General features: G+C 41.0%; 1 protein-coding gene across 4 annotated transcripts; it reads right to left on the bottom strand.

Moving 5' to 3' along the window:
* Positions 1–14579: 14579 nt before the first annotated feature.
* Positions 14580–99822, bottom strand: LIN28B (lin-28 homolog B; the record flags this gene model as incomplete). 4 transcript variants are annotated; one of them, XM_080341938.1, is made up of 4 exons in its annotated part: positions 14580–14949; positions 51050–51234; positions 92517–92704; positions 99789–99822. In XM_080341938.1, 4 exons carry the CDS (start codon positions 99820–99822, stop codon positions 14580–14582), a joined length of 777 nt encoding a protein of 258 aa, XP_080198064.1. The 4 variants fall into 4 exon arrangements, with proteins under 4 accessions (XP_080198064.1, XP_080198066.1, XP_080198065.1 ...); XM_080341940.1 differs by having other exon boundaries at positions 92517–92701; XM_080341939.1 differs by lacking the exon at positions 99789–99822 and adding an exon at positions 93131–93161.
* Between the last annotated feature and the right edge of the window lie 35567 nt (positions 99823–135389).

The raw sequence follows: 135389 nt of genomic DNA, 5'->3' as shown, positions 1-135389 counted from the left end.
ATGGCTTCTCGAGTGGGGAAAAAAATAGTTTTGGTTTTTTTTCCAAAGAGGAAAATGTTTCTGGATAATTTCCACTGTCATCTGGCACTTTCCAGCACTGAACTAAACTTCAGTTTGGCAAATCAAACCCTCTTATGTGCTTTCTTACGCTCCTTTTATTTTCATTACCAGCTCTGCTGACTGAATGCTATGTGTATTAACCTTAGCACACTGATATCCAAGCCCAGCTCTGGCTTGCACTATGGAGAGGAAAAGATAGCATCTACTGAGCTGTTATTAAAGGAATTTTTGGCATCTGCAATATGGCTCTTGCAGAGTGAGTGCTGCCCTAATGGCCAGGTAAATGGAATATTTCTCGTCAAAGCCTGCCTCGTTACAATTTTGGTACATTGTGCAGCGTAGCAGGGAAGTAGCAGGTTAATTTTGGCAGCTAATGTTTGGGCAGCCCTAAGGCACTCAAGATCTCAGGCACCTACCCTGCCTCTTTCTGATGGCCCCTGCCCCTTCAGAACAGGGCAGGGAAGGAAAGACAAACCCGCTTCTCCTGAGCTTGTCTGCCTGACCTGGGAATCCCCCCTTGCAGGGTCAGATAGGGGAGTGTCCACCGCTCGCCCACTGCTGACCTGCTTGAAACTTCCACAAAAGGAAACAGGGTTTGACCCCTTTTTTTTCCCCCCTCCCCTTTGGACTTGAAGAACAACTGTCTGTTAGTCCCTTCGAGCCAGCCTTCCCTGTAAAAGGAGGCAGTTAAAAGGGAGACAACATCTGCTGCTTACAGCCTACCCTCATAGCTGGCTTTTTATTTTTTTGCATTTGTTGTTTGTACCAGAAGCTGTCACCTTATGGTGTGGTACCTTCAACTAGAAAACTGCTCCAGCTGGCTCCTCAGCACTGATGCCAGAACAAAACGAATTCTCTCAGATGTTTGCTTATATGATGGTTTAGTGTGTATCTTTCTCAAACAAGCTTCTTTCAGTAACAATTACAGGTTGTTGATACACATTCAGTAGCTGGCCTATCACAAATTTCCTATTTTTTTTCTTCTAGTGCTGTGTTCTCTAGAAGGGTACTGCCACCTGCTTGGCACTATTGAAATCCACCCCACTAAATGTGTGTGTTCTTCCTCTAACCATGTCTTCTACAGTGCCTGCAACCATCCCTTTTAGCTTCATGCCATCTGAGGGGACTTTCTATCCCCCCGTCAGTGCTGAGAGCATCGAACAGGGCTGGACCTATGATGGGGCTTTAGGTCACTGGTGGAACTACTGTAGGTGAGACCTAGCCCCATCAGGGAATTTTCACTGCTGAATGCAAACCTCATCCTGGACTTCTCACTGAAGTGGAAATGATCTAGGCGTGTTTCAAGAGAGGAACTATCTGGAAGAGTGATACAAAAATATATGGGTCTTGTAATATAGGTAATTACATGAAAACATGAGGGGACTTGTCATTGCTGATTGCCAGCAGTGATCAGACTGACAGCATTGTAGAGGAAAAAAAGAAGGGGGTGGGGGGGAGAAATACTTGCTTATACATCCTCCACCCCCCAAGGCTTTACCTAGAGCTGTACCTTGAGGCAGCTGGGTTGGGCTTATCTCAGCTGGCAAGGAGAATGACAGCAGAAGTGTTGGAGTGTCAGCCACGGTTCCTTCTGCCTGGCAGGAGCCAGCTGAGGGTGTGAAAGAGGAGAATAATCCTGCCAGTGCTGGCAGACAAAAATTAACTCGGGCCCCTGGGAATCGTGAGATCGGCCCACAGACTTGTTTTGCTATGTAGAACCTCTATGGTCACACGTCCTCTACTTAAGCTAAAAGCTATGAGTCCTTACACTTTCCTAGGAACATCCATTAGATACAGGGGGTTACTCTTCTTTTGGGGACAATTCTTCCTGTAAGCAACATGTACTTGTTTGGGCTGCTGATCTGCATTAATAATTCTTGTAACAGCAACCCTGCAGCTGTGTGTCCTCAGATTCCTTTTGCATGAGCTGTGTACAGTATCTGGGCATCCTGCATCCATGGGATCCTGCGAGATGGATCTAGGTGCGCATCTAAAGTCACACCTCTGAAATAAGCATCTTTGCACAGGGCAGCAAACAGCTTTTATGTAGAATAAATTCAACAGAGCCTCACAAAATCCTGAATCAGTTAAGTGTGTGCTAGAGGCTGCAGAGTGTGATATTCTCCTCTTGCTTTGAGCTTAAACTGAGAATAAAAAACCATTTCCCTCAAGCAGATGGCCTTGTGTTGGGGCTCTAAAATAGAAAAGCACATACTGTAAGATGTTAGAAAAGCTGTCAGACCTCTACATGAATGTCCAGCATCAGCTCTAATGTGAAATGGTCAAGTAAAATCTTTCAGACCTTAGAGGAAAAAGGCAATTGCCTATTGACCTTTAATAACAACTGCAAAATTATGCACTGAACTAAAAATAATTAAAGATACGGAGGAGGCACAGGAGCATATCTGAAAGTGCACAAGGCAAATACCTTGCTGTATAATCTAGAGGAATAAAGAAGTGCACTATAGAGATTTGGGCTACATTAACTGTCCAGAGACTTTGAACAAACTGAGTGACCTCCAGAGAATAAAGTGCAAGAGCAGTGATTTTGCGGAAGGGATAGGCATTTTCTGGAAGCTGCCAAAGAGGCACTTAAGACATTTCAATCCTTTTCAGGGAAGCAGAGACTTGTTCCCCATGCTGACCTGTGACCTGGCTGCTGGGGCCTTCCTGAGAGCCAGTGAATAGCAGACGGGGATGAGACCAAGTAATTGTGGCGGGTGAATGGGGAAAATAGAGATGGACCTCTTTCTTCCTTTTATCTCAAATAGAGGAGCTAATTTAGGGAATTCTACTGACAAAAGCTCACAGTGACCCAAGTCCTTTCCCCTTTGACTCAGCGTGGACAAAACCAGGCTCAGAAGCCTATCTGGAATATGTTAGATGGGCGCTTCAGAGGTGCTGGGTGATGAGTGTAGGTGGATCCTTGTGGTGCCGACGTGGGCCTGGGAAGCTCTGGTGAGGGGTCTGGGTGACCCCTGGAGCCCTGTGGCCCTTGGGACCTGCTGGTGTCTCTCTACAGCCAGAGGAAACCAATGAGACTCTTGACCTTTTTCATTCTCCCACCAGCCCTTACTTCTTGTATCCTGTCATTTTACTTTCTGTCTTATGCTTTGTGGTGGCAGTGTTCCAGGAAATTGATGATTTTGTTTTTATTTGAGTGAGTATAGCATGTACCTGTGTGACTCACAGGGGTGACAAAGTTTTTCTGATAACTACTTGTGGCTGTCAGCTGCAAGCTAATAAACACCTTGTGTTACTTAGGTTCAAAATCTATGCTGATCAGTGTGTTGTGTTTCCCTGTTTTGGAGTAGCTTCTCATATTCACATGCCCATGTAAAAAGAGGCAGGTAGGGGTTTTTTCTCTGGAAAATTTCACCTGGAAATCAGTCCTAATCCCTGCTTTGTGGAAAGCACTGTCAGTGATGCTGATTTGAGGAACTACTTGTGCTTGTAGAGAAAAATACCTGGTTAAACCACAGATCAGTCTATTGCTGTTCCCAGCCCCAAAAACTTACCAGTTGCCCAAGTGCTCACAAAACGTTTGTCTTGCAGCAGAATTGGGAAGAACCCTAGGCCCAGCTTTGCCACCTTGTCAAGTTGAACAACAGGAAATTGTGAGTAGACAAAATACGGGAGATTTTATGTCATTACCTGTAGAGATGTTGCTGTCTGGTCTAAAAGCTGGATGTGAGAGCTAGAATTTCTGCCCCTCCTTTGATGCTTTCTGGGATCTGTGGATCAGCAGAAATTTCCAGGAACAGGTTTTTATGTTCCTCTTTGCAATGCACAGCCTTTAACCAGCTGGGATAGTGGTGAGTTGCCATGCAGAGCTCAGCGTCCAGAGGAAGGGTATTCTGCAGAGGCGGCTGTCACTCAGTGGTACTGGCTAGTGGTACTAGCCTCCCTGGACTTTGGGCGAGGATCAGTTATTGATGCTACATCATGTGGTACCAGCTGGAGCCTGATGCCATCCTCGCGCGTTTTTGTTTTTGGAACAAAACCAGATGGCACACAGAACACACCTACTCCTGTGTAACCTCTTCTAGGTGTTTCTGCTCCAGCCGGGGGATTGGACTAGATGATCTTTTGAGGTCCCTTCCAATCCCAGCATTCTGTGGTTCTGTAATACTGCTTTGTTACTAAAACCTTGTACGTTTTAAGCTGCCCTTCATAGCCCTGAAGAGGAATCTGACATAGCTGCTGTTACCAAAGTTGCACCTTACAAACACTCTTGTTTTAGATGCTCTCACCAAAGCCTGGTGTCAGGAAGAGATGCTGGTGGCTCCACTGGGAAGGGAGGGAGACTTTTGTGGGTTTGATGCTCTCACAACCACAGCAGAACTTCACAGAGGAGAAGACGGGGTCTGTTCTTTGAGCCAGGGTGGCTTAGTCTGGTCTGAGCTCAGCCATAGGCACCCTCCTGTAGGTAGCAATTGCACAGCACTGCAGGAGGAAGCCTGAGTGACGATGTTCCCTGGGTTGGGAGCTGCTTTAATTAATGGCCTGCAAATACATCCCAGAGGGGACATGTGCCCTTCATTGCAGCAGTGGATGTGCTTGTGGTATGGGTTCAACACATACATAGACATCACAGGTGCGAAATAAAACCTAGTCACGTGAAGTGCTCCAGGGAGCTGCTACAGTGCATGTTCCAGGGCAGGTGTGATGCCAAAAGCATTCAAGCACTCAAGGAAAGAGTTAAACAGAACACAGGAAAGAGGGGTAGAAAATTGCATGTGGGGATGTTTGTGGTACTTAAATGTCTGCTAAAGTGAGTGGTTGTCCTGGAGCAGAGCTGTTGAGAGAAACAGCGGGACATATTCTGCTTCATATGTGTTGCTGCCTGGCCTGGGGTTGGCCTGAATGTATAGGGCTGTCCCCAGTGGGGAAAAAACATTTTCAGGCCTAAGTGCCTCTGTTGTTTCATCACTCAGAACAGTGAGGTGACTCATTCAATAATAACAGGGTGATTTGTCTGGTAATGATGTATATGATGCTTCTAACATAGTCTGTAGTTTATTGCATGCAATTTTCTTAATGTGTAACAAACTCTTCTGCAAACTTTTGCGCCTGTTCGTTGTTCACTTGGATATTTTTGTTGTTTCATCCAACACTGCAATGCTGAGAAATAATAGCACAAAAAAAAAAAAAAAGGGTGGCACAGCCAAGCTGATCAAAAGAAGAATCTTGGCCTTTCCCTTCCTAAATGCACTGGCCAAAACACTTGTGTAATTCAAAAAGCTGTACACAGCAAAGTTCCTGCAGTCTAACTGTCCTGTTTGGGGGGTTCAGGAGACCAGCATGAGGTGCCTCAGGGAGGTGGCCTAAATGCTCCTCCCGCCACATGTGCTCTCTTTAGCATGTGAGTGTGTGTGTTACATCACTTCCAAATATGCTAACATGGCTAATGGCACTCTCTGCTGCCAGCTGAGAATGACTAAGAGCTCAACTAAAATTACTTCAGGGGAACAAAGCTGCAGCTTTTAGTTCAGGGGCCAATTCAGGGCCATCACTTCCTCATGAGTCTTTGGGAGAAGCAACTCAAGTCCCTGGCCTGGAAATAGAGCATCACTGCAATGGACAGAAGGCGAGCTGAGCCTATTAGTGCTTCTTGAAACTCCCTCACAGGCTGCCCCAAAACTCCAGGAGCTGCCAGTAAGCCTATTTTGCCAGATTTTTTTTTTAAAACCACTCGATGCTGCAATCATATGTCTGTTCCTGTAGTTCTTTTGCATTAATTCCCCTTGGCTTTCACTATCACAGAAGCAGATCCCAGGGCTCAGGGGGCGCTGGGGTGGCTCTTTGCACCTGCCCCTTTTCCCGTCCCGTGCTGCGGCTGCCGAGCAGCGGGTCCCTGTGAGAGGAGCCTCCGCTCCTCACTGCGCAGCTTTGTGCCAGACAACCGCTTTTCAGAAACTCTCAGGCTCGAAACTTCACAGAAGCTACGGTTCAGCAGGCTTGACTGTGACTTTTTGTCACAGCTGTCAGTGTAGGTCAAGGAGAGATGAAAGAAATGGGGGCTGCGTGGAGAGGGGCTTGCAATGCTTTGAGCCCCTGCCCTTGCTGGGCTGCCTGGGGGGAGAGGGAGCATTTCTGCTCTCTTCCATAGGCAGCTTCCAAAATACTTCCAAATTTAACTCATTTTCAGTTACTCCAGTAACTTTCAGCCAGTATTTCCCCAAATGTCTGCTTAGTCTGACTGCCTCAAATATTTTTGATGCTGCAACCAAAGTCCTCTTTGTTTGTTTGTTTGTTTGTTTGCTACTTGCTTTAGAGAACCTAGGGGGTGATTCATATTTCTAGAAGGGAAAGAAGACCAAAGAACTAGTTTTCTAGAATACTGAAGACCAAGAGTGTGGCACTGCAACCAGCTGCCATATAAATTCGTGCAGTAAGTCAGAATAACTGAAAAACCTGACTTTTGTACAGTACTGCAGGTAACAGATTTACTCAGCAATGATCCATCAACTCCGGCCATTTACTCTTGAAGATGTCAAAGGCAAGAAAACACAGTCCAACTAGATCTGCCCCTTTCCTTGTGGAGACAATTGTTCTGCTGGTTAATTATCTCTACTACTGGAAATGTCCACTTCTGTTACAGGCTTTTTGCTGTTTCTCCTGCAGGGAGGAAGGCAGTGTTCAATTTCCAGCAGTGGCCCAGTGAATGCCATATTGCCATGGCTAGTAGGACTATGTTGTTGGGCTAGTCCCTTAGGTGATGCGACCTTTGAACCACAGTCTCCCTGACCAAAGACAAGAGGCTGGTTTTAAAGCCAGAGCTGGATATGCTATTCCAGCCTCAAAGTTGAAAGAATTTGAAGGAGGAGAGTAGCAAGTTTCTCAAAATGATGATAAAGGAGTAGGAAATTCCTCATTAAAATACATACATATTTCTCTCTATATATAGATAGGGTCTTGTATATTATTTTAAAAATAAAAAAAGGGGTTTGCATTTTCTTACTGGTGCACAAAGAGACATTTTACTTTAGTGGACAAAGAGCTGGAAGTTGAGGCCATAGGAACTGGAAATGAGGCACTACTTGTTAGCAGCAGGTGATTAAAACAAGCTGTCATGGAGCAAAGCATCTCTTTTTTTCCCCAAGAGGATTCAGGCCTGATCTGAAGCACAACTGGACAATATGCTTAAAGCAGCCAAGCAAACAAGGCTCCAGTTAAAGCTCAGTGCTAAAATTCAATACAATAGTAACTGTCCTGAATTTAACAGCAGGTTAAACTGTCATGCAGCAGGTCAAACTAGACAAACAGCTGATACTTTTTGGCCTTGAATTTTGGATTATTTGGGGGAAAAAAAAAAGTGTTGTGAGCATCTAAAGCTAGATGGGTAACTAGGATCAGTATTTGTTAGTCTTTCTGCCTACTCCACCTTCTCCTGGCTGGTAAAATGGGAGTAATGGCACCAGTTCTTACGTGTTGGTTTATGAACTGTTCGGCTCCTCCAGCCCGGAATATCTAGGCTAAGTGCTGCACAGCAATTAACACCCAGGGCCAAGTATTGAATGGTCGGGAAACAGAAATTGAACAGCTGCATGTTTGCGGAGCATCAGCAGGCTGAAAATGTGCCCGGGGCTTAATGGCAACTACTATGCAATGATGCAGAGGGCAGTGCTTGCAAAAAAACAATGGGTGCAGAGTAACCTGCTCTCAAGGTTGTTCTGGAGGTCAACAGCATTGCAGGCAGCAGATGCCATTGGGCACAGCAGTGTGCTTTGCTGAAAAGGTCTTTAAATTAATTAATCAGGCCATCACCTAAATGATACTAATGAACAAGAGGAGGACATCCACAGGATGAACTCCCTCCTCTCCACCACGGGGTTCCTTCCTGTGCAAGTATGCAGGATAGTGTTAAGTACATAAGCAAGTTGAAAGTACAAGAAATTATTTGCATCTGGGATATTTTTATCATCAGGGAAAAGACTACTGGTATGGAGGGAAGGAGATAAGTATGGAGCCTTTAAATAATTAAGAGAGATTTTGCAATGACTGGTTTGTGTAAACAGCTCCTGGGCCCAGCAGATTGCAGGAAACATACAATCCTAAAAAAAAACCAAAACCAAAACAAAAAAAAACAGCCAAATTTTTTTTTTCAGCAGTGAGGGTTACAGAAAGGCTGGAAATAGCTTGGAAGCGGGAGTCCTAAGACCTACGGAACAGGAAAGGAAATGAAAATGCTGCTTTTGTAATTATTTCAGAGGGCTGCTGTGATTTTGACGTTATCTGTTGACTAATCAGGAAGCTTCAATCCAAGAATTTCTTCTCGTTAGCATGAATCAGTGTTGTTGTTGATACCATGTGTCAGTTACTGCTTCTCTGCAAGGCTGGGAAGGCAAGAGTTGGCTTGCAGCAGTGGGTTTAGGTAATCCTGATGATCTGTCTCTGCTTAGCACATGATACATGTTTTTAACATGAAGATAAGCTCTTAACTGTCTGGAGAGCGGGTAAAAGGATGAAGACCCCTGACTTGTAGGTGCTGTGGGAGAGAGGAAGGCACACACATATCACAGATTAGATGGGAAGGATTAGGCGTTGCTGCTATTCCAGGCGCTTTGGTTTCAGCCACTATTGGGCACGGCTAAAGGGGAGGTTTCTCAATTTTACTTGTTCCCAGGGCTTCTTGCACTGTCCAGAGCTGCTCACAGCTCCTCAAGGTGGCTTGCTCCTGACTATGTCATCTTGTAGGGTGGTGCAGAAGTTAGATGGTGGCATGTCCAACATGTCCCCTCCCATTCCTGAAAACACGGGGGTCAGGCAGGCCAGGAGCACGTGTAACATCCCAGTGTGAACTGTGTTCTTCAAAGAAGACATTCCGAAGATGTTTTAAAGAAAGCCTTGCTCCTCACAACTGACCTAAGAAGTGGGACATGTGGGAGATCTTAGCCAAGGGAATTCGGACACACCTCTTCCCCATTCCAGGGCAGTGATGAAACCATTTGGCTACGGGTTGGGGACAGGACTGGATGTGGTAGGATACATTTTTGGGACACACGTTTGTAGCTCACTGTCTTCTGAGGCCATGAATTAGAGGTGGGGGAAGTAAATGAGGTTTTATGTGACTAGAAGAGATGATGGAGTGAGTAGATGATAATCTTTCATTGCAGACATTTGTACAAATAGAAAAAAACCTTTTCTGCCTTGTAGAGATTGTTGCAATACAGGGCTCTACATATAGGGGATGAATAGCAATATTTAAAAGAGGCACTGAAACTAGCATATACATGCCCTCAAATATTTTAATACACAATGATGAGCTAACGCTATCTGATTCGCTAATACACTTCATGTAATTTAGAGATGGAATTTCAAGGTAATGGTCGATGACAGCATTTTCATTTCTAAAGAGTAACAACTTTTCAAATAATTTAAAACCAGCATGTAATAGATACATACAAGATTACAGATTATGGAAGAAATAATAAAGATGGGATGAGACTTAAATACTAAAAGGTTTTCATCCCAGAGAATAACCCAAATGTCTGATAACTTTAATGTCCAGTGTATTCTTACAGAGAGTAAGTAAAAAAGCTGTAATCTTGCAGTTTTATTTTGATAGCTGAATAGAGTTTGGGGTGCAATTTCTGCAGCATTGTTAGTATGATCCAGGTGTGCATTAATAATTTATTTCTCCCTCCCCCCCTACAATAGCTTACATAACTAAAATTAAATTTTCCGAAGACAACATCCTAAAACTAAGTGAATGTAGGTGCATATGAAAAGGCTGCCCAGTGACTGTACAGTGCTTTTTTATAATGCAAATAAAGAAAATACTCGAGGCCCGCTGTAAATGCCAACGTTATATGTTTTATTTTCAATCAAGTAATTCTTTTAAACCTCACAATATCCATGACTGACAGGAAAAAAAGACATTAGGCATGAAATGAGAATATAAAATACATGATATGTAGAAAGGCAATCAGTGCTTTAGTCCCTCAAGACAGTAAACAGGTGAATTTACCTTCAAAACTTCAGCTGTCTTTTTTAAAAACATAAAATTCAAGTGATTTTTCTTTTATTTCACCTTGTAAACAACATACAAGTCAAAATGGACAATGAGGTAATCTATACTACAGAAGATAATTTAAAAACACTAGATAAGACACAGTATTAAAGACATATAGAAATCAGTGTTCACTTTGGTCTCTAGTATGGTTATTGTTATTATTACCACAAGCAACACATACTAGTTTAAGCCAGTCTGGTGATGTTTGTCAGCCAGTTGTTTCTTAATTTAGTAATCCAAGAGGTAGTCAAAACCCTTATCTTCCATAAAGATGGTTGCTCTTACATTTGGTTCAACGACAATGGTGGCAAATACCTTGGTACTTTTCAACATTCTCATAAAAAACACTCCCAAAGCTGCTAACATACAGCTCTGGTTTAGTATAAAAAAAGAAGCGTGTGTTCATAGATCAACCTCTTGTTAACAGTCAACAGTTGTAACAGGGGTAACACAACCAACGGATCTTAAAGAAGAGGCTGTTGATATACTAAAGCAAAATAAGATCGATGCATTTAACAAGGCTCTGCTTATTCCTAAACCAATACTCAAATCTCATTAAGACTTCTAGAAAATTAAAATCAGTGCATCTGCACATGTACATATCTTCCCAATTACTTTTATATCTAGCACAGGGGAATACATATATAATTTTATGATAAACATTTCTTACAGATAAATTAATTAAATTAAATTTAAGACTCGATGAGATTTCCCATGTTCTTTTATAATTCTTCTTACAAAGAATGTTACAAGATCTATAAACACTTTGTGGGGCTCTATTCACAAAACTAAGTATGACTAAGCAGGAACTCCAGGATAACACTGGTGCAGAGTAAAACTGGGCTGAAAGAGCTGGCCTACAACGGGAAGAGGCAGGACCAAATGTGGTGTTTGGCACTCCCTGAACGCTGGCTAAAAGCAAAACATTGCCAATGGTATTACAGTGCCAGATTTACCATCAGCTTATGCAAAAGTTATTTGGCTCTGCCTCCAAATACAAGTTTTCTTCAAGGCCTAACTTTTGCAGGCGTGTAAATAAATGCCATGACCTCTCCTTGGGGACAGTAACAAAATACTTCACAACATCCCTTATGATTAAATCAAATTGAGTATTCTGGAGTGGGGGAATGGGAGGGAGAGATATTCTTGTTCCAGGTTTACCCTTATCTCTGGTATTGTTAAGAGAAAAATACATCTCTCTGAGCAGATATTTGAACTATTTCTACTCAAACGAGTTTTATTGTGAAGCATTCTGGCAAGGGCAGGCTGGTGAATAGGGGAAATCTAGGCTGAGCCAATGCTGCAGAATATTAATTTCGTCCTTGGACATGAAGGAAGAATCCTAAACTCAGTCTGTGCCTCTTCCTTTAAAGGGTTCTTTGCTTATTTGGAGCAGCCTATTGAAGGAGTATAACTAGATTTTTTTTTCTGCTGCAGCCCAGTGCTAAGTAGTTACCTGCCCCAGCTTGTGCTGCTATATGTTTAACTTAGGCATGTACATTTTTCTCTCTTCTAGAGATGTATCTATTTTCATGAACAGTGCCCGTAATCCTTTAGACAGGAAAATAAAAACTTCAAATAAATGTTTGGAAACGTCTCATCATTTCAAATGGATGCTTCATCTTAAACAAGTATTTGCCATAATGTATGCAGTGGTGAACTATCAGTTACATATTTAGTACAGATAAAAACTATGTACCATAAATCAACAGCCACCTTTAAGGCTAGAGCAGCACAAAGGTGTGTTTATGCAGTAAATATGAGGTAGCATTTTGCTGTAAACAGAGTAATAATTTTATTGTCACCTATGTAAACAAAGTGGACCTCGTCCCCCATCCCTCACCTCCCAGAAAAGCCAAGCACCAGTAACTCCGACTGGAAGTCAGTGGGAGCTGTTGGTTGCCCAGCATCTCTGAAAACTCAGACCCTGTGAACGTAAAGACACAAATGCTCACATAAGCAGCTAGTACAGAATACCACTTCATCATTTCACAGGAACTTATAATACAAAAGGCTGAGATCTGATTATCAGAAATGTAGGTCTATGTCAACTCAGAGGTAGTTACTAATATCAGCACATAATACTTATATAGAGATAAAAAGGTCTAAGACTATTTGGTTTGTTCTGAGTAAGCAGGTCTGTAGACTATTCTGTAAAAAAACTCCAACATTACGTGGTATATTCCCTGAGCAAAGTTCTTTGTCCTGAGTATGTTATGTAATAGTGATAACATTCTAATATATAAAAATAAAACCTTAAGCTTTCAACAATAAGATAGGGTTTGGTATGTGCTCTTAGCAGTTCAGTCTGACTTCGGTGCACACACTGGTTTCAAACAGCACCAATAAAAAATCTGCACGTTGAAAATATCACCTTATCTCAGCTCTGAACTTCTTACATATAAACAGGGAATGACCAGTTTTCAAATCCACAATTGCCTATTTCTATAAGGAACTTTGGTTTAAATTTTCAAAGTGACCTAAGTTTTGCATCTTTGCTGTTTAACCTGGTTTTTACACCGGCTAGAAGGTTACGCAATGCCACTTTGATTTGTCTACATAATTTAAATAAGTTTACTATCCTTACATAAGGCAAGGAAGTTCTTCTCTATAGATACATCACATTCAATATCGTCAAAGGTAAGCTTTGCATTAGCATATTGAGAACTTCAGTATAAACCATCGAGATTCTCGCAAACACTGGCAAAGAATTCACACAAAATAGTTTTCTTCAAATCATGCCCTTCACTGAGGCGTCTGATTACTACCTGTTTACTGAAGCAGCAGCAGCAGCAACAGTAAAAGTCTCATCTGGCAGGAGAAGTGGGAAGGGGGAGGCCGCGTAATGAGCCAGCTGCATACCTGTTGTAACTATCGGCTGCGACAGAGTCACGAGTAGGACTTTGGCTCGCCGCAGCCTTTTTCTTCAGTTTGATTACCCGATCTTAAACCTACCTGACTCTTTCAAGCTTTAATAGCCTATGTTTATTGCCAATGTTAAGGATTATACAGGTTTCTCTAATTAACTTACATCCGCAATGGGATTTGTCAAAGTATGTTATCTTACGTATGACTTGGTAATTCAGAAGTTACAAATGGAAAGCGACTTGAAGTTTTGATAGGCTCCAACTCTATTAACCCCGAGCAAGGGCTGCAGCCCAGGGAGTCTCACTCTGAGGCCACCAATCTTTCTCCTATTTAATGCAGAAGTGTGTGGTCCCAGCGCACGCTCAACCAGGGCTGGTCAGCAACAGTCTCCAGTTCACTAGAAGCTGATGATGCCCAGGGCTTCTGGCAAATTTGCAGGTCCCCTCACCAAGGCTTGTCTGCAGCAGGCACTTGTCCTTCTTGACTACACACGTGCCGTATCACCAGCAAGGGAGACTGGCTGAGCAACTGCAAGCAGCCATCTGCCTTTACTCTTAAGAATCTATTTAGCCCAGGATCTCATTAGCTTTGCATTTTGCTTTCTTTAAAACCAAAACAGAAGGCAAGAACAAAAATCCCTAGGGAGTTCTCTCTGTGGCATTTCAACAGAAAACATGGGGGAAATCCCTTCAAATTGAGGGGCACTACTCGGGACCAAGAGAAATTGCTGCTGCTGCTGCTACTACTACTGCCACCAAGGTCCCTTAAATGTTCACAGAATACAAAAGGTTAAACAGGATGGTATCCTGATACCACTCAAAAGGGTCTGTTTGGTAACCACTTATACATTCTCCCCTACACAACAGTCATCTAAATTACAGTTACAACCATATTAATTTAACAAAACATTTTGAGAAACCAGCACAGAAACTACACATTCATTGTCTTTTTCTGGAGCCTTAAACTCCTTATTAACAAAGGATGGTGGCAATAAGAGCCGTGTTGAGTCATAACACTGCCCTGAACAGGCACAGGGAGGGGAGGGTTTTTGATACTTTGTGGAGATGAGAAAGAAAATTACTAAAATTGATGGTATGGGGGATGTCTTAGTATCTTTAGTACCATATGGCAGCTTCAAAATATGAAAGCATCCTTTGGTTCACAACAGAAGTAATGGTCTTAATCTCAGTTCTGTGTGTGGTTTTTCAGGTTTGGTTTGTTTTAAAATGAGATTTCTTGGGTTTTCTTGTTTGCTTTTTGTGGAATGCATTTGGAAATAGGTTCTAGGAATGAGTTCAGAAACATTTGTGGATACTGTGCCTATTGCTTCACAGTAACGTCTCGTGGGAGCTGGAGAGTGGTCTGATGGAAAAAATATATATTTTTAGATATGTACATATACACACACGCGCGTGCACACTCATACACACACATATAGAAGGTAAAACGTAATGCACCCTGCTCAAATGTATTTTGCTTGGAGTGATTTGTCTATCAAAGAAAAAAAATTCACAGTTCCTCAACAGTAGTTAAAATTCCAGGTCAGCTACTGATAATGACATTATTTCCCCTGTACTTGCATGAGGTAGACATCCCAAGAGGATAAAGAAAAAGGAAAGTTATGACAAACAGTTTAAGTTTTTTTCCTTTTCTGAACAGAAGGCCCCTTTCTGCTCAGCTCTTCGGGCGATACAGACAACTTACTCGACGAAGCCTCCTGCGGTGACCTGCCCGAGCACTCCGAGATCTCCGACCTGCCCTCCTGAGAGTATGATGGAGACGAGTACCCGTGCGTTCCTCCCCCTTCCTTCGGGAAAGCAGAAGTGGAAGGCTGCGGTTCGGCTTCGTGTCTTCCCTGAGAACTAGTGGGCTGCTGCGAGACAGTTTTGTGGGGGCAGTTCGCCACCATGTGCATGATGCTCTGACAGTAATGGCACTTCTTTGGCTGTGGAGGTAGACTACATTCTTTCGCGTGGTGGTCGAGGCCACCGCAGTTGTAGCATCTAAAAAAAAAAAAAAAGAGAGACAGCTCGTTATAAAATGCAGCATCAAACAGCAAGATTTGCTACATCAGGTAAGCTCAGTGTGCACAGAGTCTGTGGGTGAAACGGCAGAGACTTCTGCACCCATAACCCACTGCCACGGGCTGTGGTAGGTTGTGCGGTTTGTGTGTGTGTGGGGGGGGGATGGTGGGGGTGTTTGTTTTTGTTTTGTGGGGTTTTTTTCCGTCCCACCTTTGTCGCACCGGTGCCAAAACCCACGTTGTGCTTGGTGCCGAGAGCTGGCGTCCCGGCTCTCTCCCGCCTCCCGGGCCCGGCCCGGCCCCGCTAGAGGGCACCAGATATTCGCGCATCCCGCCGCAGCGAGCACCCCCGTTCCCCGAGGTGTTCACAGCGTTCAAACGCTGCGGCCACCCGCGCTCCAAGGCACCAACGCGGGGCGAGGGGACGAGGCGATGCAGCAGCCACCGCGGCTTCCTCACCGCTTCGTTCTGCCCGTGCCCGTCGCCGGGTCTGGGCCATGGCCATGGCGAAACGTGCGGAGAGACGCTGGGGATGCGGTACCCGGTCACCCGGCACTTCGCCTCCTCCAGCTCGGCTGAGGCACAGAGTGAAGGGGTGTGGGCCAAACTTTCACGTTGCAGAGGGTTTGTCACGGCACTTAACGGTTTCGATTCAAAAGAAAATAAATAAAGCCCCGACAAGAGTCATAAAACAGGGTTGGTTTGTTTTCACTCAAAGTTCCCAAACCGCGTGTGAGTGGCTGTGCCCCAGGACGCCACCTACAAGAGGACATGGCTGCCCCTGAGCCATGGGACACAGCTGCCTCCACCATGTCTTCCACAGGCCTCCCTGGCTCCCAAAACCACTAAAATCCACTAAATACTCTTCTGTGGACCCCGTTAGCCAGAGGAGTCCTGAAGAAATCTCCAGCAATTCCTTACTGAATCCTCTTGCTTTGTAACACCAGCCCTTGCATTATGTTATTCTAACACGATACAAAGAAATAATTATACTCCTTTGGCATAAGTGACCCTATGCCAGTCATGTTCACCACTGAGCTTTCTATTTTGGATATTTTTCTATAGTTCCTGTTTCTCTGTTTTATAAAACTCGCACTGAATGCACAGTCTATTTTATTATAATCTAACATTTAGAAAACAACTGCACAAATACTTAGGCCTATTGGAGTCAACTGAAGGATTTAAAAATACTGTAACTATGTGTACAAAACAGTGTAATATGTTCTGGCTCGGGCCCACATAAAAATATTTTATGTCCTTAATTAATGTCCTTAATTAAATGTCCTGGAAAGCAACAAGGCGCTATTTCAGCTAGTATTTTGTGGTAACTACTAGTCTGTACAAACCCAAGAAGTTTAGTCCACGCAAAGCTGCATGCACAGCTGGAGTCTCACCTACACAATTTGCTTTAACTTCCAAAGAAATGCTCTTGATAAAATCTGTGTAATTTTTAAAAAGGTTACAAAATGGCTGTAAACATTTGCAAATCCATTCCAAGAAACAATCCCTCAGCACTTCCCTCTTTGTGTCACTTCTTCAGTATTAGTAAGATACTAACCATATCTTTGTTTCAACAGACAAATCAAAGAACAGTTGTATAAGTTGCCCATGGCATGCTGTCATGTCCTACAAGACTGACCTATAATTTAGAGAAGTTAAATGATGAGCAGAACTTCATTATCCTTTCAGAAAACATTGTGATTAAATTGTCATATCTTCCCTGAAAATTAATAAGAAACAAGGAAACAAACGCATTATACTGAACTCTGCACTTCGATGACAACTGCAATAACATTCTAGGTAAACTGGTTCCATTTCTGTCACCACTCCACTGAAGCTTTATGTGACTTTTCAGTGGAATTTGAAGACTATACTTACACTAGGCTGTCTGCATATACTACAAAACATCACAGGAAGAGACACAGAACATAAAGTTTCCCTTGAACCAAGAAGAAAATAACATGTACAAGCCCCATTGTCGTTTAGTATTGATTTCCCTAGCACGAACATAATAAATACGATGTAAAATACCAACATCCTAAGAAGAAAACATCAAGCTTTTTCCCCCTATAATAAAAAAAGAATAAATTAAGGTACTAAACAATATCCGACTACTTTTTTCCAAATAACGTTTTCAAATTAGCAACCCTCACTTAACAGTAACATTCAGTCTTTTTAACTGAGATTCAGCTATGTTTCCCCAACAAGGTTTCTAAACGCTTTCTGGACAAAATAAAACACTTTCTGGATAAAATAGTAAGGAAGTATAACTCACAATTAGAAAAACAAAAGGACAGCAACAACAAAAATTCTCAAGTGTTTTACTTCCCCCCACCTCCAATAAATACATTTAAGATTTCACAGATCTGGTATTTTTTATAATTTAGGTTATATTAAATAATGATATTTATTATTACTTTCTTCATCAGTTTCTAGCAATATACTTGTTCCTGGGCTAAGTATAGTATAACACAATATAACATGAGTGTGCAGACATTCTGAAAATTGTGCATTTTATCTTAATTCAGAATACAGAATTTTATAGCTGTGAATGCATCTTGCTTCCTTTCCCTCATATCACATGTATTTAGAGTGGTTTAAAAAAGAAAAAAGTTTGAAAATAGATTAAAGGGCCTGAGTAGCAGGGTGGCCATGGACAGATCAATTTAATCAGTCACTATGGTATGCACTGTGTTATCCAATTCAGTGAACCATTTCACCTCACCAATTGACCACGAACCTGCTGTCAGGGCCCCTGCTTCCACTCGAGAGGCCTCCATCACCTTTTGCATACATACTTATCAATACATCCTACTTGCAAAATATTGTAATTCCCTGCATTTATTCAAATCGACGCTAAAACGTCACCATAAAAGCAAACTCTATCACAAGCGGTTGCAATTAAACTATGATTTAGCTTTTCAGGAATGTTTTTTGTTACCAAGCAACTCAAACATCTGGCTAAAGTGTTGCATTAGAATATATATGTGCCAGCCGGGGTGTGCCTGGACTTAAACAGGAGGGTGGTATTTATTCAGTTCTTTTAACGATTTATTCATTCCTTGTCAATCACTCTTACCAGGAGAACAGATCACACCCCGCTCTGAAATGCCTTCCCTCTCAAGGGATTTACACCAAAATGGAAATGGTCAGCCACCTCAGAGCTCACAAATGATACCACATGGCATCATCCATGCATATTAAGGTACGGTATTATTAACCCTTTTGTCCAAGATGCTTCGACTCTTTCCTCCTTTCTGCTGCATATCCTTATGTTACAACATAATGAAACCTGATAGCACATGATATGCACACACAAGCTTACACATCTACATCTCTATAGATCTATAGAACGTACAAGCTGACTCCTGCTAAGAAAATTAGCAGATTCTCTTTTGAGTACATTCTCAGAAACTCTAGATTAGTCCAATTATAACAAGTATTTCTTCACTTCGGAAGCACAGGGCAATAATGTATATTAGCTTAAAAACAACACAGAAGTTTATATGTAAATTACATCATGAGATGAATAAACCACAAAAAGCCTTTAAAAGTGCAATTATAGTAAAAGTAACCCTTACAAAAAAGTGACAGCAAGAAGGATTTGTTAAAATAGAGCTGTCTTTCTCACAGTAGCTTCCCATGATTTACTACGTAGCTTCAGGCTCAAATAACAATGCAACAGAGTAAATAAAGAGACAGCAATTATCCTAACGGGGAATCTTTTCTTCACTACAGCACTGACAGGAAGGCAAATCAGGGCAATTTTTTGATATGAAAAAGATGAACATTTTAATAAAGGAACACTTTGGGGAACTTGCCTAGCACTATATTTCAATATTTTCAAGAAAACAGTAACAATAATACCTACTAAGGAAGACAGAAGAGAGTGTATAGCAAGGTTAAAAAACACTTCTAAATTCTCCTTCACTATGGTTTGTGATTGCACAGAACTATACATATTAAAGGAAACATGAACAAGAAAGAAGCATACTGATTCCAACATAAACTATGTTGTATTAATTGCAATAAACTGATGACTGAAATTCATTAGAAGTACTTGATTTCACAAGCAAATGCAAAATAAAATACTCTCTACTGCTTTTTTCCTTGTCCCAGCAGTCAGCTCCTAGTGAGGATGCACATCCTAGGCCTGGTCCTTTTAAAATGACAATACCCCTGCCTTGCAAATACCCTCGCCACAACAACAGCTCCTGAGCTAAGCAGTAAGGAGGGTAAGGACAACTGCTTGCTTCTTCATGCTGCTTTATAATATGATTTAGATGATAATCCAATAGATATGACAAGTAGAGAATCATTTGTGTGACTCCACACTATTATCTGTTGAGAGAAAAAGCTTTAAAATTACCATGATGACTTTTTCGGGGCGGGGGTGAGGGGGTTAGGGAGGAAGGGAGGGGTTAACATCTAACAGGGATTCTAAAGGGAAGAAAGGCAATATAATCAGAGGAAGACTAAAATAATTCACCAGGATATTCCCCACACCAAGTCCTCTTTTGTTTTTTCCTTTCTGAATGCTATCAGACAACAAAAAAATGCATCTTGGCTGTTAACAATGCTCTATCTAGCAATGGCAAGGTGTTCTAACAGCATGTGCAAGCGTGATGTTTTTACTATATTCTGAATGCCAACTAAGCAGTTAAAGCCTAAAGGAAACGTTTAAAACTGTACCTAAATGTGCTGTCTTTTTTAGCAATTACTTTCAAACGTACCTAAAGAAAGGCCAGTTCTTGCAGACAGAACACACAGCAGATCGCTTTCACCACCTATCTATCCACAATCTAACAGAAATTTAGTTCTTGGACAAACTTAAGATGTTTTACTCTTCAAGGGCTTCAGTGCCTTGTTTTGAGAAGCAGGCTGTGGGGCTCTGGGAGGGGACACTTGTTGGCTGGTGGCTGTGAACACAGAAAAGCTCAGGGAGGTGTGTGCTTGCTCAGGCACCACCTGGGACAAGTGAGAACCATCTCCAACACCTCCGCAGTACTGAAAGAGGCTTCTGGGCTGTCGTGGATCTGCTAATTTCAAATTGTCTTTGAGATAAGTACAAGTATATTTTAATTGATGACTTAAATATTCCATTAGCCAAATTCTGTATATCAGATTTGTCACAGCAGCGCTCCAAAGACTGACAGGATCACAGGTGACTGCTGCTAAACAGGCACTTCTTGTATATTACTGTATTATAAAAGGACTAATCACTTCAACTTAATACAGGTATAATATCAGAACCCTTCTTGCTAAGAACCCTACCCTTAAAAAAAATACAAAAACCCGAGTATTTTTTGAAAGAGGCCATTACCCTTATGCCCTATAGCAGCACATGCAGACCTCATCCTTTTAGAACAATAAATGCTGAAACTAAATATGAAGCTGCAGTCGCTGCAACTTAAAATCAGGCAGCAGCTGTCCCTGGAAAGTAAAAAAGTTTGGTCGGCTGCCAGGGCAACAAGCAGCAGGAGCAGCAAGAGCAGCAGCAGCGTGTAGCAGGGGGGAGCAGGAGGCAGCGGGGACCCCCAGGCACCTCACGCCTGCTGGCAGTCCCATGCTGGACACCAGCTCCCCTGGCATTTCAGCCCCTCCTCTGTGGCTTTTATCAGGGGATTCCCTTGCAGGCATTATTTTAGGAGGTTTCTTCCACTCCACCCCCTCCCAGCGGGAATTAACCTGCAGAAACGTGGCCCAGCTTTTCGAAAACCCACTGGTGAGTCAATGAGACAGACACAAGATGCACAGAACGTCCATGCTCTGCCTGTGCCCTCCGGGAGGGAAACTGCTGGAATGTTTCTGCTCACATGCACATTGCTCGGTTTTATGCCATTTTGCTTATCAATCTTGAGTTCTTAAGCTGTAGCTGAATGCAGGTAACTTTGAAAACACTCTAATAAGGTATTAGCATGCAAAATACTGAAATAATAATGAAAAAATAATTTGAAGTCAAGTGAAATTATCTTGTTAAATAAACTAGAAAATGGAATATCTAGCATCTTCATCAGAGCATTTATGGTGTGCCCAGCAAGCAGGGTCACGCTAAGGCAGAAAACTTCACTAGCACCCTTATTTATCAATCTGTGGAAAAAAAAATCAGTTTAATTTTGAAACTGTAATTATTTTTAGCCAAGTATGTTGGAAAATGGTGTATTATCAATTCAGAAAGCAGCACACCAAGGGCCACACTTAGATTCTGGGCGTATTTGCTATCCTGAACCCCTCATTCACGTGAAACACTGTGCAGAGGTGACATGCTGGGAAAGTTAATTGCAGGCTGTTGTTCTTCAGTAAAATTCGCTTTGAAAATTTCCTATGCTTTGCTAGCTTTTTTGAGATTAACAGCAATATCATAATCTAAAAAAAACCCAACACAAAACCCAAAACAACAACAAAATAAAAGAAAAAAAGAAAGATGTAATGAAAATGCTCATATATATATTTCTCTTTCAAATCCTACAACAAATGATAATGCACCAGAGATTGGAGACTTTCAATTTTGTGAGGAAAAACAAGGTCCCTCCATTTCTTTAAGCTCTCCTTCTTCCATCTTACAGATAGCCCCAGCCCACTGACACAAACCCGCTGTCTGCAAGGCTTCCAATAACACAAGGTCGAATATTGATGATGTTTACTCTTGTTACAAATAAATAAATAAAAATGCTCTGTTGTGAACTCAGCAGATTGACTAGTTTTCTGTGGTTAGTTCTAAATCAATCTATTTTCCCTGGTGTATCGCAGGAGTAATATCAATAGGTTACGGTCTTTTGTTGCTTGGGTTTCCCCTCCCCCTCACCCCCCAACAAAGAAGCTGACAAACAACGTGGGGCATTTGTCTGATAAATCAGGCCTGTTGGGATACTATTTAGCTTAAGTTTGTGAGGAAATGAATTTGTTTAAAATTTGCCAATACAATTTTACTGGATTGTAGATTTTTTTTTTTTGAGAACCAAGAACAACAATGAAACAGAAAGGTGGTTCAAAATGCATAAAATGCAGTCTTTTTTCTCCACAAAAATGGAAAGGACTACACAGACAGCAGCTCTTAAAAAATAACCTCGACGATGTCGCTTCCATTCTTTCTTCCTTTCCGTGAAACCTTATCTCTGCTATCCACTCAGCCCTCTTTACAGCCATGGAGGAAAATTATTTTTCACGTAATCACATAAAAATCCTTATGAAATGCATCCTCATGGAGTAACATTTTGGATGTACTTTCATTGGTTACAATAAAAGGGTTTTCTTTATATTGAGAGTTAAGGACTCCTGAAATAACAATTTACAAAGCAAGGTATTTTTTTTCTAAATAACATAAAAGACGGTTTTGCTCCAATAGTATCAATATGGCTTGAAAAGAATGTGTATATTTTAACGGCTTTAACCCATCCAGATAAAGCAGATACAAGATCAGTGATGGAATAAGTAATTTATGTTTTAATCAGTCCTATAGCATGCACTTTGAACATGAAATGTTAGACCATCACTTCAAATAAGTCTACTACTATTAATCTTTTTGCATTATGAAACCACACATACACAAATATTCACAACCACAAATTTCCCTTGTAAGATTTAATTTGTGTAAATAATCTTAAATAAACAAACACCAACGAACACAAAAAACCCCAAACAAACCCATTAAAACATTTCTGTATGCAGTACTTCTAAAACCAGTAAGTATTTTCCACAGTTCATGTTGGTGAGAAGGCTGCCAATGAAGATTTGCCCTGGGTATTGCTGCAGTGAGCACCCACATCCGCAGCCTGTTGCCCAAGTTATAATAACTGGGGTGCAGCGCTGGGCAGGCATGGGGCTGGACACAACTACGTAGACCTTGTTTGTCTGTGTTTGAAAGCACTCCTGGGTCCCCCTGTTTACAGAAGCATAGTTCAGTAACACCAGACGCCTTCACAGGGGTGGCTTGAGCCTCCTGGCCATGTGGATAAGGATGCACGCTGCATAAAACTGGCTCAACACTTTCTGGGTCAGTGAGGTGCTGCTCATGAGCTAAGAGGCACGCCTGACCTTATCTGCCTTGCAGCAGAGCTGGTTCTAGGGTTTCTACATCCACTCATCAGCTAATCCACAGATGAGATAAAAGGGCGGTAGGTAACTGGAATTTGTTGTTAAAAATTGCCGTTTCCCTTTTGTTCCTTATTTCGTCACCAAGGTTAGCAGCAAATACAAGTAACACCAAACAGGAAGCAGCAAATGGCATCCTGGCAGTTGCTGGAGCACTGAAGCAAGCAGTGGTGGAGGAAGAGGAGGAGGAGAAAGCCTGCTATGGAAATTCATAACCTATTCTTCTTCCCCAAATACCAGTTTAGAGTCATATGATTTCAGGTATCCCTTATAAGTCAGTATCATGCACCAAGTTTCAGAAATACCTAGTGACAGGAGTACAGGCTTGGATCCTGGCCTTGAAATGCATTCTCCAAAATGTAATAGAATGACTTACATTAATATAGGTTTCACAAGTGTTAAGGATTGCAGGATTTGACCAGCAACTCACATCTTCATTTCATTCTTCAGAAATAAAGGACAGTTACTGTCTGACACACTCACTATGAGCTATCTCTATGGGGATTTTTTCCAGAGCTCATAGAGTTGATATAGAGTATGTCATATCACATGAAATACACACAGGGTTTCCTTTCCCAACTGTGTAACAAAAGGACATCAAACTTGGTGGCTGGTTTTCCTTGAAATAGCATTTACAAGTTCACAGGTTCAACACCTGCAAGAAAAATTCAGCCATTCAGATGCTCTATAACCACATTTCACTGGCAAGGGAAATCTGTATCACTCTGATGCACTGAGAAAGAAAGCAGTCAGTTCCTAATTCACTTTTCCAAACTTGCATTTTAACATGTCTAAAATGGACTATCTCCATATATTGACATTATTACTAAATGGCTGTGTTCAGCATTTTCTATAACACATTTTTCAGAGGCTTTCAACATCTTACAGAAAAAGTTAATTTTGAAATTTTTCACATCAAAATGCCGAAGCAAGAGTAAAGCGTGAAAAGAGGATTTCAGCTGCAACAGGACTAAGCCTCATATGTTAAAGCTTTTAATTCCCACCTGAGGCAGGTATTTCTGTTGTCCCACACTGCCCGAACTCTGAGAATTAAAAATGAAGTAGGGCCATTTTCTACTACTCCACCCTATCTCACCACCAGAATTATCTTTATTGTTAATTCTCTCTAGAATTATGTACATAAAAATAGAAACCACATTTGTGCACATAAAAACAACATTGTTTATTCAAAATTTCCTGCTGCTTTTTTCTTAGTTTGACCACAGGAGGGCAAATATCATGCACAGGTTTAATATGCCTTTCTCTGAATTATGTTAGTTCTGTATACAATTAAAAAATAATGAAACATAACTGAAATAATTTCCCTGGATGTGGTATACTAGATCATTTTATCCCTCTTGGTTTTGATTATGTAGATTAAGTTTGATTATGTAGGTTAAGTGGTATCACTCCAGTAAAATTATAACAATGGGGTTAATATAACTTTTTAAAAATATTGCATCTTCCCAGAAACAGAGTATCTTAATGGTCTTAATTCTGCTCTCAGTTACATGGGTGTAAATGCAGAGCAATTCTGATTACTTCCTTAAGCTTATTCTCCATTAACTTTGTTAATGTAGCTGAGAAAAAAATTCCCACTAGGTATGATACTGAAGAGTCACACTGCAGCAGGCAAGGCTGGATGCAGAGGTCTGGCTGAGACAAGCTGCGAGGCAACGCAGCAATGCAGGCCGAAGCCCCTCCGTTCCACCTGTAAATCTGCGTTTGCTGGTTGATGTAAGACTTGAAAGTATAACACAGAATAAATCACAAAGTCAAAAAAAAAAAAGCAAACCAAAGAATTATGGCAAAGGTAGAAGAGTGATGTGTTTGACTCTTCTGCCCATTAATGCTCAGCCATTCAGGTTAAATAAAAAGAATGAACAATTTCAAAAGAACGGAAGTTTATAGGCCAAGGATCAATTTTCCTGGCATGACGGATGAACTCTGCATCAGGAGATCTAGATAAAACAGGAACCCTAGACTTAAAATATTTGAAAGCAAAGAACCATTCAGATAAGGGCACCACAGTCGTGATCAATGCAAAAGGACAGCAGGTTACAAGTCAGACACTCAGTGCACTGGCCAAAGAAAAATGCAATGGATATGCTGACCGAGCACAGCACAACCAGCTATCTGTGGTTTTGATCTGAAATTTATACCCAATCCAAAACTTCAATTATGGGAGCCCTGAATCTACAGTTTTGAAAGCAGTCACAAAACAGAAGAGAGATTAATATCAGCATTGTGTCTGTGCCTTAACAATTCATCTATACTTGAAACCAAACAAGCCTCCAGTTACCCAGTAGCACTCACTGTGCAAGGCAGGAAAACTGGACGTTAAGAATGAAATCACAGAGAAGCACAAAGGGCAACACATTGTTAACGCAAGCCCTGAGGTTGCTGTTGACGGATCAGACCCCTGGCTGGTGGAAGAAGGCATGTGTGTCTCTGCAGCCACTTATGCACAGGGCAGCACAGTCCTGAACTTCTGTAGGGGGAATGGTTAGTTAGTTATTCTATTTTAGAGGGCAAATCCCAACTTCTGGCAAAATAAAGGATTACTCAGTTACGCTGGTAGCCTGTCTCTGATCCCAGGCTCTGGGGGCAGGTTAGAAAACATGGAAAGGTGACTGGAACTGCAATGGTTAGGAATGGAATGTATCACATGTCAAATCCAGAGGATTTCATTAGCCCTGACTGAAACCTAGTTTCTTCCTGTTATTATTTGCCATACCGCTACGAGGTTATGGAGACAACTCTTAGTATTCATCAAACAGTTAATTATTCCAGTGGCAGATCTTCTGCAGGAAAAATTGAGAGCATCCTTCTCCCACAAGACCTTAAAATACCACAGCTGAATCATCTTGGGCAGCGGATTTGAACTCACAGCTAGACAGAGAACTGATCTATGCTTTTTGCCATTCTGGATAAACGCCTGTTGTCGGGTAGCAGGAGCAGGGAGTTGGCTGGCAGGCAGAGTGAGGGAGCCTGACTGCTCAGCACCAGCCTGGAGCAGGACCCCTACCCCTGGCTCAGCATCCGCCATTTGCGTGAACCCTTCCTCACAGCTGCTCTTGAGAGGTGGCATGCAGATGCCACAACCCTCAATCTGTGCAATAACAAATTGTATCTGTGTCAGTTTTAGGTATCTCTATTACTGCACCATTGTAAAAACCACACCACCAACCATAGGAGCTGCCATAGGCTTTGTAGCTGAACTCTTCTCCCTGTACTACCCAGAGCCCCCACTGCTGCCTGTGCTCTTCAGGCACAGTCTCCTCCCCCACATCCTCATGCTGCTTCTAACCCTGGGTGTAATCCTCCTGGAAATGGCCAGTGACTCCTGCTCCCCAGATGAGAAACCCCTGTCTCTTACCTAGTGTCTCCTAATCTTTCTTCAAAAGGCTGAACAACGACCAGCTGGAGATCACAGCAACCTCCTGGCTGAGGGAAGACTTGCATCCAAACCTGTCTTTCACACTGCACAAGTTACGTGGTGGACTCCGAGGGGCCTTTTGTGTAGGCTGAAGTGTGCTCACTGGCTTGGGCCACAGAGGTGAGGGGAGGGCTCAGGAGCCAACCTGATAATTTTGTGGGGCTCAGCCGTAAGCTAGAACACCAAGTTGCTGACTGTGTAGTAGAAACCCCAATTGATGCAAGACACAGAGAGCAAGTAAATTCACATTTTGAGGCTCCTGGCAGTACTCAAACATTAAATCTAGGAACCCGACACCATGTGTGTCATTGGAAATAGTAATACCTGAACAGTTTTAGCCACAGAAGACAATGGACCAGACCTTTAAAATCCTGACACTTCCTACACTATTCCTGGATACTTCCATGAACAAATCAAATGTTTATTAAACCAGCCTCACTCTTGAAAACCTGGAAGGCCAGAAAACATGGCTCTTAAATCAAGATGCCTCCGGTCCTCCTCCTTACAAACCTTCTAATTCTAAATATCCAAAATACTTGAAAATAATAATTTCCAAATAACCACGGAGTAGAGGGAGACTGTGTTCCATACCTGGGACTCAGGACCTCAAGCATAGCCCACAGATTTCCCTCATGAAAAGTCTCATCCTTCCCATGCTCAGAAGCTGGTGACATAGAGTGTGGCATCACCTTCTTTCTCTGTCACAGGCAGCTTGTGTGATACTGTTGTGTATAATCAAATGTTTACAGTATTTAAATGCATATGTCCCACTGACTTCAGAGGCAAGAGAGATCCTCATAGCTTCAAGGATCTGAGTCTGCGTCCATAGGGATTGTATCTGGTAAAGCAAAAAAACCCCCCCAAAATTATGAAAAAGTTACGGTACAGAGTAAAACTGTATGGGGGTCAGGCCACAAATTAATTGTCATTCACTGAACTAGAGCAGGAATCAAGCACATCCTGGACAATCCATAAAATACTTGATTTTGAAATTGTCGTCTTTGTTACGGCTACTTCACTGCTGCCCAGATAGTGCGACTAATAGACAAGTTGCGAAAAGTCATTTAACTTATGTCTACAATCCAAACATCACATGGAAAATGAGGGCTATCATGAGCTTAATTGGACTTCTCAAACACAGCAACCCTCCCCATAGGTCATTTTAATTCCCTGTTGGCAGGAACCACAAAAATGAGAATCAGATGCAGAAAACACAGTTTCTACATGGTGCAAAAGTCTGAACCAGAATGTCTTCAACAAAGTACTGTGCTTAGCTTTCATCCTGGTTTTCTACAAAGCTTTGCACAGCGAGTGCCACCACTGCTTGCTGTCTTGGCAGCATCAGCAGCAGCTCCTGGGGTGCCCTCCTGTTTTCACACTCCGTACAGTGGAACAAGCCAGCACCAGCATGCTGTGCCAGGCGGAACGTGAGGAACTGCCAGGGATCCTGCTCGAATGACGCAACCCAGCCAGAACTGTAAGCAGTGACCAGGACTCCAGCTCTACTACTCTGCATTTCATTCATAGCTTTTCTTTGGTAATGTGAAAATAAATGCAAGATAACCACCCAGTAAACAGCCTCCCTTTCAAGAAGAACACTTCCAAAGACATATCATATGCTTTCAAAAAGTCCTGAGGATGATTAGTGCAATAACTAAAACTGTTAGCCAATTCTCAACAGCAAAAGTTTTAGTTAATTCATCTACTTTTTTTCAGCTTGTAGCGTTTGTTTAGCTTGGTTCACATCACACCTCCAGTTTCAAGGCAAAATAACACACCATTGCATTGGCACAACTGCAGGTGTGATAAACACTGGCAGGAGGTGGGAGGGAGTACGTTAAGCAGTGCGATTCCCATCATCCTCTAACACTCTCACTAGAAGAACTGCAACATGGAGTCGCACTCCGTGTCTGGGACTTGCCCCTGGTCACAGCACATGCACGGCTTTCACATAAATCTATACCGGATTTCCACCTGGGTTCACAAATATGTCAGTCATAATATTTCATTTATCTGATCTGCACCAGTAAGAGTGTGTATGTGAAGAACGGATGACAGAATCATGCACTGGAAGGTCAGGCACAAGATGCAGATGTTGAACTTAGTTTTGTAAACAGGGTAGTTGTGGCTGAATTCCCTTTCAGTTAGAGACAATGAGCTGGAAGAGAACTTAACTGACCAAAAAGTAGCTGAGTTGGCTGCAAAGCGTGCTGACTTAGATACATGCTCAATACAGCACACAAACATGCATATTTCTCCTCCTCCAAGTAAATAGGGTTTTACATCATTCTTTTACATATTCCCCATAAAATCAAACATTTCTATTTCAGGTTGACTAATCCTGTTTTTTGTGAACTCTCCCTTTACTTGCACGTAGCTAGCTGGGGCATCTCCCACCTTATGCACATGCAAGTGCTACATACAGCTGGACAATTTCCCTTCTACATCTTTCACAGGTTCTGCTTTGCTGCATTATTCTTTCTTCATTTTCCTTCCACTGCAATGCTTGGTGTGGAAGCATTGCACCTGTCAGGACTCAGCAAGAATAGCTCTCCAACTATTTTCTGATAAAATTGTAAAGATAGAGCTTGAGTCAAAAGCTGCAGCTCATAGACAGGGGGCAATCTGGTAGCTACAAAAGCAGACTGTCAATGGTTTGTGACCAATTAGTCATGAGATTTCTCAGTTCCTTTTACCTTGCCTGTAGTTACCTCAAACGTGGCGAGCAGAAGCCTTTGAGAGGAGTTTGCACAGGTCACTGAGGAGGAGATGCAGCGTGGTGAGCTGCTGGCTTGAGGCATTCCTACATGAGACAACTGACATCACTAGGGTAACTATTAGTCAACATCTGCTGGTTTTATGGCCTGCAAGTTTAATTGTTTAACTTCAGGAGGAGTATGAAGTTCTACTCTGCTACTGAACTGGGGTCGAAGGCAGATGAGATGGCTACGTTTCTTGTATTATATTTGTTGTTTGGTGGCCTGGATCTGTGGATTGCCTTGAGCACCTCTGCAGCAACAACAGATGTATTCTCTCTCAGGAAATCATCTTGTATCTTTACCACAGAATTAAATGCTCAAATGCTTGTCTTACAGATCATAAACCAGCTCCACAATTAAATTATCAACTTTGATATTCATTCAATAACAACTGAATTCTTATTCAAGAATGCAACAGCCTATAGGACCGTCAGGTTCCCTTGAAGCATCTAAACGCCGAGACACCGAGCACGATATCTGAAAAATGCTCTTATACTTCGAATGCTTTATTACACTCAATGGAATAGAGATTAACAGGCTAACCTACCTGTTGATGTATCACTGGCTCTCAACAGCTAAAAAACTTTAAAGGTCATTATTTGCCATGGCCAAGTATTATAGTGGCTCTGAAAGCAGCATGCTTTATAACAGAATACATTTCCATATATCGATATCCCTTTCAGCTTAAAAGTGGATTTGAGTTTTCAGGTTACCATACCATAAATGCTGGTGGTAACATTCCCAGGCCTCCAATAATTTCTGCTGTTAGCTGAATTCAGCCAGTTTAATGTACTGATAATATTTTGAGTAAACAATAATTGACTGTAATTCTAATTTATTAACAGGAATTTTGTTTTAATGATTTAGCAAAAAAATACCACTTACAAGTAATCTAAGTGCTACTACTCTGTATCTTTCAAAGAGCATCAATACCGAAAGTGTTTAGCATACATGTTAGGAGACCCTTGCCACGTGCGTTTAGAATGATGCTCCCTCCAGTCCAGCTCCAGAGTTAAAGCATCTGAAGTGTAAATTGTATGTGACACAGCCAAGGAAACCCACTTTACTTTAACCTTGTTAATGGCGAGGCAGATGGAACTGCTGAGGCCACCCATTGTTCAGGTTTGCATTTTTGTGTAGTGCCATGGTGTAGGTCCATAGGGCCTCATGAATTCCCCTCCTCTGAATATACACTGTGCTGTTAAAGGCACTGAAAGGATCAAGCTCTGCTCCGAGAGCAGCTGGCTTTGTATTTTTTAATGGTTGTTAGCAGCAGCAGCAGGTCCATTCTACTCCCCCATCCTCCCCCTGCCCTTCTTAAAATCCTGATCTGTCACTTCTTGAGTGAAACCAAGCCCTGTGTCCGATGCAGCACATCATACGTTACCTCAGATTTATTCCCCCAAATATTCCTCAAAAAGTCTCAGATTGTCCCTCCCTTGCAGACTCAGGCCATGCCCCAGCAGTTCTTAATCACATGAATAATCATTATGGACTTCATCAACACTCAGGTCGCAACTTCCTTCCTGCCAAAGCCAGGTCACCTGCATAATTTTTGTTAGTGATCATTGCTTTCTGAAAATTGGGTCAAATTTCCCTATCTTGATCTATTTTGTGCCTTTAAGATGAAAATGGAAGCAAGAGGAGTTTTGAGAAAAGATTGCCTGCGGCAGACTCCTCCATCTGAGAAATCAGGGGACGCTTGCAGATTTTTACGTGCCAAGACCCATCTGTAGAGCACTGGTGATGTAAAAGATAATATCTCACAACGCCTGTGCTATGATGCCACAATGTCAGATATTCGCTGATGAAAAGCTGCAACACATGATGAAGCAGAGGTAGTGAAAACCTGGCTGGGCTACAGCTGGATGCCTCGCAGGTTTCCAGCTGTGGTATGAGATACCAGAAGGGGTGAGTGGCTGGGAGAGGGGAATACTGTTCTCTACGTTTACTCTAGCTGTGGTGTGTGCTGTTTTGAATGGGGTGAGGCAAGTGGCAGGCCATCCCTCCCTCCTTTTGCCATCAGAAAAGCAAACTGCACTTCACAAAAAGGAGACTGTAACCAGACATGACTGAATTGCACCACCAAGCACCAAATTGTGCGTCCACCTCTTTGAGAGAGGACCTTGACATATTGGCTCCCGAAGACAATGAAGTTAGCGTAACCTGCAATGATATTAGTGGGATACTGCAGACAATTAGCTGTTGTTACAGAAACTACACAGAGGCTTTTGCAACACTAGGGCTGATCAGGTTATTAAAAGGGCTGACAAACCATAATCAGTACTTCAGAGCAAATTCCCTGACCTGTTCAAAGGGACTTGCTTTTGCACTTCACCGGCAGAGTAAAGAAGGATCCCTACCAGATCCTCAGGTCAGTGTCTCATCTGGTGTAGGAGACACACTACTCATTGAAATATATTATATTCCTGTCGGTCCCAGCTGGCTTACATGGCTTTGGGAAGAGGAGCCGGAAGGCACCTGAAGCTCAGCAGTGCTGAGCCTGCTGTAGTGTGAACCAGAATATGCAATCAAGGACACGATCGTTTATCTTCTTTTCCTTCCCCAAGCTGCTCTACGCACCATCGGGCAGAGCAGCTTCCCTCTTCCTACATTCTCCCCCAAAGCAGAAAAATGCTAGCCAAACTCCTTCCTGAGGTTCCTTGACATAAAAGCTCTGGGGCAAGCATGGCTGGCTGCCAAACGGGAAGATCAATGAACTGCAGAACCACAGGAAAGACTGATCGGCAGGAGAGGCAGGACACTTTCTCCCCGCAGCAAGAAGATCAGTGTAAATTCTGTCCTTCACCCCGTCATCTTTTACATAGTCAGGTGCAACTTAGGAAAGTTATTTTTAACTTGAATCGTTCTTTAACGTGCTCGTCCTTAAAGGCTGCCTAGATGCTATGAGATGACTCAGTGGGATACACTGCACAAGGTAGAGCAGTTTTGCACTGACCATTTTGTTAAAAATTCCAAATCATAAATCACAGGGGAGCATGGGAGGTTCAAAAACAAGTGAAGCTCTAGGGCTCAGTAAAGTATTTTTGATGAGTTTCAGAGTTCACATGATAAAGCTTATTTCAACTGATAATTTTCCCTTGCACACAGATTCCTTTTGAAGGCCAGATTACTTTTAGTTCATTTCCATAGTCTAAGAAAATAATCTAGTTAGCAAAATACAAATGCTAGGTAAGCTATAATAATAAAGGTAAGGCATGATTTCCAATTGATAAACTAACGTTGCACTTCATCCACTTTTTCTGATTTTTCCAGGTCTTCTCTATTAGTAGGATGCAAGGCTGTCATACATATTTTAAGATCAGACTGGCTTGATTGCTGTTGCCTGCAGTTTTTATGTCCTTCTTTCATGAGTACTCTTTAGCCCTAAATCCATACCCCAAAGCAAAAGCTGTTAATAACCCTGGATGGATGTGATGCTCGTCACTTTAGCACGCTGGGATGGAGATTATATGCTCCCCTTGCTTTCAGTATGTTAAGCTTCCTTGAAGCTTTGTTTCTTTGAGAGGCAGCTGTCTGCATTTCCATACCTTACCCTGGCTCTTTCTACCAGAGTTAAAATCACATGTGTATCAGTTAGAAAAAATATCTGCAAAATTTTTTTTCCTATGAAGTCTTGTAGAAAGAATTAGCTCAGCTGGTAACTCTCCTCTGATGATGATGACAACAAGAAAACCTTAAGCTGTCTTATGGAAGGGGGAGTCATCACTAAATCAGAACTTTAGTTGCCAGTATCACACTCTTTGTACAAAAGGAACTCTGAATAACATTACTATCACTGTAGAGCTTTATAATATTTTTTTTAAATTAAATAAATGGTTGGGGTATTTTAAAAAAAAAATACTTGTTTCACTTTCCTGGTAACTGAGGGCAATTGCAAAATTAGCATTTTATAACATACTTCTATACTGTATCAGAATTTATGAATGCTTTGAAAACTCACTGATTCCTAGCAAAGACTAGGAAAATATGCAAGTCTGGAAATACCAGGGAATATACACTTTCCTGTTTTGGAAGCCTGGAAAACACAACATTGAATGGATTGTATACTGAGTTTCACAAGGTTACTGACACTTATAAATACTTTTCAGCATTAGAGTACTACTAGCTTTAAGTGTTGATTTTATAGAATCCTTTCTTTACATTGAGTGAGAAAATTTCATTTGAAGAACTGTCATTAAGACACTTGAAACATTCACTTCTTGTGTGTTACACACACTGTGCAATTGATGCATGTAGTAAAGTCAGACAGAAAGAATATAGTTTCTGCTACTCTGTGTGAAATCTATGTTATTTTTTTTCCTTTTCACAAAGGCAGGTTATCATTTTAGTACATTTAAGTTTCAAAGTAAAACTCTGGAACCGTAACACACTTAAAATAATATGATCACTGATGAAATAGCAGAACACTACAATAGGAAATGCTAGTTTTAGTACCTATCTCCAGTTGTCTTCACATCATTCACAGCAGTTCAAATTAATGCAACAGAAGCAGAAAGAAAATGAAACATTGCTTAGAGGAAGCTGGCAGGGAAGGAAGAGCTGTGATTACACCACAGGCCGCACTCCTCCAAGCCTACCGCTCATATTTTGCAAGTTTTGAGGAGCAGCTGCTGAAAGGCAGGAACTGAGAAATGACCACCACATACATGCTGCTCTGCCATACTGAAATGCCAGACCAGAAGTTAACAGTGAATTAAGCCTGATTGCTGCAGCTTTTAAGGGCTGCCCTTCAGCCCCAAGAGGATGTCGGGCACAGAGATGAGGAACACTGCTCACCTTCCCCATCAGTCGCTGCCTTCCTGCTACAGTACAGTTCAACAGACAAGTTAATTGTGTGGTGGCACCAAAGTATCTTAAATACAAGCTGCAGCCCTGCTAAAAGCACAGACCATCATTCTTGTGGGGAACTGGTGTGCAGCAGGATCTGGTACTTCAAATCTGCACAGCAGTCTGACAGGACAACCTCAAACAGAAGAGACCTGGGATGCTCCCCAAGTATGAATCCAGAGGGTTCTCTGTGAGGTCTTGCCTTTTGGAGGCCAAACCCAACTCCCCGCTGGGTTTTGTGCTCCTGACGCTTCCCTCCAGCGAACCCTGCCAGCTCTTAGATGACCACCTGCCATGAGTGAGAGCAGACCTCACACTGCCCCTGCTACAGGGACCACAAAGCCACTGCCACACTGTGGGGAATGTCTCTGCCACGCCGAGTAGAAAGTACAACATGTTTCATGCTGAGCTGTCCATAGGGTTTCATACCCCAGATAAAGCCACTGAATGCAGAGCTGCTACCGAGAGGCATTCCCCTCTCTGCCTCCACCCTATTTGCTTGCTACTCGGTACCTTTTTTTTTTTTTCAGGAGAATTTTTTCCTCAGTTACCGTCCCTGAACCGGATCTCTGCAGGATTAGCTCAGCATCAGCGACCCTGCAGGGAGAGGACCACAACTCTGGCTGAGGGTGAGGAGGGGGCACATCAGCCCGCCGGCCCCTGGTGATGTGAAACTGCAACCTGGCAGAGACCTGCCTTACAGAGCCAAGAGCAGCAACCATTTATTTTAAAGTCACAGTTCCCCTACAGGAAAAAATAACAAATGGGGATCCAATCTGTTAATGCTGTCCAATATCTGGGAGATTCCTGTTTCTTCAGCTTGTAGAACACATTGCAGAATAATAACAACAACAACAACAAACTAGTATGCTTTATACTTAAAACTAGTGCAGAATCAATTTCTGAAATTCACAGCATTTTCAACTTAATAGTGTCTCTCTAACAAGCAAAAACACCATGAAAGGCATAATCAGCCACACACACACACAAAATCAGTTGGATTGTGAAGCACAGCTGTCTGAGTGGTGATTGTTGGGGAGAGTTTTGGCAACCCTGGACCAGATGTAGTTGAACACTAGCTGTGTGTCCCAGGGGATGTCAGCATGTGATGAGGAAGTCCCAAGACCTGGCTATGTATTAATAAACATATGCAGGAGATACAGAACCAGCTGCTGGAAGTTTATGCTCTTGATATTCAGCATATATAATTTACAAGCACATACAAAGAAAATAAAAAACACCTCGGGATCTTCAGTGCCTACATCTGCAATAACCTAAATGTACATGTTTATTGCATGTTTAAGAACACTATTATTGATGCAAAAAATTTTAAGTTAACCCCTAAATCTGACGGAATCTGTCTTGAATTCTCCTTGACAAAGGGTATGGCCTGGGGTTGTGCCAAGGCCACCTCTGTACTTTTCTCATCTGGTGAGGGGTACGTAGCAATCCAATTGCACTTGGTAGGGGAACGCTGACCTGACTAGACTGCAGACTTCATCTTTCTTCCAAAGAGGCTCTTCTCCTCTGTAGAAAGAGACTGCAGCATAGGCAGAATTAACTTATTGGCACGCTCTGCCAAACAGGTCTCCAGGGCTACATCCATTACAGCATCCTCAAGAGAACTCTCCTGGCCATGCTGTTTGACCATCTCAGCAGTCCCAGCCCACGGGTGTGTTTGGCAGGATCACGTGTGCTGCCTCCTGAAACACCAGGAGGGGAATTTTACAAGCCCCTGTTTTTACAGTGAGCACCATGCAACCCATCCTCTCCCAGGAGGGGCCACCTGGGACACCTGAGTCTGCTCATCATATCCCACCCAGCAGCAGAAGCCCTACCTTCGTGGTATCCTTCCTCAAATAGTCTGTGTAGACAGGAAATCCACCCTCCTGCTCCCCAGGGGTACACAGCAGCCACGGCACACCTGCAGGGAGCCATTCCCTCACCAGACCACAGTGCAACCACAGCTGCAGCACATTTGCAGTCTTTATTTGTGCTGGCTTTCATAGATAATGACACCCCACACACATGCACACAGCATGCCAGGGGCCCTTGGGGGCTACAATGGGGAGAGCACCCAGCCTGCCCCAGCAGAGAGCCCTGGCCACCCCTTTAATCCTGGACCACAAGTGCAAAGCACACAGCCATGACCTGTGCTGTTCTCTGTCTTGGCCACCTCACGGCTGACTCATGTTTGGCACTCCACTATCTCTGAATCGTGTGAAACAGGCATGTTAAAGAAGCTTCTGTAACTACTCCCCATCTTTTCTAGGAGGGAAAACAGGGGCAAAAGGAAGGTGAACAGTATCACCTGCCTGGCTCAGGGAAGAAAGTGTGCTGAACACCTGTCTACAGGCACTGGAAGTCATCAGACCACAGAAAGCATCGGGTGGAGCAGCCCTGCCTCCCTCTGACTGCCACGGAGACATGACCGCTGCCCACCCACCACTTCTCTGTAAACCAGTCAGCCCCAGTCTCACCAACTACCTAGTTCACATCCAGTAATAGTGTTATCACATTTCCTCCCCATCTCCAGTTCTTCACACCCCCACGTTCACTTCCATCCCAATTCTGCTCATATTTAGCTTTTACACACCGATATGCGTGAACCACTTCAGAAGCCACACCTGGCTACTTCAAAGAAATAAAGATTTTTGAACTGACAAACTTGAACTATCGTTTAATAAAGCATTGCATTTTCATCTTTTAAAAGAAATTTGTTTCAAGTCTTTACACATAAACCTGTCTCTGTGGAATCTTTTGGTTTTTTAATTAAATGAGAATCTGCTTTAAGAAAACAATTCAAAGTTAAATGAAAATGGTTTGCTATGCCACACACAAACTGTGGTCCTCTACAGTGTAACAAAATATGCAAGCTTAAGCAAATTTACCACCTGGTACCACAGAAAGGGAACATGGTGGTATCCTGTTCCCAACACAGCATCTCATCATAGCAGCCGGATGTTTCCACTACAGTGATTAGCGTGCATACACCATCACAATTAATTTCCAGAACTAATACCACCTTACAGTTCATAAACTTTTTCACTTATAGTCTCAACCGTAAGAATTTTTGCAGGTTTGTGAAAACTCTCAACTGACCTTCTTAACACAAGCAGGACTGTACATGCAAGAAATGCATGTTATGACATTGTTACTTCTGTTGTTACCTGGCCTCATGAGAGCAAGCTCACACAGCTATACTAGTATTGCTTCATTTTGCCTAATACCTCATGCTGCAAAAGGGGAAAAAAGTAAACCAGCACACTCTAAGATGCACCAGCAGAAAGAACCAGAGAAAGGAGCACACACTGTGGCCACACTGACTACACAAACATAGACTGGGGGCTGTTGGCTTGTTAGAGGAAGATGTTCTACTAATGCAACACAGGCAGCATCTTTAAGAAGCCAGTCACATGAAGTCTTAGCTACCAGTGACAGCAATAAACTATGCTGGGTTACAAAGCTGGGATTCGCCACGTTCCACAGCATCAGTGTATTGCATGACTACCTGTACCAAGCTCACCTGGTGGAAGTTTGGAATAGAATGGGAGTATGACTGTCAGCATGAGAAAGAAAAACTAACGAGTTCCTGTCAGCTTTACCTTGCACCTATAAAACCAACATTTTTATTTTAATCGATGAGGTCATTAACCTGTACATCTCATGCTGAACTGATCTCTTCATAAATCATCTTCCTTTTGATACCTACTTTATTCAATGCATCTGAGGCAACCTTTCATAAATCTATTGTGTCTATATTTACATGTATACTATAAATATATATACAATACATGGATACAAAAGATTTAATACATTTTTGTCTCTTCACAATTAAAGTAAAACTTCTGTACAATGCATCTTAACATTGCACTAGTATAAAGATTATTATTATTCTGCCAAATTCAAAAGCTTTCAAATTTGTCTCGTATTTTATGCAAGAATTAAGCAAGAAATGTGGGTCTTTAAGAAAAATGAGATCTAAGATCTTAGATACATTATGATATACTTCTATAGATTGTATGGATAGCTATCACCTGAAGTATCTCATAGACATTCATGTTCACCTGGCAACTGGGAACAACTATAACTACCACTTATGAAGAAAACCAACATGCTGCTTTGCTGGCTTCTCATTCAAATTAGCAGCTAGAAAGAGTGGAGGAACACAAACCCCAATGGTCTCTTCAACAAAAAAGGCCTCCAATAATCCACATTTCTGAAACCCTCTGAACTCAACTGCATTACTACAAAAGGTATTTTCCGATTAGTTCTTACATTGAAAAGTAGGGGTGCAGTGCAGGCTAAACCCTAGAAAGAAAAGCAGGAGAAATCATCTCTTTTATGGCAGTTTGTGCTAAGGAAGTGACTCAACTGAGGCACATGAGAGTCCATTTGGAGACACTGAATCCAAGAGCACTGGTGGCTGCAGTCAGAAATCTGGCAGAGCTGCACTGCCAGAAATTTCAACCTTCATGAGCACATAAGGCTGAGAATACTATTTGCAGTAATTCTGATCAGTTCTGTCTAGCTCTGTAGCAATTTTTTGTTGTGAAAAGAGCATGTGAGGGAACCAAGGATACATTCTCTACCTATTTCTCACACAGATCAAGCAAAACCAAAGTAAGGTTTCATCATAAAAAAGCAAAATATCTTTTATGTAATTCAAAAATTGTATTATAATTTCATTGAGTTTTGAATTCCCCCTTCCTCAAACTGAGCAAGCAGTCTACTCTGCAAGCTACTGCACTTAAAACTTGGAGGCGTTTCTTAGTACATTTAGAACTAATGCCACAGAAATTAAGGAATGAAAAACCTCCAGCATCCTACTCTCCACTAAAGCAGTTTTCAATCCGTAGACCTCAGGTATCTACAGACTACTTTTAAAGTTGGGCAAAAGATAGTTAAGAAAAGCAGGCTTGTGGACAGGATGTTTCAATTATCAGACATCACGAAACAAGAGGAGACACACATCCAACAAAAATCCTGGGGAGCAGGTCTTCTGGACTAAAAAATACGTGTGTATCACTGCTGTCCAATAATTCAAATAGCCAAGAATCACAATTACTGTTGTAATTGAAAACATCAGTAATTTTAAGCATTGTCTGGACTACGGAGGAAAACAATTCTGCATTGAAGAGTGTACCATCTAAACAGAACAGAAGGAGGGTATAGAAGGGGCTCAGGCAAAAAGGGAAGTTATCTGAAGTCACGTCAAGCACACTAACTTTGTAGTTGCTTAACTTCTTTCTTTTATTAATTAACAAGTTCTCTGTTCCCTCACAGTGATTCACGTGTTCTCAAAAATGGGTAACCAAAGCTGTTCTGTAAAACAGAAAGAATTAGCTCTCCATCCATCAATCCTACTGAGTTATTTAACCACAGAGAGGGCTGACAAGCAAGAATCACAAAATGGCTTGTCAGAAGCTACCGTGTTTTACCCCCAGAATTCAAATGGAGAACAGATCTCTAAAACAGAACAGCCTTCAGGGTTGGTCCTGCTCCCTTCAAATGCTCCCCGTTTCCTGCAGCACTCCTAGGGATGCAGTGCCACCAGGGATGCTGGGCACACCTGGCTCCTGCTGCTGGTAGAGCTTATCCAGCCACCGCAGTGGAATGGCAGGAAGGTGGCACATCGGTGCCTGTGTCCCTGGGAATGGTCCATGGGCTGCTGCAGTTTGCACCAGCTCCTCCTGCTTTCCCTTCTTTTCCTTCCATGAAGGAGGAAGAAATGTTGGCAATCGTTTCGTTCAGTTTCCTCCCACATGCAAGTCAGGGCTAAAAAGCTACAGAAGGGAGGTTTCAGCCTTTAGAGGAATAGTTTGGGAAGTTATACGCTTGCAAAGGGGTTTAAATCTCTTACCCCTCACTATCTAAAGAACAATAAAAATGTGTGGAGGTTAGACTGAGGCTTACAAATGGATGTTTGCCTGAGCTTCGCTCTATTTTATCATACTTGAATTAGTAGCCATACCTATAGGACAAGTATCAGAATACATGCACTGTTAGTCAGAGTCTGAGCTGTGAGATAACCGTAACTCTTCATTTTCCTTCCTGCCAGGTGGTTTTCCATGCAGAAACACTAGTCTGGTTTTTGTATGTGATACTGAAACCACTTTTATTTGCACATTAAACAAGCCAGAAGAAAATGCTATTCCTTACCAAATCCTTAAACTTGAATAATTTTCACATGTGGAAAGGTGTCACTCTCTAGATAAAATAATCTTTGAAATTGATTGTACAGATGAAAGATGAAGTCCTCATTCTTCTAAAAACACATACGAATGAATTTTGAACTGTGACAGATAAGAACAAACAGATAGTGCTGTTTTCTTTTAAATCAATTTATAATCTATGAAAGAACATTCCTTGGTGACAAGTTTGCATTGGAAAGGAATTCACATTTGAAAAGCTGTAACAAAAAGAGATGCTTACCAATGTTTTAAAGCACCACGTTCAGGAAATTTTTAATATGGAAATAGTATTTCCCATGTACTGAGAGCACCTGTATTCTCCGATGAGAGCCAGGGGTGTTCAGCAGACCACAAACAAGATTCAGGTTCCACAACATTTTATTGCTGTTTGTGAGAAATAGAGCTGATTGAGTGCATACAGGCTGTATGATCAGATCCTGAATTGTTATCCTAAAAAATGCTGCACAAAAGCACTGAGTATACAAAATTAGTAGCATGTTTATACTGAACCGGCATTGTGTTTCTGCAATTAAAAAAAAAAAATTCTTCAGTGTTAATGTCCTCAAATAATATAAATTGCTTGCGTCAACAAACACAGTACAATTAGCTTGTTACCCTTAAACTGAGTTTAAAATAAGCAAATTGTTTGATGACTTTGATGTTTTCCACCCAAAATGTGCTGGCTAATTTTTCCATTCCAGTTCCCATTCCAATCTTTTAACTGCCTTAATCTCCTGCCCTCAGATGTTGACCTCCTAAGAAGAGAGGTCATAGGTTAGCACAGACAGACCTCAAAAGATCTGGACTATCAATTCATGCCTGAAAGATTTCTCTTCCACAAAAGAACGACTAAAAAAGCAAATTCCAAAATCCAGCTCCATAGGCTGTGTAAAATACAAACTTGTTGATATGTTACATTCACAAATATTCTTAAAAGTTTGGATCTAAACAGTATTAATTAATTTCTGTAGGATACAAAAATAAATAAAACCAATGGCATCGACGTGGAACAATGACTGAACTTCAAAGATAAAAAAGGAACGCTCTAGACAGGAGAGAATTAAGAGTCAGCATCTTTAACCACAGATACATATGTTTTAAATGTTTCTAATCTCTACATTTGAAAGTGGCATTTTACCACATCAGGCATTTTTAAACATGATTTGTTTTCTTGTAAGGGTGAAAGAGAAGGAGATTAGCTGACTCAGAAAATGAAACAGCACCCATTTATACAAATTCTACTGATTATTAGTGAGACTGCTACCTCATTTTCTTGCCATACTCAGCCATACAATAGATTCCTTGCTGCTTGTTTGGTCAATGAGCATGCAGCTCTCATTAAAAAAATGCCAGATGTTTCTCTTCTACGCATAAATGAAATGTATAGATTGTAAAGGAGAAAGGTAACTTCATGAGGCTCCAGTGAGTTAGAAACACAGGAATAACAGGAACAAACCATTTGATAAAATTATTTCTGAGCTCCAAGTAAAATTCGTATGTTATACAATGTGCATAAGGACAAAAATTCTAAAAGTGAAGTGATTAATGATACTCCCACACTTAATAACATAAAATCCCACTAACCTATTTAACAAAAAGTAAATTAGAACACCCTGTGGGTTCTTTTTTGACTTGGAAAACCGAATTGCTCTGCACATTTTAAGTAATTATTAACAGGAGAGGTAGGTACATATTCCTAGAATTATGTGAGCAGCTAACCATGTTTCTCTAAAAATCTATCACAGTGCAAAACCATGGAAAAACAAGAAATTAATGATTTTTCATATACTTGCTAGAAAGAAATTATTTACAACTAACTCAGAAAGGAGAATGTAAATAAAAGAAAACCTTTAAAAGGTAAATAAATAGGCTTTTCCTTACATCTGAGCTACATACAATTTCTAATCCTATTGCCAAATACTGATGATTCCCTCTCATTGATGGAAGAAGCAACACTACATAATTTTGTATAACAACTTGTCTCATTATGCAGACGGAGACTGACACACACACGCTATGTCTTGTTTTACATTATTAGTTTAGCCTGACAAAAAAGTAGAGCTACTAATTTTAAGCACTAACAAATTTGGAGCTGAATTTGAAACACTGAACTACTTCAGCTTTTTGCATTGGTCAAAATATATCCATTTATCATTAAGGAAATCAAAGCATTCTGGTTAAACTTTGATGCAAAGGCTGTTGCAATGTTAATTGCAGACAATGAAATAAGAGCAGTCTGTGGTTTGCTATTGTTTTCAGAGCTGTCTGAAGTAAATTAACTGCTTAGCATTTAAACTGTCCAACAGCTAAAAGAGTAAAACTCCAAGTAACTTCTAGGCTAAAGAAAGCCATTCAACACAAGACCTGCCCAATTTAAATCAATTTCTGTACTTTCAGCTATTCATTGTAAAAGCTCTAGTGCCAGGAGACTCAACACCAATAAGATTATAAATGAATGGAGATCAAAGAAAGGAATTGTTTAGCTCACTCCCACATTTCATAGTGACTCTTCACAACTCTTTCCTCCTTAACTGTTTCACGGGTCTGTCACTGAGCAAACCCAGCTCCCTCTGCTCCGTCAATAATGCCGACCTCAGCTCGTGATTCCTCCAGCTAGGCCATGGCCACCTTTGTTCTCTCTTGCCCATGGACAAGCAATTTCTCCCCTGAAACCAGTCCCTTCATCCTCGTCCTACCATGTCATAGTGCAGTTTCAAAGAAAAACTCATCCAAATCTCTGAGCCTCAATGCTAGTCAGAGGAGCGTTCAGGCTAATTTCTACCCATTACCTACAAATTCAGCATTCAAAAGAGAAGGAAACAGTTTACACTGTAGTAACAGCCTGTAAATGAACATGCAAATTCTCCTACGTGGCCTTTTTCTCATTTGCTGCATGAAATAGAAAATAACCTTTTAATACTTTTTTTTTAGCCTACTCAATTCAAAGCTTGGACTCACCACTAAATGCAGCTAAATCTTGAACACACTTACAGAGGTACTGACTTTGGGGGTCTCACTGAGACATCTTCAGGCATTACAAATATTGATTACTTTGCAGTGGCTCTATGAAATTCTGTGGTTTAACTGGTTTCAACAAAATGCAGAGGATTCTGGAGCACAACAAAAAAGTCAAAATCATGTTCCAGAGGAGCCTTATTCTATGAGCCCAATTTAAAATACTGGAGCCCATAGAACATTAGCTATTTCATAGCACCTGATATGTTTAGGGTAAAGCTCAAACTGAGCAATTGTTACAGTTGGGAGCATTTGGTGGTTCTGCAAAACAAACTCCGTATGTGTCACGTTTGTCATACGGTAAACAAGAAACACACAATAAGCAGCATACTACAAAAAGTCCCATTTCAGATCAGCCCTCCCAGACCTGCTGGGATCACCTGAGTCCAGGACTTTGGCTCCTTGCGCATCAGCTCTTGACTTGTGGCAATCTTTCAAAGTGGAAGAAACTTCTTCAATCCCTGTTTGTGCCTGAGCTGCTTCAGGGTTCTCTGTACTCCTGGAAGAGTGCCCTAACCACTAGCTCTGAGGTGACCATTTGGAAACTGGGAAAACTCTGTACTTCTCATATTGACATGATTTTCAATGGTCTGTCCTCCCCTCCCCAAGCCTTTCTCTTCCCTCTCCTTCCTGATCCCCTGCAAGTTTGTATTGTAATATTCCTGCTCCTTTCCTAATCTTCTCCCTATCCACTGTCCTTGAAATATCTTCCTGTTGCCCTGCCTAAGGGACCATGGACATCACAGGAGCATTTCTACTTGAGCTCCACTGCCTCCTCTCTAAACAGCTTCCCATAACCAGAAGAAGCAACTGCAAAGTCCCACTCAGTCCTGCTGCTTCTGGATGGAGGATGCCACATTGCTATGCAGGGGTGGCTTAAACCACTACATTTTCCAAAATAAACCTACTTTTCCTGGTGTAAATATGCCCTTAAAGCCATGATGTCTTTCAGGACATAGCCCATGTCTTATTATCAGTTTGAGAAGTGCTCTGGCACACTGTAGGTGCACTTGGGGGGTGAGGGCTGTGCACAGTGGGCACAGCAGTAGCGTGACTGCACCACCATGACAGAGATGACTACCTCCGTGACACATTCCTCTTACATAATGAGCTGCTGAGCTTCTTGACAAAACAAGACATTGAAGTAAATCTACATTTTTAAATGATTCATATTTAAGTAGGTTTGATCTTTAAGTATCAAGGACAGAAACATGAAGCTACAGCTAATAAAAGAAACAGCTGCAGTGATTTGGAATTACATTACTGCACAAGCTTTATTAATTTTAAGGGCTCCAGAACATTTATTCCTCCTGAAGAGTTTCAGATTCATCAAGAGCAGTAAATCAAAGGCAACATTTTGGGAATATCTGATTTAGCAGCTGTACTATAATTCGGTTTTCTTCAACTTCCAAGTTCTTGGTATCTTTTTCAACAGGTCAGGACACATGGCAAATGTTTCCATCATCTGGAGTCACCACTATAATCTCTCTTCAGTGTTATATATTTATTACATGCTTTGAGCACACTTGCTAGGTGATGTTGGAGTGCAACACATCAAGAAAACAAAGAAACCCAAGTGTCTTCCTGTAGTGGAAGAGCTTTGGGGTTTAATGATTTACACTGAACATTTTTGTAGCAAAATACAGCACAGACTGTGTGCATCATTTTAAAAGACAGTTCATCTTGCAAGCAGTTCTGCTTGCAGTTCAGCAATAGCTAGAGCACAGCACATGAGCAGAAAGCATCACCACACTGCAGTCTGTAGCCTGGGTCAATATCAGCTTTAAAAGAAATTTCCATGATTGGGGAGATCTTCTCAAATAACGCCCTCCTCCCTACTACTTTCAAAGCATAGTCTTAAGTACTTACTGACTGGGCCCTGAAAATGTATGCACATTTTCTGTTTATTCTTGTCTACTTGTAAGTAGTATATTAGTACAATAGTAAGAAATGAAACAGCAAGAGAGAAATTTGGAATTTGCATTAAGGAAGAAGATGTAAGTTACATTAGGAAGGTTTTCAGAAACAGAAATTAAGTTTTGCAAATTATTTACTGAAATACTTCTAACATACACTTTACTGAAGTTATGCATAATCTGTGAAAATTGGCAAAGTTTTCAATTTTTTCTTGCTTCTAAATTCCTTTAGATGTGGGGAATCACTACAACAGGTAAGACTCCAGTATGATCATTAGGCATCAGTACACCATAGCAAAGGCATGAATATATGCTGTTACATTACTGTAAATGAGAAGAAGTTCTTTCCTGGGTGAAAGAGGGCAAAATACTCAGAAAACATGAGGCCTGAGAAGACATCCGATTAAAGAAAAATATTCTGCATTCCGAAAACAGTATATGTACTTATGAAACCCATCTGCTGTGCGGCTTTGCTCTACATGAAGCTACATAAAAACAACACCTTCCTACTCACTTCATCTGTTCCTTGTACATTTTCAGAATTGTATCCACTTACTTTAGCATCAAATTTGGATTTGTTTTCACAAACACTATGAAAAATTCGGGGCCTATCTCTTCTTAACTGTACACACATACAAACAGATACCAAAGACAACTTTATTCAAGCTCTACTCTGTTCTTAGTACAAGCTTGCAATGAAGAAAATTAGGCTTAGATACCACTTGGTGGTATCACTGCCAGCAGGCTGCCAGCTCTTGCTTTAGCACAGAAATTCGCATTCACTTGTAGCATGTGAATAGCCCTATCAGAAGGCACATCTGATGGAAAGGAAGCAAGTATTTTTGTGTGCTTTGTTAATTTGCACGCCTAATTGAAAAGCCCAGTTCCTGCCCACACGCGGGTGAGCAGGCTGAAACACCGCGTGGTTGTGCAAGTTCACCAGCAATGTGGGCTCTGAAAAGAGCCCTTACTTTCAAGGTGCCTTGTGATTAATTTGGTAGTTAGATTGCATGAAACCAGAAAATGGCCTTTCAAACTATTACTATCCAACACACTACAGTGTGCCTGGGTACCCCAAAATAACTCAAACTGACCCTGATCTCAGAAGCAGCGCAGCTGGTAGGGGAGCAGATTAAGCTTTGTAGCTTGTATCTAACTATGGGCACTTGGCTTTTTCAAATTAAAGAACATTCTCTACATTTAAAATTTGGAATGGGATTTCCTCTATGTCTTCTGAAAAACGAAACTTTTTATTCTAATACTATACATATTGTTATGCACAACTGTAATAATTTCTGCACCCAGTTTCAACATTTAAATATTGATCTTTCAGCTCGCTATCCTGCCTCCCGACTGTTTGTGCTATGGAAATAGGCAGGAAGAGAAATCCATTCTCTTCTGAGGAAGGCAACTCCTGATGCTGTGTCCTGGATCTGGGGTTAGAAGACAGGCTAGCCATGGCTTGCTGTCTCCTGAGGAGCAAGGCTTTCCTGCTTGGGCTCTCGCTCTGGAGCACTCGTTCTACCATAGCTTTACACCTGGCATTTCCAGAAGACTGAAGTTTAGCTACACCCTAAGGCTGGAGGTGAAATCATGCCAAATAGTGTATAGTCCATAGATACTGGATGTTTTACACACCAGTTAGTGGCAGTTGTTTTGTCTTTCCTCCCTTAAGCCACTTTCCTTTGTTCTTCTGGCAAAGAAAATAATGTGGTCTTGGAGATCTGATTCTGTTCTCATCAGGATGGACAGACCAAGTCCTGGAAGCACACCGTGTGTTTGGTGTGCATGAAGGCTGTGTCTGCTGACCTCCCTTAAACACAGACGCATGATGTAGAGATTTTAACAAGGGCTGTTGGATATGAATATATGCAGTAACACTTTTCAGAGGCTTCTAACTTAGAGTTGGATAAGTCTGAAGAAAGATGAGGAAAGATTAACCCCCTGCCCTAGAAATCCATCTCCAAGTCAGCTTTCAAGTCTCAGATCCACAGCACCAAGTGCTGCTTAAAAGTTTCCTGGTTTTTTAACCCTATTAATAAAACTCTGTAGTTTTATCCCACTCTTTGAAAAACCTGAACTGGTGCTAAACCTTCCAAAAAGTTGTCAGCCTGAAAAAAAGTGCAAATATGGAAAACTTTGTCCCTAATGACTGTAGTCAAGCAAAGATACAACCTTCCTGAAGTATTGGAATAGTGCAAAGCTCTCAGGCTTTTTAGTGTGTTTTGTCCTTTTTATTTTATTGTATTATTTTTTTTTAAAAATCCAACAGCATTCTGATGCTCCTGTTACAAGCAGTTCATACTAGTTTGGAGGATTACTATGGCACAGTTAGCAAATATCCGTAATAAAATAATGTAAGAAAGCACATCTCAGACTGGTGTTTATTGCTCTTCCTAGCCTATTGTCTAAAATAATCTCAAGTTTTGCTAGAGGATCCAAGAAAAAGTTGCGTCCAGCAACTCAGGTACTTCACACATCATTTAATAGTCTTTTTCAGATTAGGTGTTGATACTGAAGAGATACCTAAACCACTGATGGGGCCAGAGATGGAAAGCTATACCTCCCTATTTCTTACAGTCTCTCTCTCTTTAAGTACATGCTCCTGTTGGAAAAAGGACAGTAGGGCCAGAGTGACCTCATTTCACATGGCGGTATTCTTGTAAGAGAACAAAAACTGTGGTGGTTTTTGCAGTCCGTAAGCCTAAGAAGGGTCTCAAACATCACTGGAAAGAGGAACTAAACACCCAACATCAATAGTGTTACTGAGCAGGTGATTAAGGTGTCAGTTCAGAGTACTTCATCTTTTTGCATCAGCTCCCCACGGTCATTCCTAGAGAGCAGCACAGTGTGCTTTGTGACAGCTCACTGTCAAAGTTGAGCAAAACACACAGTGTTCAGTAGGTGTTAAGAGCTCCTATGACAGAAGCCACAACCTGACGCAGTGTAACTTGTTGCAAATTCATACCCTGCCTTACTTTGGTAGAGATCAGCCTCGCCGCTGTGCATCTCTGCAATGAAACACCACTTCTGAACCCAGCACTTGCCAGATGCAAATCCCAGCTGAGTCTCCTCAGAGAAACCTCCCCTCTAGCCCAGAATACTCTAGACACTGTGAAAAAATATGTATGTAAGACACGTGGGTATTACAATAGCCTAAAGTAAGGTCTGGGAATCTAAAGCCGCAAGCTGCTTATAGCCACAGTTTCATTTCACATGGACCACAACAGACTTTCTCTTCCTCAGTGGGAAAGATGCCCAAGTGCTCTCTATCACTGACAGCGATTACAAAGCCTTTCCATCCATGGTATAAAATTCATGTGGCCCACAGTAACCTTGTAGGGGAAATATTATCACAGCAAGGTCCCCACAGCAACAACACTCTGCAAATTACAGAGACTCCATCTATTGTGGAAGCACCACCAATATTTGGTAACCTCAGTCTCATTACTTTTTTTTCCTCTCTCTGCACATATTGCTGCTTTTCCCTTTCTTTTTCTCACCTTTGCTATCTCTTTCTGCCAGTCTTCCCTGCGTACACCATTAAAAGTGTCATTGGATCTGTTCAAATGGGATCCATTTAAAGAGATTCAGTGAGGCTCAGTCCTCACACTGTTACACTGATAACGCAGAAACAGATAAACACAAGAATGTGGAATTAGCTTTCATAAATGGAGGCAGTTCTCAAAGTACAACAGCAATCTTCAAGAAACATGTTGGAGATGCACTTTTTAAATTGGCTAGGCATTCAATCAAAAATAATCTTCCTTTGAGCAAAGACACTGCTCCTCACCAAACTGTAATATCAATACCATTTCAGACATTTCAAATTTCAGATTTTTTTGGTGTCTTATGACTTAAGCATAAGAATTTTGAGACAGAAGCGGGTAGGTGGTTTTGCCCATGTTTTCATATTCAAATAATTTCAACTTAATTTTGAATTTTTCCTTCTTTAAAGCCAAGTCAACATTAAGTACATTGTCTCCTGGATCATCCCTCTGCATTGTTTTTCAGGGTGTATCTGTTCAATTTTTTCTATGCTTTAGCTATGAGAAAACATCATTGAAAGCAGGATTAATCTCACCTAACTTCAGAGCCCTGTAAGGGAAATATCTACAGCATTGGAACTAGGCTCCCTTTGTAGCTCCTGAAGAGAAACAGCCATAAGATAAGATTCATCCCCCATATTCTAGATGCTTCCCTGGGATAAGACTAATTGCTCTCTGAAAGTACTGCTTCCTCTGCATTGACTATGCTGTGCACTACAGAGATCTACATTTGTTCAAATCCCTGTCTCTTTCAGTATGTAGTTTTTCCTGGTCTACTTGCAACCTGCCATTTACATTTCAAGGGTTTTGAAGCAAGCACTGTCTTCTTTCATATATATGTGCAACAGTATCGTGACTGCATGGCTGCGGCCTTTATTTGTTGCTGTAGTATGAAACATGAATAACAATGGTAATGCTAATATCCTAAACTAGATCAGTAATTACAGTCCACTGAATACCAACAGTTTAAATAAGAACTATCTTGGAAGCCTAGCTTAGAGGGGGAAGAAAAAAAAATTCAAAGCCATTGCATGCAACACAACTCTGAAAGGCCAGATATGGTGAGCAATCAAAAAGAAAGCTTTGTCCAGCTTACAAAGTCTCTCCTTGTTGTGGTTATGGACTCTGATCTGTTACAGCAGCAATAAATTTTGTTCATGGCCTCTAGCTTTTACAAAGAAGGTGAAAGAGGGACAACTATCATGTTGTCTCCAGTCCTTAATTAAAAAAGGGGGTAGGGGGGCAGGAAGGAAGCCTTTTAACAGAGGTGGGGACAAGTGGAGTTCATCTGCAGCCAGCAAAGGCTCCTGATCCCCTGTTTCTGGAGGCTGGACTACACTGCCTTTCCAGGTGAGCCCCTCTTTCCCAAGCTACTCTGCTTCAGAATCTGCAGCAGAAGAGTGTCAACTCTCAGCCATGCCATACATCAAATACTGTAGGCAAAACTTCGCTGTTTGGATGTTCCTACTAAGATCTTTCACAAATGGTATGATTCCACTTAATCTCAGTCCTTACAGCTACTGGGCTGGGCAATACTGTGAGTCAAAAATGGGAAATTCACCTAAACACAAGAACTTTTGGGCAGGAAGGCTGTCCTTGTGGAACTAGGTGTAGGTGGCTTCAAAGTGAAGAGGATTACAGAACTTCAAGCCAGAGGCAGAAAATAAAGTGAAACAGTTAAAGTCCGTCTGCTGCACTTATGAGAAGTGCAGCTCTCAAAACTAATCTGAAATTTATAAAATATTGTTACAACACTTCTTCAGACCACCAGGCATTAAAACTTCTGGAAACACCTGATACTCTGTTCACTACGTAAGACTATAATTAATCAAATTATGTACATCTCAACCCTGACTGCACCACCTACACTTCCCTCTGTATAAAACTACTGATGCACAGTTTAAAACCCCACTGCACACAATAGTCTCTTTAGGATGTACAATTCTCACCTAAACATGATGTTATTTCACCTGTATTCAGACTGACCTCTCTTCTCAATCTAACAGCAGTATTTTCAAAATAGTATTACATTCATTTGCAGTTTCCCTCTAGTTCAATAAAACCTCCTTAAGTAAAACCAACCAAGCAGGTGATTTATGTAGTTGTATTGATACATCTTAATGCATTTAATTAAATTATTAGGCTACACATAAAAGCCAAATTTACATAGAAGGGTTTCATTTCACAAATGAATAAATGCTCAAAACACAATTTCAAGAAAAACTTGAGAAGAAAATAAAGGGGGAATAGCAAAATAAGGTAATTACCTATCTCCCTTTGGTTTTCTTTTTTGTACTGTCTTCCCTTTGGGTCGTCTTTCACTTCCTAAACAGGGGCTCCCACCAGGGCCTGTTACCCGTATTGATTCAAGGCCTTTGGAAGATTTCTTAAAAGTAAATTCCACTGGTTCTCCTTCTTTTAGGCTTCTAAATCCTTCCATGTAAAGCTTGCTCTGTAAATAGGAAAAACACTCTTGGTTACCATTGCCTTAAAAACAGTATTTACATTAATAATCAACAGGAAAAATTATCCTGTCTACCGTCCTGGAACACATACAGGTTTAATAACAATTTCCGCTGTGTGAGCTATAGCAGACGATACTACAAATTATAGTCCTGGATACACTGAAAACACTATTCAACCTAAACAAGTAATAGGAACCTATTTTCAATATCAACAAAAATGAAATAACATTTTCCTTTTCTGTGATGAATGCTGGAGATGTAAGAAGTGGAGAAAATGCTGTATTCTTAAAAATCCTTTGTAACAGGCACTGGGAACTAAAAAGGCTTTTAAAACAAAATAGAAGGAGGGTAAATGTTCACTTCAGAGATAATTTCCTTATGATCAAAATTATCATAATTCGTATTCCTTGTATCTTGGACGTGGCTCTGCTGCTCTGAAAGTGAATCAAAGATACAATGAGCTTGAGGGCAGGAGGAAGGCACTCTGAACAAGTCCACTGAAATGGGCAATTCAAATATCCCTTGTAAGCTGCTAAATTTCTGTTCACTAACCCAAAAATCTTACCTAGTTAGAATGATTTATGTATGGATTTGTATTTTCATTCACAGAAAAGGAAACTATTATCATCAGAGTGAGTGAAAAAAATACTGATAAATCTTTTGATATTACACTGTAGCAGCAAATCTTGGACATGCCGAAGTCAAAAGGAGCTCACCAGTGATTTTGACGCAATGAAAAGTTACATCTCAATTCCTAATAAATTATGTACAATAGTAAGTCTGCATCCCAGGACAAATCTGATGAATCAAACTTAAATGATTTTCAAGTAAAGTGAGACAAGTTTTTTTGGAAAAAAGATACAACAGTAGACACTACTTGCACTACATGTTTACTTTACACATTATATGAATGAGATCAGTTGGACTCAGAGACAGAGAAGATTACAAAATCCATCAATTTCCAAACACTTGTAGTTTTTGCAGGAGAGTTATAAAACATGTTTTCTTACTTTGCTCATGACCTCTTCATAGCAAAGAGAAAAATGTACCCTGACTTATTCTTTCTTCGTTCTCCAGCCTTCACTTGGCCAAATCATGGAGTTCAAGAAGAAAATTTCACTGCAGGTGCCATCCCACTCAATTACAATTCAAAAAGAGCCGAGTGACACTTGCCTTTGTAAATCATATCTACTACCCCACAAGTACAACTAGAGAACATGTTCAAACCAGATGACAATCCCTGACATGGGCTCCTTGTATTCATGTTATGGGTATTGGGAGGTCTGCAGCAACAAGACACTATTGTAGCAGAGCACAAGACCTGACACCTAGAGAGTTCATAGTTGACATGCAAAGAGGGAGTTGGTCTCTTCACAAGGATGCTCAGAGAGCAGGACAAGGAGGCCAACAGGCCCAAATGCTTCAGGGGAAACTCCATCCAGACACAAGGAGATGTTGCTCACTATGAGAAGAATTAAACAGTGAAGCCCAGAAAAGTAGTATACTTCACTTCACTAAAAATAGCTAAGACTCAGTTTAACAGAGCACTGAATAACCTAATCCAAGGCCCTGTTTTCAGCAAAAGGTTGGACTAGATGATCTCGAGAGGCCCCTTCCAACCTAGAGTTTTCTGTGATTCAGATATCTTAATCCAGAGCTGAATCACACCTGGTGAGACTGGAAAAGAAGGATCCCAGTTCCTTGTTCTGCAGTAGAGTTACCTTGGGGAACCTGTGTGACTTCTGCCTGTCTTTCTAAAGAGAGACACCACTGCAAAGTCCATTTCCCACAACACTAACAAACTAAGTTAAAAATTATAAAATAATTTGGAATATTTATTTTAATGAAACCATGTAAAATCACACACACTTTTGCTTCCAAACATCCCAAGTACTGTGCGAGGTGAGTTCTCACAGTCTACCCAGCAGCAACCATTCCTAATGCAACAAGACACACCAATGCCAGTCTGACTGAGGGGCTTAGTTGCTCCTAATTTTTCCAGCTGCCAAAATTAAGCAAGAACATAGCTCCACTGGTTAGGACAAAGGCTTGTTTTGCTTATCCATTCGGGCAGCTCTCATACACATGGCCTCTTCCACCAAACGTTCTAACAGTGTGAAGCATGAGACAAACAGCTGATTTTCTAGGTGAGAGGTTGAGCAGTATTTAAAAAGGGCGCGCGGGGGGGACACAGTATGGAAGAGGGGCATACAGATGAAAGAATAAATATATAATATTTCATAAGCTTGGCTGTTTTTTGAAATTAGAATATATGGTATGAAGAAGAAAATACACAAATTTTCCCACTAATACAACTGGAAGACAGAAATTCTACATAAACCAATGAAACAAACCACCCAGGAAGGCAGTATTATTTCAAGCAAGCCCTCCACTTTGCAATGTCTGCATAGCAATACGGGAATTTTTGTCACAATGAAGAAACATCCAAGTTCATAATATGCCCCAAAAAAGACACGATCACATCAACTGAAATAGCTCATTCTGCCTGTGGCGTGAATCCATCTCCAGGTCCACCCACACCTCTTCAGTCTTCAGCAGCTACCAGGGAAAATCTTGTTTAAAGACCTGAACAACATATATTTTGTCCCAAACTCAAACATATAGTTCTAAACCAGATAATCATGACAACACAAATGAGTGCTAATCGCAAGGGGAACCTCAAGCAGGTAAACATGAGCCCATATTTCTCAGGCATGGACACTTCTGTCTTTGTGTTTAGTTACACCTTCATGAAGGTATAGTTAAGTCTCTGCAAGTCTTATGTGTTTTTCCTTTCCGAGTTATAAAACAAACATCAAATGGTTGACATCTGATACGCACATAACATTATGTGTACTTCAAAATAAAGAAGTACTTAAAAAGCAACTTAAACCAAGGCATTATTAGTACTCTGAAATGTTTTTATTTTTCTCATTTCACTTTTAGCAACAGAACTTTTATTTTCAAACAAAACACTATATTTACAAGAAGGATTTTAAAATATATTTAACAGCCAAAGTAATGGAACAATTACGCTTTCATAAATCACATATTATGCAAGTGTACATTTTTTGCATGTCTGTTTTTTCAGGCACTTTTAACAACAGAAAATGTTGAAAAAAACCCCACTCCAAATGACCTGCACAGCACTCTCCTTGAATACACCTTAACAGCTTTTCAATGCTATAGATGGATTTGGTGTCGCCTGACTTATTGTGTAACTGTATACTACCATACTGTCAGCCAGCGTATGGTGAGATTCTCTGAGGGCACAATAACAATTCAAAGCCATAGTGAAAAAATGGCATTTGGAAACCAGCAAAACAAATCTAAACCCTGAATTCCTCTTAATGTGTCTGAGGAGTTGGACAAAAAAATGTCAGTAATGTTGATAATTTAATGTTGAGAGACCTAGCTCAGTATTTTCCTCACATTACTTAAACAAATAAACCCCACAAAACTAAAAGCAGAGAGAGTTTCAAGTCACTGAACCATTTCTAGAGCCCTGAATGGGGTGTATGGGCACACTGCCAATGAACAAAGGGAAAACCTTAAAAGCAACATGCTTTTCCTCCTTTCTCTCTCTTTCAGCTGTCAGAGACTTTGCTGTTATTTTTTACCAGCAGTCAATACAGTGATTTCAGACAAGAGCTTTTTTCTTTTTTAAACTAGACAGGACCATTTCTATTTTTTATAGGTACCCTATTATTTCTTGGTATTTTAGCCTATAATGTAAAGTCTCACACATCTCTGTCACAAGCATCAGCTTGGTCCAAAATGCTGGAAATTTCATAAGAGTATTAGCAAAAACAAAAACTAAGAGTGGAAAAACCCACAATCCCAGTTTCTTGGAAAGCATTTCCTACTACAAAACAAAAATCAAAACATAACAAATATAAACTGCATTAGCAAGATGGTCCCAAAGAAAAGTACCATTTCCTGGGCAGTGTCAGGGAGCGCTTACAGCTCGCACCAGGCTCTACAAAAGAAAGGAAGTTTGGAATTAAGGCTCATTACAGGGGCCTGATTGCCTCTGATACGTGTGCATAACTTTTATTAACATGTGGGGAGGGAAGGGAGAACAGTGTCCAGTAAGCGCCTCCTCACAACTTCTTTGCAATTTCTAGTTGTGACTGCAAAGTGCTGTCGCAGACATTAAATTCTTTAGAGAGGGGGGGAAAAAGTTATTTGGTGGCATTCTGCTTAGATCGTTTATTTTCTGTATCTCTCATTTCTGCCCCTTTTTATCTAGTGATTGATTGATTGCCCGGTACAATGACCAGATGCCACCAGTATGCCGGGTTTCCCAAAAGAAAACGGTTTTCCCTCCAAAATTATCTACAATTAAATCCAGACATGAAGGAAAGCATATCCTGAAGCCCAGTCGCACTGAAGATCGTAAGAAATTCTCTCCAAAACAACCTTGTACGGTTGCATCAAGAGCCAGCAACCTTTGAGTAAAGCAAGAGTACAGAGTAAGAGGACACAGAAGTAAAGCAATTTACACTGGATCTATAGTAGTGCTCCTATCCACATTAGGTCAAACCCAGAATTTAACTGTTGTACACTGCAAATGTTACAGGAAGCGCTGCAAAATAAAATCAGTTACACATACAAGTCCTGCTGCAAAGACTTCTGCTGCCCACCAAAAGGTCATATGAGGAGATGTGTGAAGATCATATATTTTAAACAAACAAAAAATCTACTACGCTGAACAACAGCCCCTCTGAGAGCAACATGTAGCTCTGCTGCACTAATGCAGACTTCGAAGGCTGGGCCCACCAGACAACTCGCCATTGCTCCCACTGACCTCAAGGGCTTTTTCCTGCTCCTAGAGGCTTATCTCGCACCAAATCTGGCACTTCTGGGTCCTCACCATAAGCCAATTTAACTCACTAATCTGACAGGAAACAAACTCAGTTTAAAAAGGTGGGGGGGAAGGATAAGAAGAAGAGGAAGCAGGGATAGATTTTTGTTTTTCCAGCGAGCTAAATCTGTTCACAGAAAGGTTCAACAAGCTCCAAGGCATACACAGTGGAAAAGGCAACTTCTGAGATCAGAATGTGTTCTTTAATATCTTATGTAAAAATGAAAGATCTACAGTATTATAAATATTTTTTAAAGCTCAACGTACTTACTTAAAAATAAAGCTATATACCACTCTGTTTCCGAAAGAGGTTCACTTCAGTTCTTAGGCAAACACAAGCTATGTACGCTACATGTAAACAACGTTTAATCAGACAGGGTGAGCTACTGCACATAACTTTACAGTAGGGAAAGAACTGGTATGTAGGCAGTTACTGCAATGCAGTTGGTACACTGCAATTTCACATCCTTATTTACTTGGAATTTGTTTGTCTTGAATCTCCACCTCGACCATAGTCATGTTCATATCCTTGTTCCCATTCATCATCTTGTCGCTGTCCCAACACCGTTACTCTTCTGAGAAGGGTGCAATGGTATTTATTTACCGTCTGAACAAAAGATTCTCTCTAATTCAAAGTCACCCTCCCTATACAAAAGAAGATTTTATTCTTTCTCAATTTATTTATACGTCTAAAGAAACTTTCACTAACTGCTTTAACTCCTAAGAACTTAAATGAAATTCTAACTCAGTTTAGTATTTTCAGTTCCTGTTCCACCAAAACTTCCAGGAAGTGACTTCCGTTCATAATCTGCTCCTCCTTCCTTTCACATTACTTTTTCCTACCAATATCCCTCCCAGGAGAAGATTCCCTGCTAGAAGGATTAAGTAATTTCCCACAATCCTCCTTTTCCTTTATTTGGGATTCAAGATAAACCTTTTCTCCATTCAAACCTCCAGCACTTCAGCTCACCTACATTAACCAACCAGTTCTAATTCAACAAATGTTCACCTTAAAAAAATCTATTATTGATCCCATTTAACTCCAAACAAATTAACCCAGTTCATGTTTTGTCTTCATTTTTTAAAGGATCGGGTTTACTATAAGGTCAGCAATTCCTTCCAAGTTTTAAATAACACAACTTCTATTTTGAATTACTTTTTTGATAAGAAAGCTATTGAGTGTCATGTACAGAAGTATCATATCATTATATCATTTATGCTTAAATATGGATCTAGCCTACTACACAGCCTACCTACAATGTTACTATTCCTACTAGTATTCCTCTCTCATAATATTGGTATTATATTGTCTGTATATAAATCCTAAGCTAGAGGCCTACTACAGGTCTTTCGTAATGCCTTCTCAAAGTGATTTTGGCCAGATTCTGCTGTGTCGATGCTACCGTTTGTTTCTTTACATGGTTCTACCTCATTCATGATACCTTACCAATTTGCTGCATAATTTTCAGTATTTGTGTTCAGGCCACAAATGCTATTTGACTGTGTTTCCACTGCCTATGTATCTGGTTACACCAGCTGTTCTAGTTTTGTATACTAATGAAATAAGCCTGGATAACATACATCTCATTTGCTTCTCCTCTCTGACCTCACCCTCTTTCTCTCGCTATACTATTTTTTTGCTAGTGTAGCACCTACACAACTAGTTTTCTACTACTAGTTTTCACCCTTCTTTTGCATATACCATTTGTGTTACTGAATGTGCAATTCTCCTTCTCCCAATTTTCCTTTTTCTGTGCTGTAATACCAGGCCTGAAAATTAAGCCAGCCTTTTCTCCCATTTCTTAGTTTAAATATTTCCTCATCAGTCATGCTAGGCACAACATACAGTTTTAGGACTCAGTTCAGTCAATGCAAAAGGACCGTTCCTCTTCCCCTGGCTCAGTCTCATATTGACTCAGGAAGAAAACCGTTTACCTTTTCTTGGTATTGTCACGTTTTCTGCTGTGGTTTTGCTCCTTGAATCAGTTCTACGCAGTCAAAAAATAAGGGCACACCTCAAAAGCAGCCTACGCGAGCATGCAGCCATAGCAGGTAAGGCTGTCCTGTGCAGCACCTTGCCAACTCACCGCTTACAGTGCCTCAGTGACCTCCTGAAACCACGCTGTTAATCCCAGACAGTTTATAATACCCTCTGAAGTCCATCCATTGAGAAGCAGCATCTTCTCTTGACAGTCTCTCAATGGTCAAACACCTCCAAGCTCCCTCACTATCAGCCAACCACACCGCCTCTGGGAGCCCCACAGGTGCCCCCAGGATGGAGACCCTTCCCTTCCTTCACTCACCACTGAGCTATTCCACCCTCAGGAGAATGCAGCTGAAAATGCCCCCATTTCCTGCTATAAACGCTCTTGTTTAATGTAACACAGTTTTGCAGAAACCCAAAGGTTCTTTCTACAAAAATCTGGAACAAATAGACACGACCTTTTAGCCAGTCATTAAACAGGGAAGATTATCCTCTTTCTGTTTTCATTGAGAGGAGGCGCTATTTTGTTTTTATTTCATGAGACAAGGACCAGAGGAGCAGATGAACAGGCTCTCTAGGGCACCCTGACATTCAGTTCATTTTAGTGAAGTGCAAAATGTCCCAGTGGAAGAGAAAACCAGCATGGCTAGGCTGTGGGTACAGTGTACCTCTTCCACTGAAAAATTTATGACAACAGTGAGCTTCATACTTTTATAGCGTCCTCCTACATGGCGTATTTTTCAAGCCTCCTTTCTGTTAAAAACCCAAAGCTCCCAGGCAGAGATCAAAACAAGCCATTCTTGCAGCTCTTTTATGACCTGGAAAAAGGTGCCATGCAGAGTCTCAGACCTTCCCCTCTCCCGCGGGCTTCTGGCAAAGAAAAAAAAACAACAAACTGCAGGCCACCAGAAAATCCATGAGTGAATCTGTTTCTCTCATTTCTCCCACAAGGGATACAAGTGCATTGAAACTTGCATGACGAATGTGGCTGAACTCTCTCCTGTCTGGCATCTCTACCATGAGTTTAATGGTGAGGACAGAAACCAGTATATGGCTGCGTTTCACTCATTTTGAAAAACACGCTGAATATACTAGAACACAGTTCTCCCCTAAGAAATCTAAAAACTAGCTGATTTCAGTGTAGATTGTCCCATGAACACAGATGGAAGCACAAGAGCACAGGAAGGCGCAATGTACAACCCACACAGCTTGCTGCGTTTTTCAAGAACTGAAAATGTACTCCAGTAGAAAGCACAGTCTTGATGGTAGAGTTATTTCACCTAAACCACAGTTTCCTCCAGATTTGCAACACCTTTCTAGTGTCGTTAACCACAGGTTCAGAAGCAACTGCAGCACCTCTACTTTCCACACCAGCCCTGTGATGTCTATATGCTTCATTTCTGTGCTACTCTATACATCTCCATGTGTGGGAATGACAATCCCCTATGCCAGGAGATGTTTCAGCTATATAAAGCTTTCCTATCCACCTCCCTCATCACATGCCATCATCTCAAGAGACTGCATGTAATTAAAAGGAAATTAGGCCCAGATTGTGCTCTGCTAATTCAGGTGTAGTGGGATCTCTCTCTGCACATGCACCTTTCCCTTCCCCTGCATAAAAGTGGCCCAAAAGTCATGTTTTCTTACTGCAGACCCTTAACATCCATCTCTGGGAAGCTGCCCTTAACCTTTAAATTGGACATCAGTAGTGAAAAATAGTACCAGGAAAATACTGAGAAAGTGGTTCATCCGCCTTTCTGCATCCCAGTTTTATATGAGAAAATTGAGTAGTTCACGTCTCATCAGTAAACAGAAGAACAGCGTACACTGTGGGCAACTACAGAAGACTTAGGCTGACACTGAGAAAAGGCATTTAATACAAATGATTTGGCAAGTCAGCAGTACAGAGAGTCCTGAACCTGTTAAGACAGTCCAGCTCACCCAATTCTCATGGCAAAATACATTCCAATTACACCAACCTGCTTCTTTCTTCCTGAAGTGTGGCAGAACAGGTAGGTACCAACAACTCTGCAGATCAAGAGGGGAACTGCAGCTTGGAGAGAAGGTAACTGGGTTGTGTCGGTTGATACAGGCTAATACATACCCAGGAGAGAAAAGATCTTACTTGTGAGCAGCGAGCTGAGGTAGGACTGTGGGGTCAGAAGGAGGAAAATAAGAGAGAGGACAGTGGTTTGATCATGCTGGAACTCAGCAACTTGACTTTTTCTTGGGACAGGTGACAGGGTGGTGGAAGGGCTGGGCCATACTAAAAGACCAGGGGTAGCAGCCTGCAAGTAATGGGTTGAGGCAATGGCCTGGCTGACTTTTCAAGCTAAAACTGATCTGTGTCAAAGAAGTGGCTACAGGTTCTCAAAGCTGCAGAAAAGAGAACTGCCCTCTCTTCCCAGGCTGTGAAGGTACAGGGAGCAGCTTAAGTCCTGGAAGCAGAACAAGGGTTTACAGCCCAATCCTGACCTGGACTGTGCTAGCAGTCCACCACTGCCTCTGGTTGGTCCCAGCTACCTATAGGCTGGAGCCTGAAGAACTCTCCTCACACCACCACCACCCTTCCCAGGTCCTGGGCTGAGAGACAGAGCCTGCCAGCCCAGCACAGTGCCGTGACTGCAACCTCACAGGACCTCACCTCAGAAACCCGAGATCCCTGCTGTGGAGGATGCTTTCTGAAAACTACCATCAGCTGCATTAGCACAAAGCCCCTCCATGCTTCAATGACCTCTTCTAATTCTTCAGAGAGAAGAAAACTGTCTGCTTGAAAGCTACTGCGAGCTGGGGAGTGAGGGAGTAAGTGAGCACAGATGATATTTTAGCCAACAGGGAGTAACTATGCCCTAAGCAACCCCAAGATAAAAATCTATTATCTTGTAAACAGGAACCTCTCTTGAACTATTCCCAAGGTTTTGGGCAAATACTGTTTTTACTTTTGTGGTACAGGTGTCCTTGGCTCCCACGAGGGACCTGCATTGCACTGTGAAAGGTCCTGCACAAATGATACAAGGCAGCATCCCTTATCAACAAGCAATGCTTGTTAAATCAACCAATGCTGCTAAATCATTTGGAGGTCAGAACCTAGATTTACTATTTATTTTAAAATTCAATTTATTTAAAATGCCAGTATATAAGTGAAACATAAAATAATACTGGTTAGAATATTTGTTTACTAAAATCAAAGTCACCATGCACACAAAGTAAGACAAGAATATCTGAAAATTGGTGGGGTTCAAGGGTCACTGCTCCTAAAGCAAAGTGATAAATAGGCTGAATTTCATATCGGAGCTAGTTTATTTTTAAGTTGTAGTTATTTTCACAACATTTTCTATACTGTAAAAGAAAAAAGCTTTTTTCCTTCATTATAAAAGCAAAGTTAAACAGCAGCATTTATACTATATTAACCATTCCTGACTTATGATTCAAGTTCTCTAGTATTTGTGTTTTTTGTTAATCTTCCTAGCTATTCTTATACGGCAGATTATACAGTTACTCATATTTTTTTTTATTTTTTTAAATCTAGTACTAGATAATCTAGTATCCTATCAGTTCTACCAACTTACAGTCAGCTATATCTTAATGAGATGCAATTTTATCAGAATTACAAATATTGACTAGCTATTCAGATACATGACTAAAAGAACATCTTAGTCTTGGAGAAAGAATGAGCAAAAGGTTATTTTATACTTCAAATGTTTATCACTTTTTTTTGGAGGTGAGTGGCAGATCATCTAAACACATGACAGTTAAGGTACTAGAGAGAACTGAACTAGTAATAAATGTCTAACACAGTCTGGACAACAGGAAATGAGCGGGTGACTTCAAATTAAATTATTTGTTAGAAATAGCAGTAGGAGATAGGGTTGATGATTCAAAGGTAACTTGAACTTAGCAGCACCTTTCAATTATTATTTGGGAGAGTATTCAATTTGTCCCTTTACTGTGAACTAGTTCTCTAAACAGCTGTATTTTAAAGGCTGACAGACACAGTTGGTTCAGAGCCACTTCTGCTATCAAAGCATGAACTATATTCTGTTACAAAGGACACATCTCACGTTTCAATGAAACACCACTGAATTTACAGTGATACAAACGAGAAAACGGCATTAAAGGCAAAACCCTTCTAAATGGAAGGCATATTAAAGCGATTTTTATGGAAGAGGACAAAGGATTTTAACTATAAAATATAAACTAGTTAAAACTATTAGCATAGGTCTTGTGGGAGTACTCAGAAATGCTTGAAAACCTTTAATTTTAAAATAATATCTTATTCTATAGTTATGCTTATTGAGGAAGGAATTGTGAAACTGGAATATCATGCATGGAACTGCATTAATCAAACGACAGCAATGTTGGCTTCTGCTCAGATTACACAACGCAAGACTACTTAAATATTATTTAAGACTCCAATATCAAATCTGTCATTTTTATGCCCTAATTTTAACATGCTCTGCTGAAGAATGTAAATGTTTTCCAGGGCCTCCAGAAAGAGGGTCAGACCAGCTGCAGCAGGAAGACACAAAGGGGTTCCTTAAGGACAAGCCCTTTCTCTTACAATCTGCTGACACAGCTCTCATCAACACTCATAGGGGAGAGCAGACTCAGAAGTATCAGCCCGTTAACTCTGAATTTGTTTGCTTTTGTGGGTTGGTTACACCTCAGACATGCCAGACACATCTCATTATGAAATAAATGCAGACAGGAGACTAGTTCTGATGCAGTTACAAGCAAATATTCTGCAGGAGAAATCCTTCCAAACACACTTAAAGGTTTAGCTGCATCACCCAGTAATATCCTTTCAATATCACAATTTGAGCTGTAGTCTCTTCCCCGTCCTTCTGTCAATACTAAAACCACATTGTTTGGCAGGGCATCGGTGACACGCTCAGGTTTCCACTGTCTGCCAGGGGTACAGATCCTGGCTGACAAAGGGAGCACAAACAATGAGTGAGCATCATCTCTTCCAAACACCCTTTCCAGGCCAAGGTATCACAAGATCAGGGACTGGCTTTGCAGTAGTTACGTCTTAACTCATGATGAGTTTATTTCTATTGTACCCATCTCTAGTAACATTGAATCAGTCCTCTAGGTATTTGTTTTATTCCTCTCAGTTCTGGCTGAAGACTTTTCCTCCTCATAAAATTACACTTCATATGGGAGAAAAACCAGAACTGTATAAAATTGAAGTATTTTCACTACAACATATTTATGTTTCCACTCAGTCTTTTTGCTGCATTAATGCAATGGTCCAGTCTCACAGACTGCCTAACATCAGTGAAGCCTGCCAACCATCCCCACACTAAGAGCTCAGTACCTCCAAAAAACTCAGGAAAAACAGAATACAGCCTGAAATCTCTACCGTCTATATTACTCCTTTACAGGTCCAATAAAAGTTGCCTGGTCCCTGAGCTGTTTGTTTTTAAATACTAGAAGTAAACAAATTCCAGGCTCTGTTTTTACCGGACTGTTTAAAAGAAAAAACTCCAAAGTCTAAAATCAAACATACACCAGTCAGATGCAAGAAATACAGCCGAGCTGTGGGAAACAATAAATTCTGTGTATTATTTCATTATTTGCACTAATTTCAGTAACATATCTTATTACCATATTCACACCAACATTTATTTTCTGGCTACTATATAAGATGCAGCCATTTGTAGCTGAAAGCACAATACATTATGTTGGTGGGAGTAGTAGGTGATCATAAAACCAAGTAAGTACTAATTAAAGTGAGAGAAATAAAAAGGAGTTAGACTTGCAGCTGTATGTGGAACTTCAGCTTAAGTATTTTCTAAGTTTTCTCCTCCTCGACTATACAAACTCAGGTTTCCCTTATCACAGTTTATATATGTGTATGTGCATGCCCATGCAAACACATATGTCATTTAAAGCCAATTCCATAAGTTAGCTTGATCAAACAGATAAGTTAGAGGCCAAATTAAATACTAGGTCACACAAGGTTAGCTAGAAAGATCTTGCTAGCAGACAAAATTACTTGCCAGTAACAAGTTCTGCAAATTTCTCTTGTACATATAACGCTATGGGGGAACAGGTATGTTTAGTATTTAATCATAAAGACTTCTACGAATAGCTATAGATATGCAGTCAAACTGGAGATGCAGTGAAGTAAAACTTACCAGGAAAAAATGAAAAACTATCCACATGTAGGAATGACTCAGCTTTTGGTAAATGTTGTCTTGGAAGATGGTAGACAAAATTGTGTGTGAAATAACTTGAAAACCTTGAGTAGGAATACCGTGAATCCTCAGGGTCACCACACAGGGAAGATCTGTTACTCCTGTCATCTGCAATCCCCAAAATACCACAGCACTTCCCAAGAACAGAGTAACAGCAAGCAGACTGTCATCAGCATGACTGGCAGTCCCACCTGAAAGGCTGTTCGTGTTCCACCTTAATTAGATCCCTGAAAGCACTGTAACACAGAACTAGAGAAGATTGCTGGACTGCTCCCCATCATCTTTGCCAAATCCTGGGAAACGGGAGAGATGCCTGAGGACTGGAGGAAAGCAAATGTTACTCCAGTCTTCAAAAACGGCAAGAAGGAGGACCCTGGTAACTATAGACCGGTCAGCCTCACCTCCATCCCTGGGAAACGGATGGAACAACTTATCCTTGGTGCCATCTCAAGGCATATCAGGCATAAGAGGGTCATTAGGGGCAGTCAACATGGCTTCACCAAAGGGAAGTCGTGCTTGACCAACCTCATTGACTTTTATGAGCAGATAACAACATGGATGGATGATGGCAGAGTGGTGGATGTGGTCTACCCTGACTTGAGTAAGGCATTTGACACAGTCTCCCACAGCATCTTTATAGCTAAACTGAAGAAGTGTGGTCTGGACGACCAGGTAGTGAGGTGGACTGCAAACTGGCTGAAGGGAAGAAGCCAGAGAGTCATGGTCCATGAGGCGGAGTCCAGTTGGAGGCCTGTATCTAGTGGAGTGCCTCAAGGGTCAGTACTGGGGCCTGTATTATTCAATATATTCATCAATGATTTGGATGAGGGAATAGAGTGTACTATCAGCAAGTTTGCTGATGACACAAAGCCGGGAGGAGTGGCTAATACGCCAGAAGGCTGTGCTGCCATCCAGCGGGATATGGACAGGCTGGAGAGTTGGGCAGGAAAAAAATTAATTAAATATACCAAGGGAAAGTATAGAGTCTTACATCTGGGTAGGAACTAGCCCAGATTCCAGTATAAGTTGGGGAACAACCTGTTAGAGAGCAGTGTAGGGGAAAGGGACCTGGGGGTCCTGGTGGACAGCAGGATGACCATGAGCCAACACTGTGCCCTTGTGGTCAAGAAGACCAATGGCATCCTAAGGTGTATTAGGAGGGGGGTGGTTAGTAGGTCGAGAGAGGTTCTCCTCCCCCTCCACTCTGCCCTGGTGAGACCACACCTGGAATATTGTGTTCAGTTCTGGGCCCCTCAGTTCAAGGAGGACAGGGAACTGCTGGAGAGGGTCCAGTGCAGGGCAACAAAGATGATTAAGGGAGTGGAGCATCTCCCTTTTGAGGAAAGGCTGATGGAGCTGGGTCTCTTTAGTTTGGAGGAGACTGAGAGGTGACCTCATTAATGTTTACAGATATATAAAGGGTGAATGTCATGAGGATGGAGCCAGGTTCTTCTCGGTGACAACCAATGATAGGACAAGGGGCAATGGATACAAACTGGAACACAAAAGGTTCCACTTAAATTTGAGAAGAAACTTTTTCTCAGAGAGGGTGACAGAGCACTGGAACAGGCTGCACAGGGGGGTTGTGGAGTCTCCTGCTCTGGAGACATTCAAGACCTGCCTGGGCATCTTCCTGTGTAACCTCATCTAGGTATTCCTGCTCCGGCAGGGGGACTGGACTAGATGATCTTTCGAGGTCCCTTCCAATTCCTAACATTCTGTGATTCTGTGAAGATATAAGTATCAGTGATGACAATACAGAGCAGATGCTGTGCTCTATTTCCACCAGCCTTGGATAGCTGGAGAACACACTCACTTTTTACACTGAGTCAGATTTTCCTCACTCAGTCAAAACCTATGTCCACCTTCAGGCAGAGAGTCAAAACTGCTACAGATAAGAAAGGGAACAAGCAGATGTACTACTGATTGTCAGGAGTCATCCAGGCTCCATACAATGACAGGGAGAAAATTCAGATTTGGATTGTGCATCCCCTTCCTGCCATGAGGGAGGAGGCCTGAGAGCCCTGGGGTTGCACAGGGACAAGCCAGGGACCACAGACCTGCCTGCCCCAGCCAGATGGTAACATGAACAATGAAAAGTCTCGGTTTCTCTTATAGAACACATGTAGGATTAAAGACATAAATAGATGAGCAGTTAAGAATTTCATTGACTGAAAGACAAAGAAGGTATTGATACCCAAGTGAGGCTAAGGCCTGCTCCAGAAAGAAAGTTCCAGCAAATTTGGATAACGCAATAAATATGTCTCTAATTAGACAGGCATAGTCTAAGAAAATGTTCTGTGGTAGAGCACTTCCATTTCTGCTTACTATGCTGACAAATTTAACTGGATAAATCTGCTTTATTAGTATTCTAACGGTTAAAAAAAATAATGCTACTAACGGCTGTGTCCACAAAGAAGTGGTGCACTAGTTCCAGAAGCTGATCACCACCTTACACAGCAGGCAGAAGATGACAAAGCTTTTGCACCACCTTTTCAGCATCAAAGAACTCAATGATTATCAAAGCGTGGATATAAGTGTGGATATGAGGCTGCATAAAGTATTGCATGAAGTCTTGGCAGGGTGTGTGCAACGTACCCAGCAGGCACCGTGACACAATCACAGCTGGTGAGGAGACTAGCCACCATGAGCTTGAAGCATGCTGAGAGTGCACTTCCACACCCCAGGGAAAAACTGACGCAGGACAGTTATGACAGATGAACAACCTCCTTTTCCAAGATACAGATAAGTAACATGATCTACAGGACCATGTCAGCTCAGTAAACACTGTGCTTATGAGCAAAATGTGCTTGTGGACAGAGACATAAGGAAAAAAAAAAACACAACACACAACTTAGGAGAATTTCCTACATTTGTTCAGGTGAACAGATGTGAAGCATTTTGAGGCCATTCCTACATAATCCATCTCACTTTCTTAAACACATAGCCCTTGAATTCAATGGATCTTAGGGACAAATTAGTAAACCAGCTTTTTTCTTTATAGCTACACAGTACTTTTGTACCTCCCATGCCACTTAGACAAGACCACTATGTTATGTGAATAGTTATTTTAAGAATGCAATGAAAGCATAAGATTATGTTCATGATTAGTCACCTATGAAGTTTCTGCAATTCATATACCATGTGGGATTTCTTACAGCTGGTTTTGCTCTGTGGACACAGGAATATTCTTCAGAGTAATCTGATGCATGTCTGTTATGTAGACAGGCAAGACATTTTTGAGAAATTAAAAAAAGTTAACAAGAAAATAGAAAGATTACATAAAGTCAAATTGGTGTTTTGTGATTTTGTTGTTTGTCTTTTATTTAACACAAATTAGCTTGAATAATCACTCCAAATGTTTCCAGAGAATCAAGCCCCTGAGGCTAACAATGAGCATGAGAAAATTAAGAGAAAGGGGACAACTCCTGGCAGAGTTGGGACATTTAACTGCACAGAAAAGAGACTCCATAAAAACAGATATGGAGCTGGGAGATACATGATTCTTCAGAGGCTCAAGACATCAGGCTTCCCATCTGCAAGTGCTGAAGATGCAAGAATTAGCCTTATATCAGTAAAATGTTTTTATTTTCAGTTCAGCTGTTGAGTTAGAAGAGAATTAAAGAAGTATAAACCAAAGAGATACACCAGCACATCTTAAGACCTGTTTTTTTTTTTCTCAAATGACATAACCTAAAGTGAATGAACAGCTTTCTTAGAGACTAAAGCTGAGGATCTACTGCTGCTGCTTGGATGCAGCTTTTAAAAGCTAACAGTCCCCCTGCCCTGTCTTCCAAACGGTACAAAAGGAAAATGGGCATCTAAAAACCTCCTTCTCTCATCAAAGAAAACATATACAGTGAATGTCCTCACAGACATCTAAGCCACAGGTATCTCTCCCAGGAAATAACACACTTTTCCAATCCATCTTTCATTGCCTGATACAATACAGAATGAAGGCATATCACATATAAAATCAAAGCCAGTAGCAAAGTCATTTGTTGTCTGGTGAAAGGGACACAGAACTGGCTACGTATGATCAGTCAAGTAAGCACATGGCCAGGGCAGCGACAGAAAGCTCTCCAGCAGTGCTCCACATCAGAACAGCCCAGTAAAGCAGCAAGCAACAACTTGGACAAATGCTAGGATCCAGGATGAAGTAACCTAGATATTTCACTTGGAAATTAAAAACCAACACTGAAGAGTTAGAAAGGCCCTTCTCCATGGACAGGGCAGGGTCACTGTTCAGAAACTGAAACAATGTACTGACCCAAAGGGACTCCACCACAAGAAACTGGGCCTTCCTCAGACCAGGAAATTACACAGCAAACCACTTCATTCACATGCTCTCTGGATTATGGTTTTTAAGACACTTTCCTCTCTGTTGCTTTTTGTTCTCTAAAAATTGTACTTCTGTTTGAAGGTCATTTCTGGTCCCTGATTACCACATCACTGCTCTTAAGGGAATAAAATGGTAACTTATGAGCCTCAGTTGCACTTGCTGTGACTGACACAGAGAAGGAGCATCACAGGAATTTTTCACAAGGGACAGGATTACTTGGGACCAGGAGGCAGCTGGGTCACAGCTTCAGACCCAGAGAGGCCAGCCCCAGCCAGCAAAGCAGCTTGCTTCTGTGCCTGTAACATGTGATGCTTCCCTGTTTTGGGAGCAAAAATTTTTGTTGGAGGACAGGGTTTTGAGTACTATTAAAAGTTTACGTATATACAAAGCCCAGAGCTTGCCTGCTGGAGGTCTGGATCGCTTGTACTACAAATGTCGCTATTTTACTTCACACAGAGTCCCCTCCCTGCACTGGTCTCTTTGGTTTTTTGCCTCCCCGTGGCTCGAGAATAAGATATAAAGGTAGAAACACTGTTTTTGTCCATACAAAAATCCAGATAATGTTCAATTACAGTTGTTGAACAACTGTAGGTGTCCAAGCCCTTGACTTCATAGGAGTAGCAATTATTTTGCTGGTCTAAATGTCTCCTACTTCAAACCAGGGTAAAACTCAGCGGAGCCAACAGGAGCTTCACTCACTAAGTCTCGGAGCCAAAACTATCACTACTGGAGAGATGGCCATTGATGGTGTTTTTCTGAAATCTGAAAAACTCTCACCCACCATTATGCATTACTAACAACCTGTTATATATGAAAACATTTGCTGCATCTGTTTTGTGGTCCTTTCTCTACAAACACAGCAACACTGCATCATTTCTGATACAGCCTGCCTCCAAGTCTTGAAAACCTTTTGACTCATTCATATGCTATTCCAAGCATCAGGAATATTTTTAGCTTCCTTAAAAGGCTTCAACTTCAGGGCTTAACTGGAATTTCTAATAAATAAATGGTAATATGCTTAACAATATGCTTAGATTCATAATATATACTGCTTTTGGTTTACACTGTAACAACCTGTACTCACAATCGCATGTAATATTTTGGTTTTGTCCCTGTTGTTTTCTGCTCCATTTCACTTGAAAGTTTTAGAAACTGAGTATTTCTGCAATGACAACAAAACTAACATGATCTACAGGACCACGTCAGCTCAGTAAACATTTTGCTTATGAGCAAAATACCACAAAACTAAAATGTGAGAATTACTCATATAAACTAATCAACATTATTTTTATTTTGAGTTATAGCCTTCTCTGGAAAAGGGAGCAGCTCCCTTTCTGCTACTCCCAGCTGCAGATTCCTTCTTCCACCCCGTGTACCTGGTCTGGCATTCATCTGACTCACCACTAGTTTAGGTAGCTATGCCAGCACAAAATCAATTCTAAAAAAAATAAGGTGAGGGTGTGGGGGTTGGGGGGCTGTTAGTTTGTTTTTAAAACAGGTTTAGCTTGCTGAACTGACTCACACTGAAGCCTGGGCAAGCACAAAAAGAGCAAAGCAGGTAAGACTGCTCCTTGCGATGCAGCTAACCTGAATGGGCTAAACTGTGATGTACAATCAGTCACCTAAGTCTCTAAAAGACAAATGAAGTTTATTAAATAAGAGCAATTTCAAAATATTTATCTTTGTGGGATGTTTCACTTAAGTAGTCACACACTACGGTCAGAATTCAGAGGGACAGAAATTAATTCTTCATGGAAGATTTGGGATTTCTGACAAAACTGTTCTATCAATTATTACAAAGACCAGTACTGATTTCTTCTCTACAAAAAAAAAAAAGAATTCAAAGGTAAAAGAATACTTCACTGGGAAGTAAATCTGTTTGCAATAATATATCAAATCTAGACAATTCACATCTGATAAATTCATTAGCTGACAAGTCAATCAAGATACTATTTTTAACCCCTTTCTCATGTCTTCTTCATCCTGCAGTTGATACATCCATTGCCTCTAAAATAATGGATTAGTAAATGCTAACATACTGAATTAGAGATGTCAACTACTGTTGGAGTAAATCTGGGTAAAGAGCTGAGCTTCTTAGTAACTGGGGACTAATATACAGGAGGAATTGAAAACATTTATGGGAAAAGATGAAGCTTGCAGAGGAGTGTACTACAGGGCTTTAAAAAGTATTGCCATGAGATCCCCCCAAAAAACAATTAAATGACAAGAAAAAAATATTTCTACATCAGTACTGGAACTCAGCCTACAGAACAATCAATCAAACAAAATGGTGCTGTGCACAACGTGCTGATCCCTCCCACTCTGCAAAAGGTGTATTATGGATAGCTCACACGGTATTTGGAAAATACATGCAAGGAAACTAAAACTACCACCTGGGGTAAGTTTAACTCAGACTGTGGATGTGGTTCAAGTTATGCACATTATTCTTTCACTTTATTATGAAGAAAATTTTCAGCTCCCTGCAAGAATCAGTAACCCTGACAATCAAATGTGAACCCACATTTTAGACTGTAACTGTGGGCTCATCTTCACTACTGTTAAATCAATTGTACTTAACTCAATTACAATGAGGTAATTACATTAACATGAGTCAGTGCATCTACGCGTGGCATTTGCACGTGTTCTTACTGAATTGCTGTTACCTCCCACATGGCACAAGCACTTCACTCAATCACATTAAACAGTACAACAGTACGTAGCTCAAGATGCTTTTACGTGTGGTTCAAGCCAACACGAAACCACACTGCAGCCAAATGCCTCTGTGCCACTGGCACAGGGCAAATCCATTGCAAAGCTGGTCCTTAACCAGGTACAACCTAAGCCCTGTGTGGGTTTACCTACCCATTAATTAGCCTCTCATATTTTAAAATTTACTATATCTTAATCCTTTTGGAAAGAGGACAAATGCATTCATCTTTGTAATCTGTTATTATTAAACAGAAAGGTGAGGAGAAAATGAATAAATAAAAAAAAATGAACAAAACTGTGTGGGCTACAAAAATTTCACCATTACCACAAACATTGTGATTCATGGGTTCCTGACTACATCTGCTGGCAGCTACATATCTACCCATTTCAAAGTCTCTCCTGCCCCTCCATCCCTCAGGCTACATACATGTTGCTAATTGAGCAGCTTGGGCATCAGTCTCTGGCTCTGAAGCAAGGTGGCACAGCAGAACTTAACATCCACCTGGCAAAATTATTTCCTTCCCCACCTCCACCCCATTCCCAAAAGGCAGGGTAGCTGTGCTCAGACTGCTGACCGGAGCGATGCCACCGGGCACGTGCCCTTCTGCCAGATGTGCCAGATGCCATAGCAGTTGCTGTGGGCAGGAACAAAAAAGCTAAGGAACACCACACTACCTCTCACACAGCAGGGAGGATTGCACCCCGCTGCCTCAGTCTGCTCCTGACTCTGGTACATTTATCACTAGATGCAGCCCCAAAGCCCACAAAGTGAGTAACACTGGTTCAGTTAGTAAGGGAGGCTTTCTGCTGGTGTTTGCAGCAATTACGTTTAGCTGGTCCATGCCTTAATTTAAGCAAGAACCTGTGCCCTGGTATCTGTGAGCACAGCTCAACAACAGTCCTCTTTCATCTCTGGATCCTGACAGAAATCTCTGCACAACTTTTTAACATAATCAACAAGCAGTTGCCAAGAAACTGAATCCACAGCCAGAAGTGTAAAAAGCAGACCCACAGGTACAGAAAAATAACAAACTAATGCAACATGTATTTTCTCTTAAAAGACTGTTTAAAACACTGAACACAGTATTCAGGAGAGTCTGTAATCAGATACTGTATCTATTCTACAAAACTTGTGAATGCTTCCCATTGTCCATGGAGAATCACGACTGATAAACATGCAAATGCAGAACTCGATCCCCAGTGTTCAGGTATGTGCCATAGTTAACAGACGGTAGTGCTAAAATCCTATCAAAGATGAAAATCAAACTAAAGATGGATATGACTTTGGAGACATAAGGACAAGAGTAATGTAGATTTCTGATGTTTGTTTAAAGCAGCACGTTCTAAAATGCTTTTAAATAGCTTCATCTACTCAGCTACCAAAGAATAAACCTACTTTATCACAAAAGTACAAGTATTTTCTGCCTATATTCCGTACATTAATACACTGTTATATAAAACACTGAACCTCTAATACTAATGCCAAGAAACAGGTTATATATGTTAATACATGGTTTTGAAATATAATTATTACAAAACACTAAGTTAAGGTCAACTTTTTAATGAAAAAGTATATTTATGCACAGATCAGAGATGTAATTTCTTAGGAATAAAAGGCATTAATTTGTAAGGACCAATAAATATTTAAATTGTGTCACATGGTTTTCAAGGGTTTATCTTAGGGAAACTTGTTTGAAATGCAGAAAACTGGAAAGGAAATTCATTATATTTGGCACTTGCTTACCTTTTTTGACTGATAGTGCTTTTAACTTGTCCTATTTTTTCAGAATTGTGATAACAAGTCACAACGGAAATACAGATTTTAACAAAATCTATTTAGGGATTTTTTTTGAAATACCTCTACTACATTTTAATATAAAACATCGAACAATCTGTACAAAACCTCAAGTCCTGGCTTAAGACTACTGCATTTTTTTTAACAGATAAAACAGTAGACCTTCACTTTCCTTTTGCTGCCTTCGCAGTCTTCTTCCTGACTTGCGCACTCCCGTTTTAATCCGACAGTGGTATTCTCTGATCTCACCAGTGCCCTGTGTGGCTACAAGCTCGCACAGTGGGGTCAAGAGAGAGCACCACCAGAAAACTTGGGAAAAAGGAAAACAAAATGGAAGAGCGGCACCCGCGGAAGACGAAGGAACGCCAGCAGAAATGCCTACAGGGTACACTGCATTGTGCTCAGCTCTCCCGAAGCTGGTTTCCTTATCACTACTTGAAACTTAAAAAAAAGGTGTTAAACTCTTCCTTGGTAAACCTCCCCAAGTTTCCAGAGGCAATTCTGAAATTATTATTTACTATAAGTTATATTCTATTTGTAAATAAATCAAGAGTTTATGGTAAAATGCTGACCCACAAATGCTAAGCTCACAGGAGAGAAAATAAATTTATAAACGTTCCTATTTTTGAAACTAGAGATGTACATATTTTTGCTCATAAAATGTAGATATTGTTTCATTTTTTAAAATAAAGAAAATCCTGTCCTATGCAAATACCTTTAAATGGAAATTATATTTACATTTTACAGTCATAAGTTTTTCAACCATTACTTTCACAGCTAATACTCCCTTTAAAAATATTTTCTCACATGCAGCTTATTCTTTCTTACATTAAATGTTCCATTTGTTTGCAACATACCCTCCCCCAATCACTAAAAAAAAAAAGATAAATTGCTTACTGTTTATGTCACCATGGTAACTTATTATAACTATCTGAAATTTGGAAATCAATAACCTGAAGAACAACCTATAAATAAAGATAAATGATATTTTGTTCACTTAACTCAGTCTTTGCTAGAATAATGTGTCAAATAATTCAATTTGTTACATTATACCAAATACTGATGTCCTCCTTATTTTCATCTGTGTGCTAGAAACAGCCATATCTACTTTGGTCAGTCTTATATTAAAGCAACTGTGTACAGCCATGATCCACTTAAACTGTGTATGTAACATAAGCGCACAAGGTGTACAACTTATTGTTTGCAAGAGTAAGTGCCAAACTAATCAACCATTACTCTATCCAATAAATTAAGGTTACTGAAAAGCGTAATGATTTCCTCACAGTTATATGTTGCAGTTGAATGGATTTTTTTTTTTAGTGGCATCTAGCAATTTTTCTTTCTAAAAGAAATACCTAGACGCATTTACAAGAACAACAGCTACAATTTCAAACCATATATAATTTGACATATGAAAAGCAACTTTATTATGAGGATCCTGATCAAATGCCATTAAACACAGAGCTTTGCTATGGGGTAGGCTCCATTCATCAGTGGCAATCTGTTTAAGAGAAATATTTCCCAAAATTTCAGGACATAACTTATTCTCCATTAAAAATAGTCACATGCAGCAGCTTCTCCCAAACCACACCAATCCCTGCCCAACGCAGACCATCAGCAGTGCCCTGAAGAGCTGCCAGATCTCCTACCCTCCTATTCTGCTCATCCTCAGCTGCTCGAGGCTACTCACCCCTGCCAGATGTTATGTATATTTATACGTCTCTATATATAAAGGCTCCTTCAATTTATACACATCTGTACAATCTCCTCACCAAACGCTCATCGGGGAGAGGGGTGCACTCTACTGCAACATACCGCATCTGTAGCGTGGTACACCTCAGCCAACCACAGTGCAAGTTGTGTCAATAAACGATTTCAAGATAATCACCCTTGCATTTTATTAACTACAACATCCTTCTGACTGGTTGGCCCAGAATCTAAGTCGAAGTAGCCACAGAGTTCAGCTAATGTACATTACATAGTGTCTACCAAAAGAGTTTAAATAATGGATACTCTTCAAGGGAGCTTAACTTGATGCTCCTATAATATTAACTAAAAGGTGTGTCAGGCAAAGGAGATGGTTTAACTACACCTACTAGTTACACATCAGCAGGGCAGTCTCAAATTAAATGTTGTCAACAGGAATGAGAAACTCAAATATTTCTAGTTTTTTTAAAAAAGTTACAGACACTTCTACACTTTGCAGGACTGGACTGTTAGCATCTCTTTCTAAGGAAATGAAAGCCAGACCAAGCACAACACTGATACAAACTGCAGTCACAATGAGCGTACGCCAACGATGCCAGAGGTTCTGCGAGATGCAGTTATGCAAAGACTTGCTCTGACTTTTTTTCCTAGCTAGCAAGTTAAATCAATGAGACCAAAGAGAAGTTCAGGGAACAAGATCTCCCATTTTATTTTGGCTCAGTTCCGTGAAAATTACACTCTATTGTTGTCCTGATACCAAACACAGCGGTCGCATTCTGCATTTCCTCAGGCTGCGCAATTCTGTTGCTTTCCTCAAGTTTGCTCCTATTTTCACGTAGCAAAACCAAAGTCCTGTCAGCTTGCTGATACAAATGAAATTCAAACACGCAAAATAAATGACTGGCTTTCAGCTCAAAGAGCAAAGGATTGTCATTCGTTCTGCAGCTCTGAGGCAGTGCAATCAGCACAGGAGTCCAGGTGGAAACATGGGGCCAGGGCAGAGGAAGGGGTGGGTGGCATTGCCTCTTCTAGCAAAAGTCTACAGTTGGGTGGCTTAAGGCAATAATGGAACTGCAGGGTTATAAAAAACAAGGATATTGTCCAGAAAACAAAGAAATCCCACAAACACACAAAAAAACTAGGATGGTATCACATCTTCAGCAAACAATTACTTCTTCAAGATTAACAGAGATGCTTGCTTAATTTAAAAATAACCATGCAGCCTAATTCTGGGGCTCACAGAAACAGCAATGAAAAGTTTGATGTGTATCAACCAAATGTCATTAAAGCACTGGTCTCTGGAGCGACAATTATTGGGCTCTCCAAGATTTGTGGTATGTTGAAAAGCATTTCTACCACTTGGGATCGTAAAAGCAACATTTAACATTAACCTTAAAAACAGACAAAGAATTTTACATATCAAGGTTAAAATAAGTTGCCAACTCCACAGGAAACATTATCTAAATATTCCAATTATCTGACACATACAGTACAAAAGCCTGTACGTTTTGTAAAACAACCCTATGTTTAACTGAAAATCTGCAGCACATGTGAATTAATCAAAACTACAGAAAACCTGAAACAAAGTTATCTGTACTTGAAATGTGAACTAGTTCTGCTTGACAAACACTTCCAAAAAGCATGTGTTACCTATTTGAAGTTAACAACATAAGCAAAGCAGCCTTTAATCCCTACACTATTTTGAAACAACCAAAGCAACCTTAGGGCTCTGGCAGTACAAATTCTCTTCATAACACATTCATCTAAAAAAATCGTTTGCAAGTAAAAATGTTATCAGAAAAAAACTAAGACATTCCAGTGAAATGAATGCTGACAGGGGAGGAAGGAGCAACTGAGACAAACATCAATGGCATTACCCCAAACTCATCCCACAGTAGAGAGTGTCTCAGTGGGGTGAATCATTACACACTATTCACAGCCCAGAAGTCCATTTTGAATTTTCAAATGTAAAAAAAAAAAATAAAATTGGTTTAATTATAGTATTTCAAACTACAGTCAGAGAACTTGTAAAACAGTTTTACACAACTCACCCACATGGGTGGAAAGATCAACATATTGAAACTTGCGTTATTAAAGATTGCTTGATTTTATTTCCTTTGCTGCAGGACTGTTACTGTGGAAGAAACATGTATTTCATATGCAGTATATAAGGTGTCTACATATGCAAATACTTTTTTTTTTTTTAAGAAAAAATAACACACTATCAATCCTCAATTAAAAGAGTATTTTAAGTAGTGAAACTACAGTTCTTACATAAAGAAAAAAACATCCCATTGAGTCCACACAGAACTTCGCCCAAGGCCAAACTAAAGCAGAAGACTATTTTTAAGGGGTGAGTAGTTATTAAAAGTCACATATTTAAGGTTCTCATCTCGAAACCTTTATTTACATGAATAGTTCTTACTTTAAAGAACAAGTGTTTGCAAGATCGGAATCCTACAACCATTAATCTTTTTGAATGACTTTCTAGCAGGCAGGACTATGTTCTCCTTCAAACCAAACAAAAGCAGATAATTCCGCTGAATATTTTGCAAAGCCTTTGTGTTGTCATGCTACAACACTCAGAAGTTAAAGAGAAATTGTAAGCCACGAGGCGACTAACAAGTTTAAGAAAAATTATTGGATGTTGGTAAAAAGGTATTCACTTCAAAAACTGAACTATTTCTGTAAATATGACTACTTTAACACTGCGTGTTATTTAGTAGCATGTTTTGCTTGAGTATTAGGAAGTCTAGCTATTTACTGACAGGCTTAAGAAAAAACACTGTCTAACTTTGTCATACTCGGATTTAATTCTCCACCCAGTATTCTTCTCCCTCTAAACATCAACGAAGCAAACAACAACAAAACGCAACACTTAGCTCAGGTTTCACATGCCCCTTAAAAGGAGGTGGTACTTGTTTGCAAAGTCGTTTTTATTGCGAAAGGTGGGGGAAGCCATCACCACCCCCATCCCCAGGCTGTGCAGCCCCGGTGGCCACCCCGGCGCGGGGGGCGGCTCGCCCCGGCCCGGGCCTCCTCAGGAGCTCCAGGGGTGACCCAATACCCGCTGGGAAAGCCAGGGGTGCCCCCACACCGCAGAGAGGAGCGAGGCAGTGGGGAGGGAGATTCCCCTCTGGACTCACTTCACTTCCACCCGGTTAGAACGCCTGAAGGCGGCGGGGCCGCAGGCGTGGCGCCTCGGCCGGGAAAGGCAAGGCAAGGCCAGGCCAGGCCAGGCCTGACCGCCCGTCCCGCCGCCATCTTGCTGGGCAGCCCCCGCGCCTGCTCCGGGCCTGGGGTCGGTGCGGCCACGGCTGGTCCCGCAGTGTGGGATGCCAAGATAAAGAACAAAGCGTTGGGTGCTCTTTGTAACCTTAGCTCAGTTTTAAAGCGTTCATGTCTGTGATGGCCTCCTGTATAAACAGATGCTCCCATGGCATAAGGCACTGTCATAAACAGTGGCAAACCTCCGGGAAAAAAAAAAAAGAAAAAGGGAAGTATTTGTGAGCACGGTGCTGTTTATTTCCCCATTCTTTAATTCGCATTTGCTGTAAGTTAATTTGCTCAGTGGCCGATGGTAGTTGGTCCTCCAGCATGGGAAATGGCGCTCACCCCCAGCACCCAGCGCTTGGCAGCATCAAATCCACCAACTCCTGCCAGTCACACCCCCGACAGCTATTTTTGATGTATCGCTATTTCGATTCTCAAATATGCTAACATTTCCATTTCTGCACTGCTAAATTAACTTATCTTTTAAACAAGGCAATTTAAAACATACTAAGAGAGTGATAAAACGGACATCTTCGAATCTTTCACGTCAATGACTTCTTCCTTGGGCCGTAGCGAACCACCAGGGCAGGACCGCGCTACAAATGGCCCGAGGAAGCGACAGGCGGTGAACAGTCCTGACCCTGTGGCTTCCCCAGCTGGATCGGAGGGGCTGCAACCTGAGCCGGGAGGGTGCAAATTCCTCCCGCCCTCCGGCCGGCCCAGGCGGGGAGAGGCCGCCCTTAAGGAGGCTCCTGCCCCTGCGCCGGCTCCTCCGCTGGGCCCAGCGCTGCCAGGTACGGGGCTCTTGGGGAACGACAACAAAACAGCAGACAAACAAACAAAACACCCCCACAAAAAACACCAACAAACAAACAAACCAAATCACCAAAACCACCTCAAAAAACAAACAACCGACTCCACAAACAAACAACTAAACCCAAACATCCCTCTGCCCCGAACCCAACAAAATCTACCTCACTTTCAAATACCAAAATGCCTAGCTAAACTCTTCCAAGCTTGGTGTTAAAACTGGTTGTGGGTTTTTACTGCTACATTAAAAAGATACCAAAACACCCAAAATGCCACAGCCTTCCCTACCCTGTTTTGCCACTGGCATGAAAAAGAGCAAAACTGCATCATCTGTCTCTACACCAACCAATCGATAATTTTATAAACTTTATAACAGGATTTCAGATGTTTTGTTCACTACAGTGGTAATGCTTTGCTATTGTTTACATTCACAGTGATGATCTTAGAGAAAACTAGGCGTAAGAATAATAACAAAATTTGGCAATGATTCCATTAATGCATGTTTCAAATGAAGTACTAACAGCATTTATCCTGCAGTCCATTATCAGAGCAGTCCGAGACAACTTTTATATTAGAAGCAACCTGCACTACTTGAATATTGCCAACTTACAATAAATACAATATCTACACAGGAAAAATCGTAGCTCATTCTTTAGAAGACCAGAAGCACAGCAGAGAAGTCAATAGCAGACTGGCAAATCTTGTCAGCAAGAGAAAAAAAATCAAGACTCAGAATCTTTACTTTTGCCTCATTCTAGATGCTAATTATATGGATTTGCAATGCATGGATCCAGAAGGGGATTGACGAATATAAGAAGCATTGTCACAATTGCCATCCGTCTCTGCCATTCCTTTATGTACGAGAATCCAAACTGACATACATTGTTAGATGTGTTTCCTAATGTAGGCATCAACACTGTATAAGATGATGTTTTAATTCATAATGAATATTTTAATTCATTATTAATATTTTCATTGTGGTTTTTGCATGATCTCTAAATTAATTTTGCTAATTTAGTTTCTTAATGTAGCATTTTAACAGTAACATTTTAGTGCAACATTGTTACCAGAAAGGCCTTTATAAAATCAGTCAAATGCATGGAAACTGGACATTTAAAAATGTGAGCATCTGTTTTTGACAAAAAAAAAAAAAAAAATAAATTCTCAAATAAATGTATCAAAATTATTTTACAGTAATGTAACTGGTATTTTTCAACAAACCAATTTTTAAAGGAAATAGTGATTACTATCTTTCATATTTATTTAGCATGTACCCATATTGTTTGATAACTTACTCCCACACAGACTTAATAAAAGGAACTCATTTGCTTTTTTTGTTCGTTCATCTTAAAATAATTGGCAATGGGATATAAGTGTGCCCAGAAGAACAATGTGATACCAAGACATACAGATTAACTTTGTTAAACTGTTGGAATTAACAACAAAAACCAACCCATACTAAACTTTCTACATGTTAAGTGGAAAAAGCCATAGAGAAGTACATATTTTTATCTTCTTACATGTTATCAGTAAATAATATCTGCCAAGTTAGTCCTCTCTTAGACCTGAAATGCCAGAAATTTCAAACTTGTTCACAAAATGGCAAAGCTACAGTTAAATTAATGAAGACCCTGGTGAAAATGAACAAAGGAAGCCAATGGAGTATTTTCTGCCACATAAGATGTAAATAAAGAGGAGGCACATTTCTCTTAAGGTACATAGTTCAGCTGAATGTGCTGCAAGAAATTTAGATGAAAATTCATATATCATAAGTTCATACAACTAATATTGTTCTATAATTACTTTGGGGGGCATTGTAAAGGTTGTAAAGCACTTACAAATACAGTGAAAACAAGCACACGGAATGACAGTTGATATACACCCCCCCCTCACATTTATTTAATCAAACTTTTCTGTTTTAAATACCTAAATTTCACTGATTTCACCAGGCTCGGCATTTAATCTCTGAGTAACATTTGGTCCTGAAAGCATAGCTAAAATACACTGTACTTTTAAAACACAAGTCAGAGAAAATAGAAACTAGGCTAAAGTTTACCAGTTTTAAAGAATTTAACACATAGACTATATTCATCATCCTAAGCCAGAAATACTAGAACAAAATCATTTAATGCCAGTTACCTCAATACTCCTCAAGAGAATACAGTATATTATGTAGGTACATTTCATGAAACCTATTGTGGTCAGTGCTGGTTTAGCTTCATGTAATGGAATAAATACTAATGTACATATGGATAAAAGGAAAACAAATTATAAAGCAATACTATGCTTTTATATTTATCTAGAATTAAAAATAATTACTGATTCCCATATGAAAATACCCCATATTAATACATAGATCCTAGAAAATGTTAAACCTTAATTATAGTATTGAACAATGAATAATAAAATTAATTAATCTTTGACAAAAGGACAGTGCTGCAACTGTAGCCATTTTAACAGCCTAATCTTGCTCCATTCAGTTGTCACCAGTTGAAGTATTTCTTCCTTAGATGATCATTTCTATCCATATGAAAATGAACAATTAACCCATTTAAGCATAGAATGAGCTATCACTTTCCAATAAACGATCAATAATTATTGGTAAAAAAGAAACTACTATATTACAAAAATAAAAGAAATAAAAATAATCTGCCTTTTAAAAAAGTATAATTACCTAATGAAAATAAATTGATGAAGATTAATGTAAAAATTACTTGGAGAAACTCTATCTGCCAATTACATTATTAAACATAAAGAGATTTTGTTGCTCAAAGCAGACTGCATATTAATTCTGAAAAGTACTTGCTGTCTTGCAAAAATGTTATGTAGTCATTAAATGCAAAGACATCGTAAAATGGAAAATGCTTTTTTCTTTACAAAAGTTTGGTAATTTCTATTGAAGATCAAATTTAAAGAAACACTCAATGTTTTGAATTTAAATAATTTTAATCATTTTCAAATCTGATAGATCAAATTTTAGAATGTCTAGTAGCTCTTTTTAAAATTATTAACAAAAATGAAAGACTACAGTGCAGGAGAATTAAGCACTCCTTAGAGAAAGATGCGGTGTTTACTGTCGCATTAAGCGTTTGCAAATGCATGAATTATCATGAAGAAAAGCCTATTCAAGTTAGTCTAAGCAAAGATTTCCATATTCAGATGTATTATATTTCTGCCTGAAAAACTGAATATGATTTTCATCTTGTCAATGCACCTTTAAAATCTTTTGCTTCCTTAATATCCGCAGTTCAAGCCCATAGTCCTCTCCTTGTGACTAGTCCTTTAAAGTCAATAGTGACATGCAAAGTTCTCTTTTGAAGCTCTTAATTTCTGATAGTTGTTTATTCATGCATCTCCACACCCAGATCAACCACCTTACAAGTAAGGTCTGTCTTTAACGATTATCACTAATTTCTAAAGCCAATTGAAAGCACTTTTTAAAACTATTTTATCTTTGTTTCTAGGTTGCAGTAGTTTCTAAAACAGAGTCACAGACAATGAACAGGATGCCCTGCTGAATGTCCTGTTGGTTAAAATTGGTGTGCATGCTACGGCCACACAGACCCCTATCCAAGAAGCCATGCATTCCTTTCAGGGTTAACTTCTACCTTGCATTTCCTATCCGTTAAACAGCTCTTGCAAAACACTCTAAGGGGAAACATTATACAAATGCGATTTTGAATCATATAAAACAGCTATTACAACATATTTTCTTTCATTTACACACACAAGCCTCCAAAACCAAACAATGAAGCAGACAAACAAAGGTTTGGCACAGCCAGATGAGTATTTAATCACTGTAGTGAAGAGCTATTAAGCACTGTGGTGAAATTGAAACTTTTTTACTAACTGCATTTACAAATATTTGAGGACCATATTATGCCTCCAAATCTGTAAACCGTTCACCCCCTCCTGTCTGAACAGAGGGTTCAGCTATTCCCCTCTCCCTGTAAGTCATTGCTCTCCCTTCTATCTGGGTAGGATCTCTGCATCCCAAACAGAGGGGCCCAGGAAAAAGGCAGATCCTGAAGGACTCTGGAGGAGGATTCCCATCCCTCCCCTACTGAACACAGACACACAATTCTGCAGTTACAAAGTTTTTCAGAAGTTCTCCCAATACCTACCACATCCTATTACCCCTGCCAGAAACCAAAGGCCCTGTACAGGTGGCCCCAACTGTCTCTAGATCACTGAAGAGCTGTTCAAGATCCCAAGGCATTTTCACTGCAAGGGTGAACTTCATTCCCCTTCAACAGATCCTGCCTTGCGCCCATAGTGAGGGGTCTTTTTCATAGGGGGAGCATTTCACATCTTCTACCCCTCTTCCCTCCTGTGAGGGAATAATTTGGGACTGAGCAATTTTTCAACAGGAACATGAAAAAGACCACAAGATTATCAAAGCTGTGCATCAAAACAGCCTGGCAGATTAGTGGCCAGGTCAATTTAGGTTAGACATTAAATATTACACATCCACAGTACAAAAAAAGAAAAAAGAAAAAAAAGGCAGGCGTATTGTGAAAAGTATATACAAGTTACACAAAAGTCAAATTCATGCATACACATTATGTTAAGTTGTATCATTTTCAGTTAACTTTTAATTAAGCAGCACTGACCCAAATCCCAGCTTACTACTCTACATTTTAGGCACTGTACAGGGAACAAATCGAATCACAATACAGCCCTCAAGTTTTTGAGCACAAAAAGCACATTTACACACTTAAAAAACAAAAGGACGTGAACTACAAACTTCCAGTAAGAACATTCATATAAGAGACTTAAAATTCACTCCTAATGCTGATTGCTTTGTTGAACAAGTTTCACAGGTCAGTGAGACCACTTCATGTGAGAAGACTGAGCAGAGCTTGGCCCGTCAGGTCTGTAACATGCCCAGGAAAAGAAGGGATGTCATGCTTTCATTACATTAAGGAGGAGTTTTAGCCCAGTATTGAAATAAGTCTCAAATTTCCATTCACCTGATGTACTACTGATTTTAAAATCTGGGGGAGAGAGCAATAAACAGCTTTGTGAATAATTCTTCTTATTCCGGTTTAGTGTCAACAATGGCTAATTCTCAAGATGTGCAAACTATGTGTCTTAGGCCAGGTAACTAAGCAGAGTAAGACAGCAATATGTATCTGTTAAAATCAGGGACTAGTTTGGGGTCTAAAGTCCACAGAAGCCAGCTTGGGTCTATTAGGTACCTTCTAGATTAGAACTTTTATTTATTTATTGTATTTCCAATATAACAAGTCTAAGAATATTCAGAAATTACTACACATGGTCAGCAGAGGCTTTTTAAAGCACTGTATTTCCACTAAGATTGTATTATTACAAATAGCCCATAAACCCAACCAAGACTTTGATTACTAGCTTGCAAAACACAGCTGTAAAATGAAATAAAACTTTTTAAAAAATTATAGCACATGTGCATTATTAAGAGGTTTTTAAAAACACCTGTACTTTGAAAAAAATACAAGTTCATGCTTATTCTAATCTACTTAAAGTACACATGGGCTATCACTTTTATTCTCAGTTTCAGTCCAGGTATCATTTTGGTGCATGTATTTATGTAACCATAAACAAAGTCATAACACTAATGTTAAAGTAGCCTCAAGTGGCACTATAATAAAAGCAATCCAGGCAAAAAAAATCCCTCAACACTTCATATCTATAAATTACCATGACTAATTAGAAGAGAGCCTCTCTGGGAACAGATTACCTTTGATGGGAAAGCCACTATCAGCTATATTCATGAGATGTATGGATTTATGAATGTAATAACAACATTAGTGTTTTCTTAAAGAGTATCATAATAATCATGGAATATTACTTCAGTTTTGTAGACAAATTCATACACTCCAAATATTGATTATACATGCATTCACTCAGATTTTACCTGTTAAACAAATTTAACAGATGAAAACACTAACCTATGATGCTAAAAAAACAACAAAACAAGCCTTTCAGCCTCTCTCCTCAAAAAAAAAAAGTAATTCTAGCACTAAATTAGAACTTTGGAATAGAAAGTATCTGTGTGATTTGCTTGACTCCTGCAATGATAATAGAACAAAACAAAAAATATTCTATATACTCTCAAACAAGTAAGTTTTCAAATGTATTGAAGTATTTAATTTTCAAAGTTATACATACAGAATAAATAGGGATACTTCTCAGATTATCGACAAATTTCACTAAACTCTCACCTATCTGCTAAAAAGATATCCAAATCATTATGAACATGCCCTGTAAATATACATAGGTCTGTTCTGTAGAAGAAACACACATTATTTTATTGAAATTAAAAGTTATCCTTTTTTTTTCTTTTATAAATAGTACTGTTTTAAAACTGCAATTCAAAATATTTCAATGCCATAACTGAATTGTAATCAATAAAACAAGAAATAATAAAAAAGAGAAACGTATAAGATTGAACTGAAGTGTGATCCAAAAGATTCCTGAAACCTTCTACTTCCAAGGAGAGCTCAGATGCTTGTACTCATTCCAACACCCACAAGCACCTTTTTTTCTTGAAAAGTCACTAACACTTTTGTCTCTGCAGCCTCACCTCAAGTTAACACCAGTATTCTGCTGTTTTGCATCAGAGGAAACTGCAGTTTCATTCACATTTCTGCAACAGCATCTTCCAGCTCTCTTTCCTCCCACACTGTCACCTCACCCTGGCAGCTGCTTGTTTGCACCCTTGGCCACCCTTCCACAGTGCCAGCACTGCCCACTCTTATTTGTGGGGACCATGGGGTTTCTCTGATACAAAAAAAAAAATGATAAAAATCAGATATGAAAACCAAAATTTCCCCAGCTGGGTGTGCCATGCAGCTTCACAAGCGCTTATGCTAGCCCAACAGGGAGAGTGCTATAAAAGCTCTTGTAGCTGACTTGGGCAGCAGCAAAGTAAAAGTAAAATCATGGCCACAGGACTCCCACCAAGAAGGGTGGCTGTAGGAGTTTTAACCTCCACCTGTTCACCACACTGCTACTGCAAAGCCAACTCAGCTGCTTGCAAGAGCAGCTGCTGACCTGCTGCACATTACAGCTTTGCATGTTAGGAAAAAAAATCAAAATCTGTGCCAGTTTTCCTTAATACAGCAGACTGTAAAACTTGCAGGGGTTTTCACAGCTGCTCCCCAAGCAGCTGAGCCATCGCTGGAGTGGGGATCTGGAATTCCCTCTAGCTATCTCCCAATGAGTTAACCCCCCCACATTTTAAGTCAGGACCAAACAGAATAACCTGAGGAAAAAAGCGTGGACACCAATTTCTCCAACTAATATGCTCGAGCAATCAGGAGCCCTTCCCCGCCTTCCATGTAGATGTGTTTACTGACACTCTGCTAATGTAAAAGCAATTTAAGGATTCAGTGCTTTCGCCAGTGATATCCAGCAAGCAAAAGCTAGTCCAGACCTGTCCTGAGTACTGTCCCTTAGAAAGGGCTAAGTATCACATAATTCGATCAGTCATAGAAACTTTTAGCTGATTTAGCAAAAGGGTAAAAAAAAAAAGACCCTTAAATACAGGGAATGAAAAATGTAAACGTTATGTCCTTATTTCTACGTGTTTGCCTGTTTCTAGGTTCCTAGGATCTTAAATTATACCTTTACAGTCACTTTTACACATCTTTGTGGAAACTAATGGGCCTAATTTTCCTTCTGTTAATAATCAGTGGGGAAAGATGGCAGGCTTCTACTAAGAAGCGTTACATATGGTAGATGAATTGAACAATATCTAAATGGGAGTATACTTTGTAAAGAGCCTAAAACAAAACTCTAGATGGGTGTAAGATATACTTAATACAGCAGCAACGTAGTTGCAAATCAGGACAAGCAACAACAACAACATTTTTTCACAATTTGACAATTCATTTCCTTTTAGCTTTGGTTCATGTATCTGCTTTGATATCTTAGGTTTGTGCCCCAGACAAAATATCCTCTTCCTCCCAGTATCCCAACCCCTGTGCTCAACTTCCTCAGTCTTGGAGGAAAAGAGGATAGCAAGCTCTGGAAAGGGTGTACTTACTGCTCTACCAAAGAGGAGACAAAACAGTTCCATTGCAGACCTCTGTCTTTGGGCCGCCTGTGATTTTTTCTTGTCAATACTTAATGTTTGAACTCCTTCAGCAAAATCTGATCTGGTTCGACACAATTTAGGTTTAATGGGACTTGCTGTTCACTTAGATATTACACATGTCTATTGATAAAAATGCACTGTAATGTTTTATTTAGATATAAGTGGATGAAATCTGGAAGGTATTTCCACATATGGTGGCTCCATAACTTAAATACCAAATTACAAGTTTCTTCAGACAAACATCTTAAACCACCGGGCTCTCAGTAAAGTATTTTGCCATCTGTCTATGCATCCACAGGTAGGACTTGAAATGTAGCACTGGGCCTAATTACTAGCCAAAACCAAAAAAATCCCCAACACGTCTGTACTGTTCCACACCACAAATCCACAGACCCCATAATTTAAAGTCATTTTTTTTTCTGTATGCTCCAGCTCAGCTGTTGAGTGCCAAAGCTTGGCTCCAGATCTCCAACAGTTATCCATTACAGATTCTACAAGTGTTGGGGCTGCTGAGCAGACTTTAACACCCACATCTTTAGTATAGGTCTGATCTCTGCCGGATCTCTGACACACACGCTCGCTGCAGAGACACGTTTACTCCCCATTCGCTTCCTTCCTCAGCTTCCCTCTCTAAATCCTGCTAGTACTTTTGTTTTGATTAGGACTGGGCTTGCCTGGTCCCCAGCAAAGTCAAAGATGACAAGTTTGTAATAGCATACTCTGCATGGAAACTTCTGTACTTCAAAGGGGCATTGCTATGCCATATTTAACAATAAAGAGCAATGCAATATTGATCCCACTTGCTTGCCCAGAACTTCCAGTTATCTTGAGCAATTAAGTAGCTTTTCACAAGCTCCTAATGACATGGAAATGGAAGAGATGTGCTAGATGAATTAACTCATCCTTGTAAAAGCACAGATCATGTATGTCACAATATTAGAAAGTCAGCATTCAGCATATTATGCCATACCCAACTTTATACTAGAAAAGGTAGTTCAACTGTGGCTAAAACACTAGGAATTTAAAGAATAAGCATCTGTTTCATCATCAAAAAGGATGGTCAGTCAAGGGGAGAGACTTTTTGGATGCTGCTTACATGTCTAATTTCCCATTTATTCTTTTGTTTACAATTATAACTGAATAGTCTCTGTAATTTTCCCTCCTCCTTTTGTTATAGGTACTTGAACAGTAAGAGGAAAATTTATAATATTTGACTTTCAATGAAAGAAAACCATCTCCTACTTTTATCAAATCTTGTAATAACAGTAACTTGTAGCAAAGAGTAAGAAAGTTCACATGAAAGTGAAAAGTTTCAAACCAGCTATGTTCCTTTTAATAAGAAAACAAAATACACCAACTCCTGCATGCTGCTCCTCCCTTCCTTCCTCTCCCCATCTCATAAAAGAGGATCCCAAAGAAGGATCATGTTTAAGGTCCCAGTTCAGAAATCCTATATCAATCCCTTAACATGGTAAGAATTTTGGACTACAGAGCCAGGTCCCAACAAACATCTTCTAAACTGAACAATCCTTCTCATCCTGAAAGACAACATTACTCAGAAATGGAACATAAAATTATAACCCTTGATATTCACAACCATGTATTGTGCCTATTTACATCCAGCACCCTACCCTTCATTATCATCTTTAACATCTGGGCTTCATGCTAAGCAAAGGGAAACAGACATTTTTCTAACATTAGTCCATATAAAGCGTGTGCAAAGAAGAATCTGCAGCATTTCTGCCTTACTGCCAGCATCCAAAAAAGTTGTATGCATCTAAATTGTGTGTACAACTTTGAACATGCAAAAAAAATTAAACATCGTCCTTTTCTCTGATTTTATAAAACTTGACCTCTTCTTAGTTCTTAGCAATGAAGACCTTTTCTCATGTGCACCACAAAAGGTTTCACTCACTTCACCTCTCCACTCTCCTTTACCCTTGGACAAATACATATTTTTCTAAAATTTAACAAGAACTGTTCACACATAACTATGTGCAGAATTCACATCATAAAGAAGTAGCAAGCTGTATTATTCATTACACGCTAACCTATTAAAACTCCAGATGACAATACTGAGACAAATTCAGTAAGGCGCACATTCCTTAGATTTAAGAGAGTTCCACAGGACTAACATTGCTATTATTCATTTTTTTGTAAAAAGAAACACAGTGAATTAGGCACACTGCTGCATTGGACATGGCCAGTTTTCAAAAAACTGAATAGTTTTTAGGACTTGTAATTTTTATATGACACTGAATTATTCAAACAAACTACCTAAAAGTATAAGTTGTAGCAACATAAAGCTAAAAGGACAAGAATGCAGATGTTTTTAAGTGTACCCTTTTTACATTGTGCACAAAACCACAGATGATAGATGCACGTATATAATGGCTGATGTGTTTCTACCTTAAATAATGCATCTAGCTCTACACACCTCATTACCAGAAGGGTAACAACAACCTGAAGGTAGATCAGAGATCAATCAAAGTGATTAGTGCTGAAGGAAGGACTTAAAAAGTAGAGTTAAAAACAGCTGTTTCATGAACAGAACTTTCATTGGGTAAAGGGGAAGAGAATTCCAAACAAAAGCATCATCCTCTAACAATACATCAATATATAAAATTAGTGAAGCACTGACATCAGAAAAATGTGGCTATAATCTGCACACAACCAACGTGAAACTCCAAGAAGAAAGCAACATTATTTACTGCAAGCTCTAAAGCCTAGGTATAACGAGCTTAAACTATTACAGGAATTTTAAGTCGACATCCAGTAAGCAAGATCTCATAAGCTGGTTATAACCTCACCAAGAAAAGGCAGTAAAAATATTGTTGCAAGGTTCAAGCTAGCTTTGACAAGACTTGGACTAAATAAGATAGAAGCTTCTTTCCTCTGCTTAGACTGTCTGATTCTATAAAATGATACTAGTAGCTACAAACATTGCAGAACAAGTGAATGCATGCAATACCATGTGTACACACTTAAATGACAACGTGTTTTCAAGGCAGTTTTGAACAGTAATATTTTCTTTAAACAGATTAATAAATAACATCTTTGCCTTGAAAAGGCCTTTTCACATGAGTAAATTTTTCAGATTAATGAAACTAATAAGAATAGGGTCCAATCACTGTTTAGGCAGCACTGTTAAATAACATCACTAATTTAAAGACATTTTTATACTCTGCCTGCTACTGTTAAAACTGATCAGGCAGTCAGCTTAACACGAAGCATTCTCTACAGAAATATTAATTATCTAAAATGTGCTTTGAAATGAAATAGATACTGCTTTTCCCCATTACATTAAACAGAAAAAAATCTGCTTTTGACTGACAGAAAGAAGATGCATCTCATCATGAAGTTCATGTGTATCCTAGATTGCATAAGAAAGAAAAAAGGTGAGAAACGTTTTCTTTGTTGTAAAAGCAATCCGTTGCAGAATACTAGTAACTTCACTCAGCAAGACATATCTCTAAGTAATACTCAAAATGACTGAGGTGCAGAGTTTACGTGCAATGAAACACACTATTTTTCACTGCCTTTTACACTGTGATATGTCTTAGAAAGTATTATCAATAAATTGTAGATTATTAAAGAGTAAACAAGCATGTCTAACATTTTCTTCCTGTCTCCTCTTTTAGGGGACACACTGAACAGTAACTTTCAAATTTACCACATACTTCTAAAATTATTTTCTATGACTACTTTTCATTATGGAACAGCACACCTTGTCTAGTATTACTTCAATGTGTCATCATATCATGCAGTTCAACGCTTCGCTATTTCCACGGCACTACCAATAATCTTTGTTTCCAAATGTGTTTCTTTATTAACACCAGCGCTATGCTGCAAATGTTTGTTTTCCATTATTTGAGAAGAAAAAAGAATGACATGCATTAACAAGAAATTAGATTAAGAAAAAGGTTTTTTAATCATAAAGTAAATTTGTGGAACTGCAAAGAGCAGTTTCACGACTTAAAAAGGTACAAAGAAGGAAAGAGAGGAAAACGGGATGAAGAATGCTCCTTCTTTGATAAGTATTTAATTCATTTGGTTCTAAAAAGAAAAAGCAGCAGCAAAGAGGGGAGCACCTCATATACCAATACAAAGCAGGAAATGTAAGAATTTAGGAAAGTTCACTACTGGATTCTACACTTTACGTAATTCCAAATGCAAACAGCTAATATTGATGTGCAGGGCCTTAGGCGCAGGGTACATATAAGACAGCAAGATCAGCAATCCAGTCCACTGCAAGGAGCAAGGCAACATGCCACAGCAGCAGCACTCATCTCTAAATTTCAGTCACCTTTTTATTAACCTCATTAAAGGTGTATTATTAATATTTTTAAAAGCCTGATGAAAGCTACCAGAACATATGGCCGGGCCATCTAATGGAACATAAAAAGAGAGTCACTATTTAATCATGGTACAGTCCCCTGCCCCGTCATTGCAAACGTCATAGAAAATGGACAACCACGTAAAAAGTTAAGATGCCTTTTGACCTTCCTAACATGGCCCTAGCCAAATCCAAAATGGTCTATTTACCTGATACCACTCCTCTGTTCTCTGATCACAGAGAAGACGGGTATCATTCAAAATAGTGTTGCTGCAACTGGAGACTAACAGGAAGGACCAGGGAAGGTCTACACATGCTCCTTCTTCACAAACCAAACTATAGACCTTGGGAAAAGCTCCGTTATAATTTTGTATGTATCTTGCACCCGAAACTCCTTTGTGTGAAGGCATTCATGCCAGCTTCCACTTTCAAAATACAGTATTAATGCTGCTATGTTTAAAAATAAAATAGACTGCCACAGGCACCTTCTCTCCCAAACAGCCTTACAGAGGTGCTGCTTTTGGTCTGATTCCTTAATAATTACTTTTTCTTTTTTTCCTAGGAAAGAATATTTAAAAATCAACCAACCAAACGACAGGCACACTTCAGTGTATCACCACAGGGACACTCTCAGGTCTGAATTACTGCAAGATAACACTATAATTATGTCTCAGTTTCACTAACTAATCTCAGATGAGCTTTTAAAAAACGATTCGAGGTTTACAAGAAAGGCATTTAAAACTATTCAAATGCTATCTGAATGAAAAACCGACATTTATTTATCCTTTTCCGAAATTAATTTTAATCAGTTTCCAAGGAAAGGCATATCTGCTCCTGATCTATCTTGTGAAAAATAATAAATCTTGTTAAAATGAAGTGTGGTATTTTAAAATACAAGCACAGGAGAAGTTTCTAACCATGGAGGAAGATATAAAGAAACAACATTATCCCTTTGCACAGATCTCCAGCCCCAGAGACTGAGTACAGCCTTATTTACTCAAATTGTACACTGCCAACAAAACCATTACCTAAGGCAACTTTTTAATTGCAGATATACCTGAATACCTAAGGAAAACAGGTTACTTCTATTGACATGAAACCAGGGTCCCACTGAGCTCAGTCAAATGTGGCAGGCTGAGATGGAAGACAAAAACGGGTCTTACTTGGTGTACAAAGACATCAACTGGAGACTCCAAGGGGCTTCCCTCTCGGTTGCTCATGGAGATGAACCCGAATCCCATTCTCACATTGAACCATTTGCAATGGCCGGTTCCGTGCAAAACCTGGGATTCCTCCTCTTCCTCCTGCTCCGGCAACTTCCCAGGCTCGTCTCCACCTTTACTCGCCCCTGCTGAGGAAGAGGGAAAGGCGGGGGGGGAGAAGGGGGGAAAGGAAGGGGGGGAATGGAAGGAGAAAAAGAAGGAAGGGGGGGACAAGATGCACAGCAAAGAGTTAAATTCTGGTAACATCATTCTGCCACTGTATACACGAGCTACTAGAGAAGAAACCGAAAAAAGAAGAAAAAAAAAAAAAGGCAAAACAAAATCAAAAAGCAAACGGCGAAAAGAGCCTAATTTTTCCTAAATCCTAAAATAAACAACCTTCTCACCAAAATACGTGAAAAAAAAAATCACCGGAGGTTAGAGAGAGGAAACACTGCGTACGGAGCCTCTCCCGCTCTCTTTGCCCAGGCCAGCCCACGTTTCTGTACATACGTGTATTTTTCCATTTAACTCCATCTTTCAGCCACATTACAGCACGGAACGCGATACTTTACTTGAATATTGCTGGTTTAAGACCGATCCCATTTCTCAACAAAAATTCTCAGCCCAATTAGTCTATCCTCGCAAGGCGCAGGACGGGGTGGCGAGGGGGGGAGGCCGGCCGAGGTGGGGTGGAGGAGAGCGAATAATCAAAATTGGGTAGATTGCACAACTGGTTATTGCACATGCAGCGCCGAAACCACTATTTTCCAACGTGTAGCCATCCCTCCTTGGAATAAACTTTCGATTAAAGTTGGGACAGGTGTACGGCCGTTTTCTCATCCCACCACTGCAACTGTGCTTAATCAAACAGGAACAATTCAAACAATAGCCCCCTGAAAGCTTTTCAAGTTGTGAATCGGTGTGGGCGGTACGGAACAGTTTCTGAGCTGGGTAACAATGGGTTTGGAGAAAGCCCCCTTGCGCGAGCTGCTAAAAAAGGGTAATGCATAGTTGGGTTAAAAGGGGGGTGGGGGGAGAGGAGAGGGAGAGAGCGAGCGAGCGAAAATCATAGTAAAACAATAGAAAAAGAAAATTAACCTTCGGCCATGTTGCCCCACGGGCCCTCTGCTCCAAACTCGTGAGATGAAAACTTTCCCTGTGGATCGAAGTGGTCTTCTGCATTAATCTAACATCCTGATTTTCAACGATCGCAAATTTAGCTCGCATGGTCTAATGTGCTTTCCCTCTTTTGATTTTTCCCCTTCTCTCTCGCTCCGTTTCTGGCCCCCTGCGCACACGTGACTTGCTCAATTACATGCTTTCTTGCTACTAATTTCACATCGGATCCTTAAGGGGTTGGCAGGAGGCAGGAGTAGCCAATCGCCATTTCAACTAGGCTGACACACCAAAATAATTTATGAATGAACAAGAAATTTCCAACACGGCTCTTTTTTTTTTTTTTCGACAGCTAATCTGCACGCGTCTTTACGGGAAATCGAGATGACGTGTAATTGTGGGGTTTCTGCACTCCCGTTCATGCACAAATACGTAGGAACATCCGTGTGTTTCTAAATACAGCCCAGAGAACAACAAATATATGCAGAGGCGGATATGCCGATGAGATTATTAGGGTATCTGTGCACGCTCGAGGTGGGGTACGCGTACACGCACGAATGCGAAATGCTTACAAATGAGATATACACATGGGTACAGGCATGCACTACGTATGTGGGCATCAGCGTGTGTTACCGTCTGCGCAAAATACGGGCATATGTATAACCGGATCGCCGCTTCCACCTGAAGAAAAGCCGCCCGAAGCCCCCGCAGCGCTTCTGCCTCTCGGCACCGTCTTCTCCCGGACCGGCCGGAGCTCCTGCGGCGCTGCCGACGCCAGGGCTGGGTCCGTGCCCGGCACAGCCCGCGTTCCGGGGCGAGAGGAGGGGCTGGGGGGGAGGAGGGGGGGTAGATAGCTGCCTCTCCCGACCCCCGTGTGTGTGTATCTATGTGCGTGTGCCGCGGCTGCCGGGCGGCCGCCGCCACTCACGCCTGTGCTGCGCGTTACTAATTTCGCATTCAAATTAAAACCGCGCCGGAAACGCGATATCACCTTAATATGGCTCAGAATGTGCGGAGGTTTAGCGTTTCAAAACATTTCTGGAGGGGGATGGGGCGAGGAATAGTACTTCACAGGTTTCTCCGCCATCTCTTTCCGGGGGAGGGGATGTGATTAATGACTTCCTAAATAAGAGCCCAGTTTTCAAGTCTACTATTGGAGTGAACCTCAATCAGCAGCGATTGTTCCCCAGGAGCGCGGGGGAGAGGGAGAAGAGGAGGACTGCTACTGATAGAGAAAGGGGTTTGCTGGAGAGGAGGAAGGAGAGGGGAAAAAAAACCCCCACAACACAACGGAGGAAGAAGACAAAGAGGGGAGCAATAACGCTGACCGGGGACTGCTGTTTTAAGTCTTTACTGCCAGCGGGAGGGGGATGTAACTCGGAAAATAAATGCGTTCTGTTTAACGGGCTTGGTACCAGCCTGAATGCACCCCCTTACAAACGCACTCCCCTTCGGCTCTCGCAGGTACACAAACCAACGTGCTCGCAAGCCCCTGCTATTGCTGCACTTACGGTCAAACGTTTGATTAAAAAATATTTTTTTGAAACGTAAAAAATTACCCTAATTAGGTGATATTCCGTTTTATGTTCCATCTGTCCTACCTCCAGTGGAAAGGCACAGCTGAAGGTATGAACTCATCAGCTTTTGCCTCTTCTGTCCTCACCACCACCTACTCAGATATAGCCTCACTTTACATCCAGTATTGTATAACCTTTAAACGTTGACTATATCTTGTTAAAACCTGGGCTCAATTACTTTCTTATTAAACCCCCTTCCTCCTCCTCCTCTCCCCCTCACCCCCCGGCATCCTCTCTTATCCTAAGGACACACACAAACAAAAGCCAAAGCCACAAACCGACCCGTGCAAGACCTGAATACAAGGGGTTTACGCATTTGCAAAGCACTTGCTGTTGTTTTGGAAGTGGCGTCGATCAGTCTGCCCAATTAAGGGGGACGCCTTTGCTCCGATGGGCCTGTTTACTCTTTTTGTTGCCTTTCAGGAAAGCGTAAATTCCCCTGCGAGCGCCTCGTTTCTGTGTGAAATACCAAGGTGCTCGGTTTGATCGTTCGCTAGAAAGAAGCGAGGGTGGGCGAAAGTGTACAAATACAAGCAGCTTGGCAAGTGGAGCAGAAGCAGCTTTAAATCCTGAAATTCCTTTGCAGTCTTCAACCGTAAATTTCCTATAGGTTATTTCAACAGTGGAGGTCGACTTCCTACACTGACCTGCCTTACGCATTCGTGCAACAGACCACTTCTTTTTGCTCGTAACCTCCCTTTCCCCTTTACGATAGCGATTATTTTACAATATTAAATCACCAGTAATTTTATATGGTTGGATCTTATGACCAGGACAATAGCTAATATATTATAAATGTACGAGATTTTAACACACTTGAAGCCCCAGCTATGAACAAGAAATTAAAGTTACCGGAAGAAAAAATGCTTACGCCATTTACTTGAAGTGCCCAAGACTACATTTATTGTAGCAGAATGGCACATTTATAAAACATGAGTACTCTCTGCCCCTCCCTTCAAAAAGATCGAAAGTATTCTGTTTAATACCGTTTTAAAGGTCGTTATTTTTTTCAGATTGACTTATTCTACCGACATTTGGTATGAAAATTCCTTAGAGGCTAGAATATTGGTTAAACGGATGCAAATGAGTTGATTGAGTTCATTAAATGGAAAATTGTCTTGTTAGCAAATTTCAGTTGAAAGCAAATTCAGTATAATATGTTCTTCGATTAATAAATGAATGACTACAAAAACAGGTAAATAAATATATGTAAATACATATGTTGCGAGGTATTTCTTACATTGAAAAATAAATGTAGATTTTGTAAGAAGGGGGCAGGGGGATATCTGCAAAGGGTCTTTACTGAGATTTTTCAGGCCTCCAGTATTAGTGGAATTAAGGTTGGGGTCACTGGACTGGTCACTGGTGTCAGATGTTATCGACTCATTCATTTCCTGCAAGGGACATCAGCCTTTCAAGTTTTGTGGAAGGTAGAGAGCTGTTGCCAGCTGGGAACTCTCCGGGAGGAAGACAAAAAAAAAAAAAGAACCAACCCACTAACACCCTTCCAAAATTCATTCGCAAAGCATCGGGGAAAGGCGGGAGCCAAAGGGGATAGAAGATAAAGCGGGGAAAAGCCTTACAGAACAAGCCAGTTCACGGAAAAATCGGTTTAATGGTAATAATTTAGATATTTTTAAAAAATTATATCCTTAAATTTCGCGATTTATATGCTAATTATGGTAAAGACAATTATAGGATGCTCGATCATTATTTTTCTACATGCACAGTAAGAGTTCGCTTGAAACTATGTAACCAAAACCAGTGGTGTTGCATTTCCAATTTGTCACCTTCCTAGAACTTCTAAAGTCCTAATTCTGGTGTCGTCTATTCCCCTCTCACCCCCCCCGCCAAAGACCAAAACAAAACAGAAAAAAAAAAAAGGCCAAACAAGTGACCGCCCGGCGTGCATTTGAAACAAAACGCGTGCTTTACACTTGAAAGCAGAGCTCGGGGTGCTGCCGCGACTTCCCATTTCAAAGCACAGGCAGCATTTCTCGCCGACAAGCAGGCAGAAAAAGCAGGAACGGCGCCGGAGAACTCCTACCCCCCTTCATCGTCACTTGATGGGGCTGGTCGCTTTGAACCGCGGCTGCCCCACGCACGACAGCGCCGGCCCACGCGCGCCTCTCCCGCTGATGACCGAATAAGACACCCGTCGTGTTTCCTACACGGGTTTAAGCGAAACCGACTTTTCCTAACGCGGAAGCGGGGAGGCTTTCCGGTCGCTTCCTCAGGGCAGAGACCCCTGGCCTGGGGGTCTCTGCTGGTGCTGAGCTCTTCCCGCCAAAATCCTCTCACCTACAGTTTGGGCGCCAAAACCGCCTTTCCTTTCCGCCGCCGTGAAGCGCCCCGGTCGAGGGCGGGGGTTGCCACCGGCCCGGCGGACTTTCCTTTCGCCAGCGGCCGTGTCGCTCGGGGGAGTGGGGGCGGGGTAGGTAGAGAGAGAGAGGGGCCCTTTCCACTCGCTAGTCGCCCCCCGAGCGAGAAGCCGGGCGTCCACAGGCTGTGAGGGCTCGCACACCCGACGGCCGCGGCGGTGGGTCCGTTCCCGCAACTTGCTTTGGTTTATGTTGAACGTTTCCAGAAAATGCGGTTTCTTTCCACCGGGGAATGTGGCGACATGCCTTCCTGCAAATTTCGGAGAGCAGAGTTGGTCGTCCCCAGCCACCGCCCAGCTCTCATTACTCTCTGTGTTATGCCTTTGGGATTATTATTATTATTATTTTTATTTTTTTTTTTAACAAACCATCTTTGGGGATATTAACTTTAAGTACGAGTTGAGCGAGCCCCGCTGCCAGCCAGTTGTGTGCTTTCCCTGGCTGGGGAAGATGAGGGACGGGATTATCCTCGACGTGCATCTGCGGGGTATGAAGTAACCCGGTTTATAACAGTGCCGTCGCACCGCGCCCGTTTGGGACGCCTTTTTTCGGGAAATCCCGTTCTCAGGCGCAGTGGGCGCCTCTCTCCCCCACACCCCGCCCACCGATTGCAACTGGAGCACGATTTTGGGAGCCCCTCCAGCAGCTGCCTCAGCGCCCCTCAGCCCTTACGCCTGCGGTAGGTGCCATCCGCCCTCACCCCGCGGGCGCGCACAGCTTCCCGGAGTCCGGCTCTGTCTTCTTCACGCAGACGGGGCGGCCCTCGCCGGAGGAGTCACGCCACGGTTTGCAGGCGCCGCTATTTTAATTGACGGCCGGAGCGTGGATTCAAACATGCGTTTTACTGACGTTTTGCGCTGAAGTGAAAAGCGGCGACTGCCGGTGCCGCAGAGCCTCCCGGCGCGGTCCGCCCCCCCCTCCCCCCGCCCCGTTCTGTGGACCTCTGCCGGCAGCGCCAGCGGTTTGCGACAAGCTTTATAAAATACTAGAAATCTCTTAATCCCGCGCGTGATCCGAGGACAGGAGGGTGCGGGAGGCACCCACTCGGACAGCTCTGCTGCAGGATGTGGTCTCAAGTACATTAACAGTCTCTCAGCTGTGGATTTGGAACCAATAGCGACCGCTTCCCCGGCGGATTTAAGGAGACTCTAGCCAGTCGTCGTGGGAGACTGTCCGACGGGCTTCACACCCCGCAGGGATGACCAGCCCTTGTAGAGGCAGCGGCCCCAAGTAACCGTGCCGGCGGCCAGCGCCCCGGTTTCACCACTTCACTCCCGCCGTGCAAGCGGAGGACGAAGAGCGGGCGGCTCCGCGCCTCAGGTGCTCTCGTTCCAGCCCCTGTCCGCGCCCGGTCTCGGTGCCGCGTCCCAGGGGCGCACATCCTTCCCGCTGGGCAAGCGCCTAAGCGTTCTCGCGCGCCGCACGGCAGCCTGAGCCAGTCCGGCTGTGACACAGGCAGCTCCCTCCGCCCCAGCACACAGGTAAAGCCTGACCCCTGCCAGCGCCAGCTCCGGGCTATTTACCGCCGCACCGAGCGCTCCCCGTTGCACAGGACACGGGAGTTTCGGGGCGGCGGGCTCGGTCTTCCTCCCTCGGGCACGCAGCGCCTCTCCGCGGGGGAGCACCGACCCCTGGCCCGCCGCCGTGCGCATGCGCGGCAGGGCCTGTTGGGGACCGCACCCCACGGCCGGCCGGGAAAGCCGGGACGGGCGGGCAGCGCTGCCGGGTTGGGCTGCGCTTGGGAGAAGCGGCGTCGCGATCGGAAGGGGCTCCGTGGCGGTAACGCCCGGCCGGCACTGAAACGTGACAGCGGCATGAAAGTAACTCGAGGAGTTACAATTGTAGTCGGGGACTGAGATGTGCACGGCCATCGGTACGCACGGTGTGGTGGCATTCAAAAGCATGGACATGTGGGCTCATACGGTTTACAACAGGTATCTGACTGTAAATAAACTTTCCTTATGTAATTGTTTATTTTTCTTACAGAAGCAGAACACTCAAACAACATGACGCAATAATTCCAAAGCTTGTGCACAAAATTAGTGATTTCCCCCTCAAGAATCAAATTCATCTGAGTCATAGGGACAGAGGTGCTGCAGGACCTCAGTTTCACAGATACTAAGTCAGCCATGTAAGACGCTATAGAGAAGACTGACCTGAGCCTGAGGAGACCTTCTTGAACGACCTCATCGTCTTCTGAGGAACCTAAAATCAGAGAGCTGGAGTCAGTACTGTGCACATTTTACCAGAGTACCATATTTAATTACCTCTTCTCCAGTTTAACGGCTCATTAGAAGGCCATAAAATGTCAGGGCATTGACTCTGTGAAGTGACCTGTAAACTTACTGTTTGAGACTTACCTAGCTCATCAGAACCACAATAAGGTAACCAATGCATAAGATAAAAATCAGCCGCTGCCTTTTTTTTTTTTTTAAGTGTCCGTAAAAGCATTGCCCCTTTCATTGGTCTCTTAGGAAAGCTATGCAGTTGATGACAAGAGGGAAAAGACACAGATTTGCAGGATATTGGAAGGTGTTTGTTTCCTTTATCAATATTTAATTGCAATAGGTAACCTAAGAGCTAGTAAGTTGTCTTTACTACACTTAAATTGTACAAATGAAACAATCAGTCAGACCTTCTGTATGATTTTAAAAAAAGAAAATAATCCTTCAGGAGTCTTTCATGGTAAAAATCTTAACGCGATGGAATAGAAAAATGCTTTCAATTATGTCAGTTATAACACTGCAGAGCGTAATATGTAACAGTATTAAATTCTAGGTCTCAATCTGAACAAAACCAATTAGTCATAAAAATGCAGATGTGTGACTTGATTGAAACTACATGATAGATGTACTTTTGATCTAGTTGAGCAAGGCTTGGCTAATTTTGTATAATGACAATTAAAATCTAATTCAGGAAACAAGTACTGTAGATGGTAGGAAGCATGAAGGAAAAGACCTTGGTTCTGGAGTAAGTGTGTTACTTTGTCTGTCCACTTTGTTTAGTAAATGAAAGACGCACAGGAACACGCACAAACTCACCTGCTATAAGCCTGTCCTCTTGTCACCCTCTACTGTCTTTTGAATAATCTATTTTATCTAAGACCCATGCAAAAGAAACATGGAATTGCACTATCCTCCTGTTTAGGTATAAGCCAAATTCTCGTATCTTTTAGAGAAATGCGAGATTTGTCTTTTTCCAATTTAAGGGCACATCCTGATAGTTATCCTGCTCTCTTACTAAAAAAGATGGGATATTCCACTAGGACTGAGCAAAACCAGAAAAAAAAAAATCACCAAAGACAACGGGGAATTTTTCTAACTTCTTTTCCCCTACAGTCAGCTACCCCTTGTCCTTTCCAACACCAGGAACTGAAAAGGGGATGGTATAATCTTTCTTTTCAATGCAATGACACTGGCAAGCTGATTCAGTTCCTCTTCTTTTGTAGTAATTAAGTTTTCCACTGGAACTATGTGGACTTTTGCCTCATATTAAACCTAACTCTACTTTTACACCTTCAGGCATTGAAGCTTAATCTCTTGTGTCTGCTTCTTTGTTCTGCCAACCTGTGGCTATGCGGCTTTTGTGTCTTTCAGATTTACTTGCATTATTTATGCAACATAATGAAATATGCAAGCATAGAGTAAAGGATCCGTTCTCGGCTTTGACATGCAGTCTGCTTCAGTTTATGAAGGGATTAAAAACAAGTATTTGGGGACTCAAATATTTGGGGTGTTGGGACTCAAAGGGGAAAAGTACAGTTCTTATAAGCTGTAGCAGAAAACAGCACAAGCTCAAGTTATTCTTGCTTCCAGTATCACTGTTTCATAACACATTTGTGAACATTAGATATTTTAGAGTGTCACATAAACATATCAGGTCATTAAGTAAAAAAAGGAGATGTAACTTTTTATAATGTTCTTATAAATGGCTTCCCAATATGATACACAAAACTTGGCACAGGGCACATTAGTGTAGACAAGCCTGAGCATTCCAATTCTATGAACTCATGAAACTAGATAATTTAAATGACAAACTAATTGGCATGTGTTTTACTGCATCCTACTAAAAGCCATAAGAAATCAGTCCATGACTTAAATGGAAGCAGTCTTGGACTCTGAAATGGCTCATGGTAAAACCCCCTATGCCTCCTGTACAAAACCAGAAAAAAAAAAGGCATTTTAGTTCTGAAACTATTGAGGCATTTGCATTAACTTTATAAGTTCAAATAACCAAATAAAGCTGTTTAGGAACTACATACAAGACAGCAAGATATTTTTAGAGAAGTTACTTGCTTTGAAAGCAATCCTTAACTATGCATTCACAGCAAGTGCAAGGATATTCTAACAGCATAAAAAATAATGCAACAGAACACCATAAGGAGTTATTGCAGGGTAGGAAATACAGTATCTGTAGTATCAGTTAAAGACACACTGACAGACATTCAGCAAAGGTAATCCACCTTTCAGTACAGGTAGCACATTGTATAATTCAGCTTACTTAATAGTTTACATAGTTTATTTTGACAACCTACTAGTCAGTGGAAAATAATAGTATCTAAAATTGAAACAAAATATCTTTGATAAGCATTGTTTTGAATTCATTAGCTTGAGCAAGTTCGCTGCCAAAAGATTCAGAAACATAATTTCCATGGATAAAGGTAAAGCAGAAGTACATAGTTACCTCTTATAAATAAGTTGCATGCTCCCCTCCAAAAATAAGTTGAAAATAAAAATTCAGATGTTAAACCTGTTTCTTTCAGAGCCACTTGTAGCCAGGGAACTCATTTTTTTTTCCACAGAGTAAAGCCAGCAGTATTTTTTTTAAAAAATGCTAGATACTCTATGATCAGAGTGCAAAAGAACTACAGAAGAAAACCCACCAATACTTTATTTTACAACAAAGTATGATAGTGATGCAAAGGAAGAGGAGAAAACACTCCAATGTTAAAGGAGCCCTTTTAGTTAAGTCATCAGGAGTGTAGGTTTAAATGGACGAATGCTGCCAAGTATATACAAAATTTTAAAACTCCCTATACAGAGCCCAAGCATAGAAAGAGCATGAAACATCACCTTTTAAAACATATACACACACACACTGGTCAGATCTATTAACCTACGAAACACATTTTGTAATTAGCACTTTGCCGTCTATCTTCTAAACCAGTCGGTAAAAATAACACTTTATTTTTTACAGTTCTTGATAGCTAGCTAGAAGCACTATGCACACAGTATTTTGATTTCAAACATCACAAATGACTGTTGTCTTATACTCAGAACTACCTTGGTTTAAGAATATGTACATGAGTTCCTTAATGGATTTAATCCTGAGATTTTTTCATTGTTTTAACTCTCTTTTCCTTTTATTCAGTAAAATATAGTTAGCCTCAAATGCATAAATAAGAAAAAATATTTTTTCCTGAAAATGTATGTTCAGGTGTCAATGTCCTTACGTAATCATGGGGGGGAATAATAATTTGAAAGCTCTCACTATTTTATTCTTAGCCTAGCCATAATTTTCTTCCACGCTTTTCTTCTTAAAATATTTTTTCTAGTAGGATAAAAGTGCATGTAAGATGCCAAAACATTTTAAAAAATGTGGATTCAAGAAAGTTACTTGAACAACTAGCGAATTAATATTTAGTGTTTCTTTACTAACTTCACTCGATTTTCTCACTGATTTCAGGGAGGGCACTTACAGTTTCAAGTAAATAAAGTAGCTTGGCAATAGTCCAGATATGCTTCTGTCAGATACAAAAAGAGGCTATGCAGACCTTAGTTCTTAAAAGATGATGAACACATTTTTCAAGATCAAACATCCAGATACGCACCTTCTAACTACTTGTAAGAATGTAATTTGACTACAATGGGAACAGAGAAAAGTAAAATGTGCTTCTATCATTGTTAAGAATCTGGTTCTTTTGGATGATACAAAAGGAGTAATAAAACCACCTTATCAGAATTGGAGCAAATGAAACCCTGTCACCTATTTAAATAGCATTGAAGTTTCTCTTAAAAATGAAACACTATTATTGTATTAATATTGACAATTATTTTAGTGTTGAAACTATTTAGTATTTTTTAATGTTAAAACTTTAATCATATGTACAAAAGGAACATGGTGAGCAACACTATTTTTGTTTTAAGTACCAAAATTAGGTATATACAATTCTCAAATTTAGTGTTTTCATTTTAGCAGAATCTGTAATTTCATACAGGCTGCATGTGAATATACATATATTAAGCAACTATGATAATTATTTAATAAAAAGCAATGTAAAATAAGTATGTTTCAAACAATATTTTGTAAGAGCAAAGATGAACTTTTAAAAATACACAATTAAAAAATAACACATCACCTACCACTACTGTTTTTCTAATTCCTTCATATTTAAGGAATTTTGTTCCCAGTTTACTGGGCATATTGAAACTGCCAAATATTAATTTGCTATACAGCAAATGAAGCTATGAGAAAACTGCCTTGTGATCTTATAACATTTGTTTTCAGACAAAATACACCTTTGTATTTTTAAATTAGTTAGTATCAGTACTTTGTAATTAAAAAGAACTTTAAAAGCTACAGTTCTCAAAGCACAAATAGATCAACATATTTTTCAGAGATTGATCACTGATTTATTTTGTAGTTATTTCTATGAAAAACTACATATATCACAAGACTTTATTTCCCCACTTGAAAACTGTTTGCAAACAAAACAATGCCAAATGAAGCCCTGATAAAATACATGTTAAAGGTGAAATTAAGAAAGAGCCATTATGGCAACAAAGTGAATTCGATATCTAAGTTTTTAGTTTAAAGAAAAACAAGGGTCTTTTTCCGTTCTCCCTGAGCACACTGAATTGAATGGGTATTGTTTACATTCAATGTAGAGATGTTACATTTTTAATCCAGAACTGTACATGCTTTTTCCTCAGTGTAAAAACATTATTAAACCAATATTAAGTCTATTCTATAAACAAATTGAATAAATCACAACTTTCGTTTAGGTTATAAAAATACTCTAACTAATTAACACTTCAGCATCATCCCCTCTAAAGTGATGGCATTACAACAAGTATTATTTTTACAAACATATTGTACAGATTTTTATTTGTTTTTAGAGCAACTTTAGTATGATTTGTTCAGACCTCTTTTCTGAGATGTTTTACATTAATCTAATACTTGTTTTAATGGAATTTATACATCTTTCACATACCCTTTCCTTTGCACAGAATTTTTCTTTTATTTGTACATGCCATTTACCTAAAAATCACAGGTTTTTTGTTTTGTTTTGTTTTAGTCACTGAATTATTACTTGAGAGTGTTAATAAACATGGACATCTTTTTATCACTGGTATTTCATAACATACTTACCAAATACTGCTACGGATATTGTGGATTAAAATCTATCAAACCAAAGGTTATAAAAGTAAAACAAGAGATGAGTGTCTGTATTTTGAACACCAATATTCACTTTATTCACTTTCCTAGACATATGGCTAGTACCGGAAGTATGACATTTTTCTCATTTTAACTGGAGTGGACAGCAGTCCCGTATGTCATACCTTCTGACTGAGTCACTGTTTAAAACAACTCAACAAATAAAGTAATGCAATGGTCTTTTTTTTTTTTTTTTTTTTAATAAACTTTAGTGTAGATAGGTCATAAATTCAAACCAGGGAAAAAGTACACAGGAACATCAGTGATATACAACTAAAAATTTACAAACTCTAAAATCAAATATTAAAATCTTTAAAATCAGTGCACACATCAGTATTTGAAGTAGGTACAGGAGACACAGTGTCTGGAAGAAAAGCAAAAACCTACTATGTAATACAAAAATACTAGTGAGTGTACAAATTTTAACAGTATAATTTGTAGGCAATAATGTACATGGTCTAAATACATATCAAATCTTACCTATAGCATATTTATTAAATACCTTTAGAATGTTTATGAAAACATGGTTTAGTGTAAATGTGATGTTATTATCATAAACATTGATACAATACCTTCAAATTATTCAGAACCATGAATCTTAACTAATGAAAGAATACTATACTGCATACAATAAAATGATAATCACATACTAGTTAAACAGTAGTTTTTTAGATATGTGTAATTACTGCACAGTGACACAGAGAATGCTGCAGACCGGAAGCAGGATTTTTGGAAAGGAAAGTGCTTTGCTAGAAATAATAAGTATGTGCATGAACACCAAAATGCATGGACCTGCAATTTAACTTAATTGAAATCACAGTATGCATCATCAGGATAGATCTCTTTTTCCTAAGATCACTGAAAAAAAAAACCAAAACACTACACTCTGTTCTCTCAGTTCTCCAGTACAAATACTAAATACAGATTATTGATTATTAAATGTTAAATTAAGAAATGTATTTAAATGTTTAGACAGACCTATTTTTATATGAGTAACAGTGACAGAAATAATTCCATACTACAGCCACATTCAAGAGGGAATTGTGCATAACTACCTCTATTTCTCTGTTAAAATTGACTAGTTAAATATTACAGTCCTGCTTTTCTGTATAATTAAGCTTTTGTTCAACCATGAAAAAACTAGAAACTGATTGCTTGAAAATGAGCTGCATGACCTTTGTCCCGGTTTGTCACCTCTGACCTTTAATTTGAAGACCCTGCATATCAATTCATTCTATTTTTAGAAGCAGAACGTTAAAGTCCGTATATTTTAAAAATTATTATCCTTCCACACGAAACACATCACATTGTTTTTGTCTTTTTTAGCCCTTACACCAAAGTAGCACATTTGCTTTTTATTATGTGATTGCATTTGAAGCACCCCCTGTGCAATTACAGAAAATGAACATTTGTCTCTGTGGTGAAAAAAAGCTTGCCCTTTTTTTTTTTTTTTTTTAAATGTACTAGAGAAGCTGCAGCGTATTAAAGTTAATTTAGAAAAAAAATCTTCTGGATTGCACACTTTTCTTTACAAATGTAATTGTCTTTTCTGAAAAAGAGGAAAAAAAGAAAGCTCATGTCTGTGTTCGTATTGCTGCTAATGGATACCTGTTTTTTCTTGACCCTTCCCCATACTATGCATGGTTATTTAACTCTCAGTGATGACATGCTGTTTTGATATCAGCTTTCAGAATATCCTTTCATAAACTGAATCTGTGGTTAAAAATAGCAAACAGCAAGTCCCTATCTAGTTGCTGGTCTCAGCTGCACTTCCATTTTATATAGGCAACATTATGCTTCGCAAGGTGTCTACCAGAAGTCTTGCTGGAAGGGCTGGGTGCCTTTGCTAAGAAGAAAGAGCTATAGTATTTCTGTCATTGATATTACTACCAGTACTCAACACCAACGTGATGCAGCGTATTACATAAAGGCTTTTGGCCAAAGTATTTCCCTGCCATGACCCCTTTGTGAACGATGCAAAAACACGCGGGACAGAAAATCACGAAGGCAGAGCCCGCCGCCGTGCCCGTGACACCTGACTCGCCGCGGGCAGGGCCGGGCCGGGCCGGTCGCGGCGGCCGCCAGCCGGCACCAACATGGCTGGCGGGGTTCAGCACCGCGGCCAGCGGCCGGAGGAGGCCCCGCCGCCCCGGCAGCTCCCGGCCGGCCCTCGGTGCGTTCGGGGACCGGGGCCGCCTTGCGCCGCACGACGACCCACCGGTCCGCCGAGCTCCGCGCTGAAGGGAAAAATGGTGCCTTTGGAAACCACCTCCCGCCCCAGCGCCCTGCTCGGGGCGTCACTTGGAGCCTTGCCCGTTCGCTCAGCGACCGCGCTGCATGTCAGGGGGTTCAGCTGCGACTCAAACAAAACACTGCCACGGAGATACAAAAAAAGAAAAGGCGGAGGAACAGATATTTCAACCACCTGGGCTTTAAAATTCATTTTCGTGCGGGGATGCGATCTAAACACTGCTTGTGACCTACTGCATCATAGCAATGGCTTAGACAACAACCATTCAGGCCTAGGAGAGGAAGGGATCGGAGCTTCCTTCTTCATTTATTTATCACTATTTTTCCTTTTCTGAAATTTTTAATAAATGCCAACTAATACATTTTCAGATTGGGGGGGGGAGGAGGAGTTTTGATAAAACTGAGATGGCAGCACATGCCCGTTACAGAATGTATCTTAAAACCAGTAGAAGACAGCTATTTTTGTCATACACACTGGCAGAGTTTTTACTACAGCTGCATTTTGTAGCTATTACACAAGGCAAACATCAGCAATAATCACTACTTTTGCCATTACATACATGATTTGTTTCACTTCAACAAAGGAAACTTGACTTCCCGGTGTATTAATAATTAAGGTTATAATTTAATTCAATATTGATTCTTACTACTCCATACCGAGGGGGGGAAGAGGGTTGGAAGAAGGGGGGGTAAGAACTATCATCATTCTTTAAAGAATTAGGGCTTAGCTGCCTATTTTGTAAGTAGTTTTCCAAAGAAGCTTGTCAGCATTGTTTCCTCTGAAGTTTTAAGGCTTTTTTGTGTTTTAAAAAATAAATGACTTGTGATTTTGTAAAGCAAAGCACACAGCTATGAATCTAAGAGTAAACATGCACTGTTGTGTTCTAGTACAATACTATATCCAGATACCTCTAAAACTATAAACAACTATATCTAAATGGACTACAACCAAATTTAACTATAATAATTTTCTTAGTATCCAATGACTTGTTCATGACAGGATACTTCTTCTGTACTTGCAATTATTAAGTGTTTCCATGCAAGATGTGAAATTCCAATTTAGGCTATTAGATGGGGAAAAAAACCTAGCCCTGTGTATGGCCTATTTAAAAACAACAGGCAAGATCAGTTACGTAGGGAAAAAGCATAAATTCTGCAAATAAACTGATATACTACTATTTCATCCCACCACTGCAAGAATGTCATACATAATTTACTGACAACCACTAATGAGCTAACAAGTGGTAAGAAACAAGTAAATGAATAAAATCTCTTTAGCTAATGTTTATCAGATTAAAATAGATAATGGCCTTATGTTACAGCAAAAAAAAAAAAAAAATCAAAAGAGATGTAAACTTAACCTAGACCTTTCAGATTTAATTAGATGCGCCAGTTTCATATTTTTTAATAGTTCGGACAAAATATTTACACGCGCTCCTGTTGAGATGTTTGGTTATTTATTAAAAAATTTACTAGCTGTTTATCTGATGCGCCGAACGATTCCTTACAGGCTAATCGCTGCAGCCGAGCGAAGCCGCCGGCGTTCAGGCTCACACACGCCCACCGAGACAGCCCCGGCAGCGGCGGGCGAGCCCGTAGCGGGTCCAGATGCCATTGTCCCTCCGGGCACATCGGCAGCCGGCCGGCCCGCCCAGCCTACCCTCACCGGCCAAACCGACTCCACCGCCTCTGCCCCCGAGCGTGAAACCAGACAAGGAGAAACGAGGCGTTCTGCAGGCACTTCAGCACTTTTATTTGTTCTCCCTCGCACTGCGTCCCGTCGGCACCGGCAGCTCCGCCTCCTGCACGCACCCCCGCCGGCGGAGACGCACCCCCGCACCTCCACACCGCCCCGGCCCTCTCCCCGCAGCCCCACCGAGGGCGGACAGCGGCCGCCTGCGACCCCGCTCTCCCTTCGGCGCGGCAAGGAACCATTCAAAATGGCGGCCCCGCCACCACTCACGTTTAAACCCCCCGCACCGCGCACACGGCGCTGCGCGTAACACCCGGCAGCGGCGCCCGCCCCGGCCCCTCGCCCCCGCCCGCACCGGCGGCAGTTACCGCAGGCCGGTCAAACCCCGCGCCCTTCGGGGCGCACCGCCACACACCCGTTCTCCGCTCCCTGGCCACCTCACGGCGGACGCGCCGCCCGGCGCGTCCCATGCCTCTGTCCGTCCACTTTCCTCCTCGGCCTTCCCTTCCGCCGGGCCGCGGGCGCTCCGCGCCAGTCTCCGCCCGCCCCGCTGCCCGCAGCGGTTCGCGCACCGGCTATCGCGATCCGCCGGCGGGGCGCGGGCCGCCCCCTGGCGTCGGGTTGCCGCAGCGTCCCCGCGGCCGTTGCCCGGCCGCTACCTCGGCCCCGGCCGCCGCCGCCGCTCTGGCGGCTCTCGGCGGGGCGCTGCACCCCGCACCCCGCTCGGCGGCGGAGGTAGGCTCCGTCCCTTCACCCTCCCTCTACTACCACTGCTGTCGTCGTTCGTGTTTGACGTGCGGAGCGGCGGCGGCGCCGCCATCCCCGGCCCCCCGTCCCGGAGCGGGTGCCGCGGCTCAGGTGCTGACAGCCGAACCGGTAGCAGCTCCGGCTTCGCTCGAGGGCAGCGGCTGCCGGCGGAGGAGGGTGCGCAGAGCGGCGGCGAAGGAAAAAAAGGTGCGAACCCGGAAGTACACCCGCCACGCCGCCGCCCGCAGGGAAACACCCGCGCCCAAACACAACAATGCGGAGCCACTCCGCCTCCGCCGAGCGTAACTTTTCCTCCAGCATCGAAAAAACCCGCCTGCCGCTCCCTCCTCGCAGCCGCCCGGGGTCGGCGGACCCGAGCACGCCCCGGCAGGTGCGGCACCGGCGGGAGGTCGAGACCCGGCGGCGGCCCCGCCGCGAAGTAGAGGTGAAGTGAGCTCGCTTACCTCCCGCGCGCCATGGTGGCCAGGCTAAGCGGGGCTGCGCCTGCGGCTGCCGCGGTGGGGAGGCGGGCGCAGGGGCTGGGGGCACGCACCCACCGACGGGCACCCCCGGAGGGGGACTTTGCCTTCCCGAGCCGCTGGGAGGATGGAACGGAGGAGGAAGCGAGCCGCAGCCGGCAGGAGGGAACTGGTGGTCACGGCGGGAAGGCGGCGGCAGCCAGCGAGGAGGGGCGGCCGTGGCGGGCAGACGCGGCCCCAGCGCCGGCTCACGCCGCAGCCGCCGCGCACCTGCCCGCCGCCCTCCCCGCAGGCGGGCGGGCGGGCGCCCAGCGGCTGCGCGCGGGGGCGCTCGAGGGCAGCGCGAGCCGGCGGGCGGGGCGGGGCGGGGCGGTGCCGCCCGCGCCCCCCCGGGAGCCGCCCTCCCGCCGGTGCCGCCTGCGCGCCCTCCGCCCCCATCCCCCGGGCGGCGGGATAAGCTGTCTGGCCTTTGTCCTTCCACAGGCCTTTTCCTGTGCCCTCCGACCTCCGTCCGCTGTGACGGGACCGCGTGGGCCCGGGGCACCTCACAGCACCTCGGCCTCCCACTAGCAGAGGTCGTGGGGCTGCTCCTCTGAGAGCCGGCTTGCAGGGCTCACCACGTCCCACCAAGCACCTCCTTCCCCGGGGTTCGAACACACCTCCGTGTCTCCTGGCCGCGTGTCCCGGAGGCGGTTTGACTCCTCTGATTGCATCTGGCTCCGCCGCCCCGGGGAACGGACCCCGCAGCCTGCAGCATGTTCAGCCCGCTTGCGCTGCTGCCGCTCCCCAGGTCTGTCACTGGCAGATGGGGCTTCACTCTTTGTATGGAGGCTCTTGCACAACTGAATACCACCCTGGCCGCTTGCAGCCATGGATTGCTGGTGCCGGGTCTCATGATGTGCTGTCCACAATCCCGAAGCAGGCAGGTTTGTAGCCCTACAACTGGCTTGTCCAGAGCTTGTGGGTTTCCAGCTGTCTTGCACCACGATGGGATTCCTTTCCCAGCATGTGAGAATTTATCAGTCCTGCAGTTTCGTTTTCCTAGCTTGTTCTGATTTATCCAGAGACCACCCCAATGGTAGTTTACATACCATCATGTATGTCACCCAAGTGTATATATTGTGTGTATACTCTAGAAATAGCAGGGTTAACAAAGTTTGGTTACCTGTGGATTAATGTTCCACATTCTTTTTCTACCCAACCCTTCTATGTAGGCTCCAAGTGGCCACTTCCCACATGCACTAGCAAAATGGAGATGGTTCCCAGTGGTGTGACAGGCTCACCAGGTGCTCATGCTGAAGGTTAGCCAACCGGTAACTGGTGAAGTCACACCATCTTTACTCTGGTGAGGACACTGATTAGCAGTCTTTTTTATCTTATCACTGATTTTCATGATATTTAGTATTTTGGAGTCCTTTCTGTTGAATTTGGCTGAAACTGTAAAAAGGGTTCAAAAGTTGGGAGCAAGGAGATGGATGGTGAATGCAGTTGCATTTTCTTGAGAGACCAAGATGAAAATGTGGCACATAGAAGGATGGGTCTTTGAAGAGCTCACTTCCCACTCTGTACTGAGCCCAGTCCACATAGGTTTCTGTCGTTAGGCATTTGTATGCCTGCCTTGATCACAACTTCCCATTCTTGGGATTTCCTTTGTGGATTTACTTTTTGAGGCTCCAGTAAGACTTTCAAGAATGTATCAGCACATTTTGAGTGTAATTAAGGGCCAGTCAGTGCTAAAATATTTACGGTGCATAGCTTTTAAACTTCTGTTTTTGCACGCACACAAAAAACAAATAAACAACCAAACAAAAAACTTTACACAGAGTTTTGCTGTGTGATCTTAGCCTGTGATTAAAGAAGCTATGGAGCCTCTTGAGTCTTCAAATACTGTGCCATGCTTGGCTGAGAAAGGTTTTACGTTGGACAGATAAATATTTTCAAGGCTTAGGAGAGAGTCTTGTTCAAGGAGTCATCAAATGATGACATGCCACTTAGCCCTAGAAAGTTACTTCATTCACGTTTCCCAGTGAGATTTAAGTAGCCACATTTTGCTAATATTTCTAATATTTGACTATATTACCTAAAATTTAGTGTGCACTCTGTGTGTATATATATATAAATAAATCTAGCCCAATATATAGCTTTATTACCCTAACACAGCTGTAGCTACATTTTGCTAATAGTTTGAGAATGCATGATCTCTTTTCTGAAAGACAAACAAACAAAACCAAAGCACAATCAGAACTTGTTTTTTCACTTATTTAAAAAAAATATTTCTAATAAATGAGGAAGAGTTCCCTCCTGATCCGTGGTACTTGTGCTGAGATATTTTTTCAGAGAAAGAAACCTACCCACCTGCTTCGGTTTTGTACCTTCAGCATATGACATGATCTAACTTTATAGCAATTTTTTATAAAACAAGTTTTAAATGGAATATAAGCAGAATTGAACTCTTTCAATAAATAACTGAACTGCAAACAGTTTGAAAAGCTGTGAAAACACTACACGTTCTTTTCTATTACTTTCAATTTCTCAACTTTTTTTTTCCACTGGGCTTGTTCATGGGGGTTTCCTCTGCGAACTTGGTGGAAAATTTGTTTCTTCCTATGCTGATTAAACAGTTCTAGGCATTTTCATGAGGTACAAGATCTTTTCCTAAGGTGATGTGTTAAAGTGGTCTGCCATTCCTGGTGAAAAAGAAAAGGCACTGAAAATATTTTCCAAAAACAAACAAACAAAAGGACTTGAAAAAGCACTTTTAATTTTTCATGCTGTATGTTCCACGCAAGGCAAACCAAAACATTTAGCCTGTGTTGTACTGCAACAAAAATAATTTCTGGAACAGTTCATGAAAACATCATAAAATCATTATGTATAGTATTTTTCTAGTGAGGTCTATGAAAGCTTTTTCATTTCAGTTTAAAAAAAAGAAAAAGAAAAAAGAAAAGCATTCAGTAAATTGTGCTGTTTTCCATTCTGTAATGGTGTCTCCAACTGTGGGAAATATTAATTGAACATTTGAAAAGAAGGAGCTGAAACACTGATGTCAGAGTTTCATCTTGGGTTTCAGAAACTGGTCCAAAGCCAGAGGCTTTAGACTGACAGTAGTTGTTCCTATTCCACCCCCATTGGTACTCAGACCAGAGAGCACGTTTGCTCGTTTTATCCCACAGAGAGTTTTCCTCTCCCACAGCTGTTTACTGCCCCAGGTTTCCCGTCTTTCCATGTTTCTCCTCTTGGTATTCTGTTTCCTTGCCTGGCGGTATCATCTCCCAGTTGCCAGCCCCTTCATTAGTCTTGCTTTATGCTAGCTTAATTGGGGTCTGATTAGGCACTTCTGGAGATTGCATATAGGTTTATCTGCAATATTTCTATGAACTTTTATTTGTTTGTTATAGGTGGGTGGGTGTGTGTCAGCTATTACTAAAATTGTCTAAATATTTCCCATTATGACAGTTTTCCAGTTGCTTGTATCTTTGGCAAGCTAGTTCTTTTGTATTAAATTTTTCATGCCTCCTGTTATAGATAGTTTACATTTTTTTGCAGTAATTTCCAGGAAAAATATTAAAAAAATACATTCAGTACATGCTAAGATACTGTTTTCTGTAAGATGATCTAGCAGTCCCAATGTTTAGAGCAGGCGCTTCAAATCTGGTGTAATGGCAGGTAGATACCTTCTGTTGTTCATGCAGGTGCCCTGTCCACATCTGGCTGAGCAATAACCTGTTGCTGAACAGCAGTTTGCACACACCGAGAGACTTTCTTAACAGCTAAAATCTACCAAGTCTCGAGTTCAATGAAAACCCAAGTCACTTCCAGCACTCAACACCAAGCAGCCTGTGTGAACCGCATATTTTACAGCGGATGGGTGCAGTTCACACACATACTCCCCCTCTTCGTCCAGGCTATAGAATCTCAGGGAAAACTTTCCGTGGATGTTTTTAACTGCTCCTTTTCCCCAAAAGGTTCTTGTTTGGGAACCAAGAACAAGGAATTTCTTGTCCTTTTAGTGACCTTACTGTTAACACCCTGGAAGCATGAAGGAAGAAGCTGTCTAAGTCAAATGGGAAAAAAAAATAAAGACAAATGCCAGGCCAGGATGAGGGGAAAAAAAAAGATTAAGAGGAAGAGTCTCCTGAGATCGGGACTGTTTAAGGGGCAACAAGCTAAGTATAGAAGCTGCAGAGCAGAGGCAGAGACTCACTACCCAAGAGCATTTTACCTCATATCAGTGTGTTTATTTGCCAGCATAGCATAATCCACACTGTGTGAAGTATGAGTTGATGAAGACCAGGGTTACTGCTGGCTGGAAGACCTGTCATGTTATCTGTGGGAAGTAGCAGCATCTCTCCTATTAGTTGTGAGGGGCAGGGACTGGTAGTATGCGTGGCGGAGACTGACTACAAAACCATGAGGGAAGAAGCGTGGGAAGTTAGCGGATGAATAGGATACACTAAAAGAAGGAGGAGAAAAAGGGTCTGGGAATGCAGTGGAGAAAGAAAATAGATGTTTGTCTGCAAAAAGGGCTGGTGTTTGAGGGTCCCGTGTGCATCCCCCATTCTGAGACTCTGGCTACCTGGGCTCAGGGCTGGCTTAGGGACAGTGTATCTGGTAGCCTTGAAGGAAAGAGCTAGAAGAAACCTTAGTGAAGGCCTGCTGCTCCTTTGCCCAGGAGCTGGTTTTAAGCTGAGGCTTTCACCCTTGTTCCTGTCTTAAGCTCTATTGCAGCTGTGCTGCAGCCATGCCCATGCCTGTTGATCTGGACTCCAAGTGGTGTCAGGCTTGACCTTGGATCTGTCTCATCCCCTGTCCACCTGGACTCTCGGCTAGTCCTGGCTGCCACCAACAGACCTGCTCTGCACTCTTGTCAGTGAGGCCCCTGCCCTACTGGCCTTGCTGTCACCCACGGCTCCCAGCTGCCCTTCCCCAGCGGAGCAGCCTCCTCTTCCTGCCTCTGGCACTGAGGATTTACTGTGCACCTTTCCCTGCAGCTTCACGTTCCACCAGTGGTCTCAGGAGTAGTAACATAGTAAGACTGCTCCTTCAGCTTTGGAAGGTGCATGCCAGGTACATATCCTAATGGTCTAGAGCCTGGTGATAAATGATGTGACTACTGATACTCTGTTTAAGCCCCTTTTCATTTATTTTTTTTAAAAACACATCAAGTGTACTGTAAAACTTAATTAAAGGAAAATTACTGCAGTTGCAAAGCGAAGTGTTAACTGCATGCTGGCAGGAAAACTGATAAAAATGTGCTATAGAAGGACCCTGGTGAGGCTCTTGTTTTCTGTTTCCTGTTTTCTTTCCCCCAAAACCACTCATGCCTCATGAAGGCCCAAACTGTGCTCTGTTTCTTAGCTGGCTATAGCTGTATGCAGTTACAGAACTTTCTTTTTTCTCCTTTTAGCCATTAGTCTCCTCCTTTACCCTTTGGGATCGTTCTAATTTTTTAATGGCCCAATGAAAGCATTAGTAACAGAGAAGTTTCCTATTTTTATTCTGTTTTCCCCCTATTTCATTTGCTTTTGCCAGTGGGGCCAAAGAAAGGAAGTGGCTTGAAGTTAGTTTGGAAAAGCTGTGCCAAAATATCCTGTTCCGCTTAATTTTGTGGCCTTGTGAAAATTATGCAGGATTTTATTAAGCTTTAAATTTGAATATAAGATTCTCAAGAATCCAGACCAGATATCTAAGCACATGAACATTAAATATGGTTACCAGAGAAAAGTGTTTTATCACAAGTGCCATTTTAGACATTTATTTAGTTGCAGCCGGGTCGATTACATTTCAGTCAAGCCTTTATTACAGGCACACTGAAAGCACTCTTTCAAGCTCAGCTGTTGACTTCTGCACACCTTTTCTAAACCAGTATTTACCACCTTCACATGACTACGTTTAATTCCAAACTAGTAGGTATTTTGCCTTATTTGAGTGTGTGATCATTTCCTTGTTTAGTGGCTCAGAAATGCTAATATGAATGACAGCTGAGGTTGTGCTCATTGTTTAAGCTGGTGCAGAAACCCAGTTGTGCGCATCCAGAAACTTGCCATGCCATCACCTGGTGATGGGTTGGTCAAGGAGGACCAAACCACAGAGGAAACTGTGAGTCCCCTCAATCAATGCAGATCCTGCCACATGTGCAACTCCAGAAAAAAGTGGTGTTGGCTCAGGCTTTCCTATTAATGTAAATGAGTGTGTCACATGTGAATCACACAGGTACTCGTTTTACATCAAGGAAAAAGACAAATATTTTGCTTCCAACAAAACAGAGTGAGTTGGACTACTGCTTGTGATCTGTCTGTTCCGTCCCACCATATTTTATTTCACAGCTGAAAAATCCTGTGCCTGGGTCCTCACTGCTGGTTTGCCCGTACATGGATATGAAGACTTTTTGGCCACATTCAAATTAGCCAACTGAGCAGAGCTAGGGCTAACACCAGAACACAGGCCGTGCACAGCCCATGAAGAGGTTTTGTGCTAACCAGGTCTCGCTGAAACAATCGGTGCCAGGCTGTGGTTGGGGAACTAGCATGGGCCAAAGTCAAGCCCTAATATGCAGATTGCTTTTGGCTTGGTTGAAGAGATAACTGGTTTAAACCCTGTATGGCTGTGAGATGTGCCTGACTAGTTGGCCACAGAGTCAGAAAATGAGCCCTGTAATGTTTTGTTTACCAGTATAGACATGGCCTTTGGGTCTTGACCCCATTATGAGCTTGGTGGGAGGAAGGGAAAAGGCGGGGGTCTCTACTATGAGGACCCCTTTTGTAAGAGCCAGCTCCAAAAGAGACTAATAATTAAATGGCTGCTGGTCTGAATTGCTTCTGTCTTTTATATTACACTGTTACTGAAGAAAAAAGAAGATAGTAAGGAGCAAATAAGAGCTCAGGTCTCTTTGTGTCCAGCTGACTAACCAGAGTGGTAGTTTGTGGCCAAGTTTTTAAACGTTTGTTCTACCCCTGATCCTGGGATACAGACTCCTGTTCAGTCCAGTTCAAACAGAAGAGTCTGAGTATGTTCCTCCATGGAATAATTATCAGAGTGGTGGTTGTGGCACCTTGTAAAAAGGAAAAATAATATGTAGCTTTTTATCTAATGTTCATCAAAGGCAACAGCAAGGAGTGGTTCAGGATGAGGGATTTATGGTGAAGCTGAATTAGTGCAATAGATCTTCAGACAAAGTTATTTCAAAAAGACCACAGTCATGTTAAAATCCTTTTTTAGGAATTCAGCGTCATATACTTGGTTAACCATTAACACTTTAAAGCTTTTAAAATCAGTATATGTATAGCCTTTAAGAATAAAAACCATAAGAAAATGTTAGCTTAACATTAGGAATAAATTTTATTTCATTATGACCGAGACTGGCCTGTGGGTTTTATTGCATTATACTGTATGCAGTTTTCATCAACTCAAAACTGTCTAGCTCCTTATAGCAACTTGATTTGAAGAGTTTGAAATAGTTTCCTTGGGGAATTGCAGCCTCAAAAAATTAAATTGTTAGCTGGTTGGAAAAAATTACAGAACATTTTTCAAAGTATACAGTGGTGAAGAAAGGAAATGATTACTTGAAGTTGGGGGCGTAGAGTGAGAGAGTGCCTGCTTCATGGTGGTAAGCCACAGTTGGTTTATACATTTGCTTTGTTTCTTCATCTACCATTACTCCAATCACAAGAACTAATTAGAGTAATTTAGGTTAGCATTTCTCTGTTCTATTTAATATTGAAAAAACAGGTAGAGAAGTTAACATGATTTAAAAGGAACTTCTCTGCATTTCCACTGGACTAGAATAATATGCAACTAGAATAATTTCCAAGCATTCATTATCAGCATGACTTTTATTGTTAATCACAAATTTTTAGAATGAAACCTTAATTGATAAGCAAGGCTTAAAATGCTCAAAAATACTGTCTCAAAAGATTTTGGTTTACTCCTGGGTTACCTCTGCCTCTTCAGTTTTAGTCAGTCAGAATTCACACATAGATTAATTGTAGAAGGAAACCACATTGCTAAAGGGTGAACAGATTGAAAGGCAGGCAGATTCAAATGGCGACTGCTTTCATACAGGAGAGCATCCCTTCATGTTTCCCATACCCTTTTAAATAAATGAAAACAAAACCAAAAAACAAAAATGACCACAAAACAAACAAACAAAAAATACACAACAAAACCAAAACAAAACACTAATGGAAATAGTAGCATGGTGTTTTAATAGATTTTGAATTATTTTCTGACTTTTCTTTAAAAGTCAGCATAGTCTAAGTCCAATTGTACTTGCTGTCAGAACTAATCTGGAAGACAATTAGGCAGACAGAGTCCAAGTTAAAATGTGAGTGGGGAAGGAAGCATGGAATGGAGATCTTAGCAAATCCTATTTATTTAATCTTTTAGATATGCAAAAAAGTGACACACGTAACAGCCAGAGATAAAAAACACAGAATGAAAAGAGAAAAAGAGTCGCTACTTGGCCAAAGTAAAAGCTGAGCTGGGAAGTGAAGGATCAGCTTGCTGTGGGAACAGAAAGATCTTGGGACTTTTTCCAGCAGATTCTGGAGTATAAATAACAAAGACATGTCTGAGGCTCAAAATGAAGCACGAATCAGTTAGCTACAGAATGGCAATGGGGGCAAAGATTCTCCATGCAATCAGGGAAGAATTACCGGTGATGAAAAGGAGGGCAGAGAAACTGGAGCGTCAAAAATCTGACAATCACTGAAGGGCCAAATAGCATGAGTACTGGCAATATTTGGCTGGTTAATGAAGCCACTGATGAGAAGACTCCATGCCAGGGCCAGGTGGACATGGGGGATGAAGGGAGGGGGGGCTGACACACAGCAGCTGGAAAGCTGGGTAGTGAACTGTGAATATATAAAAACCATCCAGGTGTCTGGCATTTTTCTCTCTCAGGAACAGAGCACTGGCATCATCTGATCGATACTCTGAAGTCATAAGGCCTAATTAGATAGGCTACTAAAAAGCAAAGCTAAATCCGTTGTTACAAAAGCTCCACTTCAGGCAATGGAAGTATCAAAGAAATTATTCTGGACCCCCAGCACTGCAATTTATACAGAATGATGCATGTTCAAGTAGCCAAGCGTGTAACTTCTAGCTCTAAACTCCATCCTTTTCCCCAAGCAGTTTGTCTGTACTTCAGCAACATATCCTTCATCTAAGGAGCTGAAAGCTGCTTTTTTGTGTGCGTTTCTTTAAGCACCATGCTTGAGTTTTCATGAAATAAAGTGTCCCTTCCTAATCCTAGCTCTATTTTAATTTCTCAAAACACATAGACCCAAGTGTCCTGTTCCTCTCTTAGTACCAAGAGATGAAAATAGAAGTGACACAAATCACTGGACAGACTTTTCCACCCTTACACATACGATTAATTATTCATACTGGGAATTTTTACCCAATAAGTAAGTGTGGAATAATCTAATTGTTTGTGAGTTATTTTTATGAAAACACATTCATAGCTCTATTCATATACCAACTTCAGGTTATTTATTAGTAGTGGCTGCTTGTGACCCTAATTAAACTAGAAGTTGCGGGTGACACAAAATAACGGAAGAATGACCATTTCCTGTGGCCCAGTTTCGTGAACACATTATCTTCCTTTAAACCTAGATTTCTGCATTGGGAACAATAACATACTGACACTGTCTAATGAAATCAGCTTCAATTACCATGACCTTTGGTTTACTCAATGTTTTGCTTCCGTTGTTAATTATATGTGCGTTATAGTTAGTGTAGAGGAGATGATTTGATCATTATTATAACTCCATCAAGCTTGCCGCCTTCTAAAGAGAGGGGAAAAAACTAACAGACAAGCCTGGAAAGTATTTAAGAGATAGAGCATTAATGAGAGAGATGAAAACTGAACTCTGCATAGCCTGGTATAGTGAAAAGATACAGAACAAGTAGTGGGTAAGACATTACTAGAAAAAGCTGAAGATATTTGCTGATATACACAGGGTTTATACTTGCTTTGAAGGTTATTTTTCCTTGCATAATAAAGTATAACACCAATAAAAGATTACGAACTGACAATCCTTTGAAAGATAATCAGATACACAGTAGTTGCAACATGGGAAGTAGCTGGGTTCTTTCGAGGCACCAACACCTTTTGGTCCTGACCTAGAGGATCTGTTTTCACAAATAAGAGTACTATTTGGAAGAGGATGTAGTCTAGATGACATGATACCTGCCTTGGAGGTAGGTCTTTGTTCTTTTCCCAGACCTGTTCCCTTTTCACAGGGACAGTTTCTCATGCATCATAATTTGAGCCGTTCACTAAGCTGGACAGGCCACTGAAAAAAGTATTCTGCCTCGAGCTGATTCTGGCACAAATGATGCCTTCCCTCACTGGGAACTCGCCTGTGGAATGGGCATGGCTGAAGTGCACTTTTTTTTCAGCTAGATACTTTTCACACAGAGGTGATTTTTTTCAGCCAGATAAGTCCCATGGCTGTGGTTCACTGTACAAGTGAACAAGAGTGAGTTGGGAGGGGAGAGAGGGAAAACAAACCCATCTGTCATGTCTGATTTAGTCCCTGACTTGCTGTGTTAATAAGGCAGGAACAGAGGTATAGAAGGCTCCTGTGGACATAGCAGGCTTTGAGCTGTGACAACAGCATGAGGAGACAAAGATTTGGGTGAGAGAGTGTTACAGATCTCTCACTTCATTCTGTCATGATGTGGCTGCTACTCGATTTCCTTTTGAAGTAAGGCAGTGTATGTCTGTAGCTTAAAGAAAATAGGTCTTTAGGATACCATAAAACTGTTCTTCAGTGCTCAGTCAACAAAACAGTCCCTGAACAGGATCACGGAATAGTTGAATTTGGAAGGAACTTCTGGAGATCACCTTTGAGCTTCTCTGCTCAAAGCGTGGTCACCTGCTGCAAAGTGCTCAGGGCCATGTCCAGTCACGTTTTGGTATCTCCAAGAATGGAAACTCCACAGTGTCACCAGGCAACCTGTGCCAGCATTCAACCACCCGAACAGTAAAAATGTTTTTTATGTTTAAATGTAACTTGCTGTATTTCAACCTGTGCTCATTGCTTCTTGTCCTGCCAGTTGATACCACTGAGAAGAGCCTTCTCCAAGCTAAACAACCCCAGCTCTCAGCCTCTCTCTGTATGATAGATGCTGAAATCCCTTAATCATCTTAGTGACCCTTCGCTGGACCTGCTCAACTTATTATATAGATATATAGGATGGTAACATCGCAGTGAATGATCACAGCTGCCAAACACTTTTTAGAAACATATGCCTCTCTTAGGTGACAATCACCTGGTCTAAGTGCATACTTCAAATATGTGACATTGTTTTGCAGCTTGCAGTGCCCTTCTTACCTTTTCAGATGTACTGATAACCTTCATTGCTTCAGAACCTTCTATATATAGAAGTTAACTAGGATACTGTCTTTTCCAGCTTCTCTTCAAACACTGATTGTTTCTAGGAAAATCTAAAAAACACTGCAAATATCTCTTCCAAGATCTTGGTCTCTATCAAGTTCCTTTGAACCCACAGGATTTTATCAAAGATTCAGTTTTACTTTTTAAAGGAGAGTTACTAAGAGAAAAGACTTTATTTCCTGGCATCAGTTAGCTCCTCTGCAGTGAAAGACCATTCAAGGCAGATTTATAGCTTTCAACAATCTTGTTTGAAGAACAGGTCATTCTAGGAGTGTATCCCAGGATCGATGTGAGTTGTAAACTTGAGATGCATTCTATAAAAAGGGACAGACATAAAGAAGAAAAACAACAAAAAATGTCTCTCTCTTTTCTCCTTAAAAGTCATGCTAGCTTTGATATAGATTTTCACCTAGGTTGCTTTCTGAGACAAATCCCAGAAGGAGCCTGCACAAAGACTAAAAAGTCTCTTAGAGAAATGAGAGACTTTGTAAAGATGAATTTCAGATATGAGTGTTACAAGAGCTTTTTCTTTGCTCTTAGTGCAAAACTGGGAGGAGTCGCTCATAGACCACATAAGTTACACTGCCATTGAATTCAGAGGGACCTGGATGGGCTGGAGAAATGGCCTGAGAGTTATCCTCCAAGTTCCACAAAGAGAAGTGACAAGTCTTGCATCTGGGGAGGAATAAACCCGCCTACCAGAACATGTTGGGGGCTCACTAGCTGGAAAGCAGCTTGGCAGAAAATGATTTGGGAGTCCTGGTGGAGACCAAGTTGAACATGAGTCAACAATGTGTCCTCGTGGCAAATAAGGGTGACAGTATCCTGGGCTGCTTTAGGAAGAGCATTTGCAGTGCTGGGTCCAGTTCTGGGCTTCCCAGTAGAAGAGAGACGTGCTGGATTTAGTCCAGCAAAGGGCCAAAAAGAGGAAGGGATTGGAGCATCTGCCATATGAGGAGTAGCTGAGAGAGTTGGGACTGTTCAGCCTGGAGAAAAGGAAGGCTGAAGGAGATCTGATAAATGAGTCTGATCTGATAAGTGAGTCTTATCTGATAAATGAGGAAAGGAAAGGAGGTTAGAAAATGGAAGGAAAGGGTGAAATATATCAAGCTGGAAATACCTAGCAAGGCAATGTAGTAAAAATGGGACCATTCTGTAATAAACATTACATAAAGGGGTCCTGCAGAGGATGGACAGCAGAAGAAAGTATGTTACAAAACCAGAAATATATAACCATCAACACAAGGTAAAAGCTTAATAATAATGAAATGTCAACAAAAGTTCTTAACTCAGGTGGTGCCTGTTTTCCATAGGTCTACAGGTACCTCCACAGAAACAAAGCCCAACCATAAACACGCAGCTGGGAGAGAAGAACCTTGATGCAGAAACAGACCATTTTTCTAAAGAAGCTCTACTAAAGACTGGTTTTGACACTGGAAATAATACATAAGCAAAAAGTGAATTGCAACCTAGAAAACAGAGCTAAGCATGGACGTAATCAGAGCTAGCATAAATGGCATAAATCATTCAACATTAAAAATGAAAGATAAACCCAAACTGTGCCCTGAGGGCAGATATCTGCAGCTCAGCTGGAGCTGTACGTAGCTGCACAGGCTCATCTGGGTGGAAGACCTTGCAAGATCATTCCCTAGGTAAGGCTGTGTCAAAATTAAGAAAAGTGAGAAAAAATTAAGTTCTTTTTGACTTAGGTTAAGAACACATCTAGCCAAGTCACTTGGGTAACTCCATGCTGCCCGAGCAGAGTTTGTAGTGGTAGAATATGATATAAAGTTAGCGCAATGAAAGTGTATTGTGCAAATTGGAGCTGGTCAAGTAAGAAATTATCTTCTGAATTCAGACCATGGTTTTAAACTGGTCTCTCAAATGTATTTTTGGGACCAGATGCAACCAGTGTGTCTATGTTGTTATTCAGCTTTCAATTGAAAAATAAAGGAAAATTGGAAAGTCCATTATTTTCTGCACAATATAGAGCAGAAAGCTTTCAAAATTTTTTTTGTCATGGAGTAGGAAACTGTTTCCTTCTTCAGATCTGCTCAAATGAAACAGTGGCATATCATATATTGTGGTATATAGGTCTAATTTTGTCACCAGGAAATATATACATCACACAAGTCCTATTGAAACAGACAAAACAGTACTTCTCAGGACCAACAAGCTCCATGTCTTTTCATGGATGACGACTTTTCTCTGCCTCTTAGTTGGCTGACTTGGGGTAACCAAGCCAAGATCTATATTATTATTAAACTCTCTAGATTTCAAACAGTGGCCAGATACAACCTCATAATTGGGAGTTGTGTCCCCTCTCCTTCTCACTAACTCCTGAGCTGTGCCCTAAAATTGCTGAGGAAGAAGGTAATTGGCTCAGTTTGTGTAGATGAGTAAGTTCCTGTCTTCAGACCCATCTTTTGGCACTATTTCATTTACAACTGTGTGTGTATCCATGTTTCTCATCACAGTATCTGAATGCCTCATAGCCATTAATGGATTTTATTTCTTTTGACAGCCATCAAAGAAAAAAAAGTATTTTTCTAATTTTACAGATAGGAGATGTATACTGATAAAAAGTATTTTCTTGTTGTTGCTGATGGCTATATGCCTGAGTTTGAAGGTGAATTACTATCAATTAATTTTTAGCCTAGTAGCCTATTCATTAGGCTATTTTTTCTTATAAAGGAAAACCTTTAAAAGTTAAGCAAATTGAATTTGATATATACAAATTTAGAAGTTAATTGGGTCATTAGCAAAGCTGAAACAACTGAACATTTGAAGATTTACTATGGATCACAGAAATCTGAATAAATAAAACATCAGCTTTGAGTGCTGCTCCAAAAGAATATCTGGGCACATCATGAGTAGAATTTCACATTTAAGTAAGTGCTCAGCTTTGCATTAAGCCAAAGGGAAATGGCAGATCTGACCTGAAAAAATAAGCACAAGTTTCTGCATCTTTCATCACCTTTGATTTAAAAAAAAAAGTGTACTTATCTTTACATATATTGTTGTAATTTCTACACCACTGATCTACTAAGTCATCACATGCTAGTTCTTTGGGTTCTCTATAGACATATTGTAACATTGGATTATGAGCTGATTTGAGGTAAAGCAATATGATATAAAGTTTTTTAAATTGTGAAATTTACAATGCACTAAACACAAACATATCAAACACAAGGTGCCTTAAATGAACAACAGTGAACACCACTGTAATTATATGAAATAAATATCCTACCTCAAGAAAGCTGGTGTGAATATTTGACCAGTTTTGAAGAAAAATGACAATTTTAAAAAGGTAGAGTATTTCAAAGTTATAGCTTAGGTGAAACATAATAGGTGCACTTACTTTTTCTTACTACAGTTAAGTAAATTCACTACCCTAAGTTCATCACAATTAATTGTTAATTTGGAATGCTTCATGAGAGTAGTTCAGGAGTCCTTGAACAACTGAAGAATTTTTTTGATAGCCCAAATAAATTATTTTTTATTTATTGGTTACTACTATAAGATGATAATCAGATAAGATCAGTATTCTCCTAATTGTACATGCTACACTATGTAGCAGTGCTCCTTGTCACTTAGCATCCTTCTAGTGAGTTACTTTTGGTACTTACAAAGATGTTAGCCTCAATCTAGGGATAGAGAAATTAAGCCATAAAATAATAAATTGTACAGCATCACACAGTGAATCACTGACAATATTAAAAGTAGAATCAAATGGAATTTGGGGAATCCATTCCGCCTGTTAAGAGTGCTCTCTTCCATGGGAATCAGATTCCCTCACTGTTTCCTTTTTATAGCATGAGAATAAAAACATCCCTTAATGAAAGACTTCAGACAAAATAATTTGTTGCAAAATTTGTTAACCACAGCTTTCACCACCTTTCTAAAAAATAATTGCCAGTCTAAGGAAGAATCAAGAAAGCCTAGAGAACTATCTCCCTCAGTATGCTGATATCTTATTGTAGGTGACAAATACCGGGATTCACATACTTCAGCTTGGTGACATGCTGTGTATGCAGCTTAACAGCTAATAGTGGAACCCTCAGAGGAAAATTAAATAGAAACCAAGCCACAACGAGGAGTTTTCTGTAACTACTTAATAGATATAGATACAGAACACTTCCTACACTTCATTATAGCCCTTCCTAGGTCTGGATATCTAACTCTGCTTATAAATTCCTCTGCCATTCAACCACAAACTCACACTTAATAAGGGGAGACAAGTCTCATGCAGCTCCACAGAGCCATCCTATTGTGCTGTGCTAGACCTGGGAACATCTAAGTAACAGATTTGCTAACACAGCTGGAGGTCTGAGGAAAAAAGGATTCATTTTTTTTTTCTTTTCTTTTGTTTAACTAACAAGTCAGCAACTACGAGGAGGGAAATAGCAAAAATAAGGAAAGGAGGCAATAAAAGCTTTATCCCTTCATTATCTCTACAGTCAGAAAAAAAAAAAGAAGTCTGTTGAAAACAGAAGGAATTTTCAAGTCAGCCTGCATCCTCCTGCACTGATTCATTCTTTAGGCTCTGCTCATGAAAGCTGAACTGTAGCCATGCAAATCTTCTACAAATTTCATTTATTCAAGGGGGCTTAGAGCTTAAAGAGTGAGTGGATCAGGTAGAGAATAGGTGAATTAGATTGTACGGGTGAATTATTTTTCTTGCTTGTTTTTTTTCCTACCTTATATCTAAGTGTTGAGTCTATTTGTGTAAGGGTTCATGCAGGCAGAGAGAAAGAAAAAAATACTATCTTCAGTAAAGGTTTTACAATTCAAAATAAGAATGAAGATTGATAAGAAGGTATCAGGAAACAATGAGATAACAGTGACCACAGCACACGAATAATCTCACTGTTGTCATATTTTTGCAGGCATTATGAAAGAAGTGTGAGTGACCTCCCCAAAAAAGAATAATCTCACTGTTGTCATATTTTTGCAGGCATTATGGAAGAAGTGTGAGTGACCTCCCCGAAAAAGGATAATGAAATGGCCTTGCAGAAGAGAGCTCCTAACAAAGTGTGAGGACCAGCACAGGAAGAATCACAATTTTTTTAATCTCCCTTTCCCTGCCCCAGCATTAACTTTAAGAAATAGGCAAGGCAGAGCCTGACCTGAGACAGGAGCTGACATCTTACCACCAAATGACTTAATCACCACAAAGTGTGTTCAGTGGGGAGTGGTATGAGGAATGGCAGTCGGAGATGTGACAGCAGAGCCAGCAGCCCTGTCACCTGCTCTCTCCTGCATGAATGCTTCTGCTGAATCTCTGCTGACACAGAAGAAAGTAGACTGTGAGCAAATCAAACTCTTTGAAATGAAGCTGCTCTCTCATTCCCCCTTCCTCCCCCACCCCAAGGCACTCCTGACATCCTCCAAATTTTGTGTAAAGCTAATTGTCCCTTCCCTCCAGTGACTCCATCAAACAATGCTGCCATTGTCTCAAGCCTTCCCATGCGTCCACCCCAGGATTTAGCAAGGCAAGTGAAAAAAAAGCCTTTCTTAAATATACTTTGAAGAAACTAAATAATCTTTTATCCCTTTCCTACTTACATTTCGTGTTAAATAAAACGGGACATTCTTTCTACCTACTTTCCCTGGTACTCACCAAATAAGTCTGTTCTTTGAAAAAACAGCAGGTTACCACGCAAGTGATGTGCAAACTACACAATGGTTGCTAAACAATCCACTCTTGTCCAAAAAACACTACCTAACCAGGAGTCATCTAGCAAGCAGACCTACTCTCCTGTCGTCTTGGAACCTCAAACAAAACCACAACAGAGCACAGAGTAAATGAAACTCGGGACAACCATTTTTTGTGTATCTGAAAGACACCAAAGTACTTAGAGGCAAGTCCTCATGGAGTAAAGTACCATTGTTCCTATGACTCCTGAATCAATTCATCTGTCAAATGTGACCTACATTACAGATTGTGTCCTGACCTTTGAAGTAGCACCACAGCTGTGCTCCTCTTGGACAATTCAAGGCTCTGGTTGAAGTAAGGAAGTTAAAACTTTCTCTGTCAAAGAGATACAGAGATAGAGCAAACTTCCAGAGGAGATGATGATCTGGAATAGGAAATGGCACCATCCCTTCTGTTTTAAAGATATCTTTCCATCGTTTGTGACACCGATAGATGCTAACTTCCATTATATTTTTCTTCAAAGAGAGTATTAAAGAATTCTCTGTTCTGCTCTGGCCTGACAACTGTTTCACCTAGCAATAAAACAATATAGAAATTATGTTTTCCAATTACCAAATTTTTAATTTCAACACGAAAGGAGTTGGTGAGCAGTAATACTTTTCATAACTGTGAAAAGCTTTCTTGTCCTTTCTATAGTGTCAGATTTTTGCATACAATTGAAGCTGCTAATCAGTTCTCCTTCATTAAAAACAAAAACAAAAACCAACCAACCAACCAAACCCAGAAAACCCCATTTTTTTGAACTAACAAGAGAAGATTGAAATTTACTGATAATTCTCCTTTTTCTTTTTCTTTTTAAATTTTATGTAGAAAGTCTCTTTCAATTTTACATTAACAAAAGTACTGAGTTTCCTATGTACTTTTTCTGCATTACACCAATATCTATGCTTGTGCAGTCAGCCAGTGAAACTTCCATTAATGAACCTGGTTGAAAGGTAAACTCATAAAATCAGTCAGAAAAGCAAAAAATAGTTTAATCTGTATTATGTTTACATTTAAGCCTGTCAGTTTTCTGGACTTATGTGAGAAAGTGTTGAAAAACATATAACTTAAATACCAAGTATAGGATGAGTTTTCTTCCTCAGCCCAACTGTGTCTCATCTCAGTCCCCTTGAAGAAACTTATATGTCTACAAGATGCCACCTGGAAGGCTTCTGACTTTGGTCTTTCAGATACAAAAAGGCTATGAAATATTTTTCATAGATAGCTCTTCCCTGGCTGCATATTTGAGAGGATTCAGTTGTGCTGTTGAGCCCACCACCTGCACAGGCTCATGTACACACCAGCACTGAGGGACGGCTGCTGATTTGCACACCATGCAACAGGAAGGGAGGAGAAAACAGCATGTGCTCTAGGGAGATGCAAGGGAATTGAAAGCTTACTGCCTTTAGGATGTCAAGGCAATATGCTTGGAGGTCTGCACATGTTTGCAAGACACAGTACTCATCTTACGGCTCACTTTTAATCCTATGCTAGTTGTCCTTTCAGGCAATTCTGCCAGTTCCACTGCTTTCCCTCTGTCTCTGAATTAGCCAGCATTTCCACTTCACTGACAGTAAATTGCATTGCCCTCAGTGCCTGTGGGCACATAAATATTTTTCTAATATGATTATTTAAGATACTAATATACAAATGAGCTCGAGAATGGAATAATGCAATGGAGTTCTTTCAGTGCCATACTTGGAAACCAAATTTCGTAGGACTACATTTAAGATGCTCTTTTTCCCTTTAACCAAGAGATAACTACTTCCACCAAGGTATCTTCCACTAATAAACATTATAACAACTCTTATTATTATAACATACATCCTGGGCTATTCCACTGTGGGCTCAGGATTCGGCAACTGCACAGATTTGTGTAAGAGAAAGTTGAGGGTGACTCAGCTGAGAGTTCACTGAGAGCTGCTGTAGACCTTTAACTATGTATAATAAGGTTGTGCTGACAGCAATCTTGCTTAGAGCTTCAAAAACTTTAATACCCTACAGAGAGAAAAATACTTTAAAATGCAGATCTGCACAAGCTTATTGGCCAAGCTCTCAGGTGGTTACAAAGTAAAACCAACTCCTTTGCCTTGAGTAGTTTTAGATAGTGTAGTTTTCTTCTTATCCAACTCAGTAGCATAGATGCTCTGCCAGGTTTTGAAGGACAAGGAGGAAAAGTATGAAAAAAGAAAAAGACACCTATGACAAACAGATGGAAAGAAATAGGGCAAACTTATTCTCACTGCTCAGCTTATAGGTTTGTCAGGATACTAAATAAATAAACTGTGTGACTGCCCAGAACTTGCGACATTGATGCCCATTCTTCTGTAACTCACTTACTAACGATCTAATTTAGCAGAAATGTGGTCCATAGCTACATGAAGTTCATCTTTTTCAGCTTTGTTACTGAAGTGATTCAGCAGCTTAGTTGGCCTGACTTCAGAACTATTAATTCCTGAGATATGGTAGTAAGTAGAGACTTTGTTAGAATATTTTTTCTTCCTGTGAAACACTAATCTCCAAAGTCAAAACTCACACAGCTATTGAAGCTATTTTTATATATCCAAAGTTAATCCAGCTCTGAGCAACACTAATGATGATATATCCCTTTAACTACAGGCATGGAAGCTTTACTCTGTTCTTTTAAAACTGTCCCTACCATGTATTCAATTGCACATCTTGGATATCTGGCAGGCCAGTTTCTGATGGGGTACTATCTTTCTTCCTCAAAGTTATCTAGTCATTTAAGTATGGCAAAGACCCAAACCGAAGATTTTTTTTTTTTTTAATAAGGCAAACTTGAATTTTCATTTGTATTTAAGCTCTAGTTAATGAACATTAATTTGCTATAATGATTATGTTATAGATGGGACACATACATTTTTGATTAACCGTGTTTAAGGAGCAAATATTTGAGTCATGGGACAAACATGTAAATAGTACTTGCACTATAATTTGTAATTGCATTAATTAACACACATTAAAACAGACTGACTGTTTATGAAACAGCCAGTGGGAGGTCATTAGATAATGGACAATGCAAATTATGGCCTGGTAGTAATTAATGATTAACTCTAATTAACTAAGTAATGAACTCTGTTGGGGAATAGAAAATAAGAATGATTTTACTAATTTAAATGTAAAGTCCAATATCCTAATTTCCAGCAATAAGCAGGATGATTCATTAAAGCATGTTGAAGCATATAGGGATATTCTCCTGATCAGTATATTCTTCTGGTCCTGTCCACTGGCATTTTAGAACCAGAGTTATATCTATGACTTTGTGTTCAACAGCCTTTGAACTTTTTTTTTCTAGGAACTTCTCCAGCTGCTTTTTGATCCCATCTATACTTTGGGCTACCCCCATGTCCTATGGCAATTAGTTCCAGTTTCCAATGTGCTGTATGAAGTAATCCTTCCTTCATATTCTGCTTTCTACCTGGCAATTTCGCTTGATCTTCCGTACTCAGTTTGTGTGCACCATTTCTGCGCTATTTCTGACCTCACAGAGTTCTATTATACCTTCCTCCTCACTCCCAGCTTTGTCTTTGAGTATTTAGAAACTTGTCAGATGGGAAGAGTTTCATAAGTTAACCATGCCTGACATCCTTTTGTATACTTTCTGAGCTAGGTTAGGGGGCAGAACTGCCCACAGTATTCAGTGGTGCAATGACATTTTCTGTTTGTTTTTTATTCTCTGTTGATCTGTCTGGGAGAACAGATACCATGGGTCATTGTTGCTGCCTGCTCTTGGAAGAGATGGTGCCTGCATGGAGATCATACCTTGTGGGAGGCTTGGGATTCCTTCTGCCAGACCCAGCATGGGACTTTCTTTAGGAGCCATCATCAGCCTTCAAAGTAAAATGAACTCATGTTTCATCCATGAAGGAATGTACTCACTAGTCCTATAATTAAACACATTAGTGGTTCTGTGGTGCTGACAAAAACAGCCTGTGTTGGCCCTTTTTTCTAGATGATGGTGGCCATATGCATGCTCTGTTGGAAATGGTCGCTCATCTTGGCCAGTTCTGACCTATGACTGGAAATTGCTTGGGAGAGGCATGCCTGGGCAAAACTTCTAAGGACTCCTTCAACAATTAGCAATACAGACACTTCAGTTCCATACCTGGTTACAGTCCCAGGAACTGATTTATTTGTACAGAGAGAAGCCAGAGGTGGGGAAGATTGGCACAGCGGTGTGTATGCTGAGTGGGTGCAGGTCCTCCCAAATCTGGGACGTTGTATTTGCTCTGTATTTGGAGCAGCAGCAAAATGTTGAGAAATTAGATGAGTCCAGCTGTTTTCTTCTACAGTACACCTGGAAAACCTAGGAGACATAATAGCATAAGACAGCAATGTTTAGGATTGAGAAAATGAAAGATACACTCTATTTATATAGAATATATATTTAAAGAAGGAGATGATTCATGTTAATAAGCAGTTAAGTGTTTATAAGGCAATCCAGGTATCAAGATCGGGTGATTGCAGAAGGGAGGAGAGGATTTCCTCTGCTTCAAGATTAGGAATAATCAGGATTAGATACAGACATTGGAGCACACAAGTTATGCAGATTTAGCATGTTCAGAAGTCAGATTGTGCTAAAAAACACATTAAAGAATTTTTAACATATAGAGCCATGTGCAAATCTGGCCTTGCATGGGAATAGATATCTCCCTAATAATCTATTTAAATATTTACGTAAGAGCATAATTTGTATGTAAATAGATATTATTATGGCTGGATTCTGATTCCCTTACTCACAAGTAAGAATATTCTGCTCATTATTCAATGTCCTTGCTATATATATAGAAAACTGACAAAAATATTATTCAACCAGTTCCAGTTTTATTGAGGTTTTTTTTTTTTAAGGACAGAGACAAAAAATAAAATCTTTCTTTTGTGTATTTATGGCTGCATGTAGCTTTGTAGATAAATATGTTTAGATTTTTGTCACTTGATTAATTATTTAGGTATGGTATGAAAATCAAATTTCAAATTAAAATAGTGATTGTCTTCTTTTATGAACAGTCAGAAACTAGGTCATTGCAAGAACTGAAAACACCCCAGTGGTCTGTCATAGGTCTGTCATATTCTATATTTTTATGTGTAGGTAATACAGTATATTGTTAATGTGAGATCTGGCATGTCTTCTTCTAGCACAGCCTAAATTAATTTGTGTCAGCTGTGAAACTTGCCAAAGGAAGTAGAAGCCAAGCACAGTCTGGGGGTGCTAAGCTGCCTTAGCAATTTTTATGTGACAGCTCAGAAGGCTCTTGACCTTATGTTCTGAACCTCCTTGCATTTGCACATGAAGGTTTCAAAACTCAAGGTTTCTGCTCTGTCCCTCTGGGCTCTGCAGCACACAATCCTGGTGCTCCATGCAGCCCTGCAATGCAGCCAGGACGAGTGGCCTGAGCGCGGCGCTCTGCTAGAAGTGTTTTGTTCATGGGAAACTCATTCCAGTCCCTGGAAGACAGCAGCAGGAAAGAAATTAAACTCCTCTGTAGTACTTATCTCCCTGTAGCCTTCTGCTGCTGCTGTTTCCTGTGCATTCCTGTCTTCTTGTCCCACATGGCCACTAACATTGTGGGCAAACCGTGCCCTTGCTCTTTGCTGTCAGGTGCCCTCTCTAACATACCATGCATATTACAGGCAGCAGCTCGCTGGAGAGTGTCACTTTTCCTCGCTTCTGTAACTCGAGTTACAAATAACCAACGTATAAGAAAACTTTGCCAACTGGTCTGTGGCTCTGTGCCACTGCTTGGCTATGGCTACATCTTCTAACACTTTACTGTAGTTCCTTTTATCATAGCTTCATTTTCCATGGGTTGATCTTTTTTATATATACATTGTCTTGAGAAGAACTGATCTATAAATAGGGAGGGTTTTTCCAAAGTGTACAAAGCAGACTATTCATCTCACTGATTTCTCTTAGGTGGCCCCAAAGAGCCCAAAGAAGGAAATGAGTAACAGCCTAAAATAATAGCTCAGAGTGATGTAAAACATTCTGCTTCTTGTCTTGCACACCCCTTCCTCTTTTCCCAGGATCCACACCCCCTCCTTGCTCTGAGGAAGTTAAAGAGATGATGACATAAATAAGTGTGACAAGACTGGATAGTCTATACAGCTATTTTTCCCAACCATATGTATGTTTTAGATTTTTAACTCTTCATTTACAAAGTTGTTTTCACTCATGAAGTTGAATCCTTTGGCACAGACACAAGCCAACAACAAACCTTTCTGAATAACAATAGTTATTATAAGAAAGAAAAAATACTAGAATAAGAAATAGTGAAATTACCATTTATTAGCAATATTACTTGTGCTCTAGTTGTCAGGGTTTGTCAGATGTTTAGATACTAATAGAGAATGAATGGCCTTTCTTCTGAAATCTAGATAGGTCAAATCATCTTTTAAAATTGGCGCTCGCTCAGCCTCCCCCTGTTCTATGTTCCCAAGCCATGGCACCAAACAATCAGCTACCTCCAGGACATACCTCCAAGCTAACCTGCATCTGTTTTCTGGCTCCAGAGTCCCACAGGCCAGGTGCAGCTCAAAGAGCCATCAACCAGCTGCAGATGGCAAGGAAGACAAGGGAGGTCACAAGGCTTAGGAGCAACCAGCAGCATGTGCTCAAAAACAAACTCCCCAGCTACATGTCTGCTCCTCAGCAGGTCCCTTGTTGTATGATCCAGAGCTTCAAGGAGGGAGCAAGCCACAGGAGCCTTGTAATGTGTCCAAATTCAGGGACAAAGAAGTGGATGACAATGTCCAGAGGTCTGAAGATGTAAAAATCCAAATATGGGTTTCATGTAGTACAGGAGAACACAAAAACAGAAGTCTGGAAAACAACATTTTATGCTTTTTGGAAGCTGAAACTAGGATAACACCAAGAATCCTATCCTTCCATGGCCCTGCTGTTAAAAAGAACACATCATCCCCATTTATCTGGCTGGCTCTTTAGACACACTACAAAACCTTATCCTGCCCTCTGGGAAACAGTCTAGTGTAAGGAGGAAAACAAGACTGCAACAGAAAATGGGTAACTGCATGTCTCATTGGGCTGGCTTGGTTTGTTTTCTGCCTCTAAGTGCGTATTCTGAAGGCCTGAAGTGACACTGGAAGCTGATGCAGAGAAGGATAAGGATAGTAGTTGTGGGTGGGCAAGTTTTTAAGATCAAAATAAAGTGGCAGAATAGGAAGATAAGAAATTTGATTGGTAAATTTAGGAATGCAGGGCAGGAAATGGATTGTGAATTAGTGTCTTGCCATGGGGGGAAGGTATACATCGTCTGTCATCATCACTGTCAGTGGTTAAAACTGATGTTGAAGGAAACATTGATCTATATGTTAAAACTAGAAAAATCACATACTGAGAACAGGTCAACAAGCAAATAACATTTAAGAAGCTGAGTAAGCATCAGGCAAGGAAAGAAAACTCTCTTTAATGGAATAGAGTAACTCTACTAGCTGTTTTCAATGAAATTTGAGCTTGAGTTGTACTGACTAATGTAAAGTTACCCATGAAAACCAACTGCTCTAAGAGCTTCTAGTATGAGAGCTGGGGAACTACACTAATCAATTTTTATTACTCTTTAAATGGCAAATTCTAATAGGCTGTGTTTAGAAATGTTGAAAAGAATATAAAAACAATTAACTGGTCTGAAAATTTGATCTTTTTATGTTGGAAGCATTGGACTTTCTGTAGAAATTATCTATGTCAGATATATTTTTAGATAAGTTCTGGTATTTCATTGTCTTACTGACATTTTGTAGTTCTCCAGTTCTCCAGTACTCATTACAAGATAATTGATGAGTACCAAATCAATATATGTTAACTCCTGAGTCTATGATTCTATATCCTTTGTGACTGCAGTAGTGGTCCATATGTCTAGTTCCATTTCAGAGAAGAAAGTACACAGGAAGGAAAAGATTTTGTACCAAATCCCAGACAGATTCCAGACAAAATACAAGATAGAATTTGAGAGAAACAACGCCTTTTCATCTTTTACTTTTTTACTTTTAATATTTGTAAAGGATTACTC

The sequence above is a fragment of the Nesoenas mayeri genome, assembly GCF_963082525.1.
Source record: "Nesoenas mayeri genome assembly, chromosome: 3".
In the NCBI taxonomy this organism is placed as follows: domain Eukaryota; kingdom Metazoa; phylum Chordata; class Aves; order Columbiformes; family Columbidae; genus Nesoenas; species Nesoenas mayeri.
Note: the sequence above shows the minus strand (reverse complement) of the source record. Positions and strands in the feature narration are given on the sequence as shown.